We start from the raw sequence: 122,422 nt of genomic DNA on the forward strand, positions 1-122,422 counted from the left end.
CAAGTGGAAAAAGTTCTAAACCTGTGAATCAGGGAAACCTTAGAGGAAGATTCTGAAGATTTACTCTTTTGTCTCATCTGGATTCTACTGAAGCTGATTAGATTATGTGCAGTCTAAGGGTTATTTTCCGAGAAACAGGTTAGTGTTTGACTAAGCAATGGGGTGAGGAATTTCATCCTCACCCCATTGCTTAGTCAAACACTAACCTGTTTCTATTATTGTGAAGTAAAATAAATATACATAAAATACAGATTTCCGCATCAAAGACCAAACTACAGTTAGCCAACGCCTTCAAATGTTCTGGCAGGGTAGATATAATTGCCTTAAATAACAGAAAGCAGTGAAATAATTCCAGTGAAACTAAGTCAGACAAAAAACAGTCTGCTTTTGATGGAGGAGGGGCGGAGCACGTAAAGTACTATTTTTATCCCTTTGGTCTGCTTCTCAAATTAAGCAATGGGCTGTTTATTGTTGCAGCAGCAGTTAAGGCTGCCACTTCTATCAATGTAGGTATGAGTACGTTTCAGGGTTTAATTAGTGGAATGTGACTTTATGGCCACAATCTGAACTTAGCTTTAATCAAATTGACCCGGTGTCGCTATTTTGGGTATGTCATTATAGTTAGGGTCTGCATTTTATATTTTACCGTTGGCTATTCAGAAATAGCAGATATAAGCTCACAGCGTGTCACTTCGTGCTGCGCTGCAAGCTTGTACATCTGCTATTTGTGAGGGAAAAAAAATAATCCGAAAAACTTGGTTTGGAAGGCATTCGTATAGAATCGGCCTCGGGTCTTAAATATTGGTTGTGGTTAAGAGTTACACTATTGCTTGTGATATTCAGCACCCCCTCCCACAGTGGCGCACTCTCAATTCCTCTAAAGACTTGAAAGTTATCAGTGAATGTCAGACATTCTTTGGGAAGTGGTAGAGAAACTTGGAGTGCATGTTGTTTTTCTCTTCCAAAACTATCGCATTCCTCTGGGCTGCCAGTGCCGAAGAGAACCAAGGCAGTAGAATAACCAATTTCCCTTTTTGGCTTTTATTTATGGTTATCCTTCTTTAGTAGTATCCATAGTATTTTTCTCAAAAGTCCCTCCCCCTACTATTTTGCTTGAATGTTATCATTTCACTCCACATCAGATATAATAATATGGAAATTAATATGACAGACATGTACAATAAAATGAATGAGATAAGTTTTGTTTCTTGGTAGGTTAAAAACTGGGGGGAAAATGGAAACATGAGAGAGAGTACACATGCAGAGAGAAGGGAAAAAAACCCTTCTCTTGTTTCACTGGGAATCTATCATATTGTTTTAGCTCCCATTTACAGTAGCAGGAAGCAATGCTGGATTCTGTGAAATGAGAGAGCACCTCGTGTTGTGTGTGTGTGAGTGTGTGTGTGTGTGTGTGTGTGTGTGTGTGTGTGTATGTGTGCGTGCGTGCCGTGCGTGCGTGCGTGCGTGCGTGCGTGTGCACAGCATGCTCGTGTGTGTCTACATAGTGTCCATTGCTAGATTGATTGTTATGAAGAGGAGAGATGTTTTCTTTTCCATCAATAACTTCTGTAGAGGACAAGCCAGAGCACAGCACATGCAGCAGCACAACACATACTGTAGAAGTGACATCTTTATATGTGTGTTTGAGCAGTGGAGGCTGCGGAAAGAGCGGTGTCAATGTCAATGAGGGGGCGACAGTGTGAGAGAAGAGTGAAAATCACACCTGTCTGAACTGAGCGGTGCAAGTGGCGTGCAACTATACATTTATTGTTATAGTTACATACTGTGCTCTGTACTGTATTGTAGTGTATTGTGCTCTGTACTAATTACTTTGATTATTTTTGGGAAAAATCTTCGAGAAATGACAGTTACCGTGTGGGGGTCCCGGGTCCCCAGAACATCCAGACCCCCAGTAGTCTCGCGTTACCAGACTGTTGCCTCCGCGATTTCCAAACGCTTCATCATACAGTCTGGGCCAGTGTCTGTCTCTGTGTCCGCATGGAAAGCTGCAACACAATCAAAAAATGCTGTTATTTATAAAGTTTTATATTAAAGTTACAACAACCCACGAATTTCACAGACCTTGCTAGGCCATTTCTAGTAGGCTACCAAATTAACAATGTTACAAAGTTCACACGTTTTTTTCTTTTTTCTTCTTCTAGTAGGCATATATATATATCATTTCATAAACAGTGCGTATTTTGGATAGTTTTTATCACAGTTGCTTTAGCCTCGGATACCACAGGCGTTTTGTCTCAAACAGTTGCTTTGACAATGGTAAAAGTATGTTTACAGGATGAGAGAGAGAGAGAGAGAGAGAGAGAGCGAGAGCGGCAGAGCGCGTGAGTGTGCGACTGCGTTCTAATCACAGAGAGTAACAGCAGGCTGCAGGAGGATTCAAGGCAGAAAGAGTGAACGAAAGAACGAAAGTGAGAAAGAGAGGGAAAAGACGAAGAGGGAGGGTGACAGCGCGGGGGAGGCTTAATTAATGCAGGCAGGCTGGATGGGAGGGATGGGATGTTGTTGCTGCATGTAGCCGCGTGTTTGGACCAGGGTTTGGACACACACGGCTGCTGAAAGCACCAGACAGCACAGCAGCCCATGCAGCTATCCAGGACCATATCCATGCTGTCGCCGATGCCCGCGCACAGAGAGCGGACTGAGGATTCCAACAGGAGGAATATTACTGGGAAGGTCGGAGAGGTAGGGATTCGGAATGACGTGCCGTTGATTATATGCATCACTGTTTTCTTTCCCTTTTGCGTCTATCTCTCTCTCTCTCTCTCTCTCTCTCTCTCTCTCTCAGTATCTCTCTCTTTCCCTCGCCCCATGCTGCTGTTGATCGAGGTTCACTGCCTTTCTTTGCTATATATCTCTGCCTCTCTGTTTTCATGTTCTGTGCATTTTAAATTCCATCTAATTAATGTAACTGTATTTGTCATGTTGTTGCTGGAGTTTCCTCTCGCCCAAACACGTTTGTTGATTTGATAGGCTATGCCGAAATTGCCCAATGCTCATACAGAACACAACATGCGCAGCCGTCAATTTCCGCTGTCCACACGTGTGTGTGTGTGTGTGTGTGTGTGTGCAACTAACACATTGGGGGCTTTTTAGTTAGGCAATATAAAAACAACTCTTTTTTTATCATGTAGTTTAGGATAGAAGTAGCCTACACTGCACATGAGAGTGAGATGTGATTAGGTACAGCTACTGCATGTGAGGTCATGGATAAAAAACACAATTTTAAGTTTTAACCCCAATAATAAACTATAGGTGCACTGCACATCACAGACATAATGTATGTTTTCTGTCAGATATCAAGTCGGGCAGGACCGAATGCACCCTTCCAAAACAACAACAAAACAGCAACAATGCAACAACTCCTTGTTACGCATTATCTGCATGCTTACATTACATATCATGTTGACTTGATATAGCCTACTGTAGAGCATGGTAATGTACTGCACACACACACACACACACACACACACACACACACACACACACACACACACACACACACACACACACACACACACACACACACACACACACACACACACACACACACACACACACACACACACACACACACACACACACACACACACACACACACACAGTGGCGGTGGTTCAGGGGTAGAGTGCCTGGATGGTAACCGCAAGGTTGCCAGTTCAAACCCGGGCTCCCCCAGAGTTACTGTCGAAGTGTCCTTGAGCAAGACACTGAACCCCGGCCCTAATTGCTCCCGATGTGCTAGTTGGTGCCTTGCATGGTTTCCATTGCCATCGGTGTATGAATGTGTGTGTGAATGGGTGAATGTAATGCACAATCTCTGTAAAGCGCCTTGGATAAAGGCGCTATATAAATGCACCATTTACCACACACACACAGTTACGCACGTGCACACACACACACATGTTTTTGAGCACCCTAGGGAGCACCAAAACAGTCACGCACATGCGCACACACACACACACACACACACACACACGTTTTTCAGCACCCTAGGGAGCACCAAAACACGGTGCATGACTGTAGAATCCCATGATGAATCTGCCAGTTTCTAATATTTGTCATCTACACCTGAAGTAAACACAAGGGTGTGATAACCATGGTGTTACTCTACTGCATATTGATATATCCCTGTACTGAACACATGACTGTGTGTTTTTGTGTTCACATCATTTTATAATCTTTTCTTCTGCTTTCCCGAGGGGGGTGAGGGGTAGAGAAAGCTGGTCATGCCTTGTATTTGAACTGTTTTACATAGCGTTTTGCTTTATTCAGATAGGATATAATGGGAGACAGGAAACTGTGGATAGAGAGGAATTTTGTGACAATGTAGTGGACGTGCTATCTGGTATGTATCTGCTTCTGGCATATGGCCTTTACAAAGGATTTTATGTTGGAGTGCACCATGCACAACTCTGTATCATTCCCAGCAAGCTGCCTCCCTGACAAAGATTCTGGTGTGAGACAGCCGGCATCTCCTTCTCCTGATTAATGTCCAATTGGCATGCTTAATTACATCTCATCAGGCAATCACCAAATGCAATGGTTATTTACTTGTAGACAAAACCCACTTGATTCATAGACCCACGGCTAAATGTTTAGGGTTAATTGTCCAAACCAAAGAAAGAGAACTGGACTGAGATAGTTATGGGGGAATAATCACGATACATGGTTGACGATATGATACATGGACGATATTGGTTAATTCTGGCGATATTATACGATACGATTCAATGATTTAAAATCGATAAAGTAACTATTTAGCAAAAAACATGAAATCTGTGGATAGAGCAGGTTTTTTAAGGGAAACATTTGTTATTATGGATTGGATATAAAGTATACACAGTGATTCTCTGGCAAATACATAGACATTATATTTGAACAAATAATTAACAAACATTTATAGATATATCAAGTGTAGTGATATGGAATGGAAAAGTAATTAAACCCCTCCTTTTCCTTTTTCTTCATAAAATTGCTAAATACAAAGCACACATGCTTAGTATTGATACAATTGATTATCTGCGTTGCAAAACGATTTGATACCGATTAATTTGCATTTCAAAATGATACGATACGATACAAAGTCAAACGAGATACGATATGTTGAGTTTCCATTTAGATTCTTGAAATTAAAATCGATTTTTCGATGCAGTTACTATATCGTTACACCCCTAATATATATATATACACGGTATATAACATACATACTGAGTGAGTGAGTGAGTGGAATAATGGGTAGTAGGAGATGAAAGGCAGGAAGAAGAAGGAGGAAGATGGTGAGAGAGTGAGAGAGAGAAAGAGAGTGAGAGAGAGAAAGAGAGAAAGAGAGACTAAAGAAGGACTTAGAAGAGCTTCATTCAGGCCCACTTGGATATGCTGCTCACGTTCTGAGACCTGAGAGAACACTAGTAAGATTTAGTGTGTGTGTGTGTGTGTGTGTGTGTGTGTGTGTGTGTGTGTGTGTGTGTGTGTGTGTGTGTGTGTGTGTGTGTGTGTGTGTGTGTGTGTGTGTGTGTGTGTGTGTGTGTGTGTGTGTGTGTGTGTGTGTGTGTGTGTGGAGATTAGATAACTAGTCTTTGTGTGTTGTGTGCACAAGCCTGACATAATGTACAGTACACATTTTGTACCAGTAAGCAACAGCTCCACTTGACATTTTGCTGCTAACATGCCCAGGGTGGTGGTGTTGGGGGATGGAGATACCAAGAAGCAGTGAAGAATAAAGTTTGTGTCAAAAACATCCTGACGATGATGATGCTGACGAATCTGCTGTTAATCTCTAGCGGTGGCAGACAGCTATCAGACAGCCATCCATCACATGGATTAAAGGTGTGGGCAATTGCCTGTCCGTGCAGGGATCTTTATGATTATGGGGAGTGCACCCACAGAACAGCTCTGAACTCATTCCTTTTCATTAGTTTAGACGTTGAGAGATGGGCCGACAGACCTGAGGCATGCAACCGATAACATGTACCCACAACACGTCAGTACACAATACAGCACGCACACGTGCACAGTCTACACAGTACACACAAACAGACACTCCTACCGATTTTGTCCAAACCTTACTCAAATTGATACAACACCTTATCTCTGTTGTCATGTGATCAATATATCTGTCAGATGTTTCAGAGCACCACTGGATCGATCGGCGGGAAACATTGCACACACACTCCCAGTACGCCTAAATACGGCCTAAATATAGCGCCACCATTAGGCAGATTTTTACAAAACACATTTTTTCTTACTACTCCTACAGATTATGTCCAAAGTACCTCATGCAAATTGGGTACACATTATCTCTGTTGTCATGTAATCCAGACGTATTTGTCAGATTTCTCATATTAGTGGCCACAAATCATGAATGCAGCGCCCAATTGCAGTGAAACTTTGCACGCTCGCACACACAGTAGAACCATGTCCACCCCAATTTTTTCAATTTTCCTCATGGTGGCCACTTCACGTTTTGGCCTATAACTGATCTACAAGTCCCTTTAGAACTTTTAGACCAATCTCCCAGCTCCAGGCCACGCAGATATGATAGATATCTCGCACATGAAGAATCCACAGGCTGGTAAGGACGGGCGACTGTGACCTTTTGGGCAAAATCTGATTTAGCAAAACGTTTTTTTCATTGTATGACCTACTGTTCTAGCTAGTTTTTTCTAAGATATTTACAGGGATAGTATAGACCAGGGTTTTCAACTGATTTTGACCCTGGGACCACCATTCTCAAAGAAAGATGTATAAGCATTGAAGCAATGAGGTTTTGTAAAAACTGTTGTGTTTATGCTAGTTGTTTTCCTTCTGGTCCCAGTCAGAGATCATCAAACAAAGACTATACTAGTCACACTCAGAGGCTTGAAAGACACCTATGATGAAAGCAAAGGAAATGCAACCCCTGCATATGTGTCTGTACTCTAGTACTCTCTCTGAATGAGAGCGATACTCTTTAAGAGTTTTAACTTGACTTCAGTTCTATAAGCTGTAGAACTGTATTCACTCTAATTAACCAATACATCATTATTGTCTCCACCAGGCCGAAGGCGCACTCCGTCCGTCCGTGTGTCCGTGTGTCCGTCCGTCCGTCCGTCTGTGAACAGCTAATCTCTGGCACCGTTAACCTGGTCCATGCCAAATTTTGCACACACACTCCCTGGATGCCAACGATGAACCTCTGCCCCATAATTTCCAGAACGGCCTGTTATAGCGCCACCAGGAGGCCGCTTTGTGCAAAACAAGTTTTTGGACAGTACACCTACAGATTTTGTCCAAATATCACACAAATTGGTACACAGTCTCTCTAGAGCCATTCAACGAAACAGGTCTTTCAGATTTCTCAGACTCCATCCTGAATGGCTAAGATTGGCTTCCAAAGTTCGCAGGAGTGCTCAGTTTCAAACAAAATGCTGCAAATCATGAACACATCGTGTGATTTCCGTGAAATTGTGTACGCACATTCCCACTAGGCCGAGGAAGAAATGCCACGTGAACATTTTCAACTCCGCCTCATGGTGGCGCTATAACTGGCCGAAAAGTGTTTTACCTCTAACTACATGGATCTGTGAATAACTTTGTATGCCAACTCCCTAGAGGCCAAGTCAAAACCTTTGCCTGGAATTTTTCACATCTGCTCTTTATAGCGCCACCAGGAGGCCGGCATATGTAAAACACATTTTCTAATATTACTCCTTCAGATGTTATCCAAATTTCACGCAAATCGGTACACATGCTCTCCATAGTCATGTGATCAAGACGGGTTTGTTTGATTTCTCATAATCCACCCTCATTGGCTACGATTGGCTTCTAAACCTTTCAGGAGTAGCCCACTTTGTACCCGTTTTGTACAAATCGCCACAACTACTCAACGCAGCGTCCGATTGCGGTGAAACTGTGCATCCATATTCCCACTAGGCTGAGGAAGAAATGCCACCATGACAGTTTTCAAATCAGCCTCATGGTGGTGCTACAACAGGCCACACACACACACACACACACACACACACGCACACACACACACACACACACACACACACACACACACACACACACACACACACACACACACACACACCACACACACACCACACACACACACACACACACACACACACACACACACACGTTTATATATTACTTCTAAACATTTTGCCAAACATCACACACACTGGTGGAGACCTGTGCCCAGAAGGGCACTTTTTCTAGTTTTGGTATGATTCCATGCTTTCATAGAAAGAAAAAAACCCCACAATGACAGTCATTCTAATAAAAGTATAGTCACATTTTACAGATTACACTAGAGTGACATACATTAGGATATTTGCTATTGTGATATGGCATAAGTAGCCTCTGAAACCCAGACGTTTTTATTTCCAGGGAGAAAAAAAAAAGTCTGGGACGAGTCCACTTCAATTCGGCATAGAGTAGCGCAAACGTCGATCACTCTCTGCTGATTTCTGATCGTCTGCACCTTTGTTAAATTGACGCACACACGTACACACACACACTCCTCTCTGTCGCTCTAATTTATTAGTCTCATGTCGCGCAGCTGCGTCTAGTGTCTCCCGGCGGATCCTGCCGGGAGCTGCCTATGCCATAGAAAGCATAGGTGGACCCCAGGCTATGGCATAAGTGTTATATAAAAATATAAAGTTCGGATCGGGAAAGATCGGTATCGGTATGTCTCAGAATCAAATGATCGGAATCGGATCGGTAGCAAATAAACGTGATCCATCCCTACTAACGTGATCCATCCCTACTACAATGGTTACATGATACAGCTTTAACGAATATTCACTAATTCATAAATCTGAGGAAATGATTTAATCCATGGTAACTCAATTGAGAAAAAAAATCTATATAGAATATATGACTTTGAGATCACTCAAGGGCATTTGAGTGAGCATTGGGGCGGCGGTGGCTCAGGGGTAGAGTGGCTGGATGGTAACTGCAAGGTTGCCAGCTCGAACCCCCAGAGTTAGTGTCAAAGTGTCCTTGAGCAAGACACTGAACCCCTAATTGCTCCTGATGTGCTGGTTGGTGCCTTGCATGGTTTCTGCCGCCACGGTGTATGAATGTGTGTGTGTGTGAATGGGTGAATGTAATGGATAAAGGCACTATATAAATACCATTTACCATTTTAGGACATAATATGGATACATTGTTCAGATTGGTCATCTATTAGAGTCGATGCTGGTTTGGTGTAAAACCCCAAACAGTCGTTTTTTTATGTTGTTCATTGATTGCCAAAGAAGCAGTATCAGCTCTTAGTGAGTAAGAAGAAAAGCTTGTTTCAGTTGTTTAGGTTCGTGAATGAGTGGCTCATGTTCACAAGCATAAGGTAGCTCATGAAAAGTCCTAAATTGGGTGGTATTTCCCTTTATGTACAGTGCAATCAAGTACCGTGTATAGCTTGGCCTTTCCGTTTGCCTCTGAGTTTTAAACCCAATCCCCTAGTTGCCATGACAGCCGGGCCCTGCATAAATACTCCTGGTATTTGTGTTGCTGCATCCCCAGGAGGGTAGAGAACAGAGAGTGAGGGCCCTCTCTGACCAGTAGCCTCCAGCAGAACAGAGCTGAGGACAGTTCAGCCCAAAATGCTTTATTGTCTCCTAGAATGAAACATCATAGGCCAGGGGTCTATTCAGTTCCAATACAATGCTTGCCCCAAAACAGGCTCGCCCCGGGTCAAATCCGGCAACCTTGGAGTTAAGAATTTGCTATATTTGCTATACTTTTATTATTTTAATGTTATTTCATGTTTTTGCTCTGTATTATTATTATTAATAATAATATTATTAAGAAACTATGCGTAAATCTAACCTTGTTCCGAAACATAACTTCAGTAAAACTATGCCTAAACTTAACCTTATTCCTAAACTTAACCTTAGAAAACGTAACTATGCCTAACCCAAACCATATTCCTAACCTTAACCTCAGTAAAACAAAGAATACAAGAACCGCTGGGGGCAAGCTGCGTCTGTGAAAGAATTGCGGGCGAGTGTGTTTTGGGGCGAGTCTTCAAGTTACCTTCAATTCAGGTATCAGAAGTTTTGGCTACAACAGAATACAACACACCCAAGCTGACGCAGGAATACCACCATTAACCACTTGAACTCCGGCATCCATATTCATATACCTTTAAGTATTAGTAGCAGATGTACCTATTTTTGTCAAAGAGATTTGGTGTAGAAAAATAATAATAATAAGTGGTACAGAGCCAACTCAGGTCCAGATTACTATGTCTAGAAGGTTTAAGTAGTTAATGATTAGGGTTTTTATTTATTACTATTATAAGGAAGGAGTCTGTTTTCTACTGTATTTAAATACCATTTGGCAGAACATTAGGCACTAAATGCTGTTGCTTGCGATCTGAGTTGGCCTCAGTTACAACTTACAAGTTGTGAAAAGAGAAGTGAAAATTGAGATGATTCATGAGTGATGGAAAGAGTTATAATCACAGCTAAGAACAAAAATGATTTGTTGGAGAAAAACATGTACACACACACATGCACACACACACACACACACACACACACACACACACACACACACACACACACACACACACACACACACACACACACACACACACACACACACACACACACACACACACACTCACGGATGGAGTGCAAAACAGGCCCTCATTTATCAACTCGGCGTACGCCAAAATATGGGTGCACGCATTTACCATTTCCGCAAAACCTTGAACTTGAACGTGTGCCAGGACAAAATTCACGTTAGGTCGGGAGCTGTCGTACGCTTTGTCCTCACCTGTTTTTCTGTCGTAGAACAGCGGAGCAGCATTGTTTGACCAGCTGAGAGGCTGTCACAGGCATCGAAACATATGTATTCACTCCTAAAATGTTAATATAAAACTGTATGTATATGGGATACATGTAAAAAAAAAGAAAAGAAAAAAAAAAGGAATAGGCCTACATCAACGACTTGTCTTTGTGTCATATGAAATTGGTAGGAGATTACCAACTTTACAAGCAATTAAAATCGCGCAAATAAACCAATGTTGGAAGTTTAGATGCTTAAGCCATTTAAACAGTGTTTTCTGTTTTGCATGAGCGCATACCGTATGCGAGGATGTGCGCTGCCTGTGCTGGAATCCCCCTTTCTCGAGTTACATCTCGTCGTTTTAAGGATAAACCCGACGCGTCGCTCGAATGCCAAATGTGCCGTGCCGACGTGCCAGCGCAAGTGCAGGGGAGTCGAGGGGACCGCATCGGAGATAGGCTAACCCAGCCAGCCCACCAGTGCCAGTGGGGTGCCATGTACATGAGGCTGGTTTAGGCAGCACATTCATATAATTGACAGTTGACAGCCCAGCCACTGCAGCGACTCGCGAGGCAATCTAAATAGATTGTCATAAACGTGCATGGTGACGGTCACGGTGTCATGGACGGACCACCACAGTGATAGAGACAGACAGACAGGACAGGAGGGAGGAGATGCAGAACAGCAGTGTGTGTGCGCGCCTATTTGTTATTTAATTCATGGTTCACAGGTTCAGGTTTTCGTTCACTATCTTGTTGTATATTAAATTAATAAAGACTTTAATAATATATATAGGCTAGTAGCCTGTGTGTAGCCTACAACTAACAACACACAGCAGGCGCGTAGCGTGGATCAAATGATTGACTGGGAAAATTAGCATGGGGGGGGGAGCGCAGTGTACGCGTCTGGTCCCCATAGCGAGCTGTTGTGAATTAGTGTTGCTGGATTAGCTGCAGACACAGTGTACTCACGTTGAGCCTGACATGTTTTACCCTTCTGTACCTTTTAGCCTGTACAGGAAAACAAACGGCAAAATCGGCCTTGGGTTTAATTACCCTTTAATGGCCACTATAGTGACAAAAAATTCACTAAATCAGTGAAATCCGTTCCATTAATAGAAAGCTTTTATTTTTCGGTACGGTTTGAGGAGGGTATGAGTGTCCCAGACTATTACAAAGTGACTAATGAGCTGTTGCATGTGCTAATTGGTCTGAACAGAGTAGAGTGACCTGCCATAGAGTTCAAGCCATTCAACTGTTGCGCTCCACGGCAACAAATGTATCCTTTCTGGTTTTCAAGACAAAAATAATTGAAACTCCATCAGCATGTTCTGTCTTTCACAGAAAGCTATAATTTAGGGGTTTTCAAATGGCGGCCCGTGGGCACAAATGCGGCCCGCGGAGCCCTTGGAACAATTTTCCCGTTGTGGTACCGCAGTTTTAAAGCCCAGCCCGGCCCGCCCCGAAGCCCGACACCTTTTTATTTATTTATTATTTCTAGCATGCGCGCCGCTTTATTTGCACGGGACGCAGCAGCAGCAGTCACTCACTCTCAGCTGCACTATCTCATGCTCTGATAAACCCACATTAAGAACAAGAAGTCAAGAACACACACATCATACTAAAAAGTACTTAATTATAGTTTTATAACTGCTGCACTCAGCAGCGCTCTACTTGCAGCGCGACGCGCTATGAGCTTGTAGATCGGCTATCGCGGAATCACGCTGTATGATAAAAAACAAACCCACAATAATGATAAGTCAAGAACACTTACATTATCTGCACTGTACAAAACCGACTTTGTTTAGTGTGGTAATTCTCCTGCAGTATTTAAATTGTTTTTGTTGCAGAGCTACTCTGAGTCAGTTCTGTCAGAGCCTAGAATGGCACTCTGTGTGTGTGTGTGTGTGTGTGTGTGTGTGTGTGTGTGTGTGTGTGTGTGTGTGTGTGTGTGTGTGTGTGTGTGTGTGTGTGTGTGTGTGTGTGTGTGTGTGTGTGTGTGTGTGTGTGTGTGTGTGTGTGTGTGTGTGTGTGTGTGTGTGTATGTGTGTGTGTGTGTGTGTGTGTGCGTACACAGCTGCGCAACATAATAGAGAGAGAGAGAGAGAGAGGACGAGAGTATGGTGCGGCGCACGGAGAGACAGAGATATAGCTGATATTTTTTACCAGATTTGAGTGTGCTTGTGTGTGGGGGGGCCTGGGGGGGGGTGGTTTCACGTCACTATGGAGCAGACAGCAGCATGCTGCCACGCTGCCGAAGCAAGTCCAGTCTGGGTGAAAATCGGAAAATTATTATAACGGCGCGTGAGCCTGGCCCGGCCCGTTGGTCAGGGACAGTACACGGCCCGGCCCGGCCCGCCAATTGCAGGACTCTAGTGTGTGTGTGTGTGTGTGTGTGTTTCCAGCTGGTGCTCGTTGGCGCTCATTAATGTCAAGGCCATTATGTTTATGCACTGTCAAATAGATCTACACCTATTTTAAGGTGGCATATACTTGAATTGAATTGAATACCCCTGCTATAATGACACACATTGTAAGGAGGTTTCATTGGTTTTCAAACCTTTTCATGCCAAGGACCTCCAAATTAATACGTATTTGGCCACAGATCCCCATCTGTACAGGTTTTGTGTCAGGGAACCCAAACATTTTTTTTTCATGATTCTTTGAAAATAATATGTAACTAGAAAAAGTGCCCTTCTGGGCACAGGTCTCCACCAGGAGGATAGGACTGTGTGAGATGTTTGGCAAAATGTTTAGGAGTTTTCTTCATTTTGTTGAGGAAATGCAGAGCCAGATCACTCATAGCATCTCTGAGGATTGAATTCTGGATGAGCAGGACATACATGTGCAGCATTTTGAACAAAACGGGCCACTCTTTGGAACTTTGGAAGGCAATTTTTGTTAGCCAATCAGTGTAGAATCTGAGAGATCCAACAGACTCGTCTTGATCACATGACTACAGAGATCATGCATACATAAGTTGTATACAGATCGATGCAGTTATAGCTAAAAACAGGAATTGGCCTGTTATAGCGCCACCATGAGGCCGATTTTGAAAAAGATTAGTGGCATGTCGTCTCGGCCTAGTGGAAATGTGCGTGTATAATTTCACGGAAATTGCTCACTGTGTTTGTGATTTGTGGCGTTTGTTCGAAACGGACAAATCATGTGAGCTTTGGAAGCCAATCTTAGCCAATCAGGATGGAAGATGGGAAATGGTGCAGATCCATGTTGATCACATGACTATGGAGATAGTGTATACCGAATTGTGTGATGTATGGATAAAATGTGTACGAGTAATCTACATAAATGTGTTTTGCCTAAATCGGCCTCATGGTGGCGCTATAACAGGCCGTTGAAAAATATTTGGGGCAGAGGTTCGTCGTTGGCATCCAGGGAGTGTGTGTACAAAGTTTGGCATGGATCGGGCCAACGGTGGCGGAGATTAGTTGGTAACGGACGGACGGACGGACACACACACACACACACACACACACACACACACACACACACACACACACGGACGGACGGAGTGCAAAACATACTCTCTCCCCATGCCTTCGGCCTGGTGGAGACAATAATGACTTGTGATGAGCTTGTAGATCGGCAATTTTCAATAGCCAATGTATATGCTTTTAAAGTGGCTACACTGATTTGATGCGAACACATTTAGCTCAAAGGCCCCTGTAGGGTATTAGGTAAATACTGGTATGAAATATGATTCCTACTGGAGCTACCCAAGCCATACAAAAAAGACTATTACGTGTACCCTTCTAGGCTTCTACTGTAGTAGTGTGAATTCATGAGTGTGAGTGTACAAAATAAATGTAACCAAATGGGTCTGTTTTGTTACATTTGTACACTCTTGCTGTGAGTTACAAATTCATCAATTAACACTGAGGATTAGTAGATTGATTGATTGATTGATTGATTGATTGATTGTTCACTCGATCAATCTGAGGGACATTCAGTTGTCATAGCAGAACCACAGGTTTACAGTGTAGAATTTGTATTTGACCCCTGCCTTAACACACTTAAACCTACAGACCAGGGTCCTCCAGGGATCTCTTCTTGGTTCCCCCTTTTCTTCCCTTTTTTCCGCTGAATGTTGGCCTATTATGCCCAGAATACGGCCATGTGGCTATAGGGTGCATGTGGTTAAACTGGACTGCTGAACTTTCACCTCTTGCTTGTTGTCATTGTCTTCTGGGGCTGACCTTGTTGCTGCCCCTTTGTCACTTGTGTTTGCTAAGGCAGCAGTTTCTCTCATGAGTTTGAAATAGTGTCTTTTTGAGGAGCGCTAGCCCCTCCATACAGCTATAGAGATTTTTGTCCAAACACAAACATTAAATGCCATTGACATTGACAATGAATGGAGAATTTACGTCATCTGAGGACGAGCAAATCAGCTATTTTGTCAAATTCCCATTGACAATGAAAGGAGAATTTACGTCATATGTGTCTGAGCATATGACATCCTGTGGTCTGTGGATAACAGGATGTTGGTCCGCACTGGTGGGTGGGGCTTCTATGTTTTCATTCCCACTAACAACAATGTATACACATTCTGAATGCCCCTGCCGATAGATTTCCACGTTTTCTTTCTTTCATTTGTGCACTGCTGAACTCACATTGCTGTATGTCAGCTATATGGATATACTTATACTTGCCTGACTACTATTTTACTTACAGTAAAGAATGTATGTGCAGTGATGTAAATAGGTTTTCAAAGTAATGGGTCCTTGGACCAAGTGGTGGTCTTTTAGATGGGTCATATTTTGTCATTTATTTTACAAATTGCAGCATTCAACTCCCATTTCATCTTATATGGTTATAATAGGGTTATATTCATGTAGAAAATGTATCTGAAATAAATAAACACAATTCCAAACAACAGTGCAAAGTATATGCAAAGTGCAAACAGAACAGTATATAAAGTAAATGAAATAGCACCAAAATAAATAAGGTAAAATAAGTATATATTTGTCATATACTTTAACAACATACAACAACAAAGACAGTGGTGAGTACAGTGGCTGCGTTACATCCCATGGACGCAGAGAGGGTGACATGAATGCGTCCTTTCTCAACCGAAGGATGCAGGGGTAGTTGCAATACTGTATAAAGCTTTCTGCAGTCCTACACATCTGTGTCAACTATAAAAAAAATCAGACCCGTCTGAAGTGAGTGGTACTGTACTGTACTGTACTGTACTGTACTGTACTGTACTGTACTGTACTGTACTGTACTGTACTGTACTGTACTGTACTCCTTGGCCTGTGTGTGTGTGTGTGTGTGTGTGTGCTCTCTACTGGCCACTTTAGGTGTTGCAGCTACGTACACATACATACATACATACACTTATGTACGTACACAATACACATACATACATACACACCACTCACAGCCACTCACTCCGCATAGGAGTGAGTGGCTAGCACCACTCAAAAGAACTTTGACTGTTAGTGAGCTGCTTGCTGCCTAGTGCCTATGGTTTCATAGCTGTTGTTATCATTGCTTCCACACGCTTCCTGAAGAGAGGTCCAAAGCGCAAAATTCAGAAATGGGAGGTGATATAACTACATATTGACGTCATTCCGAGCTTGCATCCTGCCTCAATATATGACGTTGGTTAGAAAAACCACAAATTCTCCACATCGTTACTCTGTATCTGTCCTCCCTCAGATCAAACCTCTGATAGTTCTTTCTTGTGCTGTTTTTGTCTACCTACTTTCATTCACCCCTTCTTTTCTGTCTCATGTCTTCCTCTGTCTGTCTGTCTGTCTGTCTGTCTGTCTGTCTGTCTGTCTGTCTGTCTGTCTGTCTGTCTGTCTGTCTGTCTGTCTGTCTGTCTGTCTCTGGTCTGTCTGTCTCTGGTCTGTCTGTCTGTCTGTCTGTCTGTCTGTCTGTCTGTCTGTCTGTCTGTCTGTCTGTCTGTCTGTCTGTCTGTCTGTCTGTCTGTCTGTCTGTCTGTCTGTCTGTCTGTCTGTCTCACTCTCAGAGCATCTCTTGGAACATCTTCATAAGAGTTCTCTTCTTCACTCCTCTCCAGGTTTATGGTGATCACCAGTGTCCTAATTTGGCAGCGCTACTTTCTTAAAAGCAAAAAGCCTGCTCAACATGTAGGTTATGCAAATACAGAAATCCAGGCTGTGCGTGCTCTACTGTCAGTGGTTTCAGATACACAGGTGCAGACTCTCAGTGAACAGTCTATATAGAACTCACAAGGGGATTTTTCTTTTAATTTGATCATTTAGGAATAATAAAATCTACTCCTGTATGTCTATCTCTATTCATCACAGAATTGTATACGACATGGTGTGCAAGAAATCCTTTTATATGTAAAAAAAAAATCTACTTCCCTGTCTGAGGTTTTTCTATTTTGCATTTTGCTCACGTTCATCATACTATTGACCACATGATGGAAGCATTAGGTGAAAAACATGTAGCTTGTTCTGATCACTCTTTGGTGCTGTGCGTAAACCCAGTTTAGCCTTTTTACAGAGTGAGACAGCAGTGATGCAGTGAGACAGCAGTGATGCAGTGAGACAGCAGTGATGCAGTGAGACAGCAGTGATGCAGTGAGACAGCAGTGATGCAGTGAGACAGCAGTGATGCAGTGAGACAGCAGTGATGCAGTGAGACAGCAGTGTTGCAGTGAGACAGCAGTGATGCAGTGAGACAGCAGTGATGCAGTGAGACAGCAGTGATGCAGTGAGACAGCAGTGATGCAGTGAGACAGCAGTGATGCAGTGAGACAGCAGTGATGCAGTGAGACAGCAGTGATGCAGTGAGACAGCAGTGATGCAGTGAGACAGCAGTGATGCAGTGGCATCAGAGGGGTTCTTCACCACATGAACCCTAGCATCCCTATTCTGGGCGTGTCCTAATAGGCGCACATTATGCAAAACTAGGCAAACATTCAACGAAAATAGGCAAACATTCAGCGAAACTAGACAAGCTCGTAGATCTGTGATTTTCAGCTACTGTAATGTTTTATATAATTGAAAAAGAATGTCAATAAATATATTGTTTAAAAAAAAGAAGACATTTACATTTGTAGTGTAGAGGTAAAAAGGAGTGCGTCTCATAGACCCCATGGGGAATATGATATGAGTTTATAGTGTTTAAGTAGTTAAGAGTCTCAGGCTTGAGATATATTATATTGGGCCATGCCCCTGATCTCTTACTGCTGTTCATTTATTATTTTATTTATCTTAAATTGCTTTTTAAAAATCTAAAAATGTCCTTCCCCAGATATTCAGCAGAGTGAAAAAACAAATAAATAGAAAGACTGTAATGCTTATGCAGGGATTATGGGTGATGTCTGAAGACAGCTCATCTGGGTTTGCCCTGGTTTGCTCCCAAAGTGTACTTTATATGGTCATAGTTTGACAGGAATATGGTGAGATCTGAGAACATCATTTACAGTACTCAAGACAGCTGCCTCCATTATTGTCAGTTGTACCTACCCCACACCGGCAGCGTTATCTTACTAGAAATGTTGTGCTCACGTCTATAGAGTACAACGCCACACGTCTATGTGGCAATGCGATCTGAATCACACACACACACACACACACACACACACACACACACACACACACACACACACACACACACACACACACACACACACAAAGGCAGACAGACAGTGATTTATCGTTGGCCACTGACCGCGTTTTTTCCATGGTGGCCAGGTTGTGTACTGTGCGCTCTGTAATCGGTCCATCGCATCACGGAAAGGGAAACTGCAAAAGCTAGGTTGAAACGGGGTATTGCGTTATTATGGATCTCACCACAGTTCTAGGAAAGCCCCGCTGTGATTGGCCAGCAGTCAGACACCCACAAAGCTGAGTTGAAAATGCAGAGGTACAGTCAGTGAAGTATCACGGCCACAAAGCACAGGAGTAAAAGGCACTTCCACATACTCTGCATACGCCGCGGTCTATGACTTGGCCAACTTACCCTGTACGCACAACTGTATAATATAACCAGTAAGACGCCTTGAGGGCGAGAATGCATCCGCCTGGGTTATGGCAGACGGCAGACTGCTGGCCCAGCGCTGGCACTTTGGCATGGGGGTTTGATGAGGTCAGATCAACATATGGAATGAATTCTGTACTGGCCATATAGCGTGTCTTTGATGACTTGAGGGTTTGATGAGGTCAGATCAACAAGAGTTGCACCAAATATGCAGATCTAGGTGATGATGATCCAGACTTCTCCATGTATGGTTATCCAGGGTTAGATGAGGCCAGTGTCGTGATCTTCATATATGGAGATGGCCATATATGGTGGCGTGACGTGTCATGAGGCGTGATGTCATGAGGAGTGACAATATATGGAGGCGTTAAGGGTCTCCATGATGTCACGAGGTCAGATCCATATATGGAGATCTATAAGGGTCTCCATGATGCCACATGATGTCACAAGGCATGATGGATTGGCAACCATATATGGTAGTGTGAGTAACGGACACAAGACGCAGGATTAAATAGTAAATGTAACCTTCGGTTGCAACATTGTGTATATGTAGATGAGAGAGAGGTGTGTGTGTGTGTGTGTGTGTGTGTGTGTGTGTGTGTGTGTGTGTGTGTGTGTGTGTGTGCGCGTGCGTGCGTGCGTGCGTGCGTGCGTGCGTGCGTGCGTGCGCTTCGGAAAATCCATGAAAGACGCAATTTGATCAGGACTCTTTTTTTGGTTGAATTCAAATGCCTCTGACTCACTGAAATAACTTGTTGGGCGTTCTGCAAGAAAAGTGCACTCAGAAGGACATTCTACATTACATCTGTTAATAGTACCCAACATCATCCACCTCTCTCCCTGTCTTATGGTGTTCAGCCTGTCTCTGCTACGCACTCCAGTGACGTCACCGTTGCCAGGCGACCTTGTTAGCAAAACAGAATCCCTCACTGCACGGAGGGGAGGCCCCATACTGCTGATTGGCACGTGCCTTTCTCTCTCTCTCTCTCTCTCTCTCTCTCTCTCTCTCTTCTCTCTTTCTTCTCTCTTTTTGTGACTGTAGGTCGCAGATTACTATGAAAACCTGCAAAACATGTCCGTCAGTCGTGTCACGCCTCGTGACATCATGTCTCCATATATGGCCTTCTCCATATATGAAGCTCACAACACTGGCCTCATCAAAGCCTGGATAGCCATACATGGAGAAGACTGGATCATCACCTAAATCTGCATATATGGAGCCGGCCATCAACTCTAACCTGACTCCGCCAGATGGGGCAGCAGAGAGTACACTGGGTTCCCCCCCTCCTGCAGCAGCTTCTAGCAGCTTCTAGCAGCAGCTTCTAGCTTCTAGCTGCTGCTGATTGGCTAGGCCGTTTTGTGGCCGGGCATCAAGTCTGCCTGAGAGTTCCCAGATGGGAGCAGGAGGGGGGAACCCAGTGCACTCTCTGCTGCCCCATCTGGCGGAGTCAGGTTACATCAACTCTACATCTGACCTCAAATCTCAAACCCTTAGATCTCTATATATAGAGCTGACCTGTTCTGACGTGTGTGTGTGTGTGTGTGTGTGTGTGTGTGTGTGTGTGTGTGTGTGTGTGTGTCTCTCTGTGGGTATTGACCCAATGAAAAGTATCAAAAAGCGCTTGTGTGGGATGAGCTGTGTGTGTGGGATGAGCTGTGTGTGTGTGTGTGTGTGTGTGTGTGTGTGTGTGTGTGTGTGTGTGTGGGGATGTCCGGTGGAAACCGCCTTTATGTCTCTGTGGGTATTGACCCAATGAAAAGTATCAAAAAGCGCTTCTGAAAAAACAACTCCTTTGGCTCCTCAAGCTGTCTGCAAAACTCCACCTCCTCTCCCCTGCATGTCAGGCTCGTAGTGGAAGAAAATAAACTTTAGCAAGACAAGGTTTTTCCCGCCGTAGTCTGTTAAAAGTAACTACACTTAGACTTAGTTCCTCCCGTTCCTATTGGAACATTGGGCGACGAGTCCCCTCCATTTGCTCCGTTCTCTGGCGACCCTTCTTGCTCCGTGCCAGCTGACACCCATCTTGCTTAGTTCTTCCTTGGCTGTCTGTCTCCATGTCTTCTTTGGCCTGTCCATTGCCACACTTGCTGGTCTCTCTCGTACGTGCTGGCAGTGGCCCAGCCATTCTCCTTCTCCTTTCAGAGACGATGTTATTAACGTAACTATGCAGTTTTAATATTATGTGCAATTCATTTTAGTTACTGATGTTTTTGCTACAAGAGACTAGAGAGAGACTAAGACTACTTAAGAGAGGTTTAAGTCAAGCACTTTGATGTTTAAAAGCCACAGTAGTTGGCTCCAGGTGCCACATTTTGAATGTAGTAATGTTCAGCAACTACAGATTAAAGACAATAAATATTTTCATGGAGAAAATGAGAATAGTGTGAGAAATCGAGATTCACATTTGACAAAAAAATAAAAAAATACAATTTGGCGACCCGGGGGGTCACGACCCCCAGGTTGAGAACCCCTGGTCTAGGGGAAGGAGAGAACAGAGGTGATGGATGTAATGAGTGAAGAAGCCGCCTCACCGCTTCATGTTTAAAAGCTTTTTGACAGCGTTAAAGGAGAACGTACGACGGGAAGCGGCTCGTGCATGTATGTTTTGTAATTTTTTGCTGTGTAAACGGAACTGGAGAGAGTGTTTGATTTAGTGACTCCATGAACCTAGTTGCTTCCTGGTTGCGTGTGTTTGCCTGATTCAAGCAGCCAACCCCTGATGTATGCAAACTGTAGTCTCAAAAACTGACCACAATCAAATGAAGTCAATGTGTTCTCACAACACTGATAGATACACTGAGAAGAGCTAGGGTTAACTTTTTAAACAGCAGTAGGCTATGACTCCTATAGGCTACTGCTGCTGTGAGGTGTTCTGCACACAATGCCTCCTCGCCCTTCATCAAAGAACATATTCATTCGTCCCAAAGCAAACTTTTTAGTTTCGCTAGTGTGCAGTAAAGATGTTTGTCTGTCTATTTTAAGTCTGCTTTTGTGTTTTGTTTGTGTGTCTAAAACTCTCATACACTATTTATCAATAGGCTTAGGCCATGCAGCTGTTCTGTGTGCATGCCGCGATGCGCGCGTGCACGTGTGTGCGTGTGCGTGCGCGTGATGTTCCATGGTACAGAAAAAAAAATCACCATGACACCACTGATTCTGGTGTAACTGTATATTATTTAACTGGGTCCGGACTGGAGTGACAGACGTAAACACAACAACATGTAGCCTGCCCTAGTAACTTCTCCTCCTCCCCGGACGGTCGGAGGCTTGGACTCGGAGCGTCAGACCCCAATGCTGCTGCGCAGCTGCGGGCTGCTGCTTGGGCAAGAGCATACCATTACAAGGGGAGGAAGGGTTTCTACCGGTGGTTGCTGGCCCAAATTGATTCGCATTTTGCTCACACTTGTACGGGCTACATTTGAAGAGTTGAATTTTCGATAAGATTGAGTATTATTTTGCACAAAAAAAAAAATCGCCCTGATAAATCGCCTAATAAAAATATTCGGCGATAGACTCATCCAAATCACGATTGCCGATATATTCGTATCGTCACCCAACCCTAGTGTGTGTGCATATTTTCGCTGCCATTAAGCCAACGGTGCCGGAGATTAGCTATTCACAGACACACACACACACACACACACACACACACACACACACACACACACACACACACACACACACACACACACACACACACACACACAGACAAACGAACGAAGGGAGGGACACTGAACAAGGCGCAAAACATAGTCCCTTCGATGCCTTCGGCTTGGCAAAGACAATCAATAGATAAATAAATAACATTAGCCGAAGAGCTTTAGTATCTGGTTCAGAACCTTGACTTACTGTAAATACACGCACGCACGCACGCACGCACGCACGCACGCACGCACGCGCGCGCGCACGCACGCACGCACGCACACACACACACACACACACACACACACACTCAGCACTTCTACTCTCCAACTTTTCCAAGAATTAGATTCGTCATGAGAGGAAGACAAGCGGCACTCTATGAGATGAGACCATCTGTTAAATGGTGGAAAGTGGTACCCAGAAATAGAGTGCCTCTGACTGCAGACAAACTGCTCTTTGTGTGTGTGTGTGTGTGTGTGTGTGTGTATGTGTGTGTGTGTGTGTGTGTGTGTGTGTGTGTGTGTGCGTGTGTGCGTGTGTGTGTGTGCGCGTGTGTGCGTGTGTGTGTGTGTGTGTGTGTGTGTCCGCGTGTGTGTGTGTTTGTCCGTGTGTGCGTGTGTGTGTGCGTGTGCGTGCGTGCGGGAGTGCGGGAGTGTGTGTTGTGTGTGATAACACCACCCAGGAGCCCAATCTACACCTCCAGCAACGGGCCAGCCTCCTCTCCACCCTAACACCCCCCTCCTTAGTTTTCTCACTTTGAGGATCAGTATTTGCTTGTCAGAATGAAGCTGAACTGTCTCACTTCTGGAACACTTTATAGATATCTATGCCATCTATGTCAGTTGTATGAGTTTCAACACATTAACTTAGCATTCAATTCAAGATATACTGCGATTTGCTACAGCTCCATGAAGACTGTAGCTGAGTTAATAAGTCAGTGCAACATTTTTTCTCAGATGTTGGATCGGCCTTCATCCTCTTCTGCCATAGATTCCTCTCTGCCTCGATACATTTTCATGTACCTCATATTACTCTCCTGCCTGCCTCCCTCGTTTGTAGACAGGCTTGGTTAACTGATTTTGGGTTTAAGCTTGGCTGCCATCCCAGCCTCCCCCCCCCCCCCCCCCCTCCCCCCATCTCGCTCTCCATTCATCATCCCTCTTTCCTTTCGTTCTAATCATCTCGGCTCTGTCTCATTCTTTGGAAGGATTTGGATGTGATATTGATCCACTTGTCTTGTGAAGATCGACTTCATAAATACTGTACGTGAATATATTATCAGGACACAGATATCACTCACCAATGAACGTATAGGCTAATTCTTTCTTGTGCTGTTTTCCCCCACCAGTACATTAATTCTGTCTCATGACTTACTCCCCCCTCTTTCTGTTTCACTTTCTCCCCCCCCCCTCTCTATCTCTCTCTCTCTCTATCTCTTTTTCTAGGTCAGAATATATAATTGTTGCCGCAGACCTGCTGAGAGACCTCGTGCAACCTTCTGAGAGCGAGTGGAGCAGCTTGGTACAGTGACAGACGCGTTGCCTTCTGGACATACAGCTGACTGACATTATCCTTACCACCTCTGGCTGGGCGGGGAATTGATCCCTGCGGGGACCCGGCCACATTACACACATTGGACTTAGAAGTGCCCCTGCCCCACTCCGTTCGCCCGTTCCATCAGTTGACCGAATCAACCTTTGTGTCACTCTCCGATTTTGGCTGTCGTTTCCCCGCAAAGACGAAGCCACGGACACGGTTCAAAACCCCTGTCCATTCCAAACTTCGTCATCACTCAGGGGCTTATTCAGGAAATGAAAGTTGGTCACGTTACTTGATAACTCGGCGACATCTATTACTTGACTGACGCCACACACCGTTAGTCTTTTCAGAATATTCTGTAATTTGGTCACCTCCATCAGCTGTCCTGCAGAGTGTGCTCATTTAACTTTTATATACCTTCTGTATGCTGGTGATGAGGCAGAGATGACGGCCCACCTCCTCACCTCCGTTTTATTACGCCACCTGATCCAATTATAACCAGCCGCCCACTAGCAGCACATCCACTCCAGCAGACTCCTGTGACCCGGAGGCCGGCCCCTGGACCCCTGGCTGCAGGCATGATGGGGGATGGGAGTTGGGTTTGTCTGAGCCCAGCGGAGTTCTCCCAGCTGCAGAAATACAGCGAGTGTGAGTAATGATGATCCTAATACGTGACCTAACCACATTAACCCTGGCATCCCTATTTTGGGCATGTCGTTCTTTTCTAGGCAAACTTAAAGGAGCATTCAGTGATTTGGGTGATTTGGAAAAAAAAAACGGTCCGCCCCGGTAACTAGATGTGCACATGCACGCACGCACTACAGTGGGGGGGACACGCAACAGGCCAACAGCACGCACACCAAGGCTCGCCCCCGCTCGATCATGATTGGCGGAAGGCGTATCCATAGGAAAACAGAGCTTGCATTTGTATGTACTGGCTTGGGGGCGTGTCCATCACAACCAGGCTGTTCCATGCCGTTACAGCCAGCGGACCACGGCTGATCAGCCAGCCCAAGATGAGTGATGTTCTCTGGGTGTAACTAGTGAGATGACTTATGGAGTGTCTATTTGTGTGTTCTGTCAGGCTGGACCAACAGTGCACTACATTAGATTAATAGTGGACAGGACAGGTAGACTATAGGCTATACAGTATATATGCTTTTTAAGTGGTGCAACCAATTCATTATGCAGCTTTGTGTGTCTGTGGGTGGCTGGCTGGCTGTGTCCGTCCCTGGCTGTGTCCGTCCCTGGCTGTGTCCGTCCCTGGCTGTGTCCGTCCCTGGCTGTGTCCGTCCCTGGCTGTGTCCGTCCCCGTCCCTGGCTGTGTCCGTCCCTGGCTGTGTCCGTCCCTGGCTGTGTCCGTCCCTAGCTGTGTCCGTCCCTGGCTGTGTCCGTCCCTGGCTGTGTCCGTCCCTGGCTGTGTCCGTCCCTGGCTGTGTCCGTCCCTGGCTGTGTCCGTCCCTGGCTGTGTCCGAGCACAAAAATAGCGCTTGGTTGGTTTTCACAACCAAGTGTCACTGTTGCGCAGCCTAAAGGAAGGGATGTCCGCACACTGTTTCACTGCTCCCAGGGAAATGTCTCTATTGGTACTAATAAATAAATGTCCCTGGGAGCAGTGAAACAGTGTGCGGACATCCCTTCCTTTTCACTGTACGTAGGGGCGGCTGTGGCTCAGGAGGTAGAGCAGGTCGTCCAATGATCCCTGGGTCGGCGGTTCGAATCCCGGCTCCTCCTGTCCACATGTCGAAGTGTCCTTGGGCAAGACACTGAACCCTACATTGCCTCCAATGAGTCGGTCAGTGTGAGCTCCCACCATTGGTGTGTGAATGTGGGAAGTGAGGACGCTGGCGTCGACTGTTCGCCGATTCACCTCCCAATGTATGAATGAATGAACCATTGTAAAGATTCATCTCCCAATGTATGAATGAATGAACCATTGTAAAGCCCTTTGAGCACTTGGAAAAGCGCTATAAAAATGCAATTCATTATTATTCATTACGTATATTTTTGACCAGCACCTGTAGAATTTCTGGAGATGTGTGTGCTTCCTGTTGGATCCTATCTCTACTGTTGCGCAGCCTAACACACACACACACATATTAACTGTATATATGATGATTTTGGGTGTGACAGTACATTACAGTGACAGTACAGTACAGGGACCCCCTGGGGACCCCCACACGGTAACTCGGTCATTTCTCGACCGTTTCGGCTGCGGGGCGGCTTGCCGGAACCGGGCCGGCACCCTGGGCGCGTTCCTGTGGGTCTGGAAGTTTCGAGGACCCCCCGGGGACGCCCACATGGAGTTGCACCACTTAGTTAGTGAAAGAAAAACTTTTACGCCCTGTGCAGCACTGCAGTGACTGATTCGCGACGGTCGAGGGCAGCACAATGTGATGATGAGATGATTTTTCTGTCTGCTGCTTGACAAAAAGCAGAAACGATATCATAGTAGCATTATCTACCCTCTAATGTTCTGTATTTAATTTATTTGGGTGGTGTGTATATTGATCGGTCGAGCCGTCAAGATTGTGTTTCTAGTTCGCTTTGGTGTTTCGAGGTGAAAAATGGTTCGAGGTGAAAAATGGTCCGAGCTGCGTTACACTCCCAACGTTAAATTACTATTTTATTGATGTGACATCCAAGCATGGAGGATTGAACAAGTAGGGTACTTGTTCACTGTATAGCCTAGTTGCTAGGCAGGCTATACAATTCAGTTCACTGTATTTTCCCACAGTCACGTCAGCCGCCTGGGATTAAAACAAATAAAAAAGAGAAGTGATAGGGAACGCCGCTCCCCTGCTTTGTTTCTTCTACTACACAGCAGCAGCTATTATAGTCTAGAAACATTGTTGCAGTGCATAAAGCATCAACAAATGCCTATATAAACCAGCCTTGATGACTGTCACTTCCAAGGCTAATATAGTAGACGTTTGTTCTCAGAAATAAATAATTCCGAGCAGTATAATTCATCCATATTGTAGCCTAAACATAAAGTTATGGATGATAAATGTTCTTGTTGCCTCAAAACATTGTTAGGTTATATTACTTTAATGCACAAAGTTAAAGTAGTATGTTTTTCCTGTTGATCTGAATATCAATTGAATTACAGCCAAATAACGCCCTCTCAACCAGAATATATGACTGAGCTGTCATTGTTTTCTGATTAATTGAAAATGGAGGACCCTGATGTAAACGAGGCCTTTTCTGGTTTTATCCTCATACCAGTTTTTGTATTGACCTGTACCTTCGTTTGAACTGTAGCCATTCTGTGAATAATCCATGGAAAAGATGAGCCTGTTCACAGTCTCTCATTGACGTCATCAAAATTGCGCTCTCTAGTGGCTATCTTATGCTTTGGAAGGTGCTTATAACTGTGCAAGAGTCTTAAACTAGACCGTCTTTGATAAATATGCATTATTTTTAAAAGGAAATGTCCCTGCTTCCCGCCCTTTAAGTGGTTGTTTTTGTTATTGTGTATGTGGATGAGATCAACAGGAATAAGCCTAATTTGTCGTCATCCCCCCCCTCCCCCCGCCCCCCCGGAAACAAGCCGGGAAAAAAAACGGAGAAATATTTTGCTAGCTTACTTACTTACTTACTTTATTTATACGATACATGATCCAAAAAGCGTTCATATTTTGAACGAGAGGCGGATGAGGAGCAGAAATGAAGCGCTAGTATATCCATCAGATCAAAACCACGGAGAGCGCCCTGGATTAGGAGAGACGAGGCATTCTTTCTGCCACGCAGAAAGAACAGCTAAGTAAACGGGAAGCTAATATGCTAGTAGAGTGAAGCGTACGGTGGCCGAGAGCCAGACTGAAAAATAAAAAAAAAGGAAAAAAATCTGAATATTCTTCTCTCGCCAGGTATCATTGAGGATGCGCTAGGACGTGTACACACGTCCAATGCATCCGTCGATTGGATTCCCTATGACGTTTTATGCCCTTTCATGCAATGCGGTTGCGTATCATGCCGCACTGGTCTTTCACTTTTAAAGATAATTACTTTAGCTTTTTATTTATATTGTAGATGGTTAAGATTCAAATCCGGGTCCTTCTCGCGACTCTCAAGGAGCATCGCGACACGCAAGGAGCATGTGGCCCATGCACTAACTGGCCCATACACATGATGGCCTTCACATGATCTATTAACAGGGCAGTTGAAGCTTTAAAGGGACTAAGCAAAGTCTTACAGTACATGAAAAATGTATTAGCACAAAGATAAACAAACACTCCTATTTGCCATGAGACTTAGTGCTGTATACCGCAGTATTTATTTCCTCATGTGATTCATTGTAAATGCAAATTGTAATTTTGATATAGACCTTTTTAGTCTTACACTTTGAGCCCTTTTCCACCAGTTGGGAACCGGTTCTGTGGGTTGCGAACGTCAGTGAGCATTTACTATGTAACCCAGCAGAACATGTCTGTCTGTCTGTGTGTGTGTGTGTCACGCTGTAACACCACCCGCCCGCCACCAGAGGGCGCAGCTGTATCACACACAAAAAACACACACACGCACGCATGCACACAGTAGAAAACGTACAAAAGAAAAAAAGACAAAACAAGGTGTGTGTGTGTGTGTGTGTGTGTGTGTGTGTGTGTGTGTGTCAGAGTCAGACTGCTACAACAGCTGCGTGTGGCAGCTGCGTGTGACAGCTGCGTGTGCCACAACACCTATGAGCTTGTAGGTCTGCTATTTTTGAAAAATCGAACGACTGACATAGAAACATATCTTTTTCAGAAAACTGTCAGGATGTAGAACACATTTTTAGAATCTGATCTCAGGTCAAAATGGGTTAATATAGGTATGGTTTTGCCCATTCAATCCATAATTAACATAGTTTTGGAGGTCTGGCTCATGGACTAAAAACTGGTTGCGTTCGCAATAATGCTAACACCAAAAGGGGTTCCCGCCCAAAATGGGTTAAATTGTCAATATACGTAAATTAATATGAGAACCCTTCCACAGTAGTAGCTTTTTCATATTTTAATTTGTTTTGCATATTTTCCTACATAATGCCTAATTTGCATATTTAAATATACAATTTCAGAAAATGTGTAATACAATAAATCATTGTCTTCGTGTAAGTAATCAACTGGGGAAGTTTCATGGTGATAACTATTAATTCAATTTTTTCCTATTCTCCTATCACGTATAGGCTACTGTAGGCCTACTGTATAGTAGAGTAGGTGAAAATTACAAAATGTGTGATAAATATGAACTGTGGAATTGGGTTATCATATATTAATTTACTTATATTGATCCTATAAACAATTTAATATAGGTATAGTTTTGTCCACTCAATTCATAATTAACGGTCCAATTTTGGAGGTCTGGCTCATGGACTAAAACCTGAACCGGTTCCCAACCGGTGGAAAAAGGGGCCTCAGTGACTATATGGATGAGCCTCCTGCTGTCGTTTGGCTCCCTGGCGATCAATATTTGTTAGGCAAAAGAGCATCTGTCTTCAGGCTTATAGTGTGTTCATTGTGGACTGTGAATACAGGATTTTACTCTTACACAAGCTATTCAGCCAAGCACAGGTGTGAATGGATGGGTGTACACACACACACACACATGCACAGTGCGCTTGCGCACACTCTCTCTCTCTCTCTCTCTCTCTCTCTCTCTCTCTCTCTCTCTCTCTCTCTCTCTCTCTCTCTCTTTCTCTCTCTCTCTCTCTCTCTCTCTCTCTCTCTCTCTCTCTCTCTCTCTCTCTCTCTCTCTCTGAAAAAGGCAAATGCAAAGGCACATGAATATGCACAGAGGGTGAACAAAGAGTGAAATGAGAGAAAGAGAGAAAACATTTCTTAAACTAAATAGGCTATTGTTAACACACAACAGCAAGACAGCAGACTAGGGCTTTCCTCGATGAAGAATTTCCTTAGTCGACTGAAAGCCATCCATGACTTATTGGGCTTGGTGTGTGTGTGTGTGTGTGTGTGTGTGTGTGTGTGTGTGTGCGTGCGTGCGTGCGTGCGTGCGTGCGTGCGTGCGTGCGTGCGTGCGTGCGTGCGTGCGTGCGTGCGTGCGTGCGTGCGTGCGGGGATAAGGGGGCGGGGAAGACATTTTAACTACAGCAATGTGTAGAATGATAACATTAGTCGACCTAGGGGTTAGCTATTGCCTTATAAGGCATCTGAGAAGTTCTGACTGAAATTGCCTCACTAAGCTATTGAGTTTATTTCTCAAATGTACTGCTAATTTAGTACTTTTACAAAAATAATAATAATGTGTCAAATTCTATTCACTGAGCGTATTTTAGCCCAATGTGAAAAATGGAGGAAAGGGGAGGCAAACGTACATTTAGAAACAGAATATACCAATAGGTACAGTATACACATCAGTGTGTGTAATATGATGGGGCTTGTAGACTGCTGGCGTAGACCGTATTCACACGGCAGCCATTTTGCATCATATTCCCACACCCTGATGAGGTGAGAACATAATGTAAGAGCAAAAGCTTGTTGCAGGACAGGATTTTCTCTTTAGTGCTGTTAACTCCTAGCCTGGGTTCCAGCCTGAATCGCTGCGTTCCGTGAATCTGAATTGTCACTCGCTACTCAGTCTGGACATTCTCCTATTGTCCAAGGTAGGCGGGACATGCCTGCAGTGAAATGGACTGGTTACTGCTGTTGCCCTGCAGTTACTGCTGTTGCCCTGCAGTTACTGCTGTTGCCCTGCAACGTCCCCTTATCATTCACTAAACTCACCCAACACAGCCGTCAGTTTTTTTGTACTACTGAATCTGACTGTGGAGTGTGGAGTGGACTACTTTTACCGTAGATTTTTACTCTTGAGTCTCGAACGGCACTTTTTTTTAACAATAGAAGCATGGATAGAGTGGCGCTGGCTGACGTATCAGCAACAACGTGGCTACGTAACAGTTGACGTTATGAAATGCGAGTCTGCTGCCTGCTGGGCAGACTGAGTAGCGAGTGACAATTCAGATTCACGGAACGGAACGATTCAGCCTGGAACCCAGTCTAGTTAACTCCCCATTCCCTTCAGTGACATGTATTGATGATAACCAACACAAAAACATGTTCAGCTTCTCCCTCTCTGCCCCTCCTTTGCTGTAAATTTGGTTTCTTTCTTTGAACATATTTAGGCTCGATTTGTTGCTTTATTCCTCACTTGTCTTGTCAGTGCTTTGGTATTATGGTAATGAATACAGTTGGTAAATTAAAGTTGAGATATTTATTTGTGTGATGTTAGCGTAAACCTTTAGTACCCCATCTGAGTAAATGTGCAGTACTGGTGTAGAATATCACATAGTCTAGCAGCACTAGACTGCTTTATGCTTTGTCGTATGACTGTTTCGCCCGCTAAAAGTGTGTGTGTGTGTGTGTGTGTGTGTGTGTGTGTGTGTGTGTGTGTGTGTGTGTGTGTGTGTGTGTGTGTGTGTGTGTGTGTGTGTGTGTGTGTGTGTGTGTGTGTGTGTGTGTGTGTGTGTGTGTGTGTGTGTGTGTGTGTGTGTGTGTGTGTGTGTGTGTGTGTGTGTGTGTGTGTAGTTTGAAAACCCACCTTTTCAGACTCCACCATGGCCCATAGCACTTACCCTACCCCCTTAGACAGCACTTTTTAGACTTAGATAGCATTTGAAACAGACTTATAGCATGTCATGTAAACAGTACAGCATAGTATAATATATATGTATAGCTTATATGTATAGTGTCATTATATATAGATATGTTCTAGTTACGTTCTTAGCTTACGCATGTTTCTTGATAAATGCTTTTTATATATGTGATGTATTCCCATGCTCTTTGTTTTTTGCTTAATGTAAATCGCTCTGGATTAAGAGCGTCTGCTAAATGCCTAAATTGTAAATTGTAAATTGTGTGTGCGTGCGTGCGTGCGTGCGTGCGTGCGTGCGTGCGTGCGTGCGTGCGTGCGTGCGTGCGTGTATGTGAAAGACATCCATGTTGCTGCTGATGATGAGACATTAATTGTCTTGCTAAATGCTACTTTATGAGAGCAAAATCACTCACTCGTCCCATGGCCTATCAGCGGCAGTCAGGGACCTCCAGCGATCTCATTCTTCTGCTCTGCAGGGTTTGTAAGCTGCAGCCAGTCCATTCCTTGATGTTGTCCATCAAGGAATGTTTGTGAGAATGTGTAGCAAAATTTCAGTCAGGCTCGCACTGTATTGTTTCATTCCGTTCAGGGACGGTGGGGATTCAAAAGAATACACACGTTATACAGTTTATCACTATGGAATAAATAGATCAGTGTCGGACACTGGGTGTGTGTGTGCGTGCATGCGTGTTTGTATGCCTGTGAATCTGTGTTACTGGTCCATAAAGGGATTGTGTATATATGCCAAAGGGGTGAAAGGTTGTTGTCCATTATAAAGCTGTATAACTACTTAAGGCCCTCTTTGCTCCGTCATATCATGGCTTTTAACAGCCCATGCAGATTGGCAGCCTACCTCGTTGGCTTTGCTCTTCCTGTAAAAGATGAATAATCCATTGCAAACAAACACTGGCCTTGTTTGGTGATTACGTGCCTCTGCTTGCTGCTGCTGACACACTGTTGTTCCTGTCATCAGAGGTCCTGCGTCATTCTGAATATCTAATGATGGGGGAAAAAAACATGAAAGATTTAAAAGGCTTCAAAGCTGCTGAGCACTAAATAAAATTAGGTTATCTAACAGGGTGCCCCACCCAGCTGATTATGACAACTAACATGATTGCTGAAACTGGCTGCTCTTTTATTTTTTTTTATCCAACGATTTTGTAACCCATTTTTTCACCCCTGTGTCAATTATCTAATGTGATCCTGGGCTCTACACACCCTTCGCCAACCTAGTCCCCATATATGGGGGACATGGGGAGAGCAACAGACTTGAACTCATGCTTCCTTCATACCTGAGTTGCTCCTTTACACCTGACAGGGGGGAGTTCCCCTGGTTGGACGTAGCGCGTGGAAGGAACACGTTATTCCAACCAGTTCCTTTCTCCTCCATCAGGCGCCCCGGCTGGCCAGGGGGAGGCAGTTTAGAGACCAGGATTACTGCATGTATTTTGTAAGGGTACCTACCCTAGGGGACACGGGGAGAACATGCAAACTCCACACAGAAAGGCCCTTTCGCCAACCGGGTATGGGCACTGATGAGCACTGATCCACAGCGTCCCGGCTGGCTGCTCTTTTGAGGTGGTGCATTTGCACACGTGTGTGTGTGTGTGTGTGTGTGTGTGTGTGTGTGTGTGTGTGTGTGTGTGTGTGTGTGTGTGTGTGTGCTGAGCGAGGACAGGGTGGCCGTGTTCACGCGGTGCATTTCCCAATTCAGAGTGGGTCGCAGGATTCAGTTCAAAGTGTGTCAACGCATGGCCGGTCTGCATGGCCTCAGCCATTGCTCTAGCTCGCCTGGCCAGACTCCACATGAGACCCTTCCCGGTATGGATGAAGTCTCTAGGGGTCCCAGGTACTCAAGCACACCGCAAAGTCCTAGTCACACAAGAGTGTGTCGGAAGGAGTACCTACGGGGAGCGTCCTCTCCAGGAAAGTCCTCACAACAGACGCCAGTCTGTCAGGCTGGGATGCCACGCTTCAGGGCATGGCGGCCATCGGAGTGTGGGACCAGAGTCACGGGTCTTTCCACATCAACTACCTGGAGTTGCTGGCGGTGTTACTGGCGCTACACCACTTTGACCGTTACGTCAAAGGTTGCCACCAAAGGAGCACCACAGCACCAGCACTTGTGAGAGTTTGCAGGACCGCATTTTTTTGGACGCTCTGGCCCACGAATGGCCACAAGGGCTGCTGTATGTGCAGTGCCCTCAATATTTCCATTGGCACCCAAAGACATTACAGAAGCACAGAATGAGAGAAAGCCATTACAGCACCATGGACAGCGACATGCTTGGCTTACTGATTGGGTTAAGATTAATGAATAGATGCATATTGCTGCGCTGCCTACCTGTGACAATGTAGTAACAATGATTCCAAATTGTCCTCTGCATTTTGCCATAAATGCTTTGTAATCTCCTGCTTTGATTTTCTATTCAACTAAGTTTGATTGCAGCATTCCGTGACGCTGTGCTATTCAATGCGGCAACAGTACTCAACCCCCACTGTGGCATGCTTCAGGTGCACTGCATCCAGTTTATTGTGAGATTTTGCTGGGCCGCAGTTTTTTTTAATTTGATAACCCATTCCTGTCTCTATTTTCATATCCTGTCCTGTAAGATTTGTGGATCCTACAGGATCCCAATGCATGACTCTGGGTGGTTAAGAATCCCAGTGTAGTTCTCAGAAACATTTATTTTATCATAAGAAGGACGGTGTTTGATCCTTTCTGTTTTCCCTCCTCAGACTCCACAAAGAAGCTCAAGGATGTACTGGAGGAGTTTCACGGAGAGGGCATTCTCTCCAAATACAACCCAGAACAGGTACTCATGTACCACACTGCTCTACTGCTTTATCCTACACAGTAAGGCCTCAGTGCCGATTGAATTTGACCCATTTTAAAGTCAAATGAACAGTCTACAGATTTAGCTATGAATGCTATCCTTTTTTCATATCCTGTTCAATACTGTATAATGTCTGTGTTGATGTCTTGCTCTTGCAAATTATCATCGACCCCCAACCAACCCTAACCACCGACAACAGCAAATTGGCTCACAGCATTAGGTCATCGTAGTTATTGAAACAGGTGGTGCTGATTTGCTGTCTGTTTGATGGCCCTGCAAGCCACTTAAGCTTCCCAACAACCTCAACAATCATTTTCTGTCCCCCATCTCTATTAAGAACATGAAGGGGTTTAGAGCATATATATATATATATATATATCTATATGCCCTAAACCCCTCCAACTCCATCCCACCTCTTCTTCTCTGTTCTATCACATTTCCATCCCCCCCCCCTTTCTTACTTTCCTAAACCTCATGTTTATCTCTCTTTTTTTCCCCATCTAAACCAAACTGATTTATGTGATCTTCTTCCAGTTCCTGTCTTCCTGCTCTGCCTTCTTTATTATCACCTCTGCCCTGGTGTAAGCGTCTCCTCCTCTGTCTCTGGGTGGACATGACTAACAGTCTGCCTGGAGGTTTGGCGCCTTAGGAACCAGTCAGACTCAGGGGTGGATGGGTGGATGGGTGGTAGCCTGGCTAATAAGCCAGACTAATATCACACAACAAGTCGCGGGCAATATTTTTTGTGCCAACGGCTGATTCGGTCTGGCTTATTAGCCAGGCTAGGTGCGTGGCTGGGGTGGTGGTCATTGTGGTCCACCTGCGACTGGACTCTGACCGGGCACCCTGCTGACAGCTGTGTGTGTGTGTGTGTGTGTGTGTGTGTGTGTGTGTGTGTGTGTGTGTGTGTGTGTGTGTGTGTGTGTGTGTGTGTGTGTGTGTGTGTGTGTGTGTGTGTGTGTGTGTGTGTGTGTGTGTGTGTGTGTGTGTGTGTGTGTGTGTGTACGTCACGACCATGCATCATCTAACTATAAATGTCTGACCAAGTCTCTGTGTGTACGTCTGTACATCTGTAATCCACGTAACTCGAGAACCGTTCGCCCCACCGACTTCAAATTCGAGACACGTGTTCCACACCACCACAGGGTGCAGTGCCCGGTGTCGAGTCGGTCGGACCCACGGTTGTCCAGAACCGCCCCAAAAAGGCCTCTGCCAGGGCTCTGGACCGGGCCCCCTGCCCAGGGTCCATATATGGAGCTGGCCTGTTATGACCTCACAACACTCCATACTTGGGCATGGCTGACACAGAACTCCATATATAGTAATAAAGGGACACAGAGAGACACATACAGAAATCTGACATCATTCTGACGTCGGGCATGAAAGGGACACAGACATAATATCTGGGTGGGGCATCCATTTCCAACTTGCATCGTTCCAAGTAGGCCAGTGCCCAACGGGCACCGCCGTAGAGGCCCCGTGGGCACCTCTCTAGTACTTTTAACCCATTTTGGGCGGGAACCCCTTTTGGTGTTAGCATCATGTTATGCTTTAGCTATTGAAAAATAGCAGATCTACAAGCTCATAGCGCGCCACCATGTGGCGCTCTACGAGCTTGTAGGTCTGCTATTTTTGAAAAATCGAAGAACCACTGACATAGAAACATAGCTTTTTCAGAAAACTGTCAGGATGTAGAAGACATTTTTAGAATCCGATCTCAGGTCAGAATGGGTTAATGAATCAGTCCATGGTGCCAGCAGCTCTATGGGAATGCAGAACCCAGGTAGGTTTGGCATTGCCCCCCGTCAACATTAATAGTCTCCCACTCATTGTCAGCTTAAGCCATTTAGACCTGGGAACGATTCTAGTGTCTTCTAAATTGTTTTCTGAATAACCCATGTTTCTATGTCAGTCGTTCTCAAACATTTTCATGTCAAGGACCCCCGAGATTATATGTATTTGGCCGCCGACCCCCATCTGAAAATATGTTGTTCCAGGGACCCCCCCCCCCCCCCCCCCCCCCCAGAAGCAATGATTTGAGTTAAAAACGTTGGCTCTGAAAGAATATATATTCAAAGATTTGCACTACATTTTCACGATTTAAAAAAAAATAGCAGACCTACAAGCTCGTGGCGCGGCACTCGGTGCCGCGCTATGAGCTTGTAGATCTGCTATTTTTCAATAGCTAAAGTATAACATAATGCTACAAACACCAAAAGGGGTTCCCGCCCAAAATGGGTTAAGGATTATGCTGCTCTTCTTCTCCTCAGCTCTGTGGCAGGTGGTATAGGAATGATGAGTTGCATCTATTCAAAAAGACAGAAGATAGACAGATGATTGAATCTTGATGCGTGTCATCATTGGCGGAGGAGCAGAAAACAATATATTCTCTCTAGTGATTGATCACTGAGTGACAGGGAAGGAGACAGAAAGAGGCTAAATATTTCAAGCGTAGGAGTTCCCCAGGTGACTGCCGATAGCTAGATCTCCATCAGACCTGACAGATGTATGGTTGGATCATTCAGTCAAGCTCATTCGGGAGACAAATTGATCATGTCATATACAATTACGTGTCTTGGTTGTCTCTCGTGTCCTAAATGTAAATAAGCCATTATTTAGTGCTCAAACTGCTTATTTTAGTTAAATTTACTGCCATTGTGTTGTAGGTGGTGCAGGATTCAGTTGCAAAGTTGCCCACATCCTATATGATATTTTGTCTGAAGCTTTTTATGATTTTCATTTGTTCACAAAACCTCACACAGGAGGCATCATCAGGTTTCATGTTTGGTCCCTTTTAACACATTCAGTACGTACGACGTGTGGGGAACGTCATAACTAATCCAATCGACTGATTGCGACGACGTATCAAACGGAGAAAATATATTCAGATTTCTTTCTTTTTTTGGGGGTTGCCTGGGGGTTAAGCCTGATTTATGCTTTGCACAACAAAGTGTTGTGCACGGTGTTGCTAGACCAAAATATATTTCTTTATATACCTTCAGCTTAAAAACATTGCATTTGCATTGAATCGAGTTAGATGTCACGTGACATTTTGCCACCAAAGCATAAATCAGGTGTTACTACATGTACACATATTCAACATCCAAACACAGGCTTGCTCTTTCATGCTTTTCTAGGCATCTGTTGAGCTGTCCTGTGTAGAGAATGGTTCAGTCTTTCATATCTCTCATATCCCTACCATTTAAGGCCAAAGGATATCAATCAAACGGAACTCTTTGCCAAAAAAGTAAATAAAGTGAAGTGTTGCCCTTGTGGGAGATATTAGTGGCCTGGCAGCCTGTAACTGTCATCCAGTGTGCTGGCTCATGGAAAACGATGGCCCATTGCTGAGGATTCTGTCATTAAAAAGAAAACAATCTCATCTGGACAAATTAAATAAATGCCTATGAAGGAAAGGTATCATGGTTAGAACTCAAAACATGCTTTACTTTGGTGTGTTTGCATTTAGGAATTTGAGTGTGCATTAACCACCTGGTGTCCCTATGTTAGGCATGTCATTATAGATGGAATCATTCAAACATTGTACCACCTGTTCAGAAATATATAATGCGTTTAATGGGTTCAGGTGCTTGTGTGCATGTTTTCCAAATGGGGAACAGATTAATGGGTATAGGCCTATAGAAAGGAAAAACAAATGGTGTGTGTGTGTGTGTGTGTGTGTGTGTGTGTCTGTGTGTGTGTGTGTGTGTGTGTGTGTGTGTGTGTGTGTGTGTGTGTGTGTGTGTGTGTGTGTGTGTGTGAGCGTGAGCGTGAGCGTGCGCGCGCACACACGCGTTTTCTGTTAGCATATTTCTCTCAATCTGCCCAGCACAGCAAATAAGAGCCTTGTGGTTTGTTTGCCAATGCCTAATATGGAGAAGAGTGCAAAAGGCACAGGATCATCCCCACCGTGTGTGTTCTTCTGTGATGGATATAGTTTCCAAGAGCCCCCCCCCCACACACACACACACACACACACACACACACACACACACACACACACACACACACACACACACACACACACACACACACACACACACACACACACACAGTCTCCACTACTTTGCAGGTGTCTTTTTAATGCAGAATATTAGAGGAACAGATATACTAAGACCCCATGTGGAAAAGTGAAATAGTTTATATTCTGGTATGGAGCAAATGGGAATGTTCCTTGTGAGAACATGCTAAAAAACAAAACACTTCAAGTCTATTGATAGGAGTCCCGCCGGGCTCTATACTATAGGCCCCCCTCCTGTTTTGTCATTTTTTTCCTTTTCACTCAATGTTCTGCACAGAATAAGGGCGCAAGGGTTCAAGTGGGTAAAGTGTTTCTGGGGTGAGTGTGTCTCCACTCTCCACACCAATGAAAATGATCCAGCGGAGATCAGCAGAGAGTGCCGGCCAAGCGAGTCAGAACTCAGAACCCTAAGTAACCACTCCGCCAGCGTAACGTAGCTAACAACCACTTCTCCTCCTTCTATCTGCTCCATTCCTCTCTTCCTCCCTCCTCTCTCCTGCCTTCCTCCCTCCTTCCTCCCCTCCTGTTATTCCGACTGTTAAACAGAAGCAAGATGTTCTCACCCAAGTAAGCCACAGCCCAGTGGGCTCTGCATGCTGTGTGGTGTCTGTGTCGGCAGACTGCATGCACATTCTGTCCAGTATACGACATGACATGACATATAACATGAGCCCCGTCCCACCAGATACCAGATGATCTCTCACTGTGCCAGACGGCCGAGGGCAAGTGTCCATGAGGTCCCATTGGGTCACGTCCACTGCTGTTATGTTCCCCCTCCATGTGTCTGTGTGAGGGGCAGTTATCTGGGCGGGAGATAGGGGTTGCTGGGTTTAACAGGTTAGGTAGTTCCATAACCCTGGAATGTTGATTTGACATGTTTGGTCATCTACTGTATTGTTTTTCTTAAGCCTTTGTTATTCCATCAGGCCTCTGGCACCAAGTCGTTGTTGTTGTTGTTTTTTCTTCAGGTCTTTGTCTCTATTTTGATTGGACAGACTGCCTGTGCCTGTATGCTTTTGAACTTTTTACTGACATTTAACACTGTTAAATGTCCATAAAAAATTGGAAGTAGGCTTTCGGTCTAATGACCTTCAGCTTAAACCATTTGTTGTCTATGCCAGTGCTTCTCAAAGGGAGGCATGTGTATTGTGTACCCCCCCCCCCCCCCCCTAGGGATACGCAGATGTACTATAGGGGGAGAATGTGGAAAATTAAATACATTATTTTACCGTTATGTTTAATGATACAACATTGCCAAACTTTGTGTGAACCTGCTGATCTGCCGAATTATTAAACCAAATTAAATCAAAAAGGTATCTAGCACAACTGTTAACATATTGACATCAAACCTGGACTTAATGAGATGTTATGCCACATCTGTCACTAATTGCAACTCTTTCACATGTTTTATTCTTCAAAAGGTGGGTTATCATTCATATGCTAGCTATGGTTTTCTGAGCAAAATGTTGTAGGGAATATTGAAGACAAACGGTTTTGAGAACCACTGGTCTACGCTATGCCCATGTCATCTGCAATTTACATTTGACAGAGGCTAACACCGCAAGTATCAGCCAGGGCCATTTTAGAAACAAAATGTATTATCCATACATTGTCGTATGAAAGCTTAATTTGTGGCCGTATTGTGGTAGCATGCTGTAGTTTTGTCGACAACTTGTTCACCGCGTTATCCTGTCCTTCGCAGCCCATCGACTATGAGGGCTTCCACCTCTTCATGGCCACCTACCTGGAGAACGACATCCCAGAGGAGCTGTGTCAGCACCTCTTCACCTCCTTCAAGAGCAAGACGGGAGGAGGCTGCTCGCCTGATGTGTCCCGTGCAGGAGCAGGCATGCTGGGTAGGCACGCTGACTTTGTGTGTGCTTCCTTCCTTCCGACTGGTTCAGTTGTCATGCAGATTGCGGCTCAATCTCTTTTTGTTTTTGAGATTTGTTTTTTGGCTTTTTGTGCCTTTTATTGATAGTTACAGTGAAGATGGACAGGAACGAGGGAGAGAGAAAAGGGGAGAGACATGGAGCAAAGGTCGTCATGAACGGGACTCGAACACGCGACGCGCTGTCAGGCCAGAGTCTATATGTGCCATGCGCCTGGACCACTAGGCCAATGGGCGCCGATTGCGGCTCAATCTCGATTAAGATTTGCATCTTCGGCCCGGACGGCTGGCGTAGCTGTCTGGGCACCTTGGCTGGTAATCCAGTCTGGCAGTGTGCCGCGGGATGGACTCCCGATCCCGACGTCCTTTACTGCGTGTCACCCCCCATCTCTCTTTACTGCGTGTCACCCCCCATCTCTCTTTACTGCGTGTCACCCCCCATCTATCTCCCCATTTCCTGTCCTACTTTCATCTATCCCTCTATCAAAAAAAAAAGAAAAGAGGCTTAAGCCCAAAAAAAAGATATCTTAAAAAAAAAAAGATTTGCATCTTCACTTTAACACACACACACACACACACACACACACACACACACACACACACACACACACACACACACACACACACACACACACACACACACACACACACACACACATTGGATGAGTGGTAGAAATTTGGTCTCCCGGGTTTGAATCCCACAGATGAAAATCACAGCTTTAAATTATCACTGACAATTTCATACAGTCTAGACAGACAGACAGACAGACAGACAGACAGACAGAGACACTTGGGTTCATTACTGCCGCTGTGCTTTGTGCAGATTTTAAACTGTGTCCACCACCTCCTTGCCTGCCATATGGGTATACATGTGTGTCCTGGCCCTGGCATTCTGCTCCGTGTCGTGCATCCTATGCCTGCCGAGCCCCGGAGAAGCGGACGAGCTGGGGAACAGATGGAGTGATGAAAGGATACTGCAATTAGGATTCTATTTGTATTTCATGCTGGCCTGGGCCTTCCGTTTTACACAGAGAGAGAAGGACTGTTGTGTGGGCTGAACAACACAACATGTTTTGCCAGTGTCAAAGACCTTGTGAGGTCGAAACATGTTGGGATAATTAAAGTCTGTTCCTTCTTTTTAAACTTTGAGTGCCCAGAATAGATCTCCCATGTTTTATATGATGTCTTATCCCGTCTGATCCAGGAGCACCTTTTACTATTTTAACTTTACTGACTTGTGCGTGACCGTCTCCGTTGAGCACCTGTTTGTCTCTTTCTCTCTGAGAAATTGGATATTGTTGTCAGGTATGATACCTTCTAGTAGTTCTGCCTGAAGCTCATAACGCAACATCTGCTCTGACCAAGTGGGGATGTCTTGTTGGCAGAGTGGTAGAAATGTGGTCTCTCATGTCAGAGACCCATGCTTGAATCCCATAGGGCATGAAAGTGTTGGGGTTGCACCTTTAATCATCATCACAGGGTATCGAGACTCACTCTCCGAAGCAGGAGCTTAGATGCTAGCTTAAGATTGGTCGAAAGAAATCAATGATTGGATAACAGAATAATTTTCATTTTACTATAACAGTGACTTAAATTGAATGTCACAATGTCATGACTCGTGATTCTATGTCGCACACACAACTGACACCTCAAAGGGACTTTGTTTATGGTTATTCGATTTTTGGCTTTTCACAGGACATTATTATAGAGTAAGGATTCTCAAGCTTCAAGAACTCCAAATTCAATATGCATTATGCCACAGACCCCATTTATAAAATGTTTATCTCTGGGACCCAATCTAAAAACATTTGTATTGTTCTATATGATTTGGTCTATCATGGTCCGTCATTTAGGGTAGGGTTAGGGTTTGGATTTGGGTCAGATATATAGAAATAATAGCCATTCTTGTAGGTTTTCTGTTGTATTTACCTGGGCTGTCCTCCAGCTAAAGAAAGCTTTAAGTGGAAAAACAAATCTGTAAAATTGCCTTTGGCCTTTTCTGGTCGGTGCGGTTGAGAACTGAACAATTCTAATGTGGATTTTGAAATGATAAACTGCCAGAATTAAAGGGTTATATGTAGAGTTTACAAGAGATGTGCATGGAGCTGGGGACCCTGCTGGGTCTGTAATATAGAGACAGGAATCTGAGGGCAGAGAACACAACGCAGGGTGTCCACCCAGGGACGTTGCGATTACGTGGTCTACCATCATGCCCCAAAGGAGTGCAGTGTCTCGAGGAAGTCGCCTGTTCCTTCTACCTTGTCTGTTTGTGGAATCCACTCTTGGAGACTCTCGACATATAGTCTACATTGCCACCTGGTGGTTACTGGATTCATTCCTATAGAATAGTGTCCTTTCCTTACCACCCAGTGACACTTTCACTGTTACAATTAGACCCCATCACACATGATTTACATCCTCCTGCAATGATTATACACTCCTAAACATACTATTCTGTGTAGGGCCGAATATAGTCTAAACATCCAAAGCAGCGGCACAGACACACATAGCCTTTTTTATCTTATTCCACCAGACTAGCCTCTCCTAAGCACAAGAGAGATGGCCCGACAAAGACTGTGATCACTGTAGGGCCATGATTCCATTGTGAGCAGCAAGGGCATGCGGATTTATGTGTTTCTTTCCCCTCTCAGGACCCAACACAATATCTGTCTCTTTAATGCCCTGTGCCGTGGACCAGACTACTCAAAGAGGCCTCTATTGTGCCTGTGGGAGATAGTTTGGAGGTTAGAGCATTCGTTTTCCTGCTCATAAAAGCGTTCAGAGGATTCAGAATATTGCGTCATTTTATTTGACTGTCTGAAAGTGACAATTCATTCAACTCACAGGCTAGCTTGTTTGCTAACCTTGTGAACAGTCCATAATTTAGAGCCACTATAGAGTATAGTGACTGCTGCAAGGCCTGTTCCCTTGTTGTCACTTTGTGTTTGTGTGTATATAATGGGCTAAACTTTCCCTCACCGACTCTCCCTGACTCTGGCACTCTCCGCTCTCTTCTTTAACCCTCAAACGTTACTTTGACGGACCCCAGAGGACCGGCATCTCTATACAGACCAAAGTGGCCCCTGCCCCCATTACAGGTATACCGCAGAGGGAAATTATGTCATCAGGGTCAAGTCATCTCAGCGGCACAGTGAGCCTAATAGTTCCTGCTTTTGTTGTTGTGCTCTTGTGGTCGTAGCTGCACAAAGACTATATGACAGTCTCATGGTTTATAGCGTTGTTGCTTATTAACCACATGAACCCTAGTAACGATTCACTCAACTCACGGTACGATTCGTCCGTGAGTGTAACCATGGTATCCATGAGTTGCTTGGTCGTATTGCAGTTGTGCATGTCGCAAAAAACGAGGGCGAGGCTTGATTTCATATAGGGCGTGCCAGATTGATTTCAGCCGTCACATTTATCACTGCTAGGAATGAAATTAAAGGATCAGCTGTTTGTGATCACTTTATAAATGCCGTGGCGACGTGGGTGTACTACAAAACCGACGCTCGAATTTGGGGCAGATTTTACACTCAATTGATAAATGAGGGCCCAAGTCTTCGCCACAGACACATTGTTTGTCCGTGTACGGACATGTTGATGACCCCTGGTCGTTGATGTAGGGAAGTGGTAAAACGTTTTAGCCTGCTGCACATCCAACACCCCCCCCCCTCTATCTATTCTACACAATAAAATCCAGAGAGTTCATTTTACTTACTAAATGAACACTGCATTTTTCAGTGTATCCTGTAAAATTCAAGTCATTCAATTAACTGCATTCCTTCCCTCTCATGTTGTCTCTATATGACTCCAACAGGGATGAACGGGAAAAGCAGCATCCTCTCAGCTAGGGGCCGGTTCACCCCAGAGCACTCCGGAGGTACAACCATGCCAGGCTCAGGGGCCACCACCTCGCCCTGCTCGTCCCGCTCATCCTCGCAGCGTTCAGGAACAGGGGGCCACACGCCTGGTGCTCCCCACAGATCCCCCTGCACCCAGCTTAAATCCTCAGAGAGCTGCAGCAACGCCCTGACCCCCAACTCGGGCCCCGCCAGGTCCCCCATCTCTCCCCATCTCTCACCAGGTGAGGCTATAGCTACTAGTGGCCTTTAGTTTAACGTAACGTCATTTAATTACAGTCCGGTATTATCCTTATTATCTTGGATATTGTATTGCTGCTGTTTTGCACAACATTGCAAAACATACCACACCCACATTTGTCTGCTTGTATGAGAGAGTAACAAATCAAAATAATGATAATGATAACACATGAGCACTTGTTTGAGCATAACAGCAGCGGAGCAGTGAAGCAGACCTGATTGAATGGGAATCACATCCAAGTGTAACACACTCGTGTGAGCAGCCAGTCGCGGCATTTTCATGAAATAAACTTGTATGGTATGGTGCATAAATGCACCATACACTTTATTGAGCTCACTGAGTGCACCACAAAGTATTTAATTTACTTATTTTACTTTACTATATTTATTTTGGTGCTATTACATTTACTTTATATACCGTTCTGTTTGCATACTTTGCATTGTTGTCTGCATAATACTTTGCAAATATTAAAGTTGTCAGATTTGGAATTGTGTTTATTTCTTTCAGATACATTTTCTACATGAATTTAACCATATTCTAACCATATAAATGGGGGTTAAATGCTGCAATTTGTAAAAAATGACTAAATATGACTCCTAACGTTGTTGAAGTGGGACTCTTAAAATGTCCCTGAGACCCATCTAAAAGACCTCACCTGGGTCCCGGGACGCATTACATTGAAAACCCATTTACAACACTGCAGTAGGCTGACTGGAAATGGGGAGAGAGATTGGGGGGGGGGGGGGGTGACACGACACGCAGCAAAGGTCGTCGGGATTGGGAGTCGGGCTATAGGTGCCCAGTCGGCTATGCCAGCCGCCCGGGCCACTATTACTGTACTTAGTAAAAAATATTCGTTTGGAACATGACTCATGCCCTTATGGTGCTTTAATCCTTTTAGACTCACATGACATCCTGTGAGGATGACATCACACTGTTTTGATCAGCGCGTGCTATCATGCCCTTGCTGTGTACTGCATGCTGAGTCTTCATGTTGCTGCTGTGCCTTCAAAGGTTATCAAAAGTCTCTCTTGAATGTCCCAGTCCCATCTGCTCCCCAAATGAGTCGTTTCCAATTCCCAGTATGCTGAGGAGTTTCACTTGGGACAGCATAACGAGCACAGAGGGCCATTGTTATCTTACGGCCGATCTTTTACACCCGACCTACACAATTGATGCGCCTATTTAGTGCCCATGTGTAGTCTGGCACCATTAGGGCACACTGCTGTCTTACATACAGAGCCTTTGCACTATGCGCTAAGTGCAAAGTCTAATACCATTTAAACAACACATTAACACTATCAAATTCGGGGCCCCCGACCGATCCACAGAGCGCAAAGTCGTCCATCATGCTTTAATAAGTGGTAAAAACAACCTAACTGAAAACCCTGTCTATCTGTTGGTCTGTTGGTCTGTCTGCCCGTCTGAAGAGAGGAACCGGTCGGAGAAGCACATATCAACGCGGCGGAGCCCGTCGCCCCAGAAGGGCACCCCCCTGCCATCACCCCAAGTCGTCTTCCTGAAGGACATTGTCTGCTATCTGTCCCTGCTGGAGAGGGGCACACCAGAGGACAAGCTGGAGTGTGAGTCACGGAGTCTGGGATAAGGGATGCGAGTACAGCACTCTCGTGGGGATGTGCGGTCGAAGCAGGTGTCGTATGCAATTAGAATATTTGTTTGTCTGGGCAAAGGAGGGAAAGCAGGTACAGTTTAAACACTTGAGAATGGAGATGATGAGATGAGATATACTTTATTGTCCCACGAGGGGAAATTTGTATTGGGCAAAAGTGCAGTAGTACATGATGACGCTTTTTAAAACAGACAGACAATACACAGTAGACAATACACAATAGCAGCAATGTACAAGTACAGTATCACAAGAGTAACACAAGAACGGTGCAAAATTGCAATCAGAGGAGGTATATAAATATAAAGTACTAGAGTATTCACAGTTTATAGTATCACAGGTATAAGTGCATTAACTAACTGATGAAGGTCAATAAGTCCCTTCCCCACTAAGAACTATGAACTATGTGGCGGATGTTTAGTAGGACAATTGAAGTGGGAAGAAAATAAAGTTTAAAGCGTTTGCTCTTGCAACGACACGCTCTGTAGCGTCTACCAGAGGGTAACAGCTCATACTCTGAAGATAATACATGAAGGGTCAGACAACACTCTCTTTGACAGACTGAGCACCGTTTTCTCAAAGATTGTCTGAAGAGATGGAGAATCTTTCCTACCAATTAACTTCATGGCTGTTTTTTCCATTTTAGCTATTCTAGATTTGAGCTGGACAGAGAGTGTCCCAAACCAAGCTGACATGCCATATCTGATAATGCTACCTAGCACTGCATCATAGAAAGTTGACATGACTCCCTTGCTCACACCAAAGAGCCTGAGCCTGCGGAGAAAGTGCAAGCGTTGTGCCAATTTGCCACACAGATAGTCCACATGGACGTTCCATTTGAGCTGGTTGTCCATTTGGATCCCCAGGTACTTATATATGATATGATACAACCTGCTCAATTTGCGTGCCCCTCATGACCACTGGGTCATGGGGGGCACTTACACACAGTAGAAGACGTATCTGACCTCCCAGCAGCACCGTGCTTTCAACTTAGCTTGACACCATGAGCAATAAGACTTCCTTTCCCTGAACTGTCTCCTGGTCTCCTGGGGCCCGTTGCTGCCTGTTGGACATCCTCATTAGTATGCCACTGAGCAGAGATCAGTGACGTGCCCTGAGCCCTGGTGGACCAAATTGTGTCCTGTAGCTTCTGAGGCTATATCTGCACACGTACATGCACATAGACACTAATCTTTGCCCCTGTCACCGATGCAGTAGTGGCATGCTCCACTACTTCACCCTGCGGGCTCTCTGGAGAGGCTTCAGGAAGGGGAAGGTTACATGGACTCATTGCCGCTGAGTCATCATGGTTCTCTGTTCTCTCATTCCCCTCTAGTCATGTTCCGGTTGTACGACACAGATGGCAACGGGGTGCTGGACAGCTCGGTGAGACAACCGTTTATGTCTCTCACTCCATGTGTCTCTCTCTGTACTCCAATTTTCTTTCTTGAATCCCTTTCTTTCTTTCTTTCTTTCTTTCTTTCTTTCTTTCTTTCTTTCTTAATTTCTTAATTTCTTAATTTCTTTCTATGCTCTCTCTGTGACTTTTTGTCACTGTGTCTACTTTATGTGAGACTACTCCCTGTCTCTAGCTGTCTCTTTTTCTCTTTCTACTCTCAATGTGTCTCTGTCTTCTGTGAGCATAGCCACTCCAGGAATAGCAACTTGAACACAACACTCCAGTGTTTACATGAAGTCATTGTTGATAGTGGAATCTCCTGCTCTGTTCACTCTCATAACAGCAATGTGCTGGACAGCTTTCCCAAACAGAGAGCGTCATTCCTCCAGAGTCCAGTAGACTCTCTACATACTCCAAATGGTGATATTTAACACTATAGACTTACACAGGCACAGGTGTTTACTACTTACTTACTGTAGTTAATATACTGTATACTTTTGTCCTGCAATGAATACACCCTTTCTCTTTTATCTGTACATGTATCTGTTTTATCTCCTGTGTCACAGTGCACTTCACATTGTCAGTAAGAGTTTCCATCTACATACCTTTGAAACATGTGAGGAGAGGGTGACCAGTTGTAAAACAAAAAAGCACGTGGTCTTAACCACTTTAACTCTTTCATTCCTTTTCTGAGGGCAACCATTGCCGAAAATAGCAGATCTTCAAGCTCACAACTTCTAGATTAAGAATTTAAAAGTCCACACGTTTCGGGCCCGACACGTTACCACTTCTATAAGTAAATATACTGTATGTCTGGGAGCATAAATTGGTGTGCGGAAACTCCGTTTGTTCCTGCACCCAGCCTACTTAGTTTTTTTGGATGTGTGTGTCTTTTGGCTGTTTCTCGGCCTCCTTTGCCACAACTTCTAGATTGACTATGTTTCGTGACAAGTACAGAGTCAACTCCGGTCAAGTTACAAGATGGTTTACGTGGTTTTAACACTTGTTTCTTTGTGCCGGATCTCTTCCTTTCTGATTTAGGAGCTGGATCGTATTATCAATCAGATGGTTCATGTGGCGGAGTACCTGGAGTGGGACTCCACAGAGTTACGGCCGGTGAGCAGAAGCACTCCGGAGATCAACTGGAGATGAGCTAGCCTGAAAACAAAACACTAAAAAAACCACTCATCTCCCTTCCAAACGTTTTATGGTGGTAAAGGTCCACAAAGTCAACTTTATTTATACAGTATATAAAATCCTGTGACCCTTCAGCAGTAGTTCTCAAACATTTTCTGTTTCCAAATGCTTAATATGCGTCGATATGCTTCCCATTATTATATAAAAAACATTATATACAATTTCATGCCAACTTTTGCCACCAGAAACTATAGTAAAATACGCACATCACTTCATGGAGGTGCTGGGTTCAAAAAGTAACATAGGAAAAGAGAGGAAGCCGCACACTCATATGCTCCGAAGGATAAGTTTATTGACGACGTTTCGAGCCAAGGCTCTTCATCTGGTCAAACACTTTTGCCACCATGAAATGTATTCAGACCTGTGGAAGTTGTGGACGCTGTGGATCTCTGACATCTTGTTATTGTCCTGTTGATGACATCATTCTCGCCCAGATGTGGAGGTTCACTGGATGGGAAAAATACTGTATTCACACCAGGCCTTCTGCTAGGTATTGTCTGGCTGGGTAACCAATGTTAACCCATTTAGACCTGAGGACGCATCTGTGTCATATTATAGCTTTTAACCCATTTTGGGGGCGGGAACCCCTTTTGGTGTTTTAACTAAGCATTATGTTATACTTTAGCTATTGAAAAATAGCAGATCTACAAGCTCATAGCGCGCCACCGAGTGGCGCGCTATGAACTTGTAGGTCTGCTATTTTTGAAAAATCGTAAAAATGCGGCACAAATCTTTGAATTTATATTCTTTCAGAGCGAACGTTTTTTTTATTTCGACGTCAGGCCTGAATGGGTTAAAGGGGCGGCAGTGGCTCAGGGTTAGAGTGGCCGGTAGAGCAGCCGGATGGGAACCGCAAGGTTCACAGCTCGATCCCGGGCTTCCCCAGAGTTAGTGTTGAAGTGTCCTTGAGCAAGACTCTGAATCCCTAGTTGATCCCGATGTGCAGGCTGGTGCCTTGTATGGTTACCTCCGCCATTGGTGTATGAATGTGTGTGTGAATGGGTGAATGTAATGCACAATCTACGTAAAGCGCTTTGGATCAAATATATTGATTAATTTAATTTTACTGGGATTAGATTTTTGATACCATCATTTGTCTCGATCCTTGTAGATTCTAAAAGAGATGATGGAGGAGATTGACTACGACCGAGATGGTACAGTCACGTTGGAGGAGTGGATCAGAGGAGGCCTCACCACGATCCCTTTACTGGTGTTGCTGGGCATGGAGACGGTATGTGTGTATGCATGTGTGCATGCATCCATGGGTACGTTTATGCAAGCATGTGCAATGGAGGTAACTGGGGGCAAGTATTTTGGGCTACTGTGAGTCTCAAGAATCATGAAAAAATGATTGCGGATGAAGTTTTGTGAAAAGCTTGGTGTGAATAAATAACGCTTTTAGTTTAAGTCCATTGGGCTCTGCTTTTATTTGCATATACGCATTACAATTAAGGACAATTATACCTTAACGATTATCTCTAGCCCCTCGGCCACCCAGAAGCTGTTACAGCACCAGGAATCATACTAAAACAGACCTCTGACTACCAGGTGGTCGACGTAAATCAACCTGCCAACACTGTACAAATCCTGCATGTTAATTTTAATTTGAACCATTTTTATACTCTCAGAGTCTTAAAGCTGCTATAAGCAATAATATGTCAAATTTTTAATGACCTTTTTTTTCCTTTTTTTTCCAGACAGACAGGAATGGGTAGAACGCTCCTAAACAAAAATTAGCCTCTGTGACACATCTAGGGGCTGGAATCTGCATTCAAAGATGTTCCTAGAAGCTTTGTCATTGGTCGAAAAAAAACCTGGTCGCAATGACTAACCAATCAGGAAGCAGACAGGCAAATCGACCAATGACAAAGCTTCTAGGAAAATCTTTGAATGCAGATGTGCCCCTAGATGTGTCACAGAGACTACATTTTTTGGGGAGCGTTCTACCCATTGCTGGCTGTCTAAAAAAAAAGATCATTAAAATTTTGACATATTATTGCTTATAGCCGCTTTAATGAACACTCAGGATGTTGCTGTGAACCTGCCACCCTCACACAGAGAGGGCTGAGAGGATCCACTGCTCTTGATTCTGTTCTCATCCTGTAGAATGTCCAGGAGGATGGCCAGCACGTGTGGAGACTGAAGCACTTCAACAAGCCAGCGTACTGTAACTATTGCCATACCATGCTGCTGGGCGTCCGAAAGCAGGGTCTCTGCTGCTCCAGTGAGTGCTTGTGTACCCCTGGATCTACTCCTGCACAGTACAATCCAAGCTTTAACTCTGAGAGTGGAAACGTTAGTGAGGAAAAAAAGAGGGTTGCACTTAAAAAAGATAAATTGTTTTAATTACCCATTTAATGCCATTCCAAACCACAGAACGTTTTAGGCCATCTGGTCTTCAACAGTGTGTGTACAAATGTAAAGTTACAAAAGGGTCCATTTGGAAAGGAAGTAATTACTGGTTCCCAGGAGAGAGGAAATTACTTTTCTGCACTCACCCAGCCGATTGCTGCTCAGATGGCTCGGATGAGCACAAGGGGGAGTGTCCCTTGCTCAGGAACACATCAACTGAGCGAGCCACGGTGCCGAATCGGCAACGTTCCAATTCCTAAACGGCCTCCCTATAGTCCCTACCCACTCAGCTACGGCCGCCTTAGCGGCTCCATTTTGTTCCATTTGTACACTCTTTGAGTTAAATGAACACTGAGCATTTTACTGCGTGCTTTGTCTTGCATGACGGTCATGCCTGCGTGTCTGTCTGGCTGTCTGCCTCCCTTTCCATCCATGTCTGTGTGTCTGTCTGGCTGTCTGCCTCCCTTTCCATCCATGTCTGTGTGTCCACCTGCGTGTCTGTCTGGCTGTCTGCCTCCCTTTCCATCCATGTCTGTGTGTCCACCTGCCTGTCTGTCTGGCTGTCTGCCTCCCTTTCCATCCATGTCTGTGTGTCCACCTGCCTGTCTGTCTGGCTGTCTGCCTCCCTTTCCATCCATGTCTGCGTGTCTGTCTGTCTGTCTGCCTCCCTTTCCATCCATGTCTGTGTGTCCACCTGCCTGTCTGCCTCCCTTTCCATCCATGTCTGTGTGTCTGTCTGGCTGTCTGCCTCCCTTTCCATCCATGTCTGTGTGTCCACCTGCCTGTCTGCCTGCATGCCTGTATGTTTTTTCCTGTCCGTCTCTTTATCTCCCCCTTCATGTATTTTCTCCTTCTCCATCTCTTTCTCTTGTCCTTTGTCACATCTATTATTGTCTGTGTTCTCTCTATCTTCCCCTATTTGCGACCTTTTTTGCTTGTCAAGTCCTCTAGTCTAAGGTCTGAGTGGCCCTGAATCAATCCAGTTTTTCACTGAACAGGCAGCACACTCACCATTAGAAAACCATTAGCTATGTCATTATGTGTAATTGTGTTATTGATCGACGTTCTGCCACAGAGCACTTCTCAGGGCTAATGTTACTGTATAGCCACAACCCATCATGTCAGGTTTATTTTCCACTTATGCACAGACTGATGTTCTGAGGCAATTTATACTGTACTTGTAGATGTGCTAATCTAATTCCTTTCTCAACCGACACTTGTTCTCAACGTGGACAAGTGCCCTGGAACCCCAGGGGCTAAAGGCCAGGACAAAGTACTTTTTAGTTGCGTTGGGGGTGAGAGAAGACACGCAATGCACGCAATGTTATTGCATGTGTATACATGGTGCCCTACATTGCTTATGTCGGTCTTGTGAACTATTATGTGCAATACACAAATTCATCCACTAGATGGCAGTTGGTATGATATGATATATGATATAGTACTTTATTGTCAGTTCACACTGAAATTTGTCTTGCGACCCAGCAGCCAAGTATGCAGAACACATATACACACATTTGACATAACACAAAGAACAAGACAATTTACATACATAAAGACATGAAGACAAGAGCAATATCCACTGCTTAGATTACCCCGTGGCTACTACAACTCCTGATTAAGCCTCAAGGTCGACTGGTGGACAAAGTACCTCTTTAGTCTGACCTTATTGTATGCTGGTACACCATATCTCCTTCTTGAAGGTAGCAACCTATATTCTCCATACAACACATGCTTAGTATTAGAGGTGATATTCCTTGCTAACCTTAGGATGCTGTTATCATCATACGTGGATGTATAAGTAGTGATGTAGTGTAAACATTATACTCAGTTGTAAAACGTTATATATTTAACAAAAGCCAACGTGGGATCCCCCTCCTGCTTGGCGCTTTCTGCATCGATTACGGGCAACTCTGTAAAGCACTTAAATGGTCGACCATTTGGAACCAAATGGGCCCTTTTGGATCTATAAATCTGAATGTACATTTGTACAAGACACTCTCTTAAATTATTACTGAGGATTTTAAAGTGTAGATTGGGGTCCCGGAGATAAATATTGTTTCAAATGGGGGTCTGTGGCCTAATGATGATCAAACTGGGGGTCCTTGAATGTTGAATGGACTGCATTTATTATAGCACCATTGTAGTTTTTACGACCCTTCAAAGCACTTTACAATGTACTTCACATTCACCCATGCACAGCGCACGCACACACACACACAGACGGTGGAGGAAGTCACCAACCTGCTCATTCGGAGCAGTTAGGTGTTAAATGGCTATGGTAAGGAGACGCGCAGCCACAAACCATACAATTCCAAGGCAGCCACTCTACCCCGTGAACCAATGCTCCTGTGATGCACTGTCTCACTGTCTAACTGTTTACCATATCTTGCTGTTTTTCTTGCAGTATGCAAGTACACAGTCCATGAGCGCTGTGTGTCCAAAGACATTGCTGCCTGCATCAGCACATACGCCAAGTCCCGTAGACATACCAATGTGAGTGGAAACAACCACACAAGCATGCAATTCAATCATATCAACAGGATGTGTCAGACAAACATGAAATCATGCAAAACATGTTACTTTTTTTAAATGTTGTTTTTCAGTTTTTGTTTGTTATATGAAAAAGTATTAGTTTAAATGTTAAAGAATCAACTCAGTATCATACTAGTAGTATAATAATCTTTAATACTTTTTCTCAGCTTCTTGTTTTGAGGTTTAACAATATTTGATCTTATTCAATTACTTGGGATTTCAGTGTATGACATACTGTAATGTGAAAACATCTACACTTTGATAATCTGTATAAAACTGAAAAATCACCCTTTCATAGACTCAGAGTATTTCAGCAGGTAATTAAGTGACTGGCAAAGCTTTCGCCCTGATCTAGATTGAACCTAAAATACCTCAGTAATGTCTTGGGCGCAGGTAATGAGACAGTCAGTAACATTGATCAGGCTAATAATCTATCTCATTGGCTTCTGGCCCAGTTTAACTGCTCAGCAAGGCTCATGGGAGGAGGGAGCTCATACCCTCCTGTTTATATACTGTAGTTAAAGCCACTTTCAAGCTGCTCTCCCCATTTTGGGCATATCATTATATGTAAAATTTGAAATGTAAATTTTGTATTTTTGAGTGGTGCAACCAGCTATGTGTGTCCCTGGGTCTGAGCACGGAAATAGCATATTTTCACCAAGTGTCACTGTTGCGCAGCCTAACACACCATCAAAGTGTCACTGTTGTGCAGCCTAACACACACACACACACACACACACACACACACACACACACACACACACACACACACACACACACACATATACAGTAGTGTGTGTGTGTGTGGAGGAGAGCTTGTACAGTACAGTACAGTACAGTACAGTACAGTACAGTACAGTACAGTACAGTACAGTACAGTACAGTACAGGCCTCGCGCAGCCAGCCTTCATCTGCCTTTGCATTGCATATTGCCCCAGGCTGATTAAGTCTGGCCCCTCTAAATTGTGGGAGGACTTCACGGCCGAAATGGTGATGATTGATGAGCCATCCAGATTCGTCTGGAACCAGGCTACTGTATAACCAACCAGGCCCCAGTATGCAAATATGGGGCGGGACATTACGAGAAAACCAAAACTAACACTGAGAGGGACGGGACTAATGTCCACGCAGTGATGTTAGTATCGCTATGTGAGGCTAAGTAGTAAGTACGTACAGTAGCACCCAGGCCCGGTTCTTCCTACAGGCCGACGAAGCGGCGGCTTCGAGCGCCGCTTTACTCTGTCCCAACTCTGTCTCTGCCCAGTGTCCCCCCAGTGCCCCCCCAGTGCCTCCCCAGTGCCTCCCCAGTACCTCCCCAGTGTCTCCCCAGTGCCAGTGTCCCGCCAGTGCCTCCACAGAGCCTCCCCAGTGTCCCCACAGTGCCTCCCCAATGGACCCCCAGTGCCTCCACAGTGTCCCCACTGTCCCCCCAGTGCCTCCACAGTGTCTCCTCAATTTTTGGGACAGAGTAAAAAAAAATCCTGCTTGGGGCGCCAGATTGCTCAGGACCGGCCCTGGTAGCACCACTCACTTCAGACGGGTCTGAATTTTTTACACTTTGTTTTTCGTTTTTCTTTTAGGTTTTATGACCTCATTTACACCCATACAACCTGAACTTTGAACATGCAGTGGATTCTCTGTGGTCTGGGGTTTTCTCTGTATGTTCTGAAGCCTTTTGAGCTTCAATGAAAACAGGCAAAATCCCTCAACAGTGACATCTGCTGGCAAATTCCTATGTCATATATGGGATATAATAGTCTAATCGCCACTGCTCATGATCACTGTTGTGTTAATGTGAATGCATTTTATATAGTATTTTAATGCAACTGTGTATTTTTTGTAATGTTTTATTGTTGTAACTGACTGCCGGTGTGCCAAAGACGAATTTCCATTTTATGTCAATTTAATGGACAATAAAGTTTTCTTTATCTTTATCTTTATCTTATTTGTGGACTCTTACCTCACAGGCCACAGGGAAATCAGAGCACTTGTTTGAGCCAGAAAACCCCAGACCACAGAAACTCTACTGAATGTTAAAAGTTCAGGTTGTATGGGTGCAATTGAGCTTAGAAGACCTAAAAAAAAAGATGAATTACAAAAACTTTTTTTAATGTCACGATCCCTTTAATAGTGAAAATAGAAGGTCTACAATCTCACACTGTATTCGATGCGTGGTGAACTTGCAGATTGACAATTTTCACCATTCGTTGTACAGCGAAATAGATAGGGCTTAAGTGGTCAACAGCTTATAGCACCAGAGCGTAGGGAGGAGTTTCGCTCAGAACGGGTTATTCTGGTTGCCATTTTCCTGCCTACCAGTAGGCTAGTAGGCTATAGTAGTAGGCTGCGAGGCTACATTTTCCAGCCTCACTGTGGAGACATATACCATTGTAGATATAAAATAATTAAATAAACACTGTATAGTTTGGGTGTCAGATGACAAAATATCATAACCTTCAGCAACATTCCCAAACACATGTATGCTCTGCTCTCTACCTGTCCTCAAACGAGCATGACAGTGTAATCAAAATAATAATGGTCAGATCGCATACAGACACAGATTATTTATTTACTGCGGAGAGAACACATGTTTGTCACTGAATACTCGTCACTCTCGTGGTGTTTTTCCCCCTCTCCGTGGTTCCATAAGGATATGTCCACATGTCTTCTCATCAAGTAAGATGTAAACATTGAGATCTGTTTTGACGTGAGGGGAGGGGAGGCGGTTATCAGATCAGAACACCCGAACATTTTCTAACGGCGAATAATAATATTACCACCGTCGATCCAGAGCCATAGAGTAGAAGAGGTGTGACAAGTCAAAGATAGGAGAGAGATGGAAGATGGTGTACTGCAGTGACAGTGTACACACCAGCGTCACTGACAAGCAAACTTACGAACTACAGACTGGCAGCCAAGTAGGCTAGTAGGATGCACACATCACTACGCTCTCCCTCTATAGACCTCAATTTTATCAGGGCCTTTACAGATTGACCTCTCGCTCAATAATTGGCCTATGAGCTCACATGTTTGTTTGTTTCCTTTCTTTCTTTCTTTCTCTCTTTCCACCTGTCGCTCACTGTCTTTCTTTGCTCTCTTCAGGCTATGCAGCATGTATGGATGGAGGGTAACTCTCCCACCAAGTGTGACCGCTGTCACAGAAGCATCAAGTGTTACCAGGGTCTGACTGGCCTGCACTGTGTGTGGTGTCAGATTACTGTGAGTATCAAAACACATAATGTATGCACAAAAATAGTGTATAAATCCATTGGGAACACCTAGATTCTCTGAGCCTTGATGCAAAGACATGTCGCATGTATTTCATGACATACAGTCAGAGAGGTTATAAAAGAAATGCATACATTAAAATAATGTATATACTCAGTATGTCTTTCTATTGAGTGTTTTGATACAAGATAAGTTGTGGATATAGATAAACATGTATGATGTAGCCTAGAGATAATTAGTGCTCAACATGCTAACCCTGGTCTCTACTGGATTACTGGATGAAGAATAACATCTCTTTTTTCCCACAGTTTTGTTTATTCAGGATTTCAGGGCATACATTAAATAATGACGTACTTACATTTTATATGAAGCACCTTCCGTATATAGGACATAAGCCAATAATGTGTGAAGAATATCATCTCTGACTGATATCCAACCAAAGCCCAGACAAACCTTGTTTACCATAATACACCCCTTTTAAAGTACATTGGAATGAACACAGATTTGCCCTCCTTCCCTCCCATAGTCACGTAATAGTGTTCTTGTTATGCAGCAGTCAGGTTATGTCATTAGTTCTGATACAGTGCCAGCAGGGAGAAAGAACGAGTGAAATAGAGCAAGGCTGCATACACAGACCTGCAAACGCACACACTCATGCACGCACGAACGCACGCACGCACACATGCACGCACGCACACTCTCTCTCACACACACACACACACACACACACACAATACAACCCTTACTGTTGTATTTTCTGTCCACTAGATGGCACCATTGACATGTAGATTATATTTTGTTTGGCATCAGCACTTTTGTGTAAAATCCACATTGAGTGTTGAGTGTAATGATTACAAAACACTAATATAAGTGCACTCCTCTCTATCATCCTGGTCAGCTTCATAACAAGTGTGCATCCAACGTGAAGCCAGAGTGTGACGGAGGTGCTCTGAGGGACCATACTTTGCTGCCCTCGTATATCTGCCCCGTGGTCCTGGTGAGAACAGTCCTCTCTGCCCGCAGCACTGAACATTTAACCTCTATTCTTAGTCAAAAAGACCTGAGTTAAAATTGTACTACACTTTTTTCCCGGCCTACACACCAAATTTCTTCTGCCAATTACAGATCTACAAGCTCAGCTTGTAGATCTTCTATTGTTGTTCTCCCCAGAATAGAGATGATGTGGTTCAAGTGGTTAATGTCGCTGTCGTTCTCTGTAAAAATCTAATTAAACACAATTAATTTAACTTTTTGACTGTACAAATTTAACCAAATGGACCTGCAAGGGTTACAGGCACTTTTAACATTTTATTGAATAGGATCTCTGGCTACCGCAATGCATTTCAACTCACTGCATTGTGCTGCTATTGACGGCGAAGAGATTTGTGGTAGAGGGATACAGTAGAATTGTAAGTGGTAAAATATCTTGGAACCCTTCTCCCCTCAATACTGTTTGACTTCCTCTATTCCTTTCCCTATCTCTCTGTCTGTCTGTCTCTTTGTCCATGTACCTGTGTGTATAGGACCGTCACTCTGTGGTGAAGCGTGGAGAAGGGGACTCCCCACCCAGCACCAGTCCCGATGACACTAACCAGACCTTTAAGTTCTCTCCGGGAGACGGTCAAGCACTACAGGTATACCTAATATCAGAGAGGGAACACAGAATTCATGTCCTAGAGCAGGGGTTCTCAACGTTTTTGGCCGGGGACCCCCGGAAATGCTTTGGCAACGTCTCGGGACCCACGCCCACTCCCGACACCCAATATAAATTGACTGCTACAATAACCTTAACCCATTTTGGGCGGGAACCCCTTTTGGTGTTTTAAGCATTATGTTATAATTTAGCTATTGAAAAATAGCTAAGCTCGTAGCGCGCCACCGAGTGGCGCGCTACGAGCTTGTAGGTCTGCTATTTTTGAAAAATCGACCCCGAGGGGTCGCGACCCACGGGTTGAGAACCCCTGTCCTAGAGAAACCTGATGGAGCCGGAGGGTGTATCATTGTATCTCTGTCTCTCTGTCTCTCTCTCTGTCTCTCTGTCTCTCTCTCTCCATCCAGATCACCCCTCTCCCAGGTACACATCCTCTCCTAGTCCTGGTCTAACCCTGTCTCTCTCTCTCCATCCAGATCACCCCTCTCCCAGGTACACATCCTCTCCTAGTCCTGGTCAACCCAAAGAGTGGTGGGAGACAGGGGGAGAAGTGAGTTCGCTCTAATCTAACTTCCATCCCAAGCATCCCTATTTCTATAACATTTTGGCAGTCCTGCCCCCGACGAGCGGCCTGGAAGAGAATTTCCCATTCATTTTTCCCATAGTCGTTTCAGAAAGTATTTATTTAAAGACCTTAACGCCTCGGACAAAGCCAACTCGGATGGTGACAACTCACGACAATAAACACAATGTTTTGGGCCGAACAAGTAATTAGAAAGAAGAAAAAAAGGGCAGGGTACAACACTTTATTTGTTGTTTTTCTTCTTGTTCGGCCCAAAATATTGTGTTTATTGTCATGTTTTGTCCGAGTTGGCTTTGTCCGAGGCTTACAGGTCTTTAAATAAATACTTTCTGAAACGTCTATGGGAAAAATGAATGGGAAATTTTCTTCCGGGCCACATATTCAGTGTGGAGCAAAACATTTTGCCATTTTGTCACTGGGAAACTATGAAGATAGATTATTGATCAAGACATACAACTTCCTGCACATGGTGCATTGTAATGTAAGATGCATCTCTATTTATGGCATATTGTGTGGAAGATGTCTGTTCCACAGTAAAGCACAGTGTGATGCCTCTGGATTATTGTAAAGATTTATATTTTACTCATGTTTGCTTTATTGAGAAACAAACTAAGGGCAACACATGACACAAAACCTCAAAAAGCTGAATTATAGGGGAAGAAAGAGGGATGAGAAAGACCGATCAGGAGAAACAGAAAGGTAGACAGTTGTATAAATTAGATAGAGAAAGGAAGAAAGAGACATTTTAGCAATGGGCCCTTGTTGGACCCTGCAGTATCTCTGAACATTATTCTTTGAAGTGCGAAGGAGACATTGTAGCTCAAAGTGTTCCCCAGTTCTCCACTTACCATGCAACAAAGACACATCACCATAGCAACACACACTTAAATACCAGTAGAAAGGAAATCATTCTCTATTAATAGCTAATTGTCGCACAAATAATTTTCTATTAATAGACACTTCTCACACAAAAGGCCCTTTCAGTGCTATTTTTGTGTACTTCCAATCTGCATTTAGGAGTATATACAGTTTGCTCAACTTAACAGGTCTTGGCTGATTTGTCACTTACTAAAAGCTGTAGAAACCAACCTTTACTTACGGTATGACTTGCTATCTGACATCGAGTAGCTGTTTTTGGTTACAAATCCATACATATTTCTGCCACATATACTGCCTAAAACATCATCAGCTAAGAATTTATCAAGATACTGTGGACAGTATATATATTTTTTTCACACAATTTCATTGATGGTAGCCATATGGGGGTAAGTAATCCTACAGTCTGATGTACATACTACATGGGTATAAGGTGACATTGACTGGACTTTGCACTTACTCGGGTTTAGTGGCATTTTGATTTTGAAGATAGACCTGTCAAAGTGGTTCAGAGCTTCTTGTGATGTTGTCTGTGTGTGGACTAGAGTAATGTTGTCAAGTTACTTCCATCTACAGTCATTGACGCAGCTCTACACACATCCTTTGATTAGGACACATGATGTATAGAGTATAATAAACTTTATTATTTTCTTTCTTAATTTCTTCTTTCCTTCTCTTGTCTCTCCTCCTTTCAGGGTGCTAAGAAAGTTTCAGTATCTGCTCAACCCCAGGCAGGTGTACAGCTTGGATCGAGGAGGGCCCATGGTTGGGTAAGTGTGACATATACAAGCCTTTGGCTTAGGTTGATGGCACTCAGACACTTGTACAGTACATAGAGTATAGGCAGGGGTGCACATAACAGGTGCTCCAGTGTGCATGCGTCGTCAAAATGCATGCTACACGGCAGATTATATGCATGGAGGCACTTTTGCGTACCAAGAGCTGGGGCCGCTGGGACTGGAGAATCCATTCCTGACACAACATTCCGCTGCATTACAGCCAAGCGCTCGTCCAAGAAGCAAGCCCCATTACGAGCTCTGGTGTCAAGTGCTACGTCCTGTAAGTGGCTCCCACGCATGTTGGTAGCCACGGGTTAGTTCTAACGTGCCATGGGTTAGTTTTAACCTGCCACACATGTCGGGAGCCACGGGTGAGTTTTAACCCGCCATGGGTTAGTTGTAACCGGTCACGCATGTCGGGAGCAACAGTGTTGTCGGACTAATGCCTGTCGGACTGTTAGTATGTCTAACCAACGTATGCACCCCGGAGCGCCTCAGTAGGCCACGGCTGCAGAGTTCATGCGCAATCTCATGCTGGCGAAGGTAGCCAGGTGTTATTTATTTTGGCTGTATTGTTAGTATTGGACCAATACAGTGTGTCCCTGTTGAACTGTTGTGGAGGTTGGCCAAGAGGACTTGCATACAGTACACATAAAATAAACAGTTGACAGACACATACAGTACATAAATACATTAGACGCAAAAGAGTCGACGCTATGTTCCTTGCGCTCAATGTTATTGTGCATCGGAACTTAAGCCATTCATAAAAAATGCACTAGACAGCACAAGAGAGTCCTGAATGATTCACCTGAAAGTGGCTGACCTCTATTCTCTCTACCCCCGCAAATCTCTTTGTGTATCCCCCCTCCTTCTCTCTGTCTCTCTCCCCTTCCTGTCTCTCTTTTGGCAGTCACGACTCTCTCTGTCTCTGTCTCTGTCTCTGTCTCTGTCTCTGTCTCTGTCTCTGTCTCTGTCTCTGTCTCTGTCTCTGTCTCTCTCACTCTCTCTCTCTCTCTCTCTCTCTCTCTCTCTCTCACTCTCTCTCTCTCTCTCTCTCTCTCTCTCTCTCTCTCTCTCTCTCAAAAGCATTGAAGGAAAAGAGAAGCAGACTCAGTGACGTAATCGGTTCTTAAGGGAAAATGCTGTGGATAATACACAGGGAGACAAGCAGAGAAACAGCAGGGGTGGAATGATCTGCAGTGATGTAATGTCATTATTGTTGAGCAGCAGTCAAGTCGTCTAATTAGTCCACAGAGATAGTACTAATAGGATGAGGGCAAGAGGGAAATAGACACACACACACACATGTACACACACAAGCACACTTTAGTCATTATTTATGCAGATGCAGATGCAGACACACACACGCACGCACGCACGCACGCATGCATGCAGAAAAATACATGTACAAAGGGACACACATTACTTAAGCCTGATTTATATTTGAAAATCTCTACGTGCAACTATAAACTGACAACACGTCACGCCTGCGTCGTATCGTCCCAGAAGCTTCCCTCCCCCACCCCCTCCCATATGTGTGTCATAAGACGTTGAGGGTTGATTTCACCCAACACCGTCACAGTTTACCTCCTTTTATGATGATTTCCTGTTTTCGATTATATAGAAGTGTATATTTGCATGTCTCTAAATGTTCTGATGAATTGAAAATGGTGGACCCTGTTGTAAACAAGTGTAATGCTTTATGGCGTCGTCCACAGTTAATTAACAGTTTTTGCATTGAGTTGTGCTTGAAATGTACTGTAATTCTGCAAACTGTTATAAATACTTCAATCAATCAATCAATCAAATTGTGAGCTTATCGGCTATTTTTGGTCCATGACACCGTCATACGACAGGGTATTAATTAGGCTTTGCTGTACCGTCTACTGTACTGAGTAGACTGCGTTGAGCTCTCTTGATGCTCAGAGGGTTGATGCACCTCTGTTTCCATGGGCTCCCTAGCAACAGTCTCAACAGACTTTGAGGTGCCATGCAGCTCACCCCATACTGATTTGATTAGAAAAGGCTATTAGGCTATTCTTGTTCCTCTGTGATTAGTAATAGCTTCCGTCTTTACAATATCTTACATCAACGTTGGCCCGCTGGCATATCGGTCCCAGAACCTAGGCTACGTTGAAACACTCATTACGCTAAAACGGCCCTAGCCACTTGGCCTATGGCCGTTTTAGCCCAAGGAGTGTTTTTTGTGCAGAACTAATGCTTGGAATGGATTTAGCATCATGAAAACCCCCTAGTTTGACATGTCACATGCTGCTTAAAGCATGATGAAATTTAGATTTATTTTTCCTTATAAGTTGTTAATGGTATGGTCACATATTATGTCAATTGTGAATTGCTCAACATATCCAAGTTAGCATCCGGCAGTTTCTAAATGCTGGGGACCCATACTCAACATTTCTAACATAAACCTTTGGTGTACTAAACATGTCACATCACAAATCACATTCACATCCTGAAATCACATTCTGGCGAGTGGACTATATTGACACAATGGCACATGGTCCTATTGGCTGTTTAGTTTCTGATGTGATGCATGCAGGAGCATGCTGCTCCTTGCTGAGGAAATGTCACCAAGAGCATCATCATGGCATGAAGGCACTTCACTAAATCTCAGCTTTTGGTCTTCTGTCATCTAATAATTGGCCAGAAGAGGGAGCTGTCTGCCTCGTCGCCATTAATACACAGTATAGCCCACAGTGAAACCAGCACCGACTCTGAAAGTATAACAGGGTTTTACACTTTCAGAGCTAAATTAACATGCGAAGGACTGGTAGTACACGCAAAGAACTGGACCGTTATATCAGTTTAGGAGGCTGAAGGCAAATCTGGCAGCTATCATATTAGATGGAGGATGTCCCGTCCTGCAGTACACAGTGCAGTATATAATATTCCTAACTAGACATGGGCGAGACATGTTGTTTTGGTCCAGGGCCAGCCAGGTGCTGTGACAGAGGGAGAGAGACGGAGGTAGCGGTGTGCTGTTTGCAGCTGTCTTATGAAGGAGAGAGATGAAAGTTGCTGTCGACACTTTTGTTCGGGCTCACATTAAAGGTCCCTTTGAAGGGGACACACTCAAAGCCACCTCCTGGGTTTTTTATGGCCAGGAATGGAGTGAACACAGCTGGAGAGGAGACGCACTGATAAACTGAAAACACAGCTCTCGCTGTCTCTTTCTCTCAATTTGATTTGTCCACTTATCTTTCAAAATCCCACAATGACTATTAGGAAAGGAAATGTGATTAAAGGATGAATTTTTTTCTGAGAGTGAGCAAACCTTTAACTAAAACCAAACACTGGATGTATTTTCCTTCTCAATTTCCCCCCAGGCTCAACTTTTTCCACGACGTCCCCGATTTCCGGGTGCTTGCATGTGGAGGTGATGGCACTGTTGGCTGGATCCTTGACTGCATAGGTATATCCTATATAGACTATAGACTCATCCTAATTACAGTTCATAGCTGATGTATTGTATGTTAACAGTAGCCTTTATAGATAGTCGCCTCACAGAAGGTCCTGGGTTCGATTCCCGCTCGGGACGCTGTGGGCGCTGGGGGCGTGTTCTCTCCTCCGCGTCATCAGTGCCCATACCCGAGGCGGGGTTGGCGAAAGGGCCTTTCTGTGTGGAGTTTGCATGTTCTCCCCGTGTCCCCTAGGGTAAGTACCCTCACAAAAAACATGCAGTAATCCTGGTCTCTAAACTACCTCCCCCTGGCCAGCCTGATAGAGGGGAAAGGAACTGGTCGGAATAACGTGTTCCTTCCACGCGCTACGTCCGGCCGGGGAAACTCCCCCCTGTCAGGTGAAAAGAAGCAGCTTGGACTCCTCATACATAGAAGGAAGCATGAGGTCAGTCCGCTGCCCCCCCAGGTTGGCAGAGGAAGTGTAGCGCCCAGGATTACATTAGATAATTAACACTGGGTGAAAAAATGGGTTGCATAATCGTGGGATAAAGATTATATATAAAAAAAAAACAGTAACCTTTATAGATAGTTAATTTAGTCCCAAACCCCAAAACATGTCTACCTGTCAGCACTGTCCTACCAACTGTTTGTAACGGGGTGTCTTTGTTTGCAGACAAAGCCAACTTCTCCAGGCACCCTCCAGTGGCCATCCTCCCTCTGGGCACAGGGAACGACCTGGCTCGATGCCTACGCTGGGGAGGAGGTGAGAGAGACCCCCATGGTTCTGTTTGTATGTATAGTATGTTACGAGAGAAAGTGTTAAAACGGAGAGATCACCGGAGTGAGAGATAATGAGAGACGAGGTTCTGCACAATACAATGATCAGTGTTCATTTTAACACCTAGAACGAAGACGAGGTTCTGCACAATACAATGATCAGTGTTCATTTTAACACCTAGAACGAAGACGAGGTTCTGCACAATACAATGATCAGTGTTCATTTTAACACCTAGAACGCCCGGGGGTATTTGTAACCATTAAATCAGGACGCCCAGCGATTTGTTTCTTCAGGGTCTATTTCAAGATTGCTCCGCGCCATTTTGGAAGTAGCTTGAAGTTGCTAGATGTAGCCAAAACACCCCCCGAGGGGATCGACAACAACGGGAAGTATGATTACTTATGATTACAAACGACGGACCGCGATGGGCCGTCAAAAACATAATCTTTGGTTTTTCGGATTTTTAGCTGCGTTTCTCCGTCGGTTTTCTGTAAAACGCGTCCAGTGTGCCACCTTTATTCACGTTTGAAGATTTTTCCTCTCGTCCACTAAAATGGAGGGGCACCACTTTGGATGACGTCCCAACCGGAAATGACATCAAATGTTGCTCAATCAGCGCTCCCAGCCTGTGGAGTGGTTATGATATGATTAATGTTCCGTCCTGTGATTAATCTCCGTCCTGGGCGACGAGCGGGATTATTTGATAGGACGGAGACCTCCGTTTATGCCGCTCGAAGTGTTAATTACAATTACAATGTATGTATACAGTGACAATAAAGCTCTTATTATGTGAACCTTGTTATGCTAGAAACCCCCTGCCCGGCATTGGCTAGTTATAAATAATACATGAGGGCAATAATTTGACTGGCTGATTATGACTACTTGATTGTTGTATCCAACACAGCGCTTACCCGGGCTTACTGTATGAATAGGCTTAGGCTGTAGCCAAGAAACTGACAGATCCCAGCGGGGTTTGGAACAGTTGAATTATGTGATGGAGTCCATTTATATTGATGAACATTTACACTAGGTTTAGCTGTGGGAGATTGTGATCTGGACACATGGGTCCCCAATTCTTCTCCTGTCCCTGCTCTGTAAACAACACGGCACATACTGCAGGCTGTTCTGTGTGGGCATATGGTTGGTTTCTATAGCTGGATACTGTCACCAGGCAGTACGGGGACACGCCCGTCCTGATATAGTCTCTCCGGATAAAAAGGTCTTATTTCTATTCTTAATGAATTAAGCTAACTCACACATAGAAATGCACTCAAGACTATGGCCTTAGGTCAGGATATTTAGCTCCAGCTCGCTGAAAATCTTTAATCATAAGGCCAGCCACACCTGTTTTCATTAATAAGCACAATATAAGAACAACTTCTACTATTAATGCCTGCTAATACCTTATTTCAATGACCACTACGCCCGAAATTATAATGCATGCCAGACTGCCAGTTGGTGTAGTTGCTCGTTTTGGTATTTATGATCTACTTATTCTACTATTTTAGATCAAGGGTGTTGTTTTAAATTATTTTGGTTAGAGGCAATCTGAGAAGCCATCGTCAAATAAAGGAAAAACAGCGCAAAAGTCTGTCTCGAGGGACTAGGTTAGACTAGAGGTAATCCATAAAACCCATAGATGCACAAATCTGTCTTTTACTTATAATGAAGGGGTTTAAAAATACTTTTTGAAACTTTTCTTTAAATACAGGAAAATGTTACATTTATTATAGGTATGCGATACCGATACAGCTTATTAAGCAATAATCAGGTTAAAGCAAATATTCTTTGTACACTTGTCAATTGAGAATTTGATTAATCCGTAATAACTTGTGAACTATGTGGTATGTGGTGTTCTTCGTGGCTAGTGTGGCTCACTTGCAGATCACTTTGCTATCGCAGAGGCTAAATTGAAAAGACATGTTTTCAGTCAACACTTCGAAACCCGAGTTTACCGAGTTCATTGACTTAGTCTTTGCCTGCCGAACCCGAGTTCCCCGAAATTAGTTTTATTGATACTGTAGGGGGATTTTGATAATTTATGAGACATAAGAGGTTTTCCGTGGCTACTTTGTGACACGTCACGCGTTTGGATCACGGTGACCGGAACATAACAAGTCTTGCTTGCCTCTGGGGACCGCTGAGTAATCTCCCCACCATGGAATTCTATGGACAATAGGCGGCATGCTACGGTCGGCTGTGTTCTGATTACTTTTTTCACTGGCCGATCATCAGGGATAATTTTTCCGACATTCGGACATTTGATCGCGCTATTTTAAGGCACCCGTGGGTGGAATTAATTAATTAAGCAATAAATGTGTTTTTAAAAATCTCTTCTGAGTTCTGCTGCTCAGATGCACAACATGCTTTGAGTTAGTCCAATAGGGTGTAATGAATCAGGGATGTGGCTCTGCTGTGCCTCTTCACCACCTGCATGTTATGTTTTAAATGGTTATGTCTTGACTCCTCTTGCTATTGCATTGTCTTGTGAAAGTTGTGTCGAATTGCTGCGTTACCTCGCATCGTGCCTTAGGGTGTTTCCAAAGACAATCATCCAGCTGTAGTTGGAAAATAAAAGGTGTATTATATTGCATTATAGTTGAAGTGGTTGGTCATCTTACTGTCTGTCTGCTGTAGGTTATGAGGGTGGCAGCCTGCTGAAGTTCCTACGGGACATCGAGCACAGCACAGACGTGGTGTTGGACCGCTGGAACATAGACATCATCCCTGAGGATAAGGAGGAGAAGGGAGACCCCGTGCCCTACAGCATCGTCAACAACTACTTCTCCATAGGAGTGGTAAGGAGACGGCTGCAAAAAAGATAACCACATATAGGCTACACTGTATGCTTTCTCAGTGTCCCCTTGTTGTGCATGCAACCAGGATTTACTTTTTGTTTTTCTACAATTTGTACCTGCATGTTGTTGTTTTTTTGAGTGGTGCAACCACTCCAAGGAACAGCAATGTCCTAACCTATGTGACTATGTCCTCACCTATGTGACTATGTTTAGAGTACCAGTAGGGGCAAAAGTGGCGCTGTTGTGCCAGAAACAGAGAGAGAGAGATAGTGTTGCACTGTTGCCTGCTAATTACAGAGAGAGAGAGAGACAGAGAGAGGCAGGGGGAGAGGGGAGAGGGGAGTTGCACCACTCAGTTCACACAGGTGTGATTTTTTGTTTGTTTTTTGTTTTTTGCATCTTGGCCAGGTTAATGGCCGTTTCCCCCCACAGAAAAAAAAGCCAGGTTTCAGTTGCTTAGCAACCCTTATCTCTGACGGAGTGGCTGGAATAAGGCTCAGAGATAGTTTTTAATGGTTAGATGGTCTGTGTGAAACTGTCTCAGACACAGCTGGTCTCTGATCAGCCTCCAGTGCAAATGGGGATGGATGTGCTGTCAGTACAAGTGATGCGAAAAAGTTAACTTCTCTTGACAAAGAATCCAAATCTTCTTGCAGACACTAGTGTAAACTATGGACAATTTCCATTTCAAAGTCATCGACTTGGTTGATGGCCTCTCTAGGTCATTAAAATAACGACAGTATATTTACATATTTGTACCATCTGGTCATCCAAATGGAGGCAAACAACTGAGTTAGAGACACATAAACTGGAGAACAGCCATGTAGGAGTCACTAGTGCAGCGACAGAGATCATTTATCGCAGGTCGGGTAAATACATCCAGCAACGCACTGTACTTCATAGCAGCGTTCTGCTGAATGCTGTGTTTGACCAATTAGATTTGAGCATTCAACCAAGTTGTGTAATAATGATATTTATAGCAAGCAGAAAGAGTTCAAACTAACTCAGGTTTTTCCCAGAATTGAATTTTTTGCTGTACTGCAGCTTTCTATAAATAGCGGGCTAAGTCCCAACTTGTGAAAAATCTGCATGTAGACCAAGCACAGCACAGGTGCAGTAGTCAATAAATCAGCATACTGTACATGCAGTGCTAATGGAAGTATCAGTACTGCACTGTAGAAATACTCTGTTACAAGTAAAAGTCCAGAATTCAAAATTTACTTGAGTAAAAGGTACAAAAGTATCTGCATCAAAATGTACTTAAAGTACCGAAAGTACTCATGGTGCAGAAAGTCTCATCTCAAGCTCACAATGCGTCAACACTTTTATTTTTCGCAAAACCTGACTAATGAGTTGCATGACCAAAACAAATGACCCAGCGTTAGTGGCAGGCTTGAGAATATGTAACATTGACTCAAATATACCGTGTGGTTACTCAAAATGTGCAGTATTAAGGCAGTAAACATTGTACAGCATTGATAGATAGGAGGTTTGTCATTCCCTGCGCTGACTTGTCACCGTGGCAGCCAACTGTCCTTACTCTAGTCTAAGGCATACTGACACACTAATCCCCAAAATAAAACAGGGAATGAAAATGGAACTCTTACTCATTGCATATATGGCCATAAATATGCAGCGGTGACATGCAGTATGCTTGATCAACACACAGGTAGAGAGAGGTATGGGGGAGGTGTTTGGGCATGGGGAAAATATACCACCGTCATTATATAATAGTGTGTGTGTGTGTGTGTGTGTGTGTGTGTGTGTGTGTGTGTGTGTGTGTGTGCGTGTGCGCGTGCGTGCGTGCGTGCGTGCGTGCGTGCGTTTGTTTGTGTGTGCGTGCGTGCGTGTTGTGCACACTTGTGTGGGTGGTTGTAAACATAAAGCATATGGTCAATTTTTTATTTCTATAGAGGTCGTTATGGACATCCGGTATATGCAGTACGCACGCACGCACACACAAACAAACACACACACGCAATGCAGGTTTGATGGCAGTAGAATGAATAGCAAGGCTCAAAGCTGTCTTGTTTCATCATATGTGCAATGCATGTGGATTCACTAACCCTCTGACCTTCTCCAAACAATGGCTTGTCTCTTCTCTGTGTCAGAAGAGGAGGCTGGAGGGCTGCGGGTGACAGGGGGTAGATACACAGTGGACAATGTTGTCTCTGTGGTGAGTCCGCGTGGCAGTGCCACCATGTCACATATAGCCTGTGGATGGTATTCTTTTGACAAACATGGAGTGTTGGTTTTTTATCATATTGACATGTTGGTCAATTCAAGTGCCAACATTGAGCATGTTTTGAGTGCAAATAAATTATAAGACTTTATGGATTTGGGCATTTTAAAGACAGCAGTCTTAAAAGGCCATGCCAGTGGTCTGGCACGTTTCACCCATCATTGAATATGACTAACAGGATACTTGACATTAGTGTTGCCCAATTTCCAAACAGAGCATACAGGAGTTTTGTGGTTTTCGAAGAAGCAACTGGATAGAGTTCATTTCAGTACACTTGCAGTACACTTGCAAAGACTTGCTTCAGATAGGTAATCAAACACCATACAGTATAACTGCATAATTATTGTGGATGTGTGTGGACCTACTAATCATTTACCAAATACTTGTTGTTTTAACTATTAATTGAAATATTAGATATATTTTGAGACATGTTTTGTTTTACACTCACACGTACATTTTTTGCTGCTACATTTTGTCAAATATTTCCTTCGAACACAAATATATTTTCTAAGTATACCGTAATAAACAGCAGTGTTGTGCATGCCTGTCCTACAGATTTGCGCAGCGCTAGTGTGTGTATATACTTATATGGTCATAGTGTTGTTCCTGTGAAGTACTGCGGCATTAATAAGGCCGTGATACACTGAAAGTGTCACACGCTGGCACTCCAAAAATATAATCAGCTCTAAGCGGCTGCTGTCAATTTAAGCAATGGGTGCATTTGACAACGAGTGCGTCCAACTCTTTCAGTGTGTCAGGGCATAATGCTGTGACCACTCTCCACTGTGGCATGGCCATTCAACTAAGCGACAGATCGCATGTGCCTCCAGGAGTCCTGGTGACAGATGGCCGCTTATCTGGGCGTAAATGACACCTGAACAAACCAACGACTGACTCACACCAGTTATGTAATCATTAGCGGGCCCCTAAATCTGGTCCAATAACCATATTGGGTCAGCGTTTCCTGCCTTCCCAACGCGGTGCGTTGTGATGACGTACGCTCGTCCCGCTATTCGTCATATAGGGCTAAAATGGTTATTTATGGACATAATAACATATGGCTGTCCAGGACCAAAGCACTCAAGGCTACAGATTCAAATGTAATCTATTGCGGAATTAGACAGTTTGCGCCAAGAGTTGTCTTTTCTGCTGTTAACATAATATTACACTTTGGTAAAGGTTTGGGTTGTGTATTTACCATGCCATGATTGACTCCAAATATTGGTGAGATATCTTCAGTAGTTGCTCCATTGTTTAGAAATTGATCATCCAAAATAGTATCCCCATAGAATTATATTGCAGTAGAGTTTGAGCACATAAACAAATATGTCCATTGAATTGGACTGAATGTTATGGCCATTGTTGAAATGCATCCACTTTGTGCAGAGGAGGCCAATCTGTGTGTGGGTGTGTTCATCATCAGGTCAGGCCAGTGGGTTTGTGTTTTGCTGGGCAGCAAACAGCAACGTCAGCATCCACAACCATAAGACTAAGACGAGGATAGATGGTTATATGAGACCTCTGCTTATGTTATGGTTTCAGTTTCAAATCCTTGTTTCCTTCTGCGGTTTCATATTGCAGTCTTCTTTTGCCTTTGAGTGTGTTTACTGGACGTCAGTCAGACACCATTTATTGCAATGATATTATATTATATTTGGTAGTTTGACTTTGCCTCTGTGATGCTTTAGATTAGAACAATCTGTGCAAACATAGCATGACACAGACTCTGAGATCACAACCTATTATATATTGAATGTCATGCTGACATAGTGAAAACCTAAATGCTACATACAGAAGGAGGCAGGGGAGGTAGAGGGAGTTTGTTCACTGATGAGCTGTCCTTGTTGCAATGAGAGATGTTGAACATCTGGTTTATTTACTGAATAAAAGGTTATATTGACAAATTTGTATGATAGATTATGTTAACATCCTGTAGTAGTACTGTCATACTGCCTTAGTTCAAGTGTAAACATGTCAGGGGGACCCGGGTTTGAATCACGAGTTCGACATAAAAGTTACAAGTTGAAATAGGGAGCGTATAGCATGGGGCTGTTTTGACTTGGTGCATGCCTGAACTAGTTCAATGTTCTATATTAGGGTTAAAAAAGAAAGAAATGTTCACTAAGAACATTACACAACATTATACAAGTTCAGTCAGATAACTCAGGACTAGATTGAGACCAATAATAGCTACATTTTTTATACAATGTAAATACAAGTGTGAATATTACATGATGTTGGCGTACATGCTCTGTTAACCCATTTTGGGCGGGAACCCCTTTCGGTGTTAGCATCATGTTATGCTTTAGCTATTGAAAAATAGCAGATCTACAAGCTCATAGCGCGCCACCGAGTGGCGCGCTACGAGCTTGTAGGTCTGCTATTTTTGAAAAATCGAAGAACGACTGACATAGAAACATAGCTTTTTCAGAAAACTGTCAGGATGTAGAAGACATTTTTAGAATCTGATGGGCTAACCAAGGGAAAACAGAACCCTTAGGGAAAGCAGAGCTGTTGGTGCTGCTGCTGTGGTGATGGTGGTGGACAGCAATGAATCAGGTGAGCTTAAGTAGATCGCCAATTTGGTTGACTGCTTGACACGTAACGTACCATACAGTACTGTACATCGCCCACACAGGGGGCTGCACATGCGTATGAACCACTGAAGTGTATGTGCCTGAACTAGCTTCACCATATGTGAAAATACCAAATTATTTCAGGCAAGAGAAGATAATGAATACATTTTTCTGATGTTATTATTATTTTCATTTTCAGTCTGCACTAATTTCACGCCATCATGTGCGCATTCAGGTAAAATATCTGTGCCTTCTCTTGCCCCTCAGCCTCGAAAGAATCTTGTGAGAGTATTTACAGAGAGAGGGGGAAATGACACCATGCCAGCAGCCATTAAAATGCCAAGGAAGACGATCCCTAAATGTGTGGACATGAGCTGTCTCTACACACATGGCATTGGTATCCAGCACTGTGGTGCTCTGCCTGCTTATGGGTCATGACATCTTAGTTGACGATGGTCTTTTGGTATTGAATATTGGAACATATAATTAATTGAATATGAAATTCTGTTTGCCTTTTAGGCTTTGTCAACAAAAATTGCATAGGGTAGATATGACAAATAACTTGCATACAAACCCTATTGTGGAAATATACAAAGAAATTACCAATCAAAATAAATAATGTACTATGGTCAAAACAGGCCATATCCTTATCCAAAGTAATGAAAACAATCTAAATGGTAAACGGTGCATTTATATAGCGCCTTCATCCAAGGTGCTTTACATAGATGCATTACATTCACCCATTCACGCACACATTCATACATACACTGATGGCGGCGGAAACCATGCAAGGCACCAACCAGCACATTGGTTCAGTGTCTTGCTCAAGGACACTTCGACACTGACTCTGCATGGGCGAGCCTGGGTTCGAACTGACAACCTTACGGTCAGCATCTGGCCACTCTACCCCTGAGCCACCGCAGCCGCTACAGGTGTAATGGGTCGTGAGGTTGTACATCGACAATGTTCCTATTTTCACTATTTTGGAAAATAAATATAAACGTATGAAAAACGCCCAAAATAGGGATGCCAGATTGAAAGCTTTGACAACTATGTGGAAATAATGCTGAAATATGATATTTCTGTTCATTTCATCCAGCTGTTTTTATACAGATGAATGGAAATGATTATTAATAATGGATACCGTCTAAATACCAGTGTCTCCCTTTGGTGAGATTATCTGTGCTGACATCAGTGTTATCAAGTAACTAAAGTAATATATTACTTTCAGTAATATTATTACTTTTTTCCAGTAACTGGTAACTTTTTTCCAGTAACTAGATCTAGACTCTAGGGCGGATACGGAAACGATGCACACCTGTCTGTACGTGTGAAGTATCGGATATAGAAGGGCGGGCCTTAAACCGTCCGGAACACGGAACAACAAACTAGTGTGTGACTAGTGGTAGACTGCAAGAGAAGTAAACAAACTAAAGATGGAGGTGGAGTAGACACCGGCACCACACAGCGTTTCATTCACTACGTGGAAGTATTCTCATTATTTTGAGTATGTCCGCGATAAAGACGAGATGAACATTATTGTCCGCTGCAAGTTGTGCATATAGGGAAGAAGGTGTGGTTTTCATTTGGTCTGTAATGAATGAATTCATACACAGTAAAAGCATGTGTACACTATACAGTAGGTCTACACTTTTCAGAGTTAAATAAACACTGCAGAATAGGGGTGGGGGGGGTAACTAGTTACTTTTGGCAGGGAGTAATACGTAGTGTAACTATATTACTAAGTAATAAGTAATACATTACTGTTTAAGAGTAACTTTGACAACGCTGGCTGACATAAGCATTATCGGTGCTGACATTAAGGCCAGTGGTACTTTCCTCGCTGCTAATATGCAACGTAATTTGCAAGTTGAAGCGATAATATTCCCCCATTGGCATACGATATGGCTTTGTTTATGTCATTATTATGTCATTATTATATTAACGTTGTTAACGTTGACTCCCTGAACTCCTTGTTAAAGAACTAGCATAAACTTGTTCATGTGTCTATGGTGTACAGTACCAGTAGTATTTGCGCATGACAACAACAAGTCTAAACAATGGGACAGAGTGTGTGTGTGTGTGTGTGTGTGTGTGTGTGTGTGTGTGTGTGTGTGTGTGTGTGTGTGTGTGTGTGTGTGTGTGTGTGTGTGTGTGTGTGTGTGTGTGCAGGAGGAGAGAGAGAGTGCTGGCACGCGCTGAAGGTCAGGGGAAGTATCAGTGACAGGAAGTCAGCGCCTGCCAGTTTGGGGCCAGGTTACCACAGTAATGAATGACCGTGCTGAGTGACACCTGGCCCGTCTTAAAGATAGGAGAGCAGCCTTCTAGATAGAACACACAAACTGTAAACACCACATGTACCTACACCTTATATGCACTGAAACACACAAACACATCACACATTGCTTGCAAAATGGTGGTCCATCGTGACTGTTACACAGTCAAATCCTTAGTGTTTATTTAATCACTTAAGACCTATACATTCTTTGTATAAATAGTGAAAATAGCTGATCTGCAAGCTCCAAATGTCACCAGCTGTGACACGTTATTAGCAGTATCTGCTATATAAAAGTTTTTTTGGCAGAAAATAGGGATGCCAGGGTTATTTATTTATTAAATTGTTAAATTGTGATATTATCAAACATAAATATCAAACCTATCAGACCCAAAAGGAAATGCCTGTTTTTAATTCAGTCTGACCAGAAGCTGGGATAAAACATAATACTGGCGATATCCATCCCAAGAGCAAATTGGACCCTGGCGATATGAATTTGCCAAGTAGAGATGTAAGTAGTTTTTTTCAGTGCCACTGCACCAGGGCGTATTCACCTGTGTGGGCCTGCACATCACACCTTGTGTGTACCGTGTGAGGGGCCTGGCAAGAGTCCTGATGAAGGAGATTATGTACAAGCAGGAGAAGACTTGCTTCCCTGTTCACCGCAAGAGATAGCCAGCAGCAGCGAGCTCAATTGGTAGCAATAGGGAAGTAGACATGCCTTGTACCCTCTCTCTATTTATCAGTGATCTGTGTTCTTGCACAGATGCACGTGCGTGCACACCAACACACATAGGCTGTCCTTTCCTCTGCCTCTTGTATAAGAGTACTGTTCAAAATTCTGATTGTTTGTTCCCGCTCAGTCCTGTACCAACTGCAACACTCTCATAGGTTCATGGGGAACAGTCTTATGAGTCATAATGGCACCTGTTATGGACAGCTCTGACATGGACACAGATGGACTGAACAATATGTGGTTACGCAAAGCACAGCATGTGTACAGTACTTGTGCTTCTTTATCTCACTTGCATTATAATAATAATAATAATAATAATAATAATATTAATAGCATTGTAGTAGCATCATTATTATTATTACTGTGCCAACAGAGGTTGTGTTTGGAATTATTTTATCCAGATTCTGTCCAAAAATCACGCAAATCGTTACACACTATCTCTATAGTCATGTGTTCAAGATGGATCTGTCCGATATTTCATATTCCATCCTAATTGGCTAACATTGGCTTTCAAAATTTGCAGGATTGGCCCTTTTGTAACAAAAAGCCTCAAATCACGAACGCAGCGTGCAATTTACGTGAAATCTTTCACAGACTTTCCTACTAGGCTGAGGAATATATCCCACCCTTTTCACATTGGCCTATTATAGTGCCACCAGGAGGCCACAACCTGACCTGGCCTGATGGAGACCTGTGCCCCGAGGGGCACTTTTTCTAGTTTCCAAATGCTTCCGTCATACGGTCATACAGCTGGAGCAACGGAAGCTCTATCAGGAGTATTATTTCGTCTTTATAGTCCCGCAACAGAAAATATATTTTAAAATATATTTTCGTGAACGGAAATGGCAGCTTCCTTACTCAGATTTCGGGAGGTGTAGTTCCAGCCTCTATAAGTATATAGCATTCGAAGATTGTGGAATAGTTGTCTGGCTACGCGAGACTAGATTTGGAATAATGTGTTCCTCCGCATGTGTTACATTACATTCAGTGGTGTTTTCTACCATTATAGGCTATATGCGTACATTGCGTATGATGTGCCCAGGTTTTTGAAAAAAGAGCATAAACCATCAGCTATCATTTAATCCATTGACCATGCGTGAGCCTACTCTATACGTGTGCATGTCGCGCAGGGATTTACAGTTACGGTATACCATCTGAAAAAAACTAGACTACACCACTGGTTTCGGCGAGGCAGAGGGCCCCAGGGTGATGCCCCTGGTCCCTGCCTGGCTGTGGGTGGCTGTGCCTGGGGTATGGAGGCAGGGGACCCAGGGCCAGGCCCCTGGTCCATTCTCCTGGTAAAACTACTCACTATCAGTTGAAAATAAGTGTGTGTCGACTTCACAATTATAGGAACACGTACCCATCTAGACCTTCCCTAACAAACCAAGAATAAGTGTCAGCAGTGACAAGTACTATATACAATACAGGGTAATTGAGGAATAGTCACATCAGGCCATGATGACCCACATACTGGACAGCTTTCAGCCTTCAGGTAAACAAAACACACATTTTCGACCCGTATTATATTAATATTAGCATTATGACCTTTATATAATACATTTTTTAAATGTACTAACCATAAGTCTAACCCAACCCCTAACCTTAACCAAACTAACTTAATATAATGAATGAACTACACCAATTCAGCTACAGCGATGTTGACAAGACACATGGGCGAGGTGGTTTATGCAAAGGGAAATGGCTACTACCTGACTTTGTTGAGCGAGGCGAGTAACACAAAAATGCATGATTGTTGGAGGACACATGCTCACAATTTTGATTTCTGGCTTTTGCTGTGTGGGCATACAGTCAGCCTCACATTTGTCTCTGGTTCAGCACACACTATACAGCCCAGTAGTTACACCTCCAGTATCAGATTCCTAACTGAGCCTAGCAGGCAGATAGAGATGCTATTTTTAAGACCTGATATTTGCTGATGTTGTGGGATCTAAGCGCGCTACTGTAGCTCTGGTTCTGATGCAGAGGGCAGCCTCGGGAGAACAGCTCCAATGGATGGATTGCAGGGTGACAAGTGAGGACGCGTGTCATTGGGCATGACCAGCTGTCATTGGGCTTTTCACCTTCTGGTGAGCGATGAAACACCTGCATTGGCCGGCAGGGTGGCAGGATGCCAGCCCACAGTGCCCACTACTGGTGTCGTCTGTTAGAACACCTCCCTCGGCTTTTACTATTAAATGTACAGATACAGAATATGCAGCAACAAGGAGATGATGGAGGGCGGAGGTTGATAGCTGGCTGCTGTTAGCTCTATAAGAATCTAACGTGTACAAATAACAATACTGGTTGTCTAACACTGTGACTCATTGGTATACTAGGACATTACTGCCGACCATTTTCCAAAGCTGAGGAAACCGTTGGATTCAAATAAAGTATGAAAATCTAAAATAGTTGTAACATTTTAATAACGCTGGAACATTTTTAAACTAAAGCTAAACAAGAATAAAAATACACCCAAGACCATTAAGGGGAAATAGGTCAGTGTTTATGTAAATCATATGGCCAAGGCTGTTAATAGACAATGACATGTATTGATGCTGGTGGTGTCCTTTTAATATAGTTTTTAGTCAAAACCTACAGGACATACCGCAACACTAAAGCTTTAAATAAAAAGATCGTATGAGAAATGAGCACATTACTTACAACACATATCCACATCCACTCTAAAAGGATGCATCCATATAATGAGCATTTGACTCGTAAACAGGCAGTCAGGGGCAGAGAGACCTTGCCACCTGAAATGGATACGGTTGATATGAAGCTGCCAGTGCGGATCACTACTGAATCATGTACAGCAGCTTGGCGTCTAAATATAACTGCTGATTTGTAACAATGACAGGTGAGATAGAAAAATGTAGACGTTAGGTCATTTCTCTGAGAAGCCTAAGAATTGTAGCCGATTTGTATGCTCTCTTTTTATTCTCTATGAATAAATGAGTACCTTTTCACAGTCAGTTGATGGTCCGTCTAATTAGAGGTAGAGTGTTGAAAGAAAATGTTCATGAACTGTGTTGAAGCTATTCCAGTATTTGCTTGACTCTCTAACAATTTATGGAAAATGTCTTGTATTGTCTATTGTGCCTCTCCCCAAGAAGCCTGAAACTGAATTAAAAGACTTCAGGCCCGATATTGCTCTTACTTCCATTTTGGGAAAATGTTTTGAAAGAGTTATAAGCAGACAAATTACAGCTTAGATCATCTCCAATTTGCTTATAAAAGCCAGAGAGAAACTGATGATGCAACTATCAGCCTGTTTAACACCCTGTCAAAGCATCTCCAAGTCCCCTACCACTTTGCCAGGGTCCTTTTTATTGATTTTACCTCTGCTTGTGTCATCTGGTGTGATAAAAGCTCCTTAGGGATCAATGTGACAAAAACAAAAGAACTTGTCATTCATGCAAAGAAACATGTGCAGTCCATTACAATTAGTGGACAAATAGTGGAGGTAGTAGACAATTTTAAATATTTAGGCACATATAATGACGGCAAACTCAATTTCAGTGAAAATACTGACCAGATTTTTAAATCTTGTATCCAATGCCTCCACCTACTACGCAAGCTCAACTCCTTTAGAGTGAGCAAGCATATCATGGAAACAGTCTATAAGAACCTGATAGAGGGAATCTGACTTTTAACATGGCAATGTGGTATGGCAATCTTAATGTAAAAGGAAGAAGCAAGCTGCAGCGAATAGTGAACCTAGCCTCAAAAATCATTGGGAAGAGACAGATCAATTAAGTTGTATCTACAAGGAAGTACTTCGGGAAAAAAAGCTGCCAAGATAGGAAATGACCCCTCTCATCCACTCTGCAAGGAGTTTAAACTACTTCCCTCTGGTAGATGGTACAAAGTACCAAAATCTTTAAAAATGCCTTCATTTCTAATGCCACAAAGGCACTAAATTATACCATGTCTCGCTAGATTGTTTTTTTCTTCATGTATTTGCCACTGTTGTCCTGCATTTAATTTGCCATGAAGATAATTGTGTTGTTGCTGTTGTTGTTGTTTTTACTGTTGTTTGAGACCGAAGACAAATTTCCACACGTGGACAATAAATTAAACTAACTAACTAAACTAACCATAGGAGTAAAATCGCCTGAACTTTCTATTGGCCACAAATGAGCGAAGAGGTACTGTAGTAAATGAGAAAAGTCATTTAGACAAGCAGCAGACACTGTAATTATCAAGGCATCAGTCACAGTGCCTCCATGCATTAGATGCGGTGGCAACAAACTGTATTGTCTTATGTATCATGTCTCCGTTTGACACTTTGGCCGCCACTCCTCCTACCAGTTTATTAAACGTCCCCTCATCTGTTAAAAAATCCCTGATGCATCCAACATAGTGGCACTTTCCATACATGAGCTCTGAAGATCAACATGTGGAGCTGACCTGTTCTGACATTCCATTTGTTGATCTGACCTCATCAAACCCTGTACACTCAAAAGACGCTCCATATATGGCCAGAGCTCATCAAACCCTGTATTCAAGACACTGCCCCCGCTGCCACCCTTAGATCTCCATATATGGAGCTGACCTGTTCTGTCATTCCATATGTTGATCTGACCCCCCATGCCAAAGCGCCAGTGCTCGCCCAGCAGTATGCCGTCACCCAGGCGGATGCGTGCAGGCGAACTCGGTCACTTCTCGCCCTCACGGCGTCGTACTGGTTATTGCGACTGTAGGTCGCATTTACTATGAAAACCTGCATCTCCCGTCAGTTAGTCACACCTCCATATATGGTCACGCCTCGTGACATCATGTCTCGTGACATCACACCTCGTGACATCACGCCTCGGACACGCCACACTACCATGGCCGCCATCTCACGACACTGACCTCTTTTAACTCTGGATAACCATACATGGAGAAGACTGGATCATCACCTAGATCTGCATATATGGAGCCGGCCAGCAACTCTACATCTGACCTCAAACCCTTACATCTCCATATACAGTTTAGAGCTGAGGCCTGTTCTGACATTCCATATGTTGATCTGTCCCCACGCGTCCTTCCTGTTCTGACATTCCATAATGTTGATCTGATCTCATTAAACCCTGTACACTCAAGATTATATCAAAAATAACTTTTGTTCAATTGACAAAGTTACACAGTATGACTTTGAGGGGTCCGGTTGACATTATCTGTATGCTCATGTATCATCCTGAACCTTCTTTGAACTTAATATGTGAGATGGACATGTATTAGCGAGAGACAGATGCCACCCTACAGCTGCAAGTTGAATCTGGGTGGCTCTGGTCAAGCTCAGGCTCTGGTCATCATGTTAAGTGGGGTCAATTTAAGGGTGGTCTGTTTGACTGATCACTTCCACTCAGAGTTTAAAGTGTCCAGTCCAGTACCAGATGTACTGCCGCACAGCTTGGAATAACAGTAAGCAGGAGCCCAGCTTGTCACTAAAAGATGATATGGGATTTGTGAAATCGAATAATCTAATTTTATCTTAAATTCAGAGCATATTTTTACGGTGCAGTTCCATGCTATGGTATCGACTTGACCAACTGAATGGTGAAAATCTGCTGAAGCAGGCATGAACACATGTTTTGATTTGCACCCGTCTCCTCTTACTCAATGTAAGCCTCATCAACGTTCACTGTTTGGTATTCTAGACAGACGACCATGTAGACTAGAGCAACTTAATAAATCTTTAGTTTGTTCATTATTCCAGAGAATAAATGAATGCTGCTGTCATGTGCAGACGGTCCTTGTATGACTTATCAGGGTGAAGTCCACCTCTGGCCCAAAGGTCATGGGTTAAACAAAGGGGAGGGCAGAGTCCTGATTGAGTTGCCCCAAGCACCACCTGACCTTTCATTCAATGATCTTTCTCATTATTATTAAACCCACTCAACACATTTGTGCAGTTGTGTGTGTGTGTGTGTGTGTGTGTGTGTGTGTGTGTGTGTGTGTGTGTGTGTGTGTGTGTGTGTGTGTGTGTGTGTGTGTGTGTGTGTGATACAGTATGTGTGTGATATGTACACGGCAAACTCCTCAGTGCTAATTTTTTGACAGTGTCATTACATTTACATTTGTCTGAATTACAAACTGACTTACATTTACAGTGAGGATTTTACTATGCAGAGTTTACTGAGGTAACATCCAGGTAACATCCGTTCTCTCCCACAGGACGCGTCTATCGCCCACCGCTTCCACCTGATGAGAGAAAAACACCCAGAGAAGTTCAACAGCAGGTGAGAACAATGAGAACAATGATTGCTCTCAGATCACATAGCAGTGAAAGAACAAGACAGGGTCTAATATAGTGGCCTGGCTTCCATCCTTATTCGCCCCTCACGTTTTTATGCTTCTGGGAACTCCGTTTAGGATCTCGGATGACATGTTGATGATGTCATATTGACACTGTGATGTCATTGATTTTCAAATTTAGATTTATTTGACTTCCAGTATATAGTTTTAATATATTTGGTCATTCATTAAATATTTGGTCGATCCAGTGGTTTGCGGTCTCGCAATCACGCACGCAAGCATGAATGCACGCACGCACACACACACACACGCACGCATGCACGCACACACGCACACAGCCTCCAAGGAGCCATGCTGTAAAACTGTTATGCAGCTGATGAAGGGAAAAAAGTATAAAATACGAGAGTAAGGTTTAAAAAGTAACACGTATAGTTTAAAAGTAGAGTGAGAGAGATAAGAATTGTGTCGAATGGGAGACTAGAACTGGGGGACATTGAAATTGAAACGGTTGAGAGTGGTCAGCAATCAATACCACGAAAAAAGCTACCCGAGTTTTGGGATCAATACATTGGCATTGGCTGGTTTGTCCTAGAAATGATGTGTAAGAGATGTCAGAGTCCATGGTTAGTTACATTGGCTGTATTTGAGGTTTCCATAGATAGACAACATAGATGCAAGCACTTCACTCCTTAGTAAAGTTACTCGTGTTTTCTGTGGCCTTGAGACAGCCACAGATGTGAATGCTGTAATTGGCCATTTTAGCATGCACTAGCTAGCTGTCTGACTTTGACACTGTTCCCAATCCCTGCCTAATGAGAGATTTGTATTGTTTGTTTGTTTCTGTTGGTTGCCATTTAGAAAACATTAATTGCAGGCAGCAAGCCGTGCTTGTTAACAACTTAAGCCTTGTATACTTTGTATGATCAATTGCGAAAATAGCAAGCTCATGTGAGCTTGTATATCTGTTATTTTTTAAGTGGGGAAAATGTGGAAAAAGGAATGCCAGGGTTTGAGTGGTTAAAGGCAGCTAACAGTATTTTGTCTACATTCTAGGGCAGGCTACATGAAATTAAATGAGAGGTAGATGGTAGATGAAATGGGACTTTTTAAATGTATTTCTTCCTGGTGACTAAATAGCCCTCACCATATTCCAGCACAATCGAAAGTATCTTCAAATGGCAATGAACGAGTGAATAACCTTTAATTACAGTAAATGTTATATCATGGCTTCTGTCTCTGAGAAGCACAAAGGCAAGGAGGAAGTTAGAGCTAGAGAAATATTCGTCACAAGCCAGAAGATTAGAAAATAGACATCTTACTGGGACCAGATTAATGGCACCATTCATGTGATGGGACGATGACCCAACTATATAGAAATGACAGTTTAGCTATGGCAATGTAAGATTATGGGTCTTGCGTTCACTTGTGCATGCCCTCTGTATGAGTTCCCAACTTCCCAATACCACTCTCTAAAGTGGATAATATTGTAACATAACTTGTTAACTCATAACTCGGGTGACCCAGCCGGGGTGGGGTGATCAAGTCCCGATTTACGTCCCAGTAGCTATACCCTCGATCAGTCCCTTAGGGAAAAACCAGGGACACACAATCCGCTGCTCCAGAACTACTCTGCCGGTACTGGGCGTGCCATCCGGCGCGTGGAGGGACTAGGCACTGTGGGTTGACTCCTGGCCGGGCACTTCCTACGTCTCACCAGGTCCTCTCCTGCTCTCACCAGGAGTACAACCAGGACCTGTGCGTTGCACCAGATTCCAGCACCAGACACTTCATTTGGGAGTGGTGGATTCTGCAGGCTCCACCGACAAGGCAACATTCCATAGACTGTAAAATAAAGTAATAAAGTGTGTCTTAAAGTGCCTGCAAGCAGTAGTGCTCTCTCTCTCTCTCTCTCTCTCTCTCTCTCTCTCTCTCTCTTTCTCAAATCAATTTCAATTCAAAAGGACTTTATTGGCATGAGAAAACATACGTTTACATGTCCAAAGCAAAAGTAGAACAAACTTTTCCTTTCTCTCTGGCATGTGCTGTTCATATATAATACACAATTACAACTATCCAATAACAATAATTGTATTTGCGATTGTTTGTGATTATGAAAAGGCATGGACAATTATACTGGAGGTCTTCATCCGCAGAAGAACTGGGATGTATTTTGTTATCACTGCCCACGCTGTCCCGCTGAGTGCCCTGCTGTTGTTGGCCAGCCGACTGATGTGTTGTTTGGACCTTAAGAAGTGAATGGTGGTGGTGTCAACAGACAGTGATGGGCCCCTCCCATCCCAGTGGGTTTTTATGGCGTTACGAGTCCTTTACGAGTCCTTTCATCTCTCCTTGCTTTCAATTCCAGGAGCCTTTTCTCCAGCCACACTTCTCTCTGAAGATGCTTTCAAATGCACACAGCGGTACACCCTCGATAGCCCTGAGCTGTATGCCTGGTGGTTATATGGTGCATGGTCAGATAAGTCTGGCCCACCTCTACCTGTCCTCTTTGATGGCAGACCCCAAGGTCATTTTTGAGGAGCGCTAGCCCCTCCAATGTTTAGCTATCGGAAATTACGTCTTATGGCAGCCAAGTCTATGGACTTTTAATGACGTAAAAAAGAAGCACCCCGCGTGATGTAATGTTGCAGCCAAGTCTATGGACTTTCTAATGTCAGTTTAGAGCAATTTGAACAAACACATACAATGTTTGTTAAAATAACTGAGGTGCCCCTCACTTCACACAAATGTGATGTTTTTCTGTGTGTGTGTGTGTGTGTGTGTGTGTGTGTGTGTGTGTGTGTGTGTGTGTGTGTGTGTGTGCGCGCGCACGTGTGTGTGTGCGTGCATGCGTGTGTGCCGTGCCGTGCGATCCCTCACTCAGTGGAGCATGTTTGTGTGCTTGTGGATGTGTTTTGTTGTTCTCGGACATTTAAAAGCTAACCTACATAGTCAGCTACAGTGTTGCCACTTGCCAGCGAGACTGCATGCTCCCTAGTGTGCTCTTTGTGTGTGTGTGTGTGTGTGTGTGTGTGTGTGTGTGTGTGTGTGTGTGTGTGTGTGTGTGTGTGTGTGTGTGTGTGTGTGTGTGTGTGTGTGTGTGTGTGTGTGTGTGTGTGTTGCAAGTGGGATATATACCATAGGCCGAAGCTGAAGCCACCGAGAGAAAGAAAGGGTTTATACTGTGCATCATCAGCAAACAAGACAAGTTTAGTCTTTGGGTGAAGATATCACATGGAACGAATTATGTAATAGTTCCCAAATACAAAAGGCAGAGACAGTTACAAGAAATCCCACTATAAGATGTGCTTGTAAGATTAGCAGTTAGAAAAGTACAATTGCTAAAACAAATTAACACATTTGCCGCCATGGCGTAGATCTACGTCTTTTGAATTAATCTGGCCTACCGCCATTGGCGTAGATCTCCAGTATGTACGGAGATCTACAGTACGTACGGCCGAGGCACCTAGGCTGGTAATCCAGCCTGACAGTGTGTCGTGGCTTCGAGTTCCGATCCCGACAACCTTTGCTGCGTGTCTTCCTACCCATCTCTCTCCCCCTTTCTTGTCAAACTACTGTAATCTAATATCTATCAATAAAGGCAAAAAGGCCAAACAAATATCTAAAAAGAATAAATAAATCATCCATCTTGATCACCGCGCGCATCCACTCGCACTGTTTCTCTTCCTTCCAAATGCCTTCATCTCAGATTCCTTGTCCCAGAGTGCATCTCTGGATACAAGCTTTACTCAACGCTCCATAGCCAAAGTAGTAATCGTCGCGGTAAGACTGTGTGTGCTCTCCAAGCGAAAGTAAAATAGCCGATCCATCCCAACACAGCAGCAGATTAAGACAAATTATTTGTCATCAATAATTTGTCTTAATCTGCTGTGTCCTAATAAAATGTTGTCACTTTGGCTATTAGCGTGTGCGGCCACTTTCTTGTTTTTTCAAGATTCCCTCTTTTCTAACATATCACTACAAACATGGAAAGGCACACAAGTGGCAGCGGTGGCCGAACGGTTTGCGGAGCGGTCTTGATACCGGAAGGTAGCCAGTTCGTATCCCCGGACCGGCACGTTAAAATTACCACCGCTGAAGTGCCCTTGAGCAAGGCATTGAACCACTACCATGAAATGTTCTATGAGCAGGGCCTGGCTGTAAACAAGTATCTGATGCTTAGTCCAGTTACCCTGGGTAAATATAGTAACTTTGCTTTGCTTTGCTTACAAAGGTAACAGCTATATTAAACACAATATCAATATGGCATAGGCAGTATAAGAAACAGACTGATGCTGAAGCCGTGCCTTGGCGACAGTGGAGTGCTGTGTACTTTCTCTTCGTCATAGCACTGGGTAAAGAATAAAGAGCTTGTTTACGCGGGCCTCTGCTCTGACTTACTTTGGAGCCCAGGCTCCATTGTGGCTTTTTACAACACGGGCGGTGTTTCATGTTGTTTACATGACAACCTGCGTGCACGCAGCTGCTGTTCACCGTGGCTAATTAGACAGAGAGACAGACTATATAAAGGAGCATGGAAAAAAAATGTCTGAAAGAGAGAGAGAAAAAGAGACACAGAGAGAGAGAGAGGGATGGCTTGTTTACCATTTGAAATTAAATTATTAATGCCTGAAGTTTCCATCCTTCGTCCCAGATCTGTTTTCCAGCATCACATGCAGGATGAAGAGGAGAGAGTGGTGAAGGATAAAAGAAATACACCTTCATTCTCTGGGGAGCTTCTCTCTTTGATCCATTAGACCAAGACATAAAGTGAAAATATGTTAAGAGAGATAGAGAGAGAGAGGGAAAGGGCAATCGACGTGAGTGGAGAACAGGACACATTCAGTATATAATAAACGTGCAGTCTCACCAAAATGTAATGGTGCATCGACCTATAAACCCCTTTTTGGACACATGGGGAATCTATCAGCTTCTCTGAAGTCTGTACATTCTGCCTGTACATTCACACGCATTCTTCTACATGCTGTACACTCCGTACACATTGTGAATGTTTTCATTTGGCACCAGCATTGTTGTTATTTGCCGTGCAATAACTTGCTACCCTTTTATTGAGCTCCATTGCTGGGTGAGTATGTGCATTTTAGCTCTGATCCAACCACTGCACAAAATAAAAACTAGAACAACATAGTAGCTTCTAGCCAGAATGTTTGTCAAAGTATGAAGCTTTACTTTGGCTATGAACAGCATCCACCCCACTGAATCTCACGCTGAGTAATGTTTTTCTACAGTATTTACAATAGTACAATGGCAGACACTATTCTTCGGTTTGTTATTACAATGTTCTTTCACCGCTTTCTTGCGTTCTTTCAACGCTTTCAGCAAGGAGTAGACAGTGGACGGAGATTTTGTGACTGATTCATTGTAGCGTTGAGTGATGTTTGGACAGCGTATGTGTCCGATCTTTTTCTCCATGCCAATTTGGAGTTGAATAGAATTAGCGCTAGAGATAGAGCGTTCTTTCTCTACGGCTGAGAAGATGTCATCAGATGATGAATCACCTTTGACCTGGCGGGGACTTGAGCGTGTGAGAGGCTGCATGCTACACTTGGCAACGTTCTTTACTGTCTTCTCCCTGTCATTCACAGATTCCCACGTTCTCTCTCTCTCTCTCTCTCTCTCTCTCTCTCTCTCTCTCTCTCTCTCTCTCTGTCTGAATATCACCCTTTCCCCCTCTGTATTTGTCTTTCTCCCTACCTCCCTCCCACCCTATCTTTTTCAATCTCTGACTTTTTCAGTGACACAGTACACACACACACACACACATACACGCACACACAGACACACACACACACACACACACACACACACACACACACACACACACACACACACACACACACACACACACACACACACACACACACAAGCGCGCACCATCCCCCACTCATGTGCACACAGACACTCACAAAACACACTGACCCTCTCTCTCCCCATTGCTCTATTGAGACAGAGGGTGTGGTGTGGAAGGGGACATGTGTGATTCCTGACACCTCAGTCTATGGAAGTCCATCAGTGCGTGACAGCAACAGTAGCCAGACCACAAGGAGCCCAAAGCTCAGGTGCTAATGACCTCTCAGACTGACCACAATGCTCTGAGCTTTTGTCTGTGTGTGTGTGTGTGTGTGTGTGTGTGTGTGTGTGTGTGTGTGTGTGTGTGTGTGTGTGTGTGTGTGTGTGTGTGTGTGTGTGTGTGTGTGTGTGTGTGTGTGTGTGTGTGTGTGTGTGTGTGTGTGTGTGTGTTTGTGTGTGCGCGCGCCTGCGTGCCTGCTTGCGTTCGTGTGTGTGTTTAGCCCCGGTGGGGGGATGGGGAGAGGAAGTTTTGGATTAGGAAGTGTCGAATGGCTCTTGTGTGGGGATGAGAAAAAGACCTTTGGATGCCTTTGTTGGTTTGATTACAATAACAATAGTGGGTCTTGGTTAAGGCCAGCGGACAATCCATTTCCCAGCTCCACAATGAAAATATAGAGGACAGCTTTAGCTGGCATGGGGCCCGGCATATTGTAGAGTGCATAATGCAAGAGTCCCAAAGTCTTATTTAAAAAACTCTCTTGCCTATACACTTTGTCCATTTAGACCTGAGAACTGATTCTACAAATGTCTTCTATTTCATGTCAAGGACCCCCAGAATTATATGTAATTGGCCGTGAGCCCAAATCTCAAAATATGTTGTTCCAGGGACCCCCCAGAACCAAAGATTTGAGTTAAAACCGTTCGCTCTAAAATAATATATATTCAAAGATTTGCGCCACATTTTCACGATTTTCGTAGCTTGTAGATCTGCTATTTTTCAATAGCTTCAGAAAAAATATGCACAAGTGCACAAAGACCTGCACACCGTCTGCACTTGCAATACGATAGCTAAAGTATAACATAATGCTTAAAAGTGACTCCACACCAAGCAAACTTGTTCAGACTAGTCAAAGATAGCTTAAAACTGTCAGATTGCAACAGACTAGCATTTTTTAATCAGCACAAAACCAGTCGCCTGACGAAACATTATTTTCCCCGGTGCAAATTGCAAAAAGCAGCCTGCTGCAGTTTGGCGGTGGCAGTGTTGCCAGTTCTGCTTATTATAAGCGACTTTGGGCTAGTTTTCCTGTAACATAGCTTAATATTCATAGTTGCCCGTTGCTTTAGTTTGGGCGTATTTCTGAAGTGTAGTTGTTTATTTGGGCTTGCTTTCATAATTCTTTTTGAAAATAGCGTATGTAATAGGGCTCAAGTGGTGAAACTGGTTGCTTCTTTTGGGCTTGTTTTCATAGACCTGGTCGCTTGTTTCACTCACAGAATCTGGCAAGCTAGCTTGTCGCCAAACTGGAGCCTCTTATCATCATACATCATCTCATTCTGGCCAATCACAATTTGCGTCCTCACTTTTCCGTCTTCACTTTTCTGTTCCCCCTTTTCCCTCAATTCGTACTTTGCTCAGCCAATCAAATCATTGCTATGGAGTGATCAGCCAATCAAATCATCGCTATGGGGTACACACACACAAAGCTAGGCATAGGAGGGGCTAGCGCTCCTCAAAAATATTTTAGTCCATTGAAATAATTAAGTGAATTGAAGGCTTATGGATGATTTTAAATTAAATTTGTAGACTGTCTGCAGTGAAATAAATAAATAATAGTATTTACAAATTACAATCTGATCCATGCTCAGCCGTGCCCCAATTAAAGTTATTCTGGGTTGGTTTAAAGACGGGGACTCGGGGGAGTTGAGAATTCAGAATCTGCCTGCATTGTCATTCAGATTATGTATGCATTCACATAACATTAACACACATACTGTAGCAGCAGGGAAACTGCCCACCACCCTCGTGTGAGAACAGACACGTGGTGAACTAGAAACTAATAAGTTGGGTCGATTCACCCCTGGCAAACACCGCATAGCATAGAGAATTCTAATCGATTCGAAAAGGGATTTGACAAGGATCGCAAAATGCTAACTGGCTAAACATGGCTGATGGTATTTCCTGGACTGTTAGCATTTTGTGCCTTGAATCAAATAATTTTAATAGGGTTTGAAATTGTATTTTGAAACGTAAAAGTAAGTCATCAGAGGTCACAGAAAAGAGAAAATCTAAATAAAACTCTATTGTCCATCTAAATTTTGTCTGGAAATAAGTCCTATTTTGGGTACAAACTTGACAAAACTCATTTCTGCAAGAAGTTCACCTTGAGTGTGTCAAAGTCTCAAATATGGGCAGCTTTATCTCTGCTCATTTAACCAGGAAAAGCAGCTTTCTCAGCACATAGTGTTATAAGTGCTACAAGCAATACAACGTATTGTCATCAACGTGAATCACTGATGGATGACAGGAAAAGACACCCAGCTATAGGCACTGTGACCTGAATGCGTGTTTCGATCCGTTGTCAATAGGCATTATCCTCCATGAGCCATCCAGTGTGGGGCATCATTGCTTTCTTGTTTTTGCATTGACTCATCCAATGTAATCAATCTATTCTGGTGGTTGTGCGATCAGTTTCTATCTCCATGCTACATCCCTCCTGCCTCCACCAAGAGCCTGCAAGTACAAGCTATTACTAAGCCCTTACGTAACAGCTCTATAGTTCCTGTTAATATTAGTGTCTTATTACACGCATGAGACATTTAGAGAGGGGGCATTGTGTCTGTTCTTCTCTGCTGCAGTTCCTCTGCTGTCCTGAGGGGGAAATAAACAGTCACATGCCTTGCTGTCTGCAAGACAGACACACATCATCATGACAAGACAGACACATGCAAGAATACATGCATGCGGATGACACATAGACCCAGGGGGGTCTATGTGTCACACACATACACACACACACACACACACACACACACACACACACACACACACACACACACACACACACACACACACACACACACACACAGTGCAGAGTCAGGGGTTATATAACTGTGGGGCACAGGAGCCTCAAGCAGGGATTACCTCAACAAGGATATACTTATTCTGTGTACCCACTGACAGCACTTCTCATATGAGTAGACATTAAATTGCCCCTTGATCCTACTACACCTACAATGTGACCTGTATGATGTTAGTTATATAGGGCCTGATTTTGTGTGTCTTACTTACCAGTTACCACCATGTCATATGTCTTAATTTAAGACATATTGCTATTATGGGTGCGGTAATTTGCGCTCTGTGCCATGGCTAACTTGTAGATCTGCTATTTTAATTTCATTTGTTTTCAAATTCATGGCATTTCTTTAATTACAGAAATGTTTTGGGGGGATTGGTTTTTGAAATAATAATCAAAAACAAAATGTAGGAAACAAAATAAAGGGACCCATTAAAATGTGTCCGCGATCCACAAATGGGTCCCGTCCCAGTGTTTGGGAAACAGTGCTTTTAGAGCATTACCGATTGGTCAGTGAAGAGGTGAACACCTACTGATCTGAGAGAGAGAGAGGGAGGGGGAGGGGGAAGAGAAAGAGAGATGGAGGGGGAGCGAGTGAGTGAGCGAGCAAGGACGAGGGGTGGGGGTAGAGGGGCTGCGGGTCGAAAGGTCACCACACTCACAGAGGATTATGGGAGATGCTTATCTCTAGGCAGGGGCAGTGTGGTTGGGAGGGGCATGGATGGGGCGAGGGAGTATAGGCGGGTGTACCGGCCCAGAGGTCTTGCACCCTCAGGGCCTTACTGGAGCGGCCAAATCGTGTTTTCATAACATTTTGTGTCTGTTTTGTGGCTTTTTAACCCCTCCTCCCGCCCCCTTCCACCCTCATCCCCTCTCTCTCTCTACCTTCCCCTCGGCTCACCATATTGCCAGTCTTCGACTTCCTCTCTAGATGAAACGTGATTCCGTCAACATTGTGTGTTTTTGTGGTTCCTTTTCACCAGGGCACCTTTTGAAAGAGATGTTTATCTTACAATCAGTTCCTTACACAACTGTACCAATAAAAGGGTGGAGAATCGAATTAATGGATACTTTGTCTTGGCAGAAGGATCAGTTGTGGTTATAGGAATGTTTTTTTTATTTTGCTTCTTCTCCTTCCCGAGGAGGACACTGGGAGCACAGTGTGAACCAGTGTATATGAACCCGTTCCCCTCTGCTCACCAGCCAGAGCCCTGGGGCAGCATGCAAGCACAGCCTTGCACGCTGAACTGGGGAGTCTCTGGCCTGAGGTATACTTGGCTGCGTTACTGCCGAAAATAACAGATATGCTCGCTCACAACACGTCACGCGACGTATGCGAATGTGAAGTATATGGTATGAATCACCCTTCCTTCTCCGAGAGAACACTTGGGCTCTGTGAGGAGAGAAGCTATAAGACTCTTCTCTACAGTATCTCTGCAGTGTCTCTTTCTCACTGTTGTTGCTGCTGTGACACCTGAAGTTTCCTCCAGGAATACAAAACAAGTCATTTTTAAACACTCCAACAAGAGCCACTGAGCTCCTTCCTATTTTGTGTGTATGTGTGCGTGTGCGTGTGCGTGTGTGTGTGTGCGTGTGCCTGCCTGCGTGCGCGCGCGCGTGCGTGCGTGCGTGCGTGTTGTTTCTGTCCACAGGAGCGAGGAGCATGGTAACATGAGTTAATTGCATTCTTTTTTGCAGGGTTTCTCAAGTGGAAGCAAGTTAATGAGGTTAGGCAGCTTGTCTCATTGAGAATGAAAACTGTGCCTAATTGTGATTTCAGATATGCTCATAATCCCTTCATTTGACAAAGCTGAGGTTTCTGGGGAGGTATTGAGGTGGAAAGAAAGGAGAGAAAGAGAGGGAATTAGAAGGAAAAGAGAGATATGGGAGGCTTAATACAGTACGTAACAATATAACATTAAATAATTAAAAAAAATATATAGAGAGCAATGAATGACATTCAAGTGGTTGAAATAAAGATTCAACTTTAAACTGTACAAGGTTTATGTTTAGTCTTGCCCTCTGCTGAATAATGTGGGCATTGAGAGCAGATTAAAAGAACAGAAAAGGTATTTAAAGATCCTCCAATCAATACTATTACTTACATCTTTTGGGGTGAATTCTACAGAAATCTGCTAACGTCTGCTCGGTCTCAGTATCATGGCACAACACTGGCCTTGTACACCCAGTCACCCACATGGCATCCAGCCTGTTGTATCAATACCCATGTTGTCATCATTATCAGCAGCAAGGCCTTTTCATGTACGTACCATGCCCCAATAAATGTACTGTCAGTACCCTAAGCACACTGTCATTGTTTGTTTATATGAACAGGCTAAAAAAATAGTCTGTTGGTTAAATACAGAAACAGAGCACACAGGTGGATGCTGGGGTGGTGGTGGGAGCACAAAAAAACCATATAGAGCAGACCACAAAGCAGCAGCAGGACGGCAGCGCAGCAGCAAAAAAAGCGAGCTGTGGTTCAATCACGAACGTCAAAGTAGATTTAACCATTTATTGAAACAAATACAGTTAAACTTGGTGTGTTAATGGCTCCACTCTCTAAGATGTTCCCTACATTTTGCTAAGCAGCATGCTAAGCAAAATCAGGGGACGCTATGCAAAATCCCCATAGCAGGACTAAGAGCATGCCCATGGCAAGACTGGTGGTAGTACAATTTAAATGCTCTCTTTTTTATTTTGATTATGAGTGGGTATCGTCCTAATCCTGCCCTGCATGGATTATTTGGTGTTTTCCGCTTGATCTGGAGAATGGATTTGCAGAATTATGGTTAGTGTTAGTTAGTGTCCATGGTCTCAGTTTGGTGTTTATCAAACATTTCAAGATATTGGTTTGCTATTACACACACACACACACACACACACACACACACACACACACACACACACACACACACACACACACACACACACACACACACACACACACACACACACACACACACACACACACACACACACACACACACACACACACACACACAAGCTTTCTATTTCCTCCATGCTCTCTCCAAGTGCTTTTTTCCAGCGAATCACTTTAAACCAACATTGTTTTTGTTTTTGTTCATAGAACTAATATCTCTTATGTAAGGATCACCATGTGTCACCATGTACCGGTATTTGCATTCACACTCATGTGCCAGGATAACAATGCAGGCATTCTCACAAGGTAGGGTGACGTGACATTGATGGTACGAAATATGCCAGATTCAAAATCAGTGCACATTTACACAGGACACCTAAATTAAATATACCAGTAAGTAAGTAGAATTGCTGGCATTTAAAATGACTGCGAACAGGATTATATTGGTCAGCAGGAGAAGTGGTAGAAGCAGTGTGTGTAATAGAGCCCGAATAATGCCAGATTTTTTAACTTGATAATATTGGAGAGTCTCATCACTCTTTGCCAATGTTTTGAGAGATAACACTGATACCGATGTCTTAAAAAATAATGGCCGAAAATATCTGCTGCACTCTACCGAGCAATGGGGTCACCAATCACAAAGGGCGAAACAAGTTAAGTGGAGATTATAAGGTCCAGTCATCGCTGAACAATGGAGGACTTCTGACTATATGAATGGTTAGACGCCCTCCCTCTCTCCTTTGTCGGATGCTGTGCTCAGATTCCTCCCGGTGTATCAGGTAACCTCCAGGGGCCTGAGCCTTCACATCAGTCAGTCAGTGAGCCAGTGATTCACCCCACTCCCGTCTGTCTAAAACCCCTGGCTGCACGCTCCATTAATCTTTCATCAGGGCAGTGTGTGTGTGCGTGTGTGCGTTCATTCGTGCGTGCGTGTGTGTTAATGCATTTGAGGTTTTACGGCAACATCAGGCAGAGATTTCACCTGGACTCTAAGCTGTGTTATTCAACCATTGGTCATTCACAAAAGTGAAACCAATGAAGAAGATGAACCTATACCTCTTGACCATTATGTCTGTAGGTTTCTATTCTTCCTTACAACACAATAACATTCACCATGAATGATTTTTATCATCTCCTCCAGTTTCTTTCCAGCCCTGTCATACCAGCTGTGGCATACAGGGACTGCAGCGACACATATTTGGTTGTCTACCCATTGCGGTTCATTATCCAGAGAGCACTGCGGTTACCCCAACATTGCCTCCAGAGAAAGGGCCTTGGGGTGTTTTAACGTCCTTTGTCAAATGGCCATCGGCTCTCCAATGCTGTCAGTTTTGGGACGTGAGATGAATTTGGGTGTTGGACAGCTTCAGTATGTCCTCATTCACACAGTAAAGAGAGCATACCGTGGGATTACAACATGGTTGACATATGCATCCTAAAAGCACGCAGCAGTGAGACCTGTGAATGTTACTAGCCAGTTCAAGGACTCCTTTTCCTTCTCTTTTCCCCCTTTTCCTGTACAGAATGAAGAACAAGCTGTGGTACTTCGAGTTTGGCACCACTGAGACCATATCTGCTACGTGCAAGAAGCTCAACGAATGCATAGAGGTGGAGGTGAGGCTTCTTGGTATACTGTGAAATCCTGCGTGTAATCTGAATGAATGATGTTCATTTCGAACATTAAAAAGACAAAAATAAAGTACAAAAATGATAAGCAATAATAATGCATTAAAAACATTAAAACCAAAGCAAAACACACCTTGTACCCTCAAGCCCCTAAAATGCCCTGACTGGAGGACTCGTCTGAGGGCGAGTCCTCCACCAAACATTATGGCATGCAAAAATCCAAAGTTTCAAAGCTATTTCAAATTAAAAGGCTTAAACACTAGGATTAAACTAACTACAACTGTTGCACCACCAAACCAACATCATTTCATCATCCAAAAAATTATTGGCTAGGTGTAATATATATATATATAAATACTGCCTGTCAACAAGCTGATTTCTCTCTCCTACAGTGACATAACAGGCTCTTAAATACAACAAATGTTTATAGTTTCTTTCAGGCTTTAAGGGGAATTTTAATTAAGTACGTACACTACAGTAAAATCCTCAGTGTTATTATTTAACATAATTAACTACTTAAACTCTATATACTTTGTTGACCAGGGTCTCACAGGGGTCTATACTTTGTCCCCTCCTTTTTTGCCTTGACACCAAATCTCTTCACCAAAAATAGCTGATGTACAAACTAATAGCGTTGCGAATGTTTGCCTATTTTCGCTGAATCATAATAGGCGACTATTATGATTATGACATGCCCAGAATAAGGATGCTAGGGTTCATGTGGTAAAACTAACGCTAAGGGTTTTACGCTGTGCATTTCCCAAGTGGGGCTATTCTCAGCTCTATATGCAGACACACCCCATAATTGCCTCTTTCTGCCAATATTATCACCTTTGTGCTCAACACACAGTGAGCCTCAAAGGTAGCACTGGATTCCATTTCCAAATCACTTGTTCAACTTAGATAATATGTCTGAATGTCATGGTTCAAAATAATGGTATCAAAATAATAAATAACAAAATAATAAACAATTAACCCATTTAGGCCTGACCTCAAAATCTAAAAAAAATCTTCTAAATCCTCCAGTTTTCTGAAATAAATATTTAAACGATTTTTCAAAAATAGCAGACCTACAAGCTCGTAGCGCGCCACTCGGTGGCGCGCTATGAGCTTGTAGATCTGCTATTTTTCAATAGCTAAATTATAACATAATGTTTAAAACACCAAGAGGGGTTCCCGCACAGAATGGGTTAAATAAATACCACATGCATGCACAAACGCGTCACATACTCACAGACTATCATAAAAAAACTCTAGCCTTGATATGGAAGTGCTTTGTTTTAACAGAAATTTGTGATAACGATTGGTTCAACTTTAGAGGTGACTCCACTGTATACAGAAAGATGTTATCAGTTTCAGGCGCTGGAGCTCTGAACTGCCAAGTTTGCACATTCTCTTGTTCTCGGCTAGACACTCATTCACAAGCACAACTAATAGTGGCGTGTTTTAATAATTACAGTTCAGCTAGAGAGCATGACCTGTTAGTACCACCCACCTCAGATCTCTGTGAACTGGTAATGATTACCATGATAGTGACTAAATGGTAATCATTACCAGTTTACAAAGATCTGGGGTGTTATTTTAAACTACCCTGCCAGCCTATCGGTGTTATTATGGCCCAGAGCTGTATAACACGACTTATCACGCAAGTAACAGACTTCTGTCAGATTATAATTATTCTAAAGTCATAATTATTCTATGCCCCGTGGAAATGAAGTGATTTATTGTGTGTGTGTGTGTGTGTGTGTGTGTGTGTGTGTGTGTGTGTGTGTGTGTGTGTGTGTGTGTGTGTGTGTGTGTGTGTGTGTGTGTGTGTGTGTGTGCGTGCATGCGTGTGCGTGCGTGCGTGCGTGCGTTATTCTGTGTAGGTGTGTGTAGGCAAGCATGAGTGTATATTATTATTCTGTGTGTCCAGCAGCACCCACATTATTCTTCATATATACAGTACATAATGTACAACATTTAGTAAGTCAATGTGTGGTTCATGACAAAATTTGCGGTTGCCACCATCAAGGGTGTGCAATGAGTCATGGCAAGGTGTTGTTTATGTTCTCTTTCATTTGGTTTAAATGACTGTTGAATCCAGATGAGCTTGACAAACATCGGACAAATTGGGTAAACGGTGCCAAATGGAATTGTATTCTGATCTCAGTGTTGAGCTCTTGTATAGACCTTTGATCTGTTCTTACATTGTTTACTATTCTACAGCTAGCTTCCTCTGTTATACAGTTCTTGGAATTGTATACTCAGCTTTTGTCCATGTAACATATCGCGGCAAATCAATTGCCCTTGCCGTTATCCATGATACACCAGCTGGGCCAAGTGAGTAAAGTCTCTGTGCTCTGTCCAACTCTGACATTCCGGGTATCCATTAGCTGAAGCATCAGCATTACCTCTGTTGGGTTATATAATCCATACATGTAAAATTAATGTTCTTTTCATTCCTAAATTCAATTTTAGGATTTCAATACGACGTGAAACGCTAGCCCCCTGTTATTAACATTAGGGTGAATAAAGATATGACAATCATGTACCACATGGGGGCATATAGAGGTATAATTTTCTGTTATGCCAGGGCTGTATTGTACACTGTATATGCGATAGGTGTCTTTCTCACTGACTGTCTCTCTCTGTCTCCAGTGCGATGGGATCATCTTGGACCTCAGTAATACATCGTTGGAGGGCATCGCTGTCCTAAACATTCCCAGCATGCACGGCGGCTCCAACCTGTGGGGCGAAACCAAGAAGAGGCGCAACTACAACCGCATGAGCAAGAAGGTTCCGGACAGGATGCCGGCCAGCACGGTCACAGACGCTAAGGGGCTCAAATTCTGTGTGCAAGGTGAGTGAAGCGAAAAGTGCATGGACACACACATACCGTACACACCACAGAATGACTTCAGGTGCCACACAGGGACTAAATCTTGGCTCTGCTGTCGGGCTAAAGGGATTGAAGGTTTTCCATCCATGGTCTGAATGGTGCCCTATGGGGTGTCAAAAGATCTATTGTGTGTCGCTGACACGTTCATGGCCAAAACACAGCAGGCCAAACATTAGGTCATTTATACAGTAATAAAGAGAGGTCTTGTCCCCCCCCACACTATTGGGCCAGCATTGGCATATGGAACAAATGAGTGTACACACTTCAACTTCTAGTGTGTACTTCCAAGGGAAACAGTTTGGGAACACAAGCCAGGGCATCTGTTTTCACGTCTACCTCAGTGTTTGCAGAACACTCTACGGTAAAGTGCTTAGTGACCTCACAGTGCCACCAGGCAGCAGGAGTTGCGTTGGGTGTCAGTATCTATCTGTGTCCTGCCGTGGACGTACGCAGTCTTTCTGCTCCCTGCGGGCGTGTAAGAAGACTGTCCTTTGTTCCTTGTTTATACCTTGGGGACAAGCTATGCTGGCAGATATTGCCTCAAGGACAGTGGCAGCAACTGAACAGCTATTTTAGATTTCTACAAATTGACCTCAAACATCGGGGAAGGGAGGAGAGGAGACGTGTACTATTGGCAATGTCCTTTCGAGTTATTTTGTCAAACAAACAGGGCATGCTATTATTTGTCACATAAATTAATTGAACAATCCACATGTTTCTCAGCCACTGGCCAGTTCTCTGAAAAGCGAATGTTTGTTTCTAGTTCATGTTGTTCCCGGCAACTGTGTCAGTTGAATTAGTTTTTATAATGTCCTGTCATTTTATGCAATAAAACATTTTGGAAAGATGCAGCTGTCTCTAGCGAGGATATTTATATTTCACAGGCAATCAAAAGTTGAAGACATTTTTTTATCAGTGGACGTCAGACATCAGTTTTTCAAAAGTTTGGGCCATCCATATATGCAGAACTTTACTTTGTACCCTCAACCATATAAACCTATCTAACATCGTGCCAATCGTTCTATACTTTCCTTTATTTTTTATATACTGTATATCCTTTATTTTATGTGTATTTCATTTCACCGCTTTACATCTCTTCTGACTGTGCTGAAACTTATTTCCATGGAGACTCCAGGGCTATGCTGTACCAGAAAGAGAGCGGCATGCACAATGAGAGAAGCAGAGGACGGAAATAAATGACAGAGCGTTAACACTTTCCCTGCGATTCGCGAGTTGCCCGAGTTATGTTTTCATTGTTTAATCCACGTTGTTAATCAGTTTTAAGTCATACGGGCAATCCACCGGACAGAATGGGATATGAGACGCGTTTTGATGACGTCATCGCAAAAAGGTCAGTCGCGCCGGCGTGCAAAGGGTTATGGGAAATTGAGTCCCTGGCAATCACAACCGGTCTCCAGACAGAGTGTGTGTTTTATCCATACTGGGCAGGTTGTGTAGTTGTTGTTCCGTGTTTTAGTTGTTTCTCCGTGAATAACGTGTGTCCGTTGTCCGTGCACGTCCCCAAAGCAGAGGCGTAAACGGTCTATGACTTGGCCAACCGTCTGTCTGTCTGTCTGTCTGTCTGTCTGTCTGTCTGTCTGTCTGTCTGTCTGTCTGTCTGTCTGTCTGTCTGTCTGTCTGTCTGTCTGTCTGTCTGTCTGTCTTGTCTGTCTGTCTGTCTGTCTGTGTGTGTGTGTGTGTGTGTGTGTGTGTCTGTCTGTGTGTGTGTGTGTGTGTATGTGCGTGCCTGTGTGCGTGCCTGTGTGCGTGCCTGTGTGCGTGCGTGCGTGCGTGTAACTGAGATGGATGTCTGTACGGTAACTTCCCGTCACATCACCATGCGGTCACCTTCCCAGCCTCTCAGCTAAACAGTCGTCCCCCCTTCCCCCCAGTGGTCCAATGGCCATCAGCTGTCCTGTGCTGGCACCGCTGCCTGCCCTTACTGCTAAGTCCAAAAGGTTCTGACTGGCTCCACGGGACAATTTTTCCATATTGCCCATATTTATAGCCAGAGAACACAGGGGAGAGTTTGCTCACTCACACAGACGGTGAAGGCATACACACACAGAGAAGATACTCTATATAAGATATACAGTACCAGGGTGGTATATACTGTAAGACCCACCTGTGCGTTAAATCCAACCTCTGGTTGGAGGACACGATTGGGCGTGCATTGTGGCAGGTGGTTCCGACAAACTGAACAAACCGACGGAGAGACCCAAACAGTGTGACAGCATGTATGTGAGGTTAGGGTTAGTGTTAGGGTTCAGAAATACTTTTAAAAAGCAGGTGGCTAGCGCACATCCAGTTCCTTGCTGGTGCTGGACAAGAGGTAGATACATACAGAGAAGGAGAAGTCCGCACACAGTCTTTGCTCCAACAGTGTTTATTTGTGTTAAAACACCGACATTATTCACTGAAATACATTGTTTTTCTTTTTTCTTTTCTTTTTATTTTTTTGCCTTTATTGATAGATTACAGTAGCTTGACAGGAAATGGGGAGAGAGATGGGGGGAAGACACGGAGCGAAGGTTGTCGGGATCGGGACTCGAACCCGCATCACGCTGTCAGTCTGGATTACCAGCATAGGTGCCTGGACCGCTCAGCCCGGCCCAGGCCATCACACTGTATTTCTATCAGAAATGCATTAATCAGATGGTAATTCTGTCAGAACGGCAGTTAGACTGCTATTTCTGTCAGAAAGACACCCATGGCTTCCACATTCGATGCCACTCAAAGTGAGGGAAGTCTCGCCCCTAGTATGTATGTCAGAAGCAGTTGAGGGCTGATTTCACCCCGCTGCGTGGCTGCATTCATGGCGGGGCCAGATGGGTCTTGGTAGCGTCTTGCGCCACAGCCATGGGTGTGTACAATAGTTTATGTTGTATTGTACATAGTTAGTGTGATGGAGAACATAGTTATCTTATACCATACAGTAGCTATTTTTAATCTGCAGTGCCATTGGCACATTCCACTCCCCCTCCTGGCCTGCCTATCTGCTGTCTTTCAGACCTCGCAAGGATAAATATTGACAAATGTCAAAACACTTTGCTTCTGGCAAACTCATTATTAGCGTTGCTTTTAAGCTGTCAGGCCATACCTTTAAAGGATAATTATGCTAGTCTGGTTGCACACAAAGCACACTGCTTGTTTTGGGGGGGGTTTGGGGGGGGGGGGGGGGGGGACTGCATTATGGTAATGTGGGCGTGTAGGTATGTGTATGTACGGTATGTATTGTGCATGTTCACATATGTATGTTCGTGTGTGTGCATGCGCACGCACACTTTGCATGTATGCATGCATACATACATATGCATACCAGTTTGCCTCCTGTCCATGTTTACATCAACTGAATTTCCCATGTGGGATTAACAAAGGCCTCCCGTACTTTCCCATCCAGTTCTTGTAGTTACTGCACTGTTGATTCTGTTGAAATCGTTGCTTTTCTAACTGTATGTCTTGAGTACAATGCTAGAAGTTTCTGGATGTCTGAGAGTGCATGCATGCCAAGGCAATTGTGCATGCAAGTATGTGTGCGAGGGAATCTTTGTACTGCAGAGTTGTCCCACAGGATTTAACCTTCATTAAATTTGTTCTTTGCCATTTAATCCTATAAGGAAACAAATCTCAGAGTAGGACATCTCTAGTTTCTCTGACGTGTGTGCGTGTGTGCGTGGGGGCTTGTGTGTGGCTATGAATATACATTGTGTCATGTATTTATCCCACTGTAGTTAAATATGCATGTGCGTACATGCTTGTCTCCTAGTGTCTTAATGTGCCTGCATGCACGGCTTACTACTAATTGTTAATGACAGTTGTTTGCTCTGCCCGCAACAAGATCATGCCTTTGAAGCTCTTTGCTGTAGATAATGCAATCAGCTAGGTTACGGTAAGTGAGCGATCTTGGTTCTGACCTCACAGATGAATCCTTAAGCCTCTGATCGACTTTGTTTCTTGTCCTGAGTTGGTCTACTCAGTGAGTAGACCGAGTAGAGAGGACAACTCAGAGCAAGCAGTAGACTCTACTGCATGGACAGAAAATACAGCTTAAGACAGATACACATTGCAGAAGGCTGGTAGCAAACATTTCACTGAGATATCTGCTCTCGCTGGATCTAAATTTAGGTGCTGCATCTCATATCCAGCTCTCATAAACAACATTCCTTAGCAACCGGATGGAATAGGAAATCCTACTTTACTTTAAAAAAAGTTTTTTGTGTGCGTGTGTGTGTTCAGTTTTCAAGCACAATGGAGGAAATAATGTAAAATTGTGTGGTAGAACTGAATTGAAGCCTGAGATTTGTCAGTCAGTTGTATATGGCAGTCAGGTGGGTGGAGGAGAAATTCACTCTGACCAGGAGGCGTTGACAGGAAAAGGATATATGTACGCAGCCCCGGAGGCAAACTCCATCCATTGCCCTGCTCCACCTCCAACCGTAATCTCTGCTCCATCTTTCCCCTCCCCAATTCATTTCCTTTTCAGTGCCTGGATCAAATTCCTCAACTTCCTTTACAGGAGATGGTGAGCGCAGACTGCAGAGCACAAACATACACTGTAGATGTGCCACAGTCTGACACCGATATCTTTCGGTGCAAGGGCAGAGGCACCCCCTTGACTCACAAGTGCAAATAGGTGGAGAAGCAGTGACTTTTGTTCATGGGGTTGAATTGGTGCGAGGTTATAGAGGTGCACTATTTCAGGTGACCATGTTTCCCAGTTTCTCTCTCACCTTTGTGACTCGATGGGCTGTATTTTGAGTGTCATAAGTAATAGGTCTTATTACTTAACTTAAGACCTGGAGGCGTGGCCAATGCTGTTTAGCTATTTTGAGTGGCCACACAGAATTGGCCACACCTCCAGGTCTTAAGTTAAGTCATAATGCCTGGTACTTAAGACACTCAAAATACAGCCCAAATTGTCTCCACCAGGCCGACGGAGTGTTATGCACTCCGTCCGTCCGTCCGTCCGTCCGTCCATGTGTCTGTCTAATCTCCGGCACCGGTCGATGCCAAACTTGCACACACACTCATCTTTGCAAAACACATTTTTGGAACAAAATGCCTTAAATCATAACTTTGAATGTCGAATTGGCATCAAAGGCGTGAGAAGAAATGGCAGATTTTTCACAATATCCTATTATAACACCACCAGGAAGCCACAATAACCTACCTGGCCTGGTGGAGACATGTGCTCCAAGGGGCACTTTTTCTAGTTAATTTCTCATTCCTCTTCTCTAGCATCTCTACTCACCATCCTACAGCCTCTCTCTCTCTCTCTCTCTCTCTCTCTCTCTCTCACACACAGACACACAAACACACCCACACACGCACACACACACACAAACACAGACACACCCACACACACACACACACACACACACACACACACACACACACCCCTTGCATGTCCTCCCCCACAACACTCTAGCTCTGTCAGTGTCTCCTTGATGGAGGAGAGGGCTATTTCAGGCCCTCTGCAGCCAGGGAGCGTTTATTGTTTTCCTTTCACACGACAGAAAAGCAGAGTCTATAATTACTTAGATTTCCCCCACCCCTGTGCAGCATGCTAGTAGTACAGTAGCTGTATCTAAACGCCTCAGAGTCGATGGACATTAGAGGAGTGAGATGACCTCCTACATATCTCCAAGTCTCCAAGTCAATGAATGCTCAGCGTCCTTCTGACAGTAGCAGAAAAGATCACTAAAGACCGAGTCTGTCAAAGCTGATGAGATTGGCTCTTGTCTGTAGCCTATAATTCCCATGGCTGTCATTTTCCCCCGGCAGAAAGTTCCCATGAATTTCTTTTTATTGTTTGACAAGACCGGCTGAGAAATAAAAACTGCAGCTTCATAACATCAAGCCTTTACTGGCCGTTTGACAGTGAAGGGCTGAAGGGTTGCACATGGTGTATTTTTATACTGTGTCGTCGTAACATAGCGTACTCTGTCAAAAGGCCAAGTGAGCGCTGCTCGCCCCCATACTATACCTTCACCTCCGTGTGTTGCTAGAGAGGTGAGGTCCAGTTTCTCTTCCATCTTCCATGATGGCTTGGGAGCGATGGGGGGGGGGGGGGGGGGATGGAGGAAGGAAATACATGCACTGTAATATCCTGAGTGTATAAATGTAACCAAATGGGTCCATTTGGTTTTATTTGGAGATCCAAATGGTTAAATGAACACTATAATTAATAGGTGCACCGGTGCAGGATGACAATACAATTTCAGGCCTTAAACTGCTCCTGAAATTATGATATGATCCATTTTTTGTCATATAGCCTGTGAGAGATAAGTGTTGTGGTGAGCAGCTGAGAGATGTGTTGGAAAGGTTATAAATGTGGAGCTCGTGACCCTTGTGTATTTACTGTATAACGCTAATCCTAAAACAGGTTATTAGAAGGCTAAGTTCACTTATTTCAGACCTATACTTTATTAATATGATTTGCCTCTTATACATCTGCAGGTCTCCAGAGAATATTAGCTCCAGGGTGTCAGCAGAAACGGCGAGCTGTCATTTCTAGCCTCTTGATGCTAACAAGCAGTCCAAACAGGGAATGTCAGAGTAGCTCCATAAAAGCCAGTCTGTGGAAGTGTCATTGTGCCCAACCGCTGTGTCTTTACCATGACAGCCCAGAAAGCAGTAGCATTTTCTTTCACTCAGTGGATATTTTTCTTCCAAACTTTCCAGGCTCCATGTGTTAACCACTTGGCACTTACAGTTACACACTCTATTCCCAGTGAAACTGACCTGAGTTGGACCACTTTTTTCCATCAACATCACGCTGTTTTTGGCTAATGTTCCCCCTAGGATATGGATGCTGGGGTTCAAGTGATTAATGTTTAGGGTACAGTCTGACTTGACCATACACTAATTAGTATAGTAGTAGTAGCAATAGCAGTAGTAGTAATAGTTTATTTCAGTCATTAGCCATGATGTAACAAATAAAATCACACCCGTGTGAACTGAGTGGTGCAAGGTCTTATATAGCCTGATCAGCTGTGGTCTGACGTAATGTCAGTGACCATAGTAACCATGCTCGTTTTTTTGGTACGAACACAGGTACACGGGTACAAAGCCAGTTGTTGGAGTGGTTTGCACCACTCAAAAATATGACACTTCATAGAACAAACAAAAATAAAACGGAACAAAACTGCTAGACCAAAAAGGTGTAGGTTGAAGCCTCAGCTTGATGTCTACCCTTCTTACTTTTAATATATAATAAAACAGAATCCAACATCTTGTGACATCTCGTGACATCTCGACTCGTGACATTATGGAGACCCTTAGATCTCCATATATGGTTGTCAGTCCATGATGTCAGTCTGACATCATCAAACCCTCTACACTCTATTGACAATAGACACGCTATTGCCATGAACCCTGGCCATACCTGTTTTTCATTGTGCATTTTTTGGTCAAAGTTAACAGTTAGGCCGCCATTGCCATTAATCTACGTCAATAAGGCAATTAATACATGTTGCGCTTAACGCCAATGACATAGCTCTACGGAATTGGGCTTTTATAGTGCTTTTGATTGATCAAGTCATAATGCTACTCACGTTAGCATCGGGTTGCTAGCTGGTGTTGTCAATAACACAGGATCGCGCCATCATGATCATCGTGCTCAAAAACATCTGTTTCTTTCAATCGCCTGTATGTCCTATTCCTTGTCCCAGATGGCATTTTTGGTCAAAACAAGGTTTATTCCACAGCCGGGAGCCGACGCTGTGATGCCTTCCATTAGACTCTGTTGGCTCCGTTTGATAAACAGGAAGTGATCACGCATCGTCCAACCTCCTAACATAAGATCAAGACCGGAAGTCTGGAAATGTGGATTTTCAAAATAAGAGTTGAACAGGGAAAGATGCTGGCGTAAATTATAACTTTTTTTATTTCATGATCCCTTTAATAGTCTTAACTCCTGCTTCTCAACTGTGCCGTATTAAGAAGCTCTGTTGTTTCAGCGCAACCTCGACCTATTTATTATTTTTATAGCTCTCTTCTGCAATATAAATATTGGGTTTGTGTTGGTTTTATATGTATTACTATTTCCCCGTATCTCCACACAATAAGTGTCCTCTGATTTAGATTGTTTGCTTTATATAATGCGTATATAAATCACACTGACTGCAGCAAAGTAAAGCAGTTTAGTTGTTTCCTGAGTAGTGAGAGTACGTGATGATCTGATGACGGAACATTCATGTGTACGTCTCTATTGAACTCAACACTCCCAACAGCAAGATGCTCCACCCGCTTCGAATGTGTGTGTGTGTGTGTGTGTGTGTGTGTGTGTGTGTGTGTGTGTGTGTGTGTGTGTGTGTGTGTGTGTGTGTGTGTGTGTGTGTGTGTGTGTGTGTGTGTGTGTGTGCAAGTGCATGCGTGCGTGCTGTGTGTGTGTGTGCAAGTGCGTGCTGTGCATGCACACACACTACTACTGTGCAGTGCACACGTACTACATTTGTGTGAAGCACAGGCAGTGACACAAACCTAGCTGCCTGCTGCTTGGCAGAGCACCACCATCCCATCCCATGATGCACTGCGGCCCCGGCTTATGTAAGAGGCTGTTCTATTCTGGGTGCCACCTCACTGAGACGTAACAGCGCTGGCTGCATGATGAGAGTCAAAAGCACAAGAGCTCTGATGAGGCGGGAAACATTGGTGAGGTGAGAATCAGCATGGTGGGTTACTCTGCCATCAGGCTCACACACTGGGACCACGCCATGCCCATTTTTGGTAATAGGAGGAAGTGGAGGTGTATTCAAGATTCTAAATGAATGCTGCACGATAAAGGCGTTTTAGATGCTGTCATGAAATCTCAGAATAAGACTGCATGATTGGGAAATTTCAACTGTTTTTTCTATCCTGAGCAAGTCACATTTTACTGCATTTTACTCCACTTCTGTATCACATAACCACACGCTCTGCCGTTTCTAGCCACAGAAGAACGGCAGACTGTCTCCTTCCGTCCAGCCAGACCTTCTCTTAATTCCCATCTGTCATGTGCATTCATTATATCAACCTTCCCCCCCTTAATCCTTTACCGACCAAATGCCCGGTTTGTCATTAATGGATGCCGAATCCTACTGTATTTTCTTAGAAAGCTCTGTGGGCGTTCGAGAGATGCAGTCAGTTCTTGGGACCCTAAACTGCTGTTCACGCTGACCAGGCGGACACTATAACTATGAAAATAGCCTAAAAAGAATTCTATCAGGTGAAGTGGATGGTAATGTCCCCGCCACAACTATAAGAAATGCAATGGTGAAAGGTATATAGTTATAGTTATTGTTATATATAGTAATAGTGCTCAATGTGAACAATGTGAGGCCGGGAGTGATGGGGCTCACACTGTTTTTGCTCACACTGTTTCAAATCGAAAAGGAAAAACAAAAGACACATGTCTCTGTAATTGTCACAAACTATACCGGTGCCCGGCTGTAGAGCACCGAGTCGGTCATGGGCGTGTTGGCACGCTTTCCCCTAAATTGCTATTTTGGTCACACACATTTGGGAAAGCGATAGTGGCATTTAAAAGCACCCGTTAGCCATGCCAAATTAGTTTGGTAAAGAGCGGCCACCGCGCGCTTCAATGGAGATGTCCAGGCACAGACTAGTCAGGCTGCCTCATCTCTCCAATATTCATATTGCATCTCTTTGTTATTTTCCTATAATCAGCTGAAGTGAGTGCCTGCCACTTCCTTGTGTCCATTGTGTTTATATAATTGTACAGTCAAATAAGTTATTTGTGCCAGCCTGCTCTTCAGTTCATCACCAGCGCAGCAAATGGTTTAATCCGACTTGCCGAACTGTCCTTTTTGCTTCATACCGTTCCGTAGAGACGATCTACACGCACGGTCTATATACCAAATGAAAACCCTAATTTCGTAGTTTACATAGAATTTGAGCGAGTTGTGACTCAATGAAAAGACGAGTGTTCTTGGCTCTGTGCGTGTGGAGAAAAAAAAGAACGGCACGAGGGGGGGGGGGGGGGGGGGGGTGCAGCGGCTATGAAGCAATATAGCACTAACAGGCGACGGTTAAGGGATCTATTAAAGGGATCTCTTAAAGCCAAGACTGGTGATTGGTTACATCTGGTTTAATTATTGCAACGCCCAAACCACACCTATGCATAATATAACGGGTAACGGAGGTGTTTAAGGGATTTAGACAGGTAACCAAAATACCAACTTTAGTGGGGGAACACCCTTTCCCCACTCCTAAATCCCCAAATAGTGGCTTTAGGAAGATGAGACAAAAATGGAGCCCTTAGGCGCATTAGGTCCACTGGCAGAGCCAGACCAGAGCCTTTTGTGGTGGTTCTGGATAACTGTGTATCCGACCGACTCGATGCCAGACACTGCACTCCCTGTGGTGGTGTGGAACGCGTGTGTCGGATTTGAAGTCGGTGGGGCGAACGGTTCTCGAGTTACGTGGATTATAGACGTACACACACACGTACAGAGAATAGAAGATAGATATATACTTTGTATTGGATTGCCAAACCAATATTAATGATAATGAAATCTCCAAAAGTTCCTCTTGCAATGCTTGCACATGCTTGCAATGTGATGCATTACTCTAGTATGAATATGATAATGTAGTGTACATGACAGACTCATTGTTATTTTTGCAAACCTGTATACAATAATCATATGTCAAATATGATACGTTATAGTTAAACCCTTTCCACCTCTACACCAACTCTAGTCGCCATAAATAGCCAATCCACAAGCTACCAACACATTATGAGATTGTAGATCTGCTATTTTCACCTATTATGACATGCCCAGAATAGGGACACTAGGGTTCATGTGATTATACACTACACACAAAACAATGTATCCACACACACACACACACACACACACACACACACACACACACACACACACACACACACACACACACACACACACACACACACACACACACACACACACACACACATGTGATACTGATAACTCATTGGAATGCTGCTCAGCTGCTGTACATGCATGCTTAGTGTAGCCTTAAAGAGAATACTATGTTTCTTAATTTAAATTTCCATTCCAAGATGAATTATTCTGGGTATTCTAACCCGATTCATACTATAACTCCATTAGATAGGCTTCAGTTTAATTTAATGGTTGACAAATTATTTTAATGCACAAGAGTTTCAAACATCGGAAGGAGCAACAAAACAATTTGATTTGTAGCAAATTGCAAAATTTGCAAAAATAATTTTGTCTTCACACGTATCATTTTCTTACTATCCTGACTTGCGAATTGCGAAGTATGAGAATTCACCATGCTTCACAGCACAACAACACAACACACCCCACACACCAGCACCTTCTCGTGAGTCCAGTGTTGCATCATGACCTTGCACAAAGTCTCCCTAGTGTAAAGTAAGAACACATGACCGTTTCCTCTTTGGAGTTTGAAACAAAGCCAGCAGGCTAAGCTAGGTCAGGCAACATCGGGCAATTATTAACATGTTTACATTGCAACAGACAGACAGGCCTGCAGCCTATACAGTTCCAGTCAAAACAGGCAGAGCTGCAAGTTCTTGCTTGTCAGGACTAGACAGTGCTATGGCAACCAGACCCTCAGGGAAAAGTCTGACCAGTTCCCTTGGCTCTTCCTCACATGATGACTTTGTTTACTCCTGCACTGATGCAAACCCTAGTAAGTTTTAACTGACTCTTCACGGCTCTTCATTATTTCCATTATCTGCATTGTATCATTTTGAATGTGTAGCTGGCTAGCTGCAGTAGAGAACAGAATGTGACACACACTAAGATAATTAAACACATACAGTGCAATAGGACTGCTTCTGACTGTCCAGGAGGACACAGGCTGCCATACAGTATGTATGTATGGCCCAATAGGCAGTCAGGAGAGAGCTGCAGCTTTCTGTGCGCATGCAATTGGGCTGGGTTATGTTTAGGTGTTTGACTGGCACCAGCGTGCATGCCCACTGCACGGCCTGCCTTTGCTAATCAGGTCTCAGAGCCCCACTCTGACCTGCTTAATTAGCCCTGGAATATGGGTTACCGAGACAGAGATTCCATTCCTGGTCTAATTGTGTCCCTGTGCTATAGCACACACTGTCCAGCATCGGCTCACAGGATTCTGTGGTCAAATCCCCCGATAAGTGAGAAGCGTAGTCTCAGGTTGGTCGGCCCATCCAGCTTTGGGTTCCATAATAACTGCTCTGACAGGATGTGATCTGGGAGTTAAGTACAACACAGAGGGCGCCAACCAAATCAGTGCAGTATCATGAGAAACCTCAGTAACTATTAACTTTTCAGGAAATGGATCCAACGTATTTATTTTTTGGTCACAGGCTTTTGTTAATACTTCTCATTGATTCAATGTTCATGAAACCCCACAGACACACTCAACCACTTTCACTTTCTCTTAAATTTGTTTCAAAACTGGATCTACAAGCTCACAACGGGTCGCATTGTGAGATGTTGTGTATCAGAGAAGATAGCAGTAAGGAGGATAAGACTAGCTGGCCACTGCCACCGACACCAAGAACTCCCGGTCAAAAAGCTTGTACTGTGGGAACCAACACAGGGGCATCTATCGAGAGGACGTCCCACACCTACCTATGTGGACCTACTAAAGAAAGATGCTGGTGCAGAAAGCACAAATGAGCTGACCAGATGTATGTAGAACCAAGATGACTCGATGGAGGGCTCGTCTGAGGACGACGTAGAGAGAGAGAGTGAGATTAAATAGGGAAATTGGGGTCCAAAAGTGGTGTCTCAAACTGAAAATATTGGAAGCAGAAGATGGGGGGGGGGGGGGGGGCTAAAACACACCACAGTCCATCCCAATCACTGTGGCCCCTGTGAGTGATCCTCCATTTAAACTACCGTTGGCCCTGTGCTGCGTTGGTTGGCCGGTTGTCACATGGATAATGCATTACTCTGTGTAAAGGGGAGCTGACAGGCCTCTTCATTTGTAGCACTGCTCAGTAGATATGGTGCTGTTAGGCGGAGAGACAACCAGAGGAGAGTGGAAGCGAAAGACCACTCACATGGTCTCCGTTGTCATGTATTAAATCCTCGTGCAGGGCATGTATATCTCTGTGAAACCCCTGCATAACTAGGACATGTAGTATAAAGGAATGTATTTGCCATGCAGGAGGACACATGATTACAGTGAGATTACATGAGGTATTATGACTGATCCTCTCATGTAGTTGGCTTCAGTGCCCATGTGGTGACCCATATTAACCCATACTCTGTCTCTCTCACTGTCTCTCTCCTCCCAGACCTGAGTGACCAGCTGTTGGAGGTGGTTGGGCTGGAGGGTGCCATAGAGATGGGTCAGATCTACACAGGACTGAAAAGTGCCGGTCGCAGACTGGCCCAGTGTGCCAATGTTACCATCAGGTTTGTCCTCATCATCAGATCATCTCCCACTGCTTGCCTCCCTGTCTCTACTCCATTCTTCCACGTTCTGACATCCATTGCCCTGTCCATAAACTATAGTGATAGATAGGGTTAAAGAAAATTCATTCAGTTATGAATTAAATAGATTTTCCTTTTATTTATATATATTTTTTAGCACACTAATTTATGCTTCATCATGCGACAGCGTTGTAGACCAAACATAGCAGCTCTATGCGCTTTTTCGGTCCACAAATGTCAAATCCCTATGACCGACTGACTGTCAGTCAAACAGGATGATAAATGATTCGTCTGACAGGCCTGAGGTCACCACGGCCCGCCTTCCAGTTCTGCCACCATTTTGTCTAAAAGAGAGTTTCTAGCTTTTTATGTTTTATTTTACTCTTGCTGTGCTCGGCCCATTTAACATCCACAGTGAACCAGTTACTGGACAATTTTAAAGGGTCAATATTCACGTTCAAGTTTCTCTCTCTCACCTGTTCAGTGAGCTGCCCTTAATATTTTCCTAGAGCAGAGTAAAAGAGTATTCATCACAGTCATTCTCCCATACTGTGTTTCCCTACGCATGAAAGGCTTAAACTAACTTTGTGTGTGTGTGTGTGTGTGTGTGTGTGTGTGTGTGTGTGTGTGTGTGTGTGTGTGTGTGTGTGTGTGTGTTTGTGTTGGGCAAGCATATACAGTGTGTGTGTGTGTGTGTGTGTGTGTGTGTGTGTGTGTGTGTGTGTGTGTGTGTGTGTGTGTGTGTGTGTGTGTGTGTGTGTGTGTGTGTGTGTGTGTGTGTGTGTGTGTGTGTACAGTGGGTCTGTGAGTTTAGAGAGGGAGGGGTGGTGCTGTCTGGGACTGGGTCTCATGGGAACAAAGTGTGCACTGTTTGACTCTGTCCTGGGATGGTGTGAACAGGCCTTCCGTGCCTCGGAGGTGTGTGTGATCTGACCCCCCTTCTTCCCTCTCTAACTCCATACTCTTCACTGTAACTAAACCATACAGGACGTCAAGACCACTGCCAATGCAGATTGATGGAGAGCCCTGGATGCAGCCCCCCTGTGCGGTGAGTCTGAACGACGTGTGTGTGTGCGTGCGCGTGCGTGCGTGTGTGCTTGCGCTCATGTATGTACAGGTCTGCATCTGTGTGACTTCCTCTCTTTTTTAATTAAATTTAGAGTAACCTTGTGTCACCAGGCTTTCTACCGCGGAGAAAAGCATGCTATTCGTTCTAAACTGAGCCTTGTGATCCGGTTTAGAAAAACAAAACTGGTTCCATTGGTTGATTCCAGTTTTCGTCGCATTATTTTTGTTCCCCACATAATGCAAATCAATTAGTTTATTGTCGCTGGTCGTGCTACGAGTTAAAATAAAAAGATGAACATAAACAATTATTATACCAAAAGAAATGAAACAATTCTACCAATTTCAACAACTTTTAACCTAGGGGAATTATTTTGCAGGTGCACGACATGCACCTGGTGGTTCTGGTTGGTGGTTCCGGCCACCTGCTGACGTAAAGTTATTTCCGCTCCAACCGGATCAGAGACCCCTGGGATCAATGGTATTGATCCCAGGCTAAATTTATAGTAGCCCCCCAGCCTGTAGGAGTACGTACAATGACCAATTTCACCCTACCCGCCCGGCTTCCCTCCCTCAAACATGGGCCAATTGTGTTCGCATACCACCTGAGCGCCCTGGACTTACTGTCTGTCTGTCTGTCTGTCTGTCTGTCTGTCTGTCTGTCTGTCTGTCTGTCTGTCTGTCTGTCTGTCTGTCTGTCTGTCTGTCTGTCTGAATGCTTGTGCCTGCTCCCAGAATGCCAAGGAAATAAATCCCCAATTTCTTTTCACATATGTTTTTGAAAAATATAGCGTACTTGTTTTAACTTTTAATTTTATACCGAAAGTCAATGGAACTTTGCCTAAATATGGAGATGACCTAACATCATAGAGATGACTGGCCACATGAAGATCTGAGATCCACATGGAAACCTTGCAGTCTTGATCCTCCCGACACCTCTAACCTTCCATGAGAGCTGAGAACCGTGTACAATGTGTCAGAAATAAAGTTGTCATGAAGATGAGACGGTGGCGGTTGCTCAACTTTGAAATCACAACTCACACTTTAGATTGAAACGAAAGGATTGTTCTTTATCGCATTGTTGTGTTGTGTTGATTTGTTATCTTATAGATCCGGATCACACGCAAGAACCAGGTGCCCATGTTATTGGGTCCACCTCAGAAGACGCCATTCTTTTTCTTCAAGAAGCGTAACAGGAGCCGTGATTAGGAGGCACACACACACACACACACACACACACACACACACACACACACACACACACACTTGCATACAGTATACACACAACAAACTAAAACTCCCTCAAATGACTGTTCCTTGGCTGTGGGTGAATGGGGGGTGGAGTTTCATTAACAGGAACACAACAACCAGGAGAACATTCCGAATGTCAATATCCTTAGAGACAACTAATTCCTAAATGGACCAACAGGCCCACAACATGGACCAACAGGCCCACTAAATGGACCAACAGGCCCACTAAATGGACCAACAGGCCCACTGGCCCATTTTGTTCCTGAAATGAAAGACTCTCGGCATATCGACCTTTTCCTGTGTATCCACCATCTTCTATTTACTCTCTGGACCACGGTCCCAAGTCCTCAGTGCATGGTGTGGCTTTAGTCCCAACATCTTGCCAAAGTAAAAAATGTGTTAGGTCCCCACTCTCAGCCCAAACCTCACGCCCTCAGCTCTATGTTGGTGAGGGGTGAGGGGTATGGGGTTATGAGGAGAAAAACAAGTCAGAGACAGAAGTAGGTTATAAGGTGAGATACTGAAGGAGGATAAGAAAAGTAGGGTGTGATGCCATCTCTTTGTATAACCTGTATGAATAATGGAACAGAGTGCATGTAAGAGCGCTCACTCCACAGGCCTCCCTGCAGACCAAAAGCACAGCATGGTTGAGGAGAGGAAGAAGCCTCATCCAATATTGATACGTTTAATTTTACAAGTTGATGGTAGTAGGGCATACCCTACTTGGATGTTTCATTTACAGGTTGATGGTAGAAGCCACATAACTATGGCCTGGGGTGGGGGATTCATGTAGGGATTCTGCAGACGATCTAGAGCTAGACCTCAGGACAGTTACGCTGCTGGCCAGGTTTCCAGTTGCTGTACATAAATTGGTTATAAATGGATCGGACTGGACTGAAATTAGGGATTGAAGGGTCTTGTTTTCTTCGTTGCGTACCAAAAGACACGTGTCCAGATTGAATCAACAACGGCTCCTGTCACCAAGCCACCGCCGGCCAGGCCACCAAACGCCAGATGTCCTGACCCCCAGCCAGAGGACACTGGTAGTGAGGTTAGGGATTGAAATGAATCCCCTCTGGGGTGTACTAACAACGGGGCCCACAGGGGTTTTATTTACCAGAGCGCCGACAGGGGGAATCTAAAATTACCCCTCTATTTCAGGGAGGATCTATCAATCCTCCTGTGAAACTATATGCTCTAATTATAGTGTCAAAACATCAACTGGCAATGTCAAGGGTGCAGGGACTGTGACAACCCAGGGCCATTACCCACTGTAAAATGCTGGGCATTTTTTATTTCACTCATGATTTGGCTTTAATGGGGTGTAAGTGATATTATTTTGTTAAAATAAGTGTTAAATAGCTCTATATTCCAATGGTAATCATGAGTGTTTGATCAGTAACAACAGGGGTCTCCCTTTCTCTCCTGCTCTTTAGTAGACACAACAGAATACATTTTCAGGTGCAGATGTTTACTATAGAGCTGAAGAGATGAGAGAACCCTGTTACCGGACGAACAGTATAGCAATGATTACTATCTATGAGCTTTAAGTTTTTGTTCTTGACAAACACTAGACCCCCAATCTAGACTAGACTAGACTTCACCAAATGACAATATGGTACTACAAATAAGGAAGTGGTGGCCTCAGAAAAGGCGTAGAAGTGATCAATAGGAGAAAATAACAAATACTAGCATGTTAATGTCGCCGTTGCCTGTCACTGCAAAGACAGAACGCTTAGTTTAGTTACTAAACTTTAGTACATTACAGACTGTATCGAACATGAGCATATTACTGTCAATATGGCAAATACATGTGCAGACAGTATTTGTATATATCTGGGAAGTAGGTGTAGGGCACATATAAACATGAATGTGATTTTAATATTATGTAATTGTTATCAATGTAGACTTAGCTTAGAGGAGCACATATCAGTATTCTTCAGTGGGTCACCATTATCAATGGCTCACAAAGGAGCTGGTGCAGAAAGCCTCTGGAGGCAGTTTTACCCACACAATCTAATTCGGAGATCTATTAAATGAAACATGCATTTTTATCAGGTTTTGACCTGCTCAGTTCAGGTTTGTTCTTTCAGAATCTAGGGAGATCTTGAATAAGATAAACACATGTTAATGGCGAAGTGTTAAAACAGTACAATACATTTCATTGTGCATGGTCTGTCTAATCTCTTATTAGATTTGGGGGAAACTGCCTTCCTCCCTGCTAAAATGTATATGAGATGTATGTCTTAAGTGCAGGGCAGAGTATGGTTCGACAGAAGTTGTTCTGGTACAAACTGTGCTCCAAGGGTTGAGGCTTCCATGCCTTTTTTTTTACCCTAGTTCCCTTTAAAACAGTCACCACTCTCGCACCCAGGCCCCATTAAAACACAACAGTGTATCCAGCTAACCATTGCCTAGACATAATTGTACATTTTTCCATATAAGAAAACATCATTCCAGAGATTGGGTTGAACTTCTTCAGGTCATTTTCACTGCAGTTTCAACTGCTCTTTTTTTGTTTTGTTTATATGACAATATACATGTAAATTAATAACACATGTGGTAAAACCTTTATAGGCTACTCCACAAATAACATGCTAGAGACTGTTCCAATACAGCCTTATGAAGCTTGCTTTTAGTTGAGTTGACCCCATGGAGCCTGGCGGCGAGACAACCTGGTGGGAAAATGAGTGCATGTTTACAGTTACTTTTCATTTAATGAAAGAATGGTTTTAGAAAGTTATATTATTAAGTGTACATATTTGTTTATAATATTTTATCTGATGTTAACTCACACCACCGCATGCCTGCCAATGTCGCAACCCCTTTCCTCTATAACCATCACCTCTGTGGACCAGACATTTTTCTTTGCTTAAAAGCTCAATTTATCTGATATATCTATGTGTTGTGATTTTCTTTTTTCTTTTCTTTTTTGGTAGCATGTTTTATGATGATACTGTGCAAAGATAAAGACAGCCAATGAACTGTCTTACATTAAAAACTAAATCCCTGGAGGAAGTGTCCGCCATCATATAGTATCTATAGATTTATTGTTGGATCAAGTGACGGTGACATAAACACCCACACACAGCCTGTCGGAGTCCCCAGTCCATGTGTGTCACAATTCATGCTAGTCTTGTCCCTTGAAGTAATCAATAGCCTTAACATAAGAAATGGACCCACGCTCTGCCCACAGCTGTGCCCTATAAAATCCTGGGTGGTCGTTTAACTTAGACAGTGTACAAATGTAAGCAAATGGACCTCTACAAATTGATAAATTAAGTAATTAACACTTGAGGATTTTACTGTGTGTGCATTTTATTTGTATTGGCAAAAACAAATAAAATGGCAATGGAAGATTGAAAAATTAGTTATCTCTGTATTGCAAAAACACATTACCCACTGCATGTTATTTATGGTCAAATCCTAACCCCCACATGTCATTTAGTTCTGTCTAGTTTTGTCACCGGCAACTGGTCTGTAGAAGGTTGCATTTGACCTGAGGTTAGACAAACCCAGGAGACCCAGAGGCCATCCATTACCTCAGGTTCGGCAGTAGAGCTACTGTTACCGCAGAGGTTGTTAATGTACAGTGTTGCGTATAACGTTGACATAATTGAGCAGCAGAGAATATGGCCTGCCATTGTGTTATTATGATAATAGTGATATCTAAGGTGATTATACGGTAGTTCCCCAGGAGGACAGTACAGCTAGCTCACCAGGCTTAGTTTAGTAGACTACTGTCCTGGTCCCAGGGCAAGTTTCAAGTGCCCTCAGTTCAGTGGGCTAAAACAAATGTAGATTAAATTACACATTACTGTACAATTTGTAGTAGTTCAAGTCCTGCTTGATTTGCCTACAACCACTGCATATGTCCAAACTGCAAATCCCTCTTACAATAATTAGCAGCTAGCTACATCCACATTAATCAACATAATAATGATAATGAAGAGATAGCCAGGGTCCATCTGTCCCCATGTATAACCACCCCCTTTTACCCTCCAGTATTCCTGACCTTCCCTGGTTTATCGTACACTACTGTCCTGACCGTGCTGTCCTATTCTCAGCCTGGGACAGATTAGCGATATTGAGTGACATCAGAGGCGCAGATGCGGCAGAGCCCCGAAGTGTTGTTATCCCACATGTATGTTATCGAATCACAGATACAGAATTCATAGAGAGGGTATTTCTGTTCATGTCAACAGAGGTGGGAATTAAGTCGCTGGTTAAGACACATCAACAACAGTATTTTTGAAGGGGACTGCTAAACATATTACATAATAAATTGCAATATTTCAGGGAGATTATTCTATAAAAACAAGATAATCAATCATACTATATAACTGAGACCAGCGAATCAGATGACCTGCATAGAGTAGGATTTCATTTAACTCCCTCCCCCCCAATCGTTCCCCAATAGGGTGAGTATGGTTTTGGACTGTCAGTCCATACAGGGTCACGGGCAGACAAAATCCCCACACTCTAGTCTGTGATTGGATAACAAGGAGGGAAGAATCAATATCATCCCTCTACTCATTGTCTACTGTATGTCTGTATTTGCACAGTAAAATCCTGAGTGTTTGTTTAAAACTATCAATGTACAAATGGATAAATGAACACTGAGGATTTTACTGTGTGGTTTCCTTGCTGTTCGCTCTGTTGGCCTTTTGATGGACACAAAGATTTATCAAATAAACAAAAAGGATGAATATGCATTCTCTCTTCTTCCTTGATCTCTTTCACATTCATGCAACCATATGTTATAATATGCACATGCACAGACGTGCACAGATACAGATTTCTAGCACTGCAGCCATAGCATCTTTGTACTCCAACTGTTTGGATTTGAATTAAATCAAATTGTTAAGTGCTTTTATATTGATGATAACGAGAGGGCCTTTCGATTATATTCCTCTGTTGTTTTATTTTACAATAATATACTCACTCATGATAAGATCATTATATACAATATGTTGGTTTCCTGTATTGGTGTGGGTGGACTGCCACAGGAAGCTATGCCTGTATTTTTCTTGGATCAATTGGCACTCAAACAGACATATCAGCACCCATTAATCACAGATGATGACTCAGGTTCTGGCAGGTTAGCGTGAGGAAATTAATGTTGAGGTTGATTGAGTGAACAAACAAGAAGACAATGGTAATAAAGACACACCCATATTTCCCACAACCATGCCGCTATACACTCATACAGAAACAAGCTCTTCATGACCTTTGGCCCTTCTTGGTCAAGAAGAATCATGCTCTCTCCCCCAATCCACCGAGAAATGCACCTTTTGCGGCCATATACTGGTGCTGTCATACTCAAATAAACATAAATCGAAAAGACCATATCATGTTAACATTTTATCTGGCAGTTAAATCCAGAGAAGTAAAACACAAAAATTAGAATTAAATTACAACGATAACTTTTTACATTACATTCCCTGATTTCTGGTCAAGAGCATAAACAGAAGAAATGGAGATGGAGAGGATTAGAAAGAGACAGAGAAAATTAGAAACATTAGCCAGGGGGAGGGATGCATGGAGTTATTGGAGTGAGGGGGGTAGATAAATAAAGATAAGAGTCGGAGAATAAAGGAATGGTTATAAAACTGGGCCTCTTTAAGCCTGATTTATGATTCACACATGACGTGTCTTTTTCAAAATTACAGATCTTCAAGCTCTCGGCACACTGCGTCATGTTGTGAACTCTGCTGTTTTTCACCATTGCGACGATGTATAAATCAGGCTTGAGTTTGCCTTTGGCGAGGCGTCTTGAGTGCGGCTGCTGAGATAACAAGGCAGGAATTATTTCCCAATGTGCTATTAATAGCTGGCAAGTCACATCTCGTCCTTCTCTGGAAGAGCATCCTGTGCCCCGCGGCTCCGCTTTCCCATTTTAACTCTTTTTTGAAATGTGTAAATTGACAGATATTTGCAGGCCGAGACATACATGCCATGATAATGGCCAGATCCACTTATTTAGTGTGCCTCATCGCATGTAGCTGCTGTTTGGTCGGTAGACATTGATGATGGCATTCATTGGTGGAAATTCTTACAATATATTATCTGAGCTTCTGAAGTCACATTTATTTAGTATTGGCCTTAATCACTGTTACATTCTCAAAGGGCTGTACATTTAATAAAGTATACAAAACAACAAGCCTTCTGAAATTCTGCCCTTCCCCAAAAGCAACTGAATGTATTATGTAATACATCACACATAGAGTGAATATTGTAAAACTATCTCATGTTTATTGCAGCGGTTCCAAATATGACTATTTTGGGGTGCCGTGGCAATGACAAGTTTGGGAACCTTTGGTCTATTGTGTGGAGGATAGCAGTTCATGAGTTTGGTAACCTCTGACTATAGTACAGGTCAGTAAAGTTTTCAGACTAGAGTCTACACCTTGTTAAGAATTTAGCCCACATCTCAATGGGCACCAATGATCTGCGTCAGTGTCAAACTGACCCAGTACTGCTTGAGCAGGCTTAAATCACTCTTTTCACTCTTCTTCATGTCTGTGACGCACAACATAAAGCCCTACTCGTCTCCAGCCCTTAATGTACACAAAAGCAGCTTGTCACTCTCGTCTCTTGCATATGTCACAGTTATTTAAGGAAAGATTCAAAATGGAAACACAATATGCTCACTCCTCTCACGCCTCCAGGCGCTCACGTCCACCCACCCACATCCTCACTATAAAGATAGAGGAGAATAATTCAGTGGATGTTGTCACTGTTATACACAGTATACACTACTTTTTATTTTAAATCTGAGGCCATATGGTATCTCAGCAGGAAACCGATGGATTGTGCAGTCCAAGTAAGGAATGAGACATTACCCCAGGTGAAGGAGTTTAAGTATCTCAGGGTCTTAAGGAGTGAGGGGAGGACAGAGAGGGAGATCAGCTGGAGAATCGGAGCGGCACGGGCGGTATTGCAGTCGCTGTACCGCACTGTTGTGACGAAAAGAGAGCTGAGCCAGAAGGCAAAGCTCTCTGCCTACCGAGCAATCTTCGTTCCTACTCTCACCTATGGTCATGAAGTGTGGATAAGGTCGCGAATACAAGTGGCCGAAATGAGTTTTCTCCAACGGGTGGCTGGCATCTCCCTTAGAGGGTGAGAAATTCAGTCACGTGAGAAAGACTCGGAGTAGAGTCGCTGCTTGCTTCTTCGCCTGGAAAGGAGCCAGCTTAGGTGGTTCGGGCATCTGGTTAGGATGCCTCTCGAGCGTCTCCCTAGGGAGATAGTCGATGCACGTCCCATTGGGAGGAGACCACGGGGCAGACCAAGGCACCTGCACCCCGCACCTGTGTTGTGCGTCTGCTAAATGCCTAAATCGTACATTGTTTGTGTGGGTTTGTCTCCCAGCAGTGCTTGTAATAAACACTGTATAGGCTCCAATAAGGCCTGCCACTAACTCAACATCTGTGGAGTCTCTTTTCGTCTTCCACTTCGCAGTTCCGTGGACCTCTAATATTATCCAACATTATTATTATCCAACATTGCTATACCATATTATATTATCTTACACTATTTCATTAATTATATTATCCTACACCATTTCATTCATTATTATTGTTATTGCTACTACTTGTAGTAATAACTACCCCTCTCCCCCTCTCCCCCGACACGGTCGAGGCAGATGGCCGCCCACCCTAGAGTCGGGTTCTGCCTGACGTTTCTTCCTAAAGGGGAGTTTTTCGTTACCACTGTCGCAATATTGCTCGCTTGCTCTGGGTGGATCTTTGTTGGTTTGTAAAGTGTCTTGAGACAACTTGTTGTGACTTGACACTTTAATAAAATTGAATTGAATTGAATTGATGAGATGGAGGGATTACATTGCCACACTGGCCTTGGAATGCCTTGGGATCCCCCAGGAGGAAGTTACTAATGTTGCTCTGGAGAGAGAAGTCTGGAGCTCTCTGGTGGAGCTGTTTCCCCCGCGGCTTGACTACGGATAAGCGATTGAAGATGGATGGATGGATGGAAGTGTCCCTGCTCATGCGGGTCAGGTGCAACCTCAGACACACTTGATTTGTATGTGAATTTAACAGTCAACATTTTTAGCCAATCAAAGAACATCCACCCCATAACTCCCCCTGCTATATTTTCCTCTACGACACATGTGTGAAAATCCCATATCCTGTAAGACAATATGTTCACCCTTGGCCTAAGACCTCAGGCTCTGTAGCAAAACATAGCTCTATATATCCTATGAGACAAGTATATTCTATGGATTCATTTATTCATGCTATTATCGTCCCTGAGACAAGCTTATAAGCTCTGTGTCATTGCTTGCACAGATTTTGTGGGGATTATAGTTTTCATACCATCTGCTGACTGTCCCTGGTTTGTTTTAAATTCTCAGTAATGCAAGCGAGTGTCTGTGTAATATGTGGGACTACAGTTTTAGAATTGACAGTGGTGATAATGACAAGGGTTTATAGTTCTTTGTGACCTCTGACCTTTTTGGGTATAGCTCTGCTTCTATCTCTCGCGCGCGCATGCACACACACACACACACACACACAGTCACACACACACACACACGTCACACACCCCTCGAGGTGTGAGGGTGTCTATACATATATAGATATACTGTATATATGTCTATATTTATAGGTATTTTAGTGGAAACAACACTGATTCCAAAGTAGGGAAATAAAGACTGAAAAGTGGTCAGTCTTTGGAATTATGGTAAATGATTAAA

The 122,422-nt window shown here is 43.8% G+C and overlaps 1 protein-coding gene across 1 annotated transcript; it reads left to right on the forward strand.

Annotated features, from left to right (window-relative positions):
- The first annotated feature begins 24,546 nt into the window (after nucleotides 1–24,546).
- Nucleotides 24,547–113,724, forward strand: dgkg (diacylglycerol kinase, gamma). Its single transcript, XM_079518859.1, has 24 exons — nucleotides 24,547–24,619; nucleotides 34,301–34,377; nucleotides 40,122–40,275; nucleotides 44,131–44,397; nucleotides 45,845–45,997; nucleotides 47,378–47,427; nucleotides 48,482–48,556; nucleotides 49,749–49,868; nucleotides 50,744–50,861; nucleotides 53,397–53,485; nucleotides 56,627–56,743; nucleotides 57,651–57,749; nucleotides 58,276–58,386; nucleotides 58,880–58,953; nucleotides 60,558–60,632; nucleotides 63,989–64,074; nucleotides 64,737–64,826; nucleotides 67,479–67,639; nucleotides 81,634–81,698; nucleotides 95,007–95,097; nucleotides 97,750–97,951; nucleotides 111,252–111,372; nucleotides 112,378–112,438; nucleotides 113,566–113,724. The coding sequence occupies exons 1-24, from the start codon at nucleotides 24,550–24,552 to the stop codon at nucleotides 113,662–113,664; spliced, it is 2,625 nt and encodes an 874-aa protein (XP_079374985.1). The 5' UTR covers nucleotides 24,547–24,549; the 3' UTR covers nucleotides 113,665–113,724.
- The last annotated feature ends 8,698 nt before the right edge of the window (nucleotides 113,725–122,422 follow it).

This window comes from Electrona antarctica (assembly GCF_951216825.1).
Source record: "Electrona antarctica genome assembly, chromosome: 13".
Taxonomy (NCBI): domain Eukaryota; kingdom Metazoa; phylum Chordata; class Actinopteri; order Myctophiformes; family Myctophidae; genus Electrona; species Electrona antarctica.

What these genes read in the sequence shown, in the direction of transcription:
- dgkg (XM_079518859.1), top strand. Translation starts at nt 24,550, where the DNA reads ATGATGGGGGATGGGAGTTGGGTTTGTCTGAGCCCAGCGGAGTTCTCC. An exon ending in CCAAATACAACCCAGAACAG is followed by an intron (nt 34,378 to 40,121) that starts GTACTCATGTAC and finishes TGTCCTTCGCAG; the next exon opens with CCCATCGACTATGAGGGCTT. An exon ending in CTCTCCCCATCTCTCACCAG is followed by an intron (nt 44,398 to 45,844) that starts GTGAGGCTATAG and finishes GCCCGTCTGAAG; the next exon opens with AGAGGAACCGGTCGGAGAAG.